This window comes from Antechinus flavipes, chromosome 6 (genome assembly GCF_016432865.1).
Source record: "Antechinus flavipes isolate AdamAnt ecotype Samford, QLD, Australia chromosome 6, AdamAnt_v2, whole genome shotgun sequence".
NCBI lineage: Eukaryota > Metazoa > Chordata > Mammalia > Dasyuromorphia > Dasyuridae > Antechinus > Antechinus flavipes.
This window is the reverse complement of record NC_067403.1, coordinates 214,228,287-214,366,591: the sequence shown is the minus strand read 5'-3', so window position 1 is coordinate 214,366,591 and position 138,305 is coordinate 214,228,287. Positions and strand designations below refer to the sequence as shown.

The 138,305-nt window shown below is 34.8% G+C and overlaps 1 protein-coding gene across 4 annotated transcripts; it reads right to left on the bottom strand.

Moving 5' to 3' along the window:
• Positions 1-20,699: 20,699 nt before the first annotated feature.
• Positions 20,700-110,566, bottom strand: FAR1 (fatty acyl-CoA reductase 1). Of its 4 annotated transcripts, none has more exons than XM_051964082.1 (12): positions 110,474-110,566; positions 63,785-63,980; positions 55,756-55,931; positions 51,895-52,074; positions 49,490-49,667; positions 48,371-48,415; positions 48,146-48,264; positions 46,929-46,996; positions 45,134-45,305; positions 33,679-33,808; positions 25,418-25,545; positions 20,700-23,790 (listed from the first exon to the last, which is right to left on the bottom strand). In XM_051964082.1, exons 2-12 carry the CDS (start codon positions 63,971-63,973, stop codon positions 23,628-23,630), a joined length of 1,548 nt encoding a protein of 515 aa, XP_051820042.1. In that variant the 5' UTR covers positions 63,974-63,980; positions 110,474-110,566; the 3' UTR covers positions 20,700-23,627. The 4 variants fall into 4 exon arrangements, with proteins under 4 accessions (XP_051820042.1, XP_051820040.1, XP_051820041.1 ...); XM_051964080.1 differs by lacking the exon at positions 110,474-110,566 and adding an exon at positions 104,057-104,241; XM_051964081.1 differs by lacking the exons at positions 45,134-45,305; positions 110,474-110,566 and adding exons at positions 44,660-44,831; positions 104,057-104,241.
• Between the last annotated feature and the right edge of the window lie 27,739 nt (positions 110,567-138,305).

Below are 138,305 nucleotides of genomic sequence, written 5' to 3'. Positions count from 1 at the left end.
AAAAAAGTATTACATTTTCTATGTAACACAGAACATCCTAGACCCTACTCCTCCCCCCCACCTTTTTTTTTTAACTCTTTGCCTTCAGGTGCCAACTCACTGGTACCTTAGTTCCAGTCCCCACTGATAGTGGTTCCTCAGTTTCAGGGAGGATTTCTGCCCCAGGTCAATTAACCACTAATATATTAGCTTTCACACAGAGCAAATATATTTCAAAGGGCATAATCACAACTATACATACTCTGCCCTCCTACATACACATAGGCACTACATAATTATATCTTCCTCCTCTGACTTGTACCACCCCGACCTCCTGGGAGAAGAAGAGCTTTAGGTTCTTGACTTAGCTTGGTTCCCATAAAGCGTAGACCCTAGTTCCAAGTACAAAACTCCTCAGGCTGGAGTCGCAGCAGAAACCCTGGTTTCTTAGGGCTTCTATGCCCACATGATTGGCTGCATCCACCCTACTCCCAACCTCCCCATCTCCCACTGCAGTCATGATGTTAAAATCCAAAATCACCCTGGCTAAAAGTCACTCTCCAGCACCCAAAACTGAGAGTAACAAACACCCCCAGGCCCAATTTAAAGTTAAAAAAGAGCAAAGAAGGATTTGAGATAAGCAGGAAATAGTCCTTTCCCTTTTACCAGTTCATGACATCCATTCTGGGCACAGGATACAGAGATGCAGAAAAACTAAAAGAGTGAATAGCTTAGTCTTAGCTCCACCAATTTTTGAGGTAGGCAGTTAACCACGGGAGACTTATCTTCACCCCCCTACATCCTTTACTATAGCAAGAGACAAGAGTTTCTTGTAACTGGGCTCAAAACACCCCCAAAAAGCCTGCTTTTGTAATTTATTTTTTGTAATTATTTTCAAAGAGTTCCCGACTTTGTCTTGATGGGTAGAATCCCAAATATATTATCTACAATTATTTTAAATGCAATTTCTCTTTCAATCTCTTGCTGCTAGGCTTTGTTGATAACATACAGAAATATTGATGATTTACATATGTTTATTTTATGTCCCGCAACTTTGCTAAAGTTATTAATTATTTCTAATAATTTATTTCTAATATAATTTCTAATTATTTAATTAGAGTTGATTCTCTAAGATTCTTTAAGTATACCATCATATCATCTACAAAGAGTGATAGTTTTGTTTCCTCATTATCTAATCCCTTCAATTTTTTTCTTCTCTTATTGCTAAAGCTAACATTTATTATACAATATTGAATAAGAGTGGTGATAATGGGCAATTGTGTTTCACCCTTGATCTCATTGGGAAGACTTCTATCATATCCCCATTACATATATGCTTGCTGATGATTTTAGATAGATGCTACTTATCATTTTAAGGAAAATTCCACATATTTCTATGCTCTCTAGTATTTTTTAATAGAAATGGATGTTGTATTTTGTCAAATGCTTTTTCTGCATCTATGAAAATCATAATCATGATTTCTACTAGTTTAGTTATTGATGTGGTCAATTATCAGTTTTTCTGATAATGAACCAACCATGCATTCCTGGTATAAATACACTTGGTCATAATAGTGTATCATCCTGGTGATAAATTGCTCTATTAGCTTGACTAATATTTTTATTTAAGTTCTTGCATCAATATGCTCATTAGAGAAATTGGTCTATAATTTTCTTTCTCTGTTTTGGCTCTAGTGATAAACCAGATTTTAATCTAGACCAGGATGTGCGGAGCTTTTACAAAAGAATATTTGATCAAAAATATTACACTAACATACAAACCTACTCATCTTAACATGTGGAAAGTATAATCATAGCTTAGTTCAGTTTCCATGGGACAGTCCAAATTCTAAGTCTAAAAGTCCTTTCTGTCTTGAGTCTCAGACATCCTGGTTTCTCAAGGTCCATATCTTCTGGCTTGCTACACCACCTTGCTTGTGATCCTGGCTCCTTCTGGTTCACACTCTCCTTCTGGCACCTGAAACTGAAACAACACACAACAGAAAGAAAAACTTCCAGGAACAAGGAATTCAGTTCATAGTGTACACACTGAGTATGCATGCAGAATATAGCAGACAGCTCAGCCCATAGGAGTTACTCAAAGGAGCCCAGCCCAAAAAGGATGGCGGAAAAGAGAATGACCAGTTCTCGGGGGCAGACTCCCACAGTAACCTACACTGTGGGAAGTAGGAAAAGGAAGAATTCTGAGATAAGTTCCTGGAACAAGACTTCCAAGTTTTTTAGTAAGAGGACTATATTTGTCCTTCAAGTTGATGAGGGCTCTTTTCAATTGTCTTCCATCCTGGACATAAGAGTATTCTAGCTTATTGTATCTGGATACTAATTGTGGCAGCCTTGTTAGTGTCCTTCCTAGCACTAAAAAATAAGAGATTCTAGCAACAAAATTATATTTCTTTATGGTAGAAAAAAAGCTAAAAAGATGATGGAAAAGAGAATGACCGTCTCACCATTTTTAGAGACACAGGCAGACAGTGAAAGGAAACTACTGCGTCCCATGTGGTAGGGGACCAAGATGATTTCATTTTTGGTAGACTGCTTAAAAAGGTCCCTCAAAGCTGTTCCCATGATAGAACAAGGTATGCTTATAGAAGCCTGGGCTACCCCTATAAATCATACACAGGAAATACACATTTTGATAGTGTATTATTTTAACATGAATTTACACATAATAGAGTTACATACATACACATTATCCCAGAGACATAAGTTCCACATACATATGCATAGTACCTAGTACAAAAATAAAAACTGCATACAGCTTAATAAACGTAGACATCACATGCAATTACATTGCTTAAAAAGGGGGGGGCAAACATAACAAAGTTGTACATAGTGTATAGTAAGCACAAAAGTTATCACATATTGGTACAAAACACGTATTACTTTGCGCTGCTGGTAGTGAGAAAACTATAACATTTCAGAGTCAGAAGGTGGTACCTTATCTAGTTTTAATCACATAGTTCAATACATCTAACAATTGGTCATACAGGCTGTTCTTGAAGACCTCTGAAAAAGGAAGTCACCTTCCACTTTTAGACAGATGTAATTAAGTTTTTTGCTTATATCAAGCCTAAATCTTATCTTTTTAAACTTCTACTCATAACTTTCAGTTTTGCTCTGACTTTAATTCCTAATAAAATAGAAGAATTCAAATTTCACAAAATGCCCTGTTAATATTTGAACATGACTGTCATGTGCTTTCTCCATCCCTTCCCCTTTGTCTTTTCTTGTATAATAAGTATCCCTATACTCCTAGGCATTAGAGTATAGATTTAAAGTAGGGGTTCTCAAAGTTGGTCTGGAGACCACATCCCTGAGACTCAGAGGGGCTATAAGGTCCAAACTTTTAATAATACCAAATTATTTTAATTTCTAATATAGGAAATATTAATATAATCCACAAATAAAAAAATTGGGGGTTTTCAATAATTTAAGAGTATAAAGGAGTTCTTAGATTGAAATTCTTGAGAAGCACTGATTTAAAGTAAGAGATGAGCTTAGTCTCAAATAGGAACTGGATCCCTGCCACCTTCATATCGATTTAGAAAACCACAAATTGCATGTAAGAAAACCAGTGAATACATAAATAAAACTAGGAATCGCTTTCATGAAAAAAGCCAATAGAATAAACGAGTGGTTAATATGATTTTAGAAAATAGAGAAGAAAACCAAATCACCATTATCGAAAATGAAAAAGGTAAATATGCTGCTAATGAAGATGAAATCAAATCAATTGTTAAGAGTTGTTTTGCCTGATTATATATGCCAATAAATTTAACAATTTAAATGGAATGGAAAAGTATTTACAAAAATATAAACTGCCTAGATTAAGAGAAGAGGAAATAGAATATCTAAATAAACCCATTTTAGTAAAAAGAAATTGAATAGGCCATAAATGAGCTTCATAAGGAAAAAAAAGCATTAGGATCAGGTGGATTTACAAGTGAATTCTATCAAAACATTTAAAAATCATTCCATTCCAATATTAGATAAATTATTTGGAATAACACACAAAGAAAGAATCCTACAAAACTCCTTATATGAAGCAAATATGGTATTGATACCTAAACCAGGAAGAGTACAGAGAAAATTATAGATGAATTTCATTAATAAATATAGATGCAAAAATCCTAAATAAAATACTAGCTAGGAGACAATATATTCCAAAGATTATATATTGTGACCAAGTAAGATTTATATTAGGAATGCAAGAATGGTTTAACATAAGGAAAACTTTCAACTTAATTATGTTAATAACAAAGTAACAAAAATCAAATCAATAGATTCAGAAAAAAAAAGCTTTTGACAAAATACAACACGTGTTCCTATTAAAAACCCTTGAAAGCATAAGTTGAAATGGACTTTCTTTAAAATAATATGCATCTACCCAAAACCATCAGCAAGCATTATTTGTAAAGGGGATAAGCTAGAAGCCTTCTCAATAAGATCATAAATGAAACAAGAAAGCCCCATCACCACCAAAATTATTCAATAACGTATTAGAAATGCTAGCAGTAGCAATAAGGGGAAAAAAATGAAGAAATCAGAATGGACAATAAGATACTAAAACAATATCTTTTTGCAGACAATGTGAAAATATATTTAGAAAATCCTAGAGATTCAACTAAAAAGTCTGTTGAAACAATGACTTTAGCCAAAAAAAGCTACAAAAAATAAACTCACTTAAATCATTAGCAGTTTTATATATCACCATCAAAACCCCTCAAAAAGATACAAAATTCACCATTTAAAATAATTGTAGACCGAATGAATACCTGAGATTATATTCACCAAAATGAACCCAAGAATTACATAATCATAAAATGCTTCTTGACAAATAGAGTCAGATACAAATAATTAAAGAAATAATAATTGTTTAAATTGTTCATTGTGGGCAGAGCGAATATCATAAAAATGACAATTCTACATAAACTAATATACTTATTCAATAATGCCCCTTAACTAAAATAAATTTATTGAGCTAGAAAAAAATAACAAAATTCATTTGAAAGAATGAAAGGTCAAGAATTATCAAAGTAATTAATTTTAAAAAAATATTAAAGGGAGTTAGCAGTATCAGATCTTAATGTAAAACTTAAGTCTCTAAAATTATGTCTACAAACAGCTGCACAAACCCCCTAAAACTTGGGACAGTGCATTTCCACCCTGGAAGCAGAACCCTTTTTTAACAAGTAGTAAAAGTCAAGAAATAGGATGAGAAAATGAGCAAACAGAAAAAATTCTGACCATAAAAAGTTACTCCAATGATATAGTAACAAGGGAGATCAGAATACACACTCAGGAGGAGATAACAAAGTCAAAGCTCCTACATCTAAAGCCTCTTAAAAAATATGAACTGGTCTCTGGACAACGAAAATCACATAAGAGAGACAGAGATAAAATTGGGAATGAGAGCAACACAAAAGAATCATGAAAAATGAGTCAATAGTTTGGTAAAGGAGACACAAAAATACTGAAGAAAATCTTTAAAAACAGGCTAAGTCAAATAATAAAAGAGGTAGAAAAAGTCAATGAGAAGAAGAATGCCTTAAAAAACAGAATCAGTCAAATGGAAAGAGAGGCATAACAATTCATTGAAGAAAATAGTTCTTTTAAAAGTAGAATTGGAACAAATGGAAAAGGAGGTACAAAAGTTCACTGAAGAAAATAATTCCTTGAAAATTATAATCGAGCAAATGGAAGTGAATGTATTTATGAGAAATAAAGAAACAATAAAACAAAACCAAAAGAATGAAAAAATAGACGACAATAGGAAATATCTCATTGGAAAAACAACTAAACTGGAAAATAAATCCAGAATGACTAATTTTATTTTATTGTTTTTTATTAAAGCTTTTCATTTTTCAAAACCATGGACAATTCTTCAGCATTAGCCTTTGCAAAACCCTGTGTTCCAATTTCCACCCCCCTTCCTCCACACCCTCCCCTAGATATATGTTAATATATCTATATATGTTAAATATATATGTTAAATCCAATATACGTATACATATTTATACAATTATCATACGGCACAAGAAATAAAACAAAATAAAATGTAAGAAAATTACAGCAAAAAGAGTGAAAATGCTATGTTGTAGATCCACACTCATTTCCCATTTCTCTCTCTGGGTGTAGATGGCTCTCTCCATCACTAAACAATTGGAACTGGTTTGAATCATCTTATTGTTGAAGAGAGCCATGAACATCAGAATTGATCATTGTATAGTCTTGTTGTTGAAGTGTACTATGATCTGCTCATTGTTCTACTCTGCATCAGTTCATGTAAGTCTCTCCAGGCCTCTCCAAAATCATCCCCCTCATCATTTCTTACAGAACAATAATATTCCATAACATTCATATACCTTAACTTATTCAGCCATTCTCCAACGATGGGCATCCATTTAGTTTCCAGTTTGTTGCCACTACAAAAAGGGCTGCCACAGACATTTCTGCACATGTGGGTCCCTTTCCCTTATTTAAGATCTCTTTGGGAATAAGCCCAATAGAAACACTGCTGATTTAAAGGGTAAGCACAGTTTGATAGCTTTTTGAGCATAGTTCCATATTATCTCCAGAATGGTTGGATCTGTTCACAATTCCACCAACAATGTGTCAGTGTCCCACTTTTCTCACATCCCCTCCCACATTCGTCATTATCTTTTCCCGTCATTTTAGCCAATCTGACAGGTGTGTAGTGATATCTCATAGTAGTCTTAATTTGCATTTCTCTGATCAATAGTGATTTGGAACACCTTTTCATATGACTACAAATAGTTTCAATTTTTTCACCTGAAAATTATTCATATCATTTAACTATCTATTGGAGAATAGCTTGAATTCTTATAAATTTGAGTCAATTTACTATATATTTTAGAAATGAGACCTTTATCAGAATCTTTGAATTTAAAAATGTTCAGAATGGCTAATTTAAAAGTATTGGACTACCTGAAAAACATGATAAAAAAAAAAAGTCTAGACATCATCTTTCAAGAAATTATCAAGGAAAACTGTCCTAATATTCTAGAACCAGAGAGTAATACAGAAATTAAAAGAATCTACCAATCATCTCTGAAGGAGATCCCAAAATGAAAACTCCCTGAAATATTGTAGTCAACTTCCAGAGCTCTCAGTCAAGGGAGAATATTGCAGCAGCCAGAAGGAAATGAAGTATTGTGGAGCCACAGTTAGGATAATACAAGGTTTAGCAGCTTCTACATTAAAGGATGGGAGGGTTTGGAATATGATATTCTAGAGGATAAACAAACTAGGATTATAACCAAGAATCACCCCCAAAAAGCTGAGTATAATCCTTTGGGGGCGGAAGGCGGGAATAGACATTCAATGAAACAGACTTTCAATCATTCTTGATGAAAAGTCCAGAGCTGAAAAGAAAATTTGACTTTCATATATAACATTCAAGAAGCATAAAAAGGAAAACAGGAAAGGGAAATCATAAGGGAGTTAATAAATAATTTAAAAAATCTGTTTATATTCTTATATGAACAGATGATACTTGTAATTCCTAAGAACTTTCCTATTAAGACAATTAAGAATACATATTATTCCTGCATTTCATATATTCATATATATAAGGTTAAATATGAAGAAATTATTTCTAAAAAAGGGGAGAGAGGAATGTAATGGGGAAAAGAGAAAAGGAGAGGTAGAATGGGGTATCTCACATAAAAGAGGCAAGAAAAAACTTTTATAATGGAAAGGAAGAAGGGTGAGTGAGTGAACTTGATTATCATCAGAATTGACTCAGAGAGAGAATAACAAAAACATTCCCTTGGGTATAGAAATCTATCTTACTCTTCAGAAAAGTAGGAAGGGAAGGGAATAAAACAAGGAGGGATGATAGGAGGGGCAGATTGGGAGAGGAGATAGTCAGAAAATGCATCAAAAAATAAATATTAAATTTCTAAAGAAAGAAAACCACAAACATACATTATCTGTGATGTATTGTATTTTTACTTTGTCTAACATTTTCCATTTATATTTCAATCTGTGCATTTATGAGTTTGACATTTGAGTTCAAGTCAGCATTTTACAGATGAGAAAACGGAAATCTCAGAAATATAGAAAGGCAATTGAAATGCCCAAAGTCTCATCGGTAGTTAATAGAGGTGGGATTTGAATCCAGGTTCTCTGACTATATTTCTCATTCCTGTAAACCATGTTGTTTCTCTAATAATTCTGAAATTTTTGTTTCAAATCAAAATGAAGCTCACTAGTATATAGTTTGGAGATTCCCTTCTCTTCCCCCTATCTCTTCTTTTTTTGGGGGAGAATTTTTTGGAAGAATCATCTCATTCTCCACAATCTTTCAAATGAAGCAGGGGTTCACCAATCATATCTTCTCATTCCCACTCTCTCACCACTACTACCACCAATGTCCTATTCCAAATCTGTCTTCTTTCACTGTGCCCTCTGAAATTCCTACTTTATCATTAGCAACCTTCCTTTTACATTTTTTCTTATTATTTCTCTTCTACTTTTGAGCTCTGAGACCAGTTCCTCTTGGATGTGATTGCCTCCCAGTCCCTACTCCCACCTCCACCCCCTCCACCCAGCTTTATTTCTTTTAATAGTTATTTTCTTACTCTATACTTAAGCAGCTGGTCCCAAAGGTAGAATATGATAAAATAATCAATCTCGCCGTAATAAGAGAATTTTTGGCAACTCTCTTGCTGCCTTTTGCTTAAGTAAAAAGCTAGAGTGTGGAATCAAACTGAGATATCAAATATAGCAGTGACATTATCTTATTAGATTCTATTATGTTTATAGTTGAGATATCGCCTAGTAATCAGTTGGTTTCCTGTTTTACTTGACTAGATCTTCCCCTTCTGTTATCTGATTTTTGCTCTCTATTTCATCATCTTCCTTTCTTTACTCTCTGAAATTTGATTGTAATTATCCTGTTTTTGTAACTAAAATCTGTATAGGGTTGCTGAAACTATAGCTAAAGGCTTTGATTATTTGGTATATGGTGAATCTGTTCTCTGAATGTGATAAACCAAGCAACCTCCACTAGATCCTATCATTCCCTTAACCTCCAAATACCCTACATTTATTATGCATGTATTGTTACCCCTACCTAAAAAGAGGGGAGGGTGTTCGTTGGGCATGGGAGAAATGGAAAAAGACTTATCCTCCCCCCTTCCCAAATGAACCACAAAGGCTAATTTCAGTTGGTAAAAGGTTTCCCGTAAGTAACCCCTTGCTGCCTTTGCTTCAGTATCCCAGACCAAATAACTGCACCAGGAATTTCCCTGACACATTTGTGTAGCACAAAGACCTTTTCCTTTCCCGTCTCAAAGCAAACTGACTTCGGTGAGAGGAAGGATAGGGCTACTGCGGCTGTATCCTTCACTGGCTCATTCTTGCCTTAGCAGGTGAAGGGAGAGGACTGCAGAGTTCTGGGAAAGTTCTCCTCCCTTGTCCAGTCTGATGGGCAGACTTCTTTGAGACCAACTACATTCAGATAATTCTCTTATCTGTCATCTCTAGGAGCTAAGAAAACAAGCACACTATTCTTTTTGTATAGCTCCTTGTTTTCTGAACTTTTCTTTTGTTTCATACAAGTTGTTATTGTCCTTTGTTTTCAAAAGTGACCATGCGATCAGGGAGATTATGCCATGATGTGCAAGAAGTGGATTTGAGGAAAGCAGGGGACTGTGCAAAGTTGTCAACTTCACTTTCTTCTCTAGAGCCCTTTGGGTCCGAACAATGGTACTTTAATGTTGAGCTTCTGAACAATGCTCTAAAAATCAGCATATATGGAAAATCTTGCTCAGGGTCACTTGCCATCCATCTTGCAATCTGTCCCAATCAGCAGGCATAAATATCTCCTTGTTTCACTCTTAATTGACTCCTATTAAGCAACTCTGATCTCAAAAGCAAACCCAGATTGGTGAGTGATGATCTTATTGGGCCCCTAAAAACATTTCGCTAAATGAGAAGGTAATCATTTTATCCTAACTGGGTGGAAGGGATGAGGGTGATAGGGAAGAACAACGGAGGCTCACAGGCCTGAAAAGCACAGCTGTCAGTGGGGGCTGCTAAGGTTGGGAGAGCAGAAAGCTTGGCTGATACCACTAATTAAGGGGAAAGCAAGCTATCCCTGGGAACAACTTCATCTTCTACAGGGTCCTTAAACTACGCAGCTGAGGATGATTTTTCCCCCTCACCCAGGGCTATGAAGTTTCTTTATTTACAGGCCCACAAAACAAAGTTTTTATTTTTACTATAGTCTAGCCAGTCTGAGGGACAGTGAACTAGCCCCCTATTTAAAAAGTTTGAGGACCCCTGTCACAGCAAGCTGCAATTGGGTCTGAGTCATAGTGGATTCCCCAGTCCCTTCATCTGCAAGCAAGGTAGATAGGGGCATCTTTTTTCTTTTTCCCTCCTCCTTCCCTTCATCTGTGCAGGAGGGGATTAAAATATCAGCAACAACTATGTTTTATATTGTAGACCAATATTGCTGGAGGTATTTTGTAAGTCTGGTTCTCTTTATATAAATTAATTTCTCTCTAATGTCTGTATACATACTATTTGAGATTAGTGCAGCTTGAGGGGATTTGTATTTCACAAACTATCCACCTAGGACTCTGCAGTTCCTGTTAAGAGGTAGATAGAGGAGGCTGAATGACTCACAGTTTAGCTTATGGATGATTCTATTATCTCTCCCAAACAAAGCCTCAAAACTTGGACTTGGGTGTCAGTTAGACCATTTCTGCAGGTGACTGCAGGTTTCTTGAAATGGGAGGAGTACAGAGACTCCTCTCTCTGCCCCCTCTCTCCTTCTCCTTCTTTTCTCTCTATCTCTCTTTCTCTGCCTCTGTCTCCTCTCTGAATCTGTCTGTCTGTCTGAATGTCTGTCTGTCTGTCTGTCTGTCTCTCTCAATTGAGGCAATTGGGACTAAGTGACTTGCTCAGGGTCACACAGCCAGGAAGTGTTGAATGTCTCAGGCCAGATTTGAGCTCAGGTCCTCCTGACTTCAGGACTGGTGCTCTAGCCACTGTATCACCTACCTGCCTAAGACTCTCTTTTAGAGAAAAACATAATATTAAATACTTTTACTCAGAGCTTGTTAATCTGAGCTTTTTTTAGTATTAACACTATAATATTTCTTTTGTTATTCTATGGATTTTATTTTCTGCATTAAAAAAACAACATAATTTTGAGAAAAGGTCCATAGGTTTCACCAGATTTGTAGGGATCAATGACACAAAAATTATGACTTTCTGTTGCAGACACTCCACAATAATGTAATTATATGTGTGTGTATATGTATACACACACATACATAATTATAAATGTAAACTTCTTGAGAATAGGGACTGTTTTGTTCTCAGTTGTATGCTCAGATGCAGGTGGTACCTAACGTAATCTTAAACATTTGATAACTACATGATTGTGACCAAGAACAACCATGGAAGGCACCCATGAAGGGCATTCACATGGCCAAAGAACATATACGAAGGAACAGACATGTCTGGTATACAAGGATAGTGTACATGTTGGGAAGACCCAATCTGGGAGACAACTTGCTCCATATATCACCACTATTTTTTTCTGTTATAGCACAGGAGCAGCTTCATTCAAACTGAGACTTGTTGAAGATCTCAGCTTAACAAGGCCCAAATTTCCCAATACCCAAAGCCATCTCTAGTCATTCTGATCTATATCTGGCCATTGGGCCCAGATGGTTCTGGAGGGGAAAGTGAGGCTGGTGACCTTGCCCAGCCCTCCTTCATTTAAATCCAACTCACTGTATGTCATGGCATCACCTCTTGGCCATGGAGCTACATCACACTGGACATCATAACTCACCTTTTGGTGCTCTCTGCTGGGTATTTCTACTTGTCTCATGATTGGTGAACTGTGGTTGACTGTCAACTGCAAGAATGTAGTCATTAATGAGCCAGTCCCTTACAAAGAAAAGCAAACATTTTCTAATGGAGTGATCTCCAAAATTTTTCCCTCTTGGTAAAAAAAAAAAAAATGAGTCTACATTCCTAACATCTGTATATTTATATATTGCATATGTGAATTATTATATATCATAAAACATAAAATAGACATTTTAAGTAGTAAAGATGAACTACTTAAAATACTTTATTTATTAGCAATATATTAAACAACACCTTTTTAATCTTAAGTTAGTCAACAAACATTTAATTAAGCATCTCCTATGTGCCAGATTGTGCTAACTTCTGGGGATATAAAGTAAGACAAAAAAAAACAACAGTCTCTGCTCTCAAGGAGCACAGACATAGATGAGGGAGAAACAATATATAAGTGACACAGTACATATAGACTGGATAGAAAAAGAAAGACTCCCTGAAGAAAGGCTTTGAGCTGAGCCCTGAAGGAAGCGAGGGGAACTAAGAGGCAATTAAGAGAGGGTAGAGCATTGTAGGACTGGAGGACATACTTAAGAGATCAGGAGATGGAATGATATGTAGAGGACCAGCAGGACAATCGGAATCACTGGGTCAGAGAGAATAGGTAGGAAGGGACCTTTAGAAGTCCCTTGGAAGGGTTTAAAGATAGAAGAGCATGTTGTTTGGTCCACAATCACACTTCACTTCAGTAAGGTCCCTTTGGGAGTTTGGTTGGAGTAGACAGAGATCTGAGACAGGGAATCAACTCTGAGATTATCAGTGTAGTCCACATGTGAAGTGATGAGTGGTCTTGTGAGTAGGAAGGGAGGGATGAATCTGAGACGTGGAGGGAAAGCAGAAATGGACCAGTCATTTGGGGTGAGTGCAGGATGACACTAAGAATCTGAGCCTGGGTGAATGGAAAGATATGGCAGCAGCTTTGACTGGAACAGAGAAGGATTTGGGGTGTAAGATAATGAGCTCTGTTTTGGACATAGTGAATTTGAGTTGTCTTTGGGCTATCTAATTTAAGATGTTTAAGAGACAATAACGGAGTTCAGGAAAAAGACTTGGTTGAAGATATGAGTCTGGGAATCATCTGAATGGAAATAAGGGAACCCTTAGGAGATAATACAATAGTATTGAAGTGGGGAATAGGAGTCCAGAACAGAGCCTTGGGAGACAGCCATTGTTAGTGGATATGATTTGGGTGAACAGCTAACAAAGAGTGCTCAGACAGGTATGAGAAGAAACAAGAGACAGTAAGTAGTGTCACCAAAACCTAGAGTAGAAAGAATATATAGATATAGAGTGATTGGTAGTGTTAAAAGCTGCTGGTTAAGTCAAGAATGAGAATCAAGAAAGGGCCATTATATTTGGCAATTAGAAAATCATTAGTTCTTGGAGATGTTTCTCCAAAAATTTTAATTTCATTTAAAATTTCTAATTGTTATTTTATTTTTACAAATACATACCAAAATAGTTTTCAACATTCATTTTTGCAAAACCTTGTATTCCAAATTTTCCTCCTTTTCTCCCCCTCATATCCCTACCTAAGACAGTAAACAATCCAATGTAGATTAAACATTTTCAGTTCAATTTTAAATGAAAATATTCTCATTGATATTTTATACACAGAAAAAGTGAGAAAAATTCGGGAGTAAACACAGAGAACCAGAGCAGTGCCGGAATTGCTGTATTAAATTTAAAACATTTTTTTTAATCCAAAGCAAAAAAAATGGAGATATCAGTATTTATTTTCTTTGTATAAGGAATCTTATTTCTTGATATTTGTGATAAGTTCATATTAAAAGGGAAAAATTATTTTAAAATATTTGTAGCAATAGAAATGTGATCAAATGTGCATTAATTGTTTGTCCCTTATTATGTGCTAATATATGTACAAATATGAAAAGCAAAAAGGTCCTCACTCTCAAGGATTTTTTTCTTAGTATCTTAATGTAATAGTTAATGATAAGTTATTGGTTCTAAGATCAATTTATTTCCATATTTAATTTTAATAGCTATCATAGATGAGAAGATTGCTACATAAAGATACATAAATTTCAATGGAGCCTAGGAGAGAAGGCAGCCTCAAAGAGTTCTGATCTGATTGGGACTGGATCTAGCTGGGTACCCATGGCTCCAGCCAAACTTCAAGAGAAAGTCCCTAGATAAAATCCAGCCTGTTATCTGAAGCCTGTGACTTGAATGCAGGACAGGAATAATCCCAGAGCCCACTGCCAGGATAAAAAGACCCCAAACTAATCTACAAAGAGGGGAGAGGTCTTGGAACCCAATGAAAAGAGAAAACCCCCACACATAGCCCTGGAACACCTTGAAAGAGGGGTCTAGTAAGGCTCACTATACTCAGAATTGGGCAAACTCTGCCCACTTCAGTCAGCCGAAAAGCTTGACCCAAGAACAATGTTGGAGCTGACCTCTCTGGCCCATGAGCAAATTTCAGAAAAAATTCCTACTATTATTAATTAGAAAAAAAAAATTTTTTTTGAGAGCCATCCGGGGAATAAAATTCAAGGAAGACAGGAGGAACTCCACAAGTCAGATGGAATTTATTAGGTACCAATTTTGCACCAGGATCTTAGCCAAGCATGAGGGTTACAAAGGAAAAGGAAAGATATTCTCTGCTCTCAAGGAGCTCACAGTCTAATCATGTGCAAGACAACATGCAAACATATAAACAAGAGCTATACAGAACAAATTGGAGATAATCAATAGAGGGAAGGCACTGGCATTAAGGTGGATTGGGAAAGGCTTCTTGAAAAAGATATGCTGAAACCTGAGCAAACCAGAGAAGTCAGGAGGCAGAGGAAGGAGAGAATTTCCGGCACAGGAGACAGCCATTGAACATGCTTAGTGTCAGATTTAGTGTCTTGTGTGAGGAACAAGGTCAGCGTCATTGGATCTTAGAATACATAGGAGGCAAGGGAAGAGTAGAAAGGCAGCAAAGGACCAACTTAGAGAGGACGTTGCAAGCCAGGTTTCTTATTTGATTCTAAAGGTAACAGGGAGGCATTGGAGTTAAATGGAGTGGGATGGATGGGGGATTTGGGGAGCTCTACATATTCAGATTTGCATTTATAGGAAGATTACTTGGAAAGCTAAGTGAAGAATGGATTAAGGAGAAATTTGGGTCAGGGAAACAAAGCGGCAGATTACTTCCAGTAGTCCTGTTATGAGGGGATGACCTGCACCATGATGGTGCTGGGAAAAGGCAGAAACGACATAATTTGGCAACACACAGGATATGAGGACTTCCTGTTGGCCCTTGAGAGTAATAGGAAAATCAGGACAAGGGGAGATCTTGGGGAGAAATATGAGCTCGGTTTTGGCTATGTTGATGAGATGAGAAATAAGTTCTGAACATCTCCCTCTCCTACTTTATTTCCCCCTTCCTAGAGAGGTCGCTTAATGTCGTCCCCACTAAGCCAATCACAGCCCGCTGGCTAGGGATCCTCATTCCACTTTTCTTTCTACCTCAGAAACGCAATCTACCTCTTCCCAAAGCTCAGAGCTCCCTCTACCCACTGTTCTTTAATATGCAACTGCTTTTTGCAAGCCTCCTTTCCTCAATATTCCCAGAACGCATTCTTTTTTTTTTTTTAACTGGGGGAAAACAACTCGTAATTTTAAACTTTTACAGAGCAATTTTCTCACATCTTTGTTGGATAAGTAGCATTTTTATCTTTATTTTAGAGAATAACTAGCATTTATTTAGGGCCTACCATGTGTCAGGCTCTATGTTATTTTTAAGCATTATGGCCCGGTTTTGTGCCTTCAAAGGCACTTAATTAGAAGTGTCCACTGACCCAGCACTATCTGAGGCAAAGAGGATGAGAAATGACAAAATGTTCTTTCTACTTTCAGTCCTGGAGAAGTCTTAGATCCTACTGGGTGAGTGGGGTCTCTCTAGGAGCCTGACGGATCTCAGAAGGAGAAAGCAGCCAGTCTAATAACTACTTTTAGGAATTCAGTCCGGAAATATTTTACAATTGCTCATCTGTAAAGTGATGACGGGACTACATCACGCTCCGTCCAAATAGGTGATCCCTCCTTCCCCACCAGGCATTTACCTTGACTGCAGATACACTGGGTTTGAAAGTCTGACAAAGAGGCAAGTCCTCCCAGTGGCATAAATACTCCTCCATATTGGACCGTGTATTATGGATGCACAGGAAAAAAACCTTAATATTAATGTATATAGTATTTCAAAGTTTACTCTATGGTGATGAAGTCAAGTTCTTGGATATCTCCACCATGCACAGAAATATAAAGTAGGCTGGGATATGTCTAGAAAATAAACCAGAAATGTTTACATCTCTGGTCTATGCCAAAGCTTTTTAAATTATAGATTGCGACCCCATATAGGGTTGCAAAATTATGATTATTATTAAATGTTTGATGTGTATCCCTATTTTATATACCTACATTCCCAGAGTTGCATAAATATTTCTCAGGTGAAAAGAGGTCACAAGTGGAAAAAGTTTAAGAAGCCGTGGTCTATGCAATTTGGGAATATAATTCATTTGTAAATTTAATAATCCCAATCTCAATTTTTTCCTTGGCGTAGGATCATGGGAACACAGATTTTGTGATGTAAGAGACCTGAGGAGTTATCCTGTCTAACCCTTTCTATTCTATGTACTAAACAAACTGAGGCCATTGGTGAAATCACTTGTCCAAGTAGACATAGGTAGCATTATCCAGACTTTGAACAAAACAAATACTCCTTTCACTAGGTCATGAGTTAGCCAAGAAGCCACAATTACTCACTTTCTCAAGCACTTAAAATTTTTAGTAAAGAACTTATTACATGTCATTGCACAGGGCTGCAATTATAGGGAATATTAAAAACCAGGAATCCTTACTCGTAAAGGGAGAGACTGTTTTACTTTGATCTTGGTATCCCTAATAAGACTCTAACAAAGAACATGGTATATAGTGGGGACTTAATAGTGTTGAACAAAGGTTTCACAGGGAAGAGCAATCAAACTTTTTCTGCTTGGATTCAGATCATAACTAGTAAGAAAATGAGCAAGTTATAAATAGCTAAATAAGGACAAATTTTGTGTCAATTAATTGGAGTTGTGCAAGGATAAGCTGCATACCACCTCTGTCATTCTCTAAATGGATGACCTGGGAGTACTGGAGATTCTGTAGAAAAGACGATCATGATTTAGGGCAATGACTATGTGAACTTGGCCAGGTACATTTCCTCATGAGTGTCACAAGACTAAACTGCAAAGTGAGGGAGGGAGAATCAACAGGTGGGAATGGTCTAGATTGTCTTAAACATGTTATGGACATTAATAGTACATCCTCTTCAGCTATCTTCCAACCATGCTAAGATAGTCACTGTGGCATAATTCACACTGCTTAATTATCACATCTAAATCAATAACCAGGGATACTTCAGTCTATTATAAAGAAAACCTATAGAGTTTTTTTGAGTAGAGAAATAACCTTCTCCTTAGTCCTAAGCAAACATGAAACTTCTTTCTCCTTCTGTCTGACATAATTGTGAAATAGGAGCTAAAGAATTTATAGTTGAAATTCTTCCAGAATCGAATGCAATAATGAACAATTCCATGGTGATAAATGGAAGGCAGGACTTAACATTTTAAGAAGAGGATAATGATTAGACCAGTGTTTTCATTGTTTTCAAGAACTCCCTAATGAGGACTGGACAACTTAGGGTCTTGAGATTTGCCTAGTACAACTCGAGAGGTTAGGCAACATGCTCAGGGTCACATGGCCAATTCTCTAAATAGGACATCACATTGCTATCCCATTTAATTGCTATTTCTAAAAACTGGCCTGCATATTAACAGGCGCTCATCAAACTGAACAGTCAGATTGTGACTAAAATGATCTCAAAGTGGAATGATTTTGTAAAATACCTATGACTCAGGCTTGGTAGGAAATTGCCTGGTCCTTGAAAAACAATTATATCAGACTGTAAAGGACAACTTTGGTCTTATTAACCACTGTTCTTATCTAGGGATTTCAAACTCCCTTCCTAGAAGTTACCTGCAGAAGTCAAACAGAGCTTGACAGTACAAACAGACTAATGACAAATAAAGCAAATCTAACTTTTGAGTTGGAGAACAATGCTCTAACCAACTGAGCTAAAGAATCATAGATAAGACTCAGAGTTTAAGCATTAACCATGGTGGAACTTCATAACTCTCCCACTTTTTCCTTTTAGTTTTATTAAATAATTGTCTTTTATGGCTGTAAATTTTGAAAAAGTAAAATAAAGTTAAAATGTATACTATTTTTTTCTTAGTACAATGAACATCCAGTCATCATTTAACAGTTTTATTCCAATAATTTAGATTAGTTTCTGACTTTAGGACCTTATGGGGTTTTACTAAGAATAACAATATAAAATAGAGAATTCCTCGTAATCCAATAAAATACTTCAAAAGCACTTTTGTTAACTCACTTAAGAAAGCATTCCATCCTTCTAGGTGAGAGTATTTTTTTTTAACTTTTTTTTTTTAAGGTGGAGTGAGTAGGATGGAGAAAATTGTTGACAGACCAGATCATATTTTATTGCAACCAAGTAATTAAATGAGAATTTTCTTCTTCAGAATAAGCCCCAAACATTGTCTTTTGACAAGTCACAAAGACAATCTGATGAACCTTTGAAGCACGTTATTTTCAAGGTAAATATAAATTCATGAAGTAATACACAATATTAACTATTTTAAGTAGTGCAAAACAACACTAAGTGGCTTTATGGCAGAGTAATATTCAAGCCTGTTTTTAATGTGGATTTAGTCACTGGCTTTCAGAATTTACATTTGCAGTATTCAAAATTCAAGACTTAAGGCATGATTAATTCCACAATATGGTGCTGGCAGACACTTTCACTTGATGAAGTATCCATGGACTCATTTACAAATGTGCAAGGCTAACCCATTTGGTTAATTCTCATCTTCCCTCAAAAGACCTCCAAAAAATCTTAGCTACTAAGGAATTTGATTCTCTTAAGAAATGATTTTGAGTAATTCTGTAAGAAATTATTGAGAATACTAGAAAATACTGCAACTGAATTTTAAATCTCCTGATACCCTGGTGTCCACCAGCATTTCAGCTTGTTTAAAAAAAAAAAAAAAAAAAGGAAAAATCTCAAAGATTTGTTTCCATTGTTGACTCTTTATTGATCAGTGATGCATAGCAGTGCCAAGAAGGTATCATAATCATTTTACAATGTGACGTCTTAGAAGTCTGCAAAGCACTCAATTATTCAGCAAGTAGGTAATTAAGTGCCTTCAATGTGCATGTGGCACAGAAACAAAAACCAAAACTCTATTTCCTTGACTCCCTTTCATCATTCTAGTGGGGCAGAGAGCAGCACATAAACATGTATAAAGATAAAAAAAAAAATACAAAGTAACAGGAGGGACAGAACATCAGCTGCTGGGAGAATTAAGGGACTGGGTTATAGGCACTAAGAAGCAAAAGGGAGGAGGAGGAAGGAGGAGTTCATTCCACGCAATGGGAAAGGTCTGTGCAGATATAGAGATGGAGGAGTTGGGAAGCTGAACTTAAGCCAAGTTGGCTAAAATACAGTGAATGTTAATGGGAGTCATATGAATATATCTAGAAATGTGGGAGCCAGATTATGAAGGGCTTTAAATACCGGTTGAGCTCCAGAAATTAAGGAGGTAAAAGACCTGTGTATGGAGAAAAGCAGAATTGTAAGATAAGTATTGTAAAAATGGACTTTAAAAATCTATTTAAGAACTTAAATAATAATAATAATCCCAGAGGACGAATGATGAACTTTACTAGATACATAGACAAGCCAATGGGGGAATTTGTTTTGTTTGACTAAGCACTTTTATTCCATGACATTTTGGGGGGAAGGGTAGAAATTGAGAGAAAATGATTGCTAATTGAAAAAAAAGTAATTTTTAAAAAGGCCCAAAAGTCAAAATAATAGAATTTTTAAAAACATGGGTTTCCATTTTATTTTAGAGGCAAAAGAAGTCACTAAAGATTTTAAGCAAGGTATCACTGGGTCAGATGTGAATCCCTGTAAAATTGTTTTTGTGGGTGTTTGAGGATGGGGTGGGAAAGGCAAACACTAGAAACAGAAAAATCAGGGAAGAGGATATTGTACAAGGTAGCTGAAAAAGGTAAGCAGAATAGTAGTCATGTGAGGGAGCAGAGGAAGATTTGTTGTTGTTACTGCTCAGTAATTTCAGTCATGCCCAATTCTTCATGATCCATCTGGGGTTTTCTTGGCAAAGATCCTGAGGGATTTGTCATTTCCTTTTCCAGCTCATTTTATGTTTGAGGAAACTGAGGTAAATGAGGTAGATGACTGCCAAAGGTCACATAGTTAATAAGTGTTTGAGGCCAGATTTGAACTTGGAGTTTTCCTGATTTCACTTCAAGCCTGGCACTATATCCATGTACCATCTACCTGCCCTAGATATGAGAAATATTGTTGAGATAAAATTGAAAAGAAATGATAGCTGACTGAATGGATAGTGTAGAAATAGGAAAGAAAGAGATAATCAAATACATATTCTCATTTTATGAACACTGGAAGGATAGTGGAGCCTTTCAAAGGACATAGGCTGTCCTTGAATTCACTGTGAAATGCTCCCCTAGAAAATATGTGACCCAGAAAACCTGGGATACAAAAGAAAGAAAAGTGAATATACCTATAGGAGGATGAAGGTGTACATTGAGGAGTTACCAATAAATCTATCCCACAATCTAAGTTTTGCAACAGGCAAAAATGCAATAAATACTATAACAACAAATATAGGGATTTGTTTATTAATCTTTTTGGTTTACAAACAAAAGGCACTCAATAACGCTTCTATTTAAGTCTTATAAAAGAGTATTGAGTTACATTTTTATTCTAAGTAACTATCCCTACAACAAGCGAACAGAAAAAGAAGGGTATAAAATTATGGTATTGGGAAAAATATTTTTCCCACCCCCCATTTCAAGCTCTATCATTACAAACTCAATGACTATTAATTTCATAAAACCATTCCTACTTAAGAGAAGGTTTTGCTGTGCTTTTTGTTTTTGTTAATCATGGGGAATATGAAGGTTTGCTGTAACAAAATTAATTCATTACGATCACAATGACACTTAAAATGTTTGACACCTCCAAAACAATGTTATTGGATCCCACAATGAAAAAATATTCTTGAAAAACAATGTTAGCAACTGGCTCATGTGGAATGAAACGATGTGCTAATGTTACTGATGGAAAAAGCCCCAAAGAGGTTCCGTCCAGGGAGAAAATAACCCAGGACAAGATAGAAATCCACAACCTACTGAGGTGGCAAAGCACAGGAGAGGGACTTTAAAACTCTTTCAGAGCATTTATATTCCCTTGAGGACAAAAGGTCATACCCAGGGCAAAGATGAAGGATCTTTATGCTCCACAATGATGCACTGATTCACATTTATTTAATAGCCTTCCTTTAAAAGCAAACTTTTCAACAGAAAAAGTTAGTGCAGGGGCTTTAGCACCTCTCAAACTTACAATAAAAGAAATTTAGAAGTAGACATATTTTTAAGTTATGTTTACGACAGGAACAATGAAACTGCTGAACAAACGTACATACATACATATGTACATACACATAAAACGTGCATACCCCTGCTTCAGCCAATAGTTATGGAAAAGCACCATCTCCCTCCAAGTTCACATACAAGATACAAAGATAGGTTTTAGGAGTCTAGATATATTTTCCAGAAACTGTAAATCATACCCACATTAGCATATTTTCAATATTATCAAAATACATTCAGGGAGGTGGTTTAATGCATACAGTAGGAATATTAATTAAGTGGAATAGTTAAAACCCAGGAACTGTCATTTATTCCATTTTAGATGCTGTTCAGGTCTCTCATACCTTGAAAAGGTATGGTCCTGGACCGGAAAGCAAGTGACATTTCAAAAGAGGGGTGTGTGTGCACATATGTGCACACGTGTGTGCGTGGGGGAGGGAGGGAAGAGAGACCGAGAATCTTTTAAAAGGATATTTAAAGTTTTTACTACAGAATGTTTGGCTTCAACATGGAAGCATTTTTAATCTCAAGATTATACACCTACACAAAAGAAGGTGTTTTCTTTTACAGTTAGCTTTTCACAACAATAGCAAAATAAGCTTTTCAGACATTGTTTTGAAATTGACAAAGAAAATAATACCAAGGTGTTGATTCTGATGTAATTCTTTTGGGTTGTGAATTGACCTCTTTAAATATATTCAAATATTCATTGCTGATGATTTAAATACAGTACAACGTGATCATTTTAATTTGAACACAGTGTTATGCTGAACAAATTGTAAAATGAAAGTTATGTTAAGAGTATAATATAGCATTCTACTGAGATTTAAAGAGAAATCATAATGTCATTAAAATATACTTCAACTCTTTCTTAACTCTAGAAGTTTCTATAAATGTATTTCTTCCTAAAACTAAAACCACATGCACAGAAAATAGACAATATCTCCAAATTCAATCAACAGTTTGCTATTAAACATGGTATGTTAATAAACTCCTTTATTTGGATTTAATACACATTATTCTTTGAAGCATTATTCTTTTTTTTCTTGAAGGAATTCAGCTTGCAAGTTAGAAAAGTAGTATGTGCTTACACACATTTCTATGTCTGGTAGATGGCATCACTGCTCACAAATACATTCTTTCATAATGCACATTCAGTTTTTGTTGGAAAGCATATATCTTAAAAATTCTATGAAGACAATTTTATAAAAGGGGTGAACGAAAGGCATGAATAAGAGTCTAAAGAAATCTTCAGGCTTCAAAAGTTCAAGAGATTCCTACTGGACTAATTTCATGATCGTCCATAGTTGGAACAACTTAGCAGCTGGTATTTCTATTCCTTTTAATATTTTGACTACTGCTGTGTTGCTGTTTTTAATTTCCCTTCAAAAATACATCAAAAAATATATGAATTCTGAAACCCATCAAATCCTAAAGGTCAAGTGGAACATATGGCTAAATTGCCTTTCAATAATAAAATTAAGTAAACTAAATGAATCAAATCCTTAACAAATGGGGAAAATATGTATAAACAAACCAAAAAAAAAAAAAAAAACAAAAACAAAAACAAATAATGACATCTACACATTCATGTCTGAGAATTTTCAATAATTTAAAGGATAAATGTGTTCCATAAGTTTAGACAAAATTTTGTATATGACTAAAACATTTCCATGGAAAAGAAAAATAAAAGATTGAGTTCAAACAAATAAGCCAATATTTATGTCCAAATGGATGTTCCCATTCAGGTTAAAATTACAATGAGAAATACACTATGTTAAGGCATAGATTTCAATTGATGTGTTTCCAGGGTTGCACAGTTATATTGGTCAGTGGTCCTAATTTTTTCCCACCTTCCTCCCTCCTTGTTCCCCCATTCCCAAAATACCCTCCAGGATAAAAATGTGAAGCCTTGATTGTGTGGTTATCATAGAATTGGTTAATATTGGTTTGAGCTGACATCCAACCGTTTATTTTCTAGGTTTCTGTGAGTAAACACATTTAAATGTTACATAAAATGTACTGTCACTTATTCCACACTCCAGATCTAAGATGGTTTAATGTCTTGACAAAAAGTGAGATAACTTAAGTACATTTTACAGGTTTTGTGCAGTTAAGACCACCATATGCATAGATGTCCTAATGCTAAATTCTTTTCTTCAATATCTCATAGTGCTGGATGCTCTAAAGTAGGACAGAAACTTATAACACAGACTAACCACAAAGTACCAGATATTTCTTGCCATTTGTGATCTTGCAATAAAAATACGCCAAATCAGAATCACAAGGATAGTATTGAAACCATAACGTATGTTCCTCAACCTAGAAGACAGAATAAAAAATAAATAAATAAATGAAAGCCAGGCTCTCTTTCAAGTCTACAACATAATGGATAACTGGAACTAGTATTTGATTTACAAGTCAATAGCCAAAATTGTATTAGTTTTGCTCGATAAAGGGAAAAAAAACCCAGCAGTTGAATAATTCCACTGCTATTTGTGTCCTTTTTAAAGGACATGTCTAAGAAAGTACATTTGCTAATAATATCCCATCCACTCAAGAAATCAGCTTGATTCATCTTCCTTTTTTTCTTGCCCCCAAGCTTGTTTTCATCCTTAGTATTTTTCTCACAAGTTTTATCTCACTCTGGCCTTACCTACCTAACATTATTCCTTACCACTTTTTTTCATGGACTCCTCTTTCCATATTCTGTTCATGTTCTTTTTGAACGCTTATGAAACTACACTAGTTTCTTTGCATATTTTTCCCACTTTGCTTCTTTCTCCCTGGAATCATTCATGATTGATAAAATTTTGTTATTGAAAACATCCTATTTTCACTTCAGGCAGAACCTTTCAATAGGAAATTAAGAGATAATATCTACTTTAAAAGAACTAAATGTATATAAGATACCCAGTCAATCCATTTGTCAAAGTTAACAGTAACTTTCTCCTGGTGGCTCTTGATACTCCTACTTTACTACTCATTCTTTTTGATCAGAAATAGATATGGACTAGCAGTTTTCCCCAATTTCTTCCACTGCTTTCTAATAGGGGAAATTAGCTACAACTTAAATCAAGAATTATTAGAATTCTTTTTTTCAGAATATGTTTTAGTCATATAGCTGCCTTATCATATCTCTATCTACTGCCTTTGGATTTGTTTTGGAAACTCATCCATTTCCTCCATGTAATTAACTGTTAAATATGTGATAAATAAATAATCTATGTAATTAAGTGTTAAATAATACTGGGAAATATCTACCAGATTTACTTCAGCATCTGAAACAAATTATCTTCTGAATGTTTGTTGTTCAATTAAAAAAAAAAAAATCCTGAAAACTCTTCTCCAACCCTCCCCCCCCCCCCATACCCAAGAAGGACACGTAAAATTTAATTCAACTTCTTGATACATTTCCTTTATCTTTAAATTTTTTTTTCTATAATTGGACAGTCTGCTTTCTTGGTATCCTTATAGTTATAAGACCTAGAAAAAGGTCCCTAAGATGTTTGAGCAGAACCTATACAATATTTTTAGAAAGACATGCATAAGTCATACAGGGTAAGAATGTTGGTGGATGATTTGTTCCAATGGAGGGCACACTAAAATCAATGTAAATAGATCCACTGAAGACTACTAATGATCTTATTTGTTCAGTAATATTGAGGATGGGACAAATCATAATTTTTATAATAATTCACCAAAATACATGCTATAGTAAGGAACAAATTAAAAATTTGATTAGAGATAATCTGTCAAATCTATAAAGTTCCAGTAGAACTATAAGGTATATTTCCTTCTGGATCATTAAACCTTCATTTGACTATACATAGATGGCATTGAGTTCAAGAAAAAAGGTTGACAAAAATCTTGAAGATCCTAACGGCCTCCTATGAGAGTATACTTAAAGTAACATAAGCAAGATAATACTACTCCATGTAAAACCTACTTGTTCAGGTGTTTCCGTGCTGCAGGGAGACCCGACATTTCTTCGTTCAATACGTATTTCTTAGTTCCCATGCAGTAGTTTTCTATATATTCTGCCCAGTGCAACTGTCGCACATCTATATTAAATGTCTGCATAAAGTAATGTTTTAACTATTAGTTTTGTCTTGTGAGAATCATTTTAATCAGAAGAAAGCCAAAAGAAAAAACTTTACTTTCTAAATAATTGCATCAAAAACATTTTGTTTTGTTTTTCCTTATTTTGTATTTAGTTATAAATAAAAACCAGAAACAAAATTAATACCAATATAACTATATCCTTATAACCACAAATAGACTTTTCTTCCTCCCATCATCAACTTAATAAGAGAAAATCTATAAAATGGGGTGAATCTTAATATTAGATACATAGGTAGAATCCCATTTGAACCAATATAATTTTCTCTTCTTATCTTCTAATACTAAGTACTAAGAGCATTCTTCTAGACCTTCCCTGTTTCCCTTTTAAGTGTTCTCCTTTGGACTGGCTCCAGTCTTATCTCCAGATTGTCAGAGTTAGTCTTTAGATTTAAGATACAGAATCTTGTATATATAGAAGATCTCTACAAGTGTTTCTTGAATTTAATCATTTGCAGACTAGCCAGGATGGGAGAAAAGGAGGAGGAAGTGATACAGTTTTGCACAAAGATCTAGAAAGTGCCAAGTCCAGTCTGGGAAATCAAAGATTGATTTCTACTCCCATAGAGCAAGGTTAGATTACTAAGTGGGTAAGAAATGAGTAATATATTTGGAAAGAAAGATGATGTAAAAACAAAAGACATAAATAAAAATCATTCTTTAAAAAAAAAGAACAAAGAAAAAAAATTATAGAGTCATTCTTCCAGACCAAGTTGGCATAGGGAAATAAACCAGAGATTTCTGTGTATACTGAAGACGGAGTTTAGTGGAGAGCAGAGAAGAAATTACTTATCAAATCAATGGACAGAGAGAGAGTTTGGGATAAAATAAGAGATATTAAAGTTTTTGCAGAAATAAACCTAATGTTGCTAAATTTAAAAGAGAAAAATAGGGACTGGGGGAAAAAATCTTCGTAGCCAACTTGTATGATTAAGGTCTTGTTTCTAAGAGAGGTGACATATATAACACAAGCCACTTCCTAATTAATAGTCAAAGAATATGAATAGCAGTTTTTAAAAAGAAGTCCAAGTTATCAATAGCCACTTAAAAAAGAATCAAATTACTAATAATTAGAGAAATGCAAATTAAAGCAATTGAAGTTCTCCCTCACATTCATTAGTTTGGCAATGTTGACAAAAAGGAGAAATGACAAATGTTCAGGAGATAGGAAAACAGGTATATTTATGAACTGGCATAGTTATTCTAGAAAGCAATTTGAACCACCGTCAAAAAAGTTATTAAATTGTTAGTCCATACCCTTTTACCACTCATCCTGGGACTGTAAAAGAACAAAGAGAGAAAGAAAGACTCATCTGTACAATACTAGGAATTCTTTTTGTGGCGATAAAGAACTGTTAATGTAAGGAAGTGCCAATAAAACGGGGAATAGTTGAACAAGTAATGGTATAAGAATGAGATGGAAGATTATTGTCCTGTAAGAAAAGATGAAGAGAACAGTTTCAGAGAAACCTGGAAAGACTCATATAAACTGATACAAAGTAAAATGAACAGAACCAGGAGAACAATTTATATAACAACATTGTAAAGAAAGAATTGGGGGGAAAAAAGAATTCTGATCAACCAATAACCAACTGAAATTCCAAAAGACTTATAATGAAAAATACTATGTAGCTCCTGCCAGAGAGGTGACAGACTCAGGATATACATATTTTGGGGACATGACCAATGTAGGGATTTGCCTTGCTTGACAAGGCATATATTGTTACGAGTGTATTGTTTTTCTTTTTTCAATGTGAAGAAATAAATGTGGATTTTTGTTAATTGGAAAAAAATTTTAATAAATTTTTTTGTTCTGTTTTTTTTTAAATGAGAACAAAAAAATCTCCTGCATCCCCTTTTTGAAACTTGAAAAGAAAATCAGACAACATTTCAACAGAAAAAAAATCTTACAGTTCAAAAGGTCAAACTAAATTGTAATGAACTTGGGTCATTCACTTTTAATTTGTCTCCCCCCTCCTTCCTGCATTATACTTAAATTTTATACAAATTAATACAAGAAGTGAAAGAGAAACACAACTGATAGCTAGTTTCTGTGTAATGAATCATAAAAGTAGGAAAGGTGCTTTAATTTTTGTAGGTAAAAGAAAGAGCACTGAAAGATTAGATGCAGCTAATTTCTTAGGTAAAGCTAACAGAGAGGTAAGGCAACTTGAAGAATAATTGCTACCTGATAACAAAAAATAAAGTTGGGAAAAGAAGGCTATCTCCCCAGTATACAATCAGGCACTACTGTGAGTGAGTCTTATGTAGGCAGGAAAAAGAAGGAATTTATCTTACATTATTCAATGTAGATTATTTGTAAGCAAAGAAGCCAATCCCTATGACAAAGTAATACAGCAAATAACTCCATTTACCTGGAACATTAATATCTACTACTATAAAATGCCCAGAACGGCTACAAACCCAAAAATAAGGAAAAAATCTTCCAAATGCAAGTATTAACAAAAAGATCTGATGATTAAAAAATAATCCTGTTTAGATAGATAGTTCATTCACTAATCAGTGAATTATTATATATCTCATTAGCTATAAAGATTGGTGGTAGTTCCAAAGTCAAGAAGCATGGGAAAAAAAAGACAGAAAATAAAAAAACTATCATAGGAAGAAGAAAATGGTAACAGAAATGGCAATAGAAGAATGGAAGCACTGATACAGGGCTATAATAACACACTAAAACCATACTAACAATATGGAGGCCTGTGAGCCTGCTTCCTACTGTGAGAAGTAAAGCAGTCTGTGAAACAGAATAGTTAGGCTTACCTCAGTAACACACTCTTAAGACACAGATTCCTAATGTGTTCTAATTAAAAACATTAGTAAGAGAAATGTAAAAAGGGAATATACATTTTTTCCAGTCTCCCTCAATTCCCCAGAAAACCTCAATGAGGAATTATGGGTCAAAAGAAGTAAAGAAATCATAGCTATTCCCAAGACAAGTAAGCAAGAAGCCCAACTAGATCAATAAGATACATAACTTCACAATGGAGACCTCTAATCCCTAAAACTCTCATGCCCTAACAAAGAACACAAACGAATCTCTGCCTTCTGCTTTGGAATCTTCTTGCCACACTGGCACATGTTGTCCCTCACCTTTCAATCAATTAACATTTATAATGCACCCATTATGGGCCAAGCACTAGACATACAAAAAGGCAAAAGACAGTGCCCACCTTCAAAGAGCTCAATCTAATGGAATAAACCAAGCAACGAAGTATATACAAAGCAAGTTATATACAGAATAGGAAATAATTAAAAGAGGGAAGACGCTAGAATTAAAAGGGGTGAGGAAGTGCTTCTTATGAAAAGTAGGATTTTAGCAAGAAAGTCAATAGGTAAAAGATGAAAGCATTCTAGACATATGGGACAGCCAAAAAAATGCCTGGAGCCAAGAGACGCAGAGTCATATTTGAGAGGCCAGTGTCACTGAACGGAAAGGTGTAAACCTGGAAAGGTAGGGAGGGACTAGGTGGTGAAGGGCTTGGAATGTCAAGCAGGGCATTTTGTATTTGATCCTGGGGGCAATAGGGAATCCATGGAGCTTATTGAGTAGAGAGGATAATAATGGATGTGTGTAACATAATTGGCCTTATTCTTTTGAAAAATAACTTTGGTAGCCAAATGGAGTGGAGAAACTTGGAAGCTTGCAGATCCATTAGTGGGTTATCACCATGGGTGAAGTGTTGAGGACTTGTATCAGTAGTAGAAATGTCAGAGGAGAGAAGAATGGGGCGCATTTGAGAGATATGCAAAGAGGAACTCAATAGGCCATGGCAACCTTTCCCCCAACCAACCTTTGAAACAAGTAGCAGACCTCAACTTTGTCCAGTCAACTGTGAAAGAGGGAAAGGGACAGGAGGAAAACAAAGATATGGGGGAAAGACAGAGGGAAAGCAGTTCAGGGAGGAACATGCTTCCCTTCTCCCTTAGGAGGAGTACCCTAGATTGGATCCAAAGGTAGAAGGAATTCTGCTCAGATCACTTACTCCATTCTTCCCTAAAGCCTATAAAAAAAGTGGCAAATACTAACTCAATCCATCCAAAGAACTAAAGAATAAAGGAAATTGGAGCAGAGACCTAGGATGAGGTGCTATAACAGGCCTGATGGAAAGGGACTGCTGGTCCAGTCATGGGCAAGTCCTGTCTCTACAGAAGTTACTTGCACCACGGATCAAGGCTAGTAAAAAATTAATCAATCAATATGGGAGGCTAAAATAGCTTTGAAATCTATCACAAGGGGAAATCCATTATCAAAGGGGAAGTTAGAAAGTGAACAAAAAGAGACTTATAGGCCAACCCTCCCCCCCTTCAAAATCACTAAAAGGAAAATAATTCAGTTAAAAACTTAAAGCATAAGCATACAAATCAACAGGGAACACACTGAAATTAGAAAAGGACTTTTAAGGCATGATAAAAAATTGCAAATGTCTAAACAAATATTATAAGGCAAAGAAAATTGAACTAGCAATTGATGAATCATGGCACTCTGTGGATTCCCAAGAGAGCATGGAACCACAATGTTTCACAATGGGTCAAGAGAGAAATTAGAATCTTGAGACACACTCAATGAAAACAAATGGCACAATTTACAGTCTACACAACAGAAATAATTAGCAAGTCTCTCCAAAGAAATGAAAGGGGAAAAAACAAATTGGGGATATAAATATATTAAAGCAAAGGACAATATTTGTATGAAGAGCAAAGAACAATATTAAAAGAAAACCTTATCTTTATACACCCTTCATCTATTTGGTTTTTCCTGGGTGGACAAACAGAACAAATTGCTTTGAGAAATGATAGATTCTTCCAAGATGTGTAGAATTGGGGTTTATTGCCATCTATCTTCATCTATAAACAGAACTTCAGGATTCATAAAGAATCTCCTCCAAATGTGGATTTAGTTTTGGATCTCCATCATCATATCAGTGAACACCTTTGGTGAGAATACTTATTACATAAGAGTCAATAACTGTAGATATTTTGGATATATTTTTGTTAAATATTCCAAAGAATCTTGAATGATGTTGATTATGTAGACAGGGGATATTTTGTTGAAAAGGTTGTAAAGTGGTATTTTGTTCTTCTGAGTTGAATGTATAATTAAGATTATAACTAAATAAACATACGTATATACACATGCATAATATATAATACATGATATAATATATTGTTAAATAATTATAATTATGATTGTTATATATAATACATTTGATGTATTATATATTATGCAGATATGTTGACAATATAATACATATTATATATATAAAATCTTTATTGTACATAAAGTCTTTTTCTCATTATGATTCTTTATTATAAATTCTCACCTTAGCTCTGATGATAGATGGTTCAACTATTGACAGAGCAGTGATTCAAAGATAATTCTCATTTATGTAAGTCTTTTCCTGTCTGTTAAAATGTAGTCAACTCTAATTCTTAGTGTTGTTTGGTAATCACTATGTTGCCTATCTACTAATTCTTTTTTCAACAAAGTATTCTGATAGAAGCTTAAGTCTTCTATACAATCTACAAGTCTTTTTTTACTCTGTACTTTGTTCCATATTTTCTCACATATTTCCTTGCTTCTTTCCATTTTTACATTGAAGTCATCAAAAATCAGACTATATAGTGACTGATATTGAGGATATGATCATGTTCTACAGAGAATTCTCTACCATTCTAAGTTACTGCTATTGGTGTGTAAGCTATAAATGTTATCTTTTTATAAATACTCATACATACATAACAATCACTTTTCTCATTTAGTTATCATCTTGTAGTTTGGGGCAGAAAATCTATCACACTACCTGATTTCTTTGCATATCTATAAACCATTTATTCCATTTAGCTGTGACCTCCTTCTTACTATTTCTTCTGTTTACCACAAGAATGTCAACATTTATATGATTCAATTCCTCAGCAATATATCCACTTACTGGTCACTGGATAAAATCCTCACATTTAGCCTGCCAATCAAAAGTCAAAATTTTTTAAAAGCTGAGTTTAAAAACTATGTACCTTAGCACCTGCCCTGACTTTCTCACTACTATCTTTCTTTCCTGCAGAAGCCTACAAAAAATTAAGGCCATTTAAAATTTTTTCCATGTTTCATAAGTTCCTATAGCCAAAAAAGTTTTGTCATAGAAGAGATGGTCAACCTCCCGGTGATGTGACTCTTTCTGATTTACTTGAGTAATCTTCAGAAAACAGAGTAGGCCCATTCCTGGGGCCATATTCCGTCTTTCCAGCATGAAAGGACCTGAAAAAACATGTGTTTTGCTATAATAGCTTTCTAGAATCCAAGATCATCTCCACACCAAAATAAGATGGCACAGAAGAACTTTCATGAAGGAAGTTTAGTATTGATGTCAGACAAAAGAACTTCTTCCTTTTTCTAATGACCAGCTTTATTTCAATGATTCAACATATGGACCAGAATGTGAAATGCTATTACTGAATGTGAATGCATTTGTTATATAATACTTTTCATCCTATTAATCCTAAAAATTTCTGCATCTTGGGTTGAACTTAAAGGCTCAATTTTTAATTTAGTTTTTGCCCCAAATGCCAGAAAAAGCTAAACATTACAAAGGCTTTTGTATGGCCTTCTTTAAAAACCTTTTTTAAAAATGGAACACTGAAAATAAGAAAATCATAGCCTTGTACAGAATTTTCAAAATTGTATTCTGAAAATGAAGTAATTTTGGAGTAAATTAATGTCCATGTCTATTAGAAGTTCTTGAAACGTTAAGAGATATTGCTCTACATGCCATCCATAAACAATAGAAGTGAGGGATAAAAATGAGAAAAAAGGAATAATTTCAACTCTTGTTGATGATTAAGATGACTAATATTGTGAAATTTTTTTAGAAGTCTCCTACTAGAAGACAAAGGTTTCAGCCTATAATTCATTAATTTTTGGAAAAGGGAAGTGGTATTACACTATCTAGAATCTCATGCAACTAAATTTTTTTTATTCTAATTGTATGAAGGAACAGAAACCCAAACAAGCCAAGCTGACGTTTAGTACTTTTAAAAAACACAAAAAACAAAACAGGAGCTTCCTGAGTATATCTCTACAGCACAGTAAAATGATCAATCAATTACCAAGCACTTATGACTTGCCAGGGACCATGCAAAGCACTGGAGATACTAAAGAAAAACAGAAAACAGTTCCTGCTTTGGGTACATTCCAAAGGGAGAGACAACTCTCCACATATAGTCATATACATGATACCTACAAAGTAGACACAAGGTGCCCTTAGAGGGGAAGGCACCAGGAGCTGGGAAGACCAGGAAACGCCTCTAGCAGAAGATGGTATTTGACTTGTATTTTGAAGTCAGGACTTCTAAAGACAGAGGAGAGGAGGGAGAGTATTCCAAGCCTGGGGACAGGGAGTAAAAAGGCACGGAGACAGGAGATGGAACACTGTGTGTGAGGAACAGAAAGGAGATCAATATGGCTGGACTGTAGCGCCCAACTATGACCAGGTATCGTTAAGAAAAAGTTAGGTTTGTTCAGGATGCTCTTTGTTAAATCAAAGAGATATAAAACATATTTTAGAAAGATTTCCATCACAAATGGTTAGTTTGAGCTTTCTGAAACCATTTTTTGGAGCACCAAATTATACATCATTCTAGAGAAAAGATGTCCCTCTCTATTTGAGAAAACTCCTTACTAAGATGCTATTGGTTTTGAAGAAATTGTTACCTATATTTCTCCTAATTCCCTTTGTGCATGGGTTTAAAAAAAAAAAAAAAACAGTAGAAATCTTAAGTAAAGGAAAGGCAAAGGAATGTAGAGAACAATTTGTTATTATTAGATCTGAGTCATAAGGCATTTTTAAAAATCACTGATTTTCAACATAAAAGAAACATCAACTATCGAGGAAAACCCCAATAAATACCAAAATCTTAATTTCCATTCCTACCCAGGAATATAAAATATAAATATTTTATAGCAATCAAATACATCACAGTAATATCGCATATAGTATTTATCAGTACTATTTACATAATACATCATTCTGAGAGCATGATTCTGGTTTTTAATGCAAAAGAGAAAAAACTTGCCTTTTTGTCTTCAGGGTTTAGCTGGTTCATCAACATATTGACATTGTCTGTGTTCCAAACCCAAGAATTACTTGTGAAGTATTCTAGAAAAACCATAGCTTTGTGCAGACGAGTAATTGTTTTCATCATCCTATGTTTGAAGAAAGATTACAAATTCATACCTTGCAAAGATCACAGAAGTCCTACTACTGCCCAATATATGTGGCTTCTTCCCCCAAAAGCATATACATCAAGAGCTGGTGCATAATTCACCTAGTGCAGGAAATATGAACATTTCTGCATCTTGGTTTGAATTCATAAAAGGTGAGAGGAAATCTGAAGCAACTAGCAAGAAATCTGTTGTAATTTCAATATTGGGATAAATAAAAGTGCTTCAAAGATAATCTGAGATCAAACAGTGTTAAAATGGAAATAATAAATTAATAAAACTAATGTTTTTCTTTTAAATTGCAATCTGCCTTAGCTGCATCAATTTAGGATTTCAGAAAGCAAAACAGATCTGATGGTTCTTGAAAGCCAAGATATTTGCAACAACCCAAAATATTTGACTGGGAAAAATATGCAGAAATATTCATTTGCCACTGGAAATATTAATTTTCCACTTAAATCAAATCATATTGAGCACAAACATCCCCCCCAACAGATATGAGCCATTTTGACTTCTTAAATTGCCACAATAAATGACCCCTTAAGTATAACTTTCTGAATAAGAAAAGCATAAAAATCACAATTTCTCCCACATCTGATCCTCTTGTAAATGAATTCAATAACTACCCAAACCCCAAAGATCTTGATCATTAAGTCTAGTTCCCTTTTTTTTTATACAAAATTTTCTCATTAATTTCTCACAAATATTCATTTTAATACACTAAACCCCACAAATACACAATCTTTATTACATTCTATCTATAATAAATTGAAGAATGAATTACATTTTAAAAATACTTCAAATGAGAAGAAAAGGGAAAAGTTCTCTCTCGGCAGGTCTTGGCATGAGGATTTTTGGAAAAAATACAAAAAAATGAATTTCATCTGAAAAAAAGTATTCATAATATTGCCATTGCATGGATTAAAACTGAAAATAATTTCAAAACAGAAATGCTACATAGAAAAGGAGATTCTCAGGATATAATCAGTATCTTTAAAAAAAAGTCCTAGAAACAGAACTTGAAATACTGATGAAGCTCATTCAGTAGAGCTCTAAAAATCAAAATAATCATCTTTTATCAGGAAAATTAAGTCTTCCATTTCTTTACTGTTTCATACATTTTAAAATTCTTTGATTTTTCCAATTAGAACCAGAAAAAATTAAAAAAAAAAAAAAAAACTTGTTCCATTTAGGGCAAATGAATGTGATACATTTAGAATATTTCCTTTTGTTGCAACCAAATGATATCAGAAAGAAAAAAGACTGAAGAAAGAGACCTATCAAACTTGAAATAGGTTGTTCCAGATGCTCAGTACTATCACTATATGAACACTAAAAATTATGAAAACCATTCAATATAATGTTTACATCACAAAAGAAATAGTGGCAAGTGTAAACATCACAAAGAAAAGAAAAGGTAGCAAATGTTTTGAAATTTTTATCAATACTTCTTCATATAGTCTTGGTAAATGATAGTAAATAGTCATCTCTTCTTGATAATTCAATGTTTAAGTTTTACAGAAACCGTTCTTTTATTCATTCAACAATTATTTACTGAGAACCTACTATGTACAAAGTACTATGTGTGGGGTGGAGGGAGAGAATACTAAGATGTTCATGTTGGAATTCAATGCTTCTTTCACAAGTACAATTTCCAACACCTCTTAAAAGCAGATACTAGGCATCTTATGTACTGATCCCATTTCTAAAACTTAGTTCTTTCATTGATATAGTTCTTTTTTTATATGCTACATGATTATGATAACAAGACCCTTCAATAGTTTGAGATAACTAGGATATCTTATAACTAGAAGAAAGACTCTGAGTTTCTTGTGGTGGAGTGATAATAACTGAATGCAAATGTATCTATCTTACCTGCCTTAGGTTAAACATGAGATGAAAGTTTTTTTTTTTTTTTGATAATACACAGGATATTTTAAGTGTTCAATAATGATCATTTGCAAATTTGGTCTTTGTATTTAAAAAGCCTCAATGAGTTTCAGTAAGAAAATAAGCAAAAAGCTCAATCAAGTTTTCAAAATGTTTCAAAATTAGATTTGTGAAGAATGCTATCCATATGCTATATATCCCCTGTCCTATCTAATACTAATTAACAAAATCTGAACAAAAAGAACTATGGAAGAAAAAAATGTCACAAGCCATGTTTATGATAAATAGTACTCAATTGATGCTGAGGTAGTAAGGATTTGTATAATAACCTTTTTAGTTTGAGTTGTGACATAAGCAGAAGAGAGCTGTTAACTTGATATGGGGGCAAGTATACAACCTAAGTACACCTACCCATTACAACATAACACTCCCTTATTCCCCCCTCCTAATGACATTGCAAATTCCCAACCTTCAAACTTCTAAACCAGACATTATTCTCTCAAAGTAGTTATAACCTAACCTGGACCTCAGCATCCATTAACAACAGCTGCACAAATGCCATTGGGAAGCACAATCAATCCCAGCATACATATAAGAAAAAAATTGGAGAGGAGATATCCTTGTGGCCAATTTCCATTTTTTACATGCACTTGTTGTGTGACCCTAGACAAATCATTTAATCTCTCCTGAGACTTTTAAGTTGCAGAAGACACTTACGTATAGGTAGAAAGAATTCACTATGAGCTACTTAAAACAATGAAACCACAAAACCAGAACAAATTATAGCTCAATAATGCAATTTCGCTGCCATTTAAAATAGTGTAAAGGTTAGAAATTTAAACTGTTTCTTCATTCACTTATACTTCAAATAAGTGTCCTTCAGACAAATCTTCCTAACGTAGACACATCCTAAGATTCCTCAATACGGCTATCCTTCTATGGATGCCTATGGGTCCACTATTATCTTCTTTACAAGCTTGTTTCAGAAATCAGTATGACAAATAGAACCACTGTCTACTTCTTCATCACCTCTTCCTAATCTCTATGGTTTCTATTCCTACCAACTTACAAAAACAAACTGATGTTTCACAGATCACCACACTAGTGACTTCATCACCCAAATTAATGGTTTTTAGTCACTTCTTATATGATTCTATGTGTGCCATTTTCCATTCTCATTCATCTCACATCACTAAGTTAACTTCCCCTCTCTCCCTTTTCCACTCCTAATGAAGAAGTGGCCATTCTTCCACATGCATGTGATCACCTTCTATTCATTCCCACAGTCATTAATTCTTACATTAGTCTTTAATCTATTGGTTTCTTCTGTGCTGCCTTCTAATAATCCTAATGTCTCTCCCATCCTCAAAGAACCTTCACTAATTCATTCATTCCCACTAGTGTTGGGGAATTCCTTTGACCTCTATGTGTCAAAAACATGAAGCCCAATAGAAAGCAAACAGATTTTTTAGTAATGTTAAGGAAGACTGATATTCTTCAGATAGGACCTTCAGCTTCTAGGGTACATACTTAATCTTTACCTTTTAGGTTGTAAGCCAATTAGCCACATTCTGCAACAACTTAGTATAAATAAAGCATTTCAAAGGAGAAAAGGAGACTTTCTGAGATATACATGGCATGATTTATAAGAAAAAATTCTTTGTTCAAGGACAAGAGACCAAGGGAAATTACCAAATACTTTTATGAGAGTGAAAGAAGTCCTTCCAGACAAAACTGTAGAGTTTTTTATCCAATTTAGCAACCAGTTGTATTAACAGTAGATGAAACCATTCATTTACTCTGTCTCTGCAAAGTTTGTTTTTTCTTCTTCAGAAAGATTTGGGAATGTTCTACAATTAGGCTATTAGGTAATTGGGAGATTGATCAACCTAGATCTAAATTAACTGTGATTTCTATTTTTTCTTATACTAGTTATTACCCCTATTTTCTTCCTTCAATGGATAAAGTCCTTTAGAAGGATGTTTATAATCAGTCTCAACTTCCTTCTAGGTTCTGTCCTGGGTCCTCTAAGTCTTCTCCCGCCCTACTTTGGTGATTTTATCAGCTCCCATGGATTCAATTGTTGACTTTATACAGCTTCAGAGCTCTTTATCTAGTGCTAATCTCTTTCCCAATCTCTCATCTTACATTACCAGATGTCCCATAAATACCTTAAACTCAACAGTTCAACCAGAACTCATCATCTTTCCCACCTATGCAACTCTTCCCTGTTACCCATCAAGTATACCATCTTCCCAGTCATCCAGGATTTACAACCATTCACTCACAACCTTCTCACAGCCAATTAGTTGCCAGATAATCAATTCTATCTTTACAAGACTTCCAATATTAAGCCTCAGCTCACCTCCCTCTCTCTTCTGACACTGCAACCACCCTAATGTAGGCCCTCATCACTTTATCCCTAGACTATTGTAATGGTGGTCTGGTTGGTTTCCCTGCCTCAAGTTTTCCTTTACTCCTTTCCATCTAACACTTACCTATCAAAGTGATTTTCCTTATAGCCGTAGGTCTGACCAGTTCAACTCCTCCTTCCCTGGTCCCACACATTCAATAAATTCAAGTGGCTCCCCATTGCCTCTGGGATCAAATATAAAATCCTATTTGACTTTTAAAGACTGTTATAACCTGATCCTTACCTACATTTCCACTTGTCTTATACCTTATACTCTCCACTCCCCTTCATATGCATGCTGTGATCCAGTTTACTGGACTCTTTGCTGTCCCTATATGACTCAATCGTCTGACTGCATTTTCACCAGCAATCCTCCATGCCTGAAATTTTTACCTCCTCACTTAAATATCCAAGCTTCAAGTTTCAGATAAAATCTTATCTTCTGCAAGAAGCCTTCTTGATTAACCCTTAAAGCTAGTTTCTTCCCTGAGACTTAATCCTGTATATAGCTTGTCTGCATTGTTGTCATCTCAAGACTACAAGTTCATTGAACAGAGGGACTGTTCTTTTGGTTTTTTGAATCTCCATTTTTTAGTATAATATACAGCCAATGATAAGCATATAATGTCTGTGGATTTGACTTAATTTTCAAAAAACAAAATCTCATCTACCTCTCTATTTTCTGGCTTTTCATTTTGCTTGGGGTTTGTTTTTTTTTTTTTTTTTTTTTTTTTGGTTGTTGTTTTTTAAATTCTGTTTCAGGAATCTATACAGTTTCCATAATATCAACTATTAAAGTTTCTATAGTTAATTGCCCAATTTTTTTTTTATCATGATCTCTTTTAAGGTTCTAGCCCTCATCTTTAACTGAGACATTGCTATCTTGAATTCAATATGTCCAACACCAAACTTATCTTTCCCCTTACCTGTTCTACCTATTTCTATTAGTGATACTTCTAATCATTTTGTCTCCATTTCAAATTCGCATGTCATCTTTAAATGATGGGTGAAGAGTCAATCACTAACTTCTAGTAAAATCATTTCCAGAAGATTTCTCGAATCTATACCCTTCTCTCTATTCCTATTATCACCAGACTGATGTAGCCCCCTCATAATCAGTTTAGATTAATAAAAATAGTCCATTTCCTTCTCTTCATTCTAAATCATTCTTCATACCTCTAACTAGACTAATATTTCTAATATATATAGATGTAGTTACATCATTTGTTCCTTATCAACTAATGAATAGTTTTAACACTTGCCTGGTATATTCAAGGCCTTCTTCAATTTAGTGTCATCTTTTCTTACCAGCTTCATTTGACTAGATAGCATCCACCCAAAATGGACTACCCCCTAAATAAGCTAATACTTCCCAACTTCTATGTCTTTGATCATGGTGGTCCCCATGCTTGGGCTGCTTCTCCAGTTTTCACCTCTCTACCTGCTGTATATTTTAAGCCCAATCCAGGTAGCCCTCAAACACTGGTATGTCCTTTTCCTTCTCTTTCAACACACAGACTGTTTGCACCCTTCTAGTGCATTTTTCACTTATTCTAACTACCTTCCAGTGATTTGTATATATGTCAAAGCTTCCTATTAGATTATAAATGACAAAGGTCTTATAAGGGCTTTTTGCCCCTTTTTGTCTGGATATCCTTAGAACCTGGCATATGTTGTTGTACATAGGAGACAAATGTCTAACAAGTGTTAGTTGAATGTCTAAATCCTGGATATTGCATTGTGCTCAGTCTTGCAAGTCTTATCACGGTAGTCATCTATTTCTCCAACTATCAGATTTTTTTATATTAGTTCATCTTAGTTTTATGTCTTATATTAGAAATAGAAGACCAGCACATGCACAACTCTGAAAAGTACAAGACACACGAAAGCACATGCCAAAGATAGTAAATTTATTCCAGGGTTTCTGAGAGTCAATTTGTTTTGGTTTGATATGTATCTATGTTCTGGGCACATTTCATTTCTGAATCAAAGCAGATCAAAACTGCTCTCCAATTTAAGACTTTTAGACTTTCCTGGAGCATCACTTTGCCCAAGCTTAAAGTCAATCTGGTCAGACAGGCTTGTTCTCTGTCCTCCATACCAGGCTAACATTTTAGTTTTAGAATTCACAAGGAGAAGAAAAAAGACACATTTATCTAGTCTTCTGACAGTCATTAGCAACTGCCAATTATTTCTTCTTCCCTGCTTAGAACTATGAAAAGAAAAGCCTATCCATGTACACAAATCTTTTCCCTCTCATGGAAAAGAATGAGCTTATCCATGTTCTATATGGGGTTGAAATTCTAGGACATGACATCCTGGAAGTCAATAGTGCGGATTTCATTTCAGTTCTCCAGAGGTAGTAGATCAGTTTTGTAAGAATTTAGTTTCTTTAATGAGAGAATGCTCACAAGGGTAACTTAATGAATGTCAATTCTTTACTATTTAGCTAATGGAGACACCCAATTTAAATTTTAATACTAAACCATACTAAAGTACTTCATCTTGGATCTGAATGGATTCAAGGTACAGAAAACTAAAATACCATATTTAAAAATCTAGTAAAGTTGGAAAATGGGATTTCCAGAAAACTTACATTTACCAAGTACTCAAATTTGCTTTAACCTTTTCCAGTGAAAATCTTCCTCTCATCATACAGAAACGTTAATGCTGGGAAGGATCTTCCAGATCATGGGACCCAGCTCACTTAGCTAATGATGACCAACCTGAAGCTTAAAGAATTTAAATGAGTTCCCACAACCAATGATGGGCAGCCAGGAATTAAACTCAGGTCTTATGACTTGAAGTCCAGGATTTGTTTCACTATACCAACCTTAATTTCCCTGTATCTTAAAAGAGGAAGCTCACATAATTTAACCACTTCTTAATGGATGATCCTGGGTCAACATGAAGACAATCACTGTACTGTAATATAATACACAGAATACAGTATTTTGTAGGATGTTAAATCATGTAAATAGCTCTGTAGTTGATAGCCAAAGAGCATCTCCTACAGATTAAAAGGAAATTATTTTAATTCAAAGGCTCTAAATATAGGTATTTCAAGTGCTCAGAAAGACCTTTTGCTGTTTACTTTTAGGTTTATTACTTGTATTAAAGAGTGCTGAGCTATTTGGAAATTTAACTTTTAGACAGGCAAGATTTTAATGCAGGAGAATAACCTCCAGATTAAGAAAAATGGAATAAAAATAGGATTTTACAGTGAGTTTAAGATAAGCAAGTGGATGGTAAGGGAGCATCTTAATCACTTTTAATGAGTTTAATTCACAAGGCCAGCCTAATGACATGAATGTAAAAAGGAAAAAGTCTTTATTGAGAGATTACTATATGCCGAGCACTGGGACTATAAATAGAAAAAGATAGTCCCTGTTCTCAAGAAGCTGACAATCTAATTGGGCAAATCACTTTAGCTCTAAGTCTTGAAATAACTGGTGGATGAGTTTACTGAGTCAATAATATCTAAAGATCATGTGAAGAGTGGCACTGTAAAACTAGAATTGGAAAAATCATCTTTCTAAATAAGAAGGAGGATGAGGTTCTTGAAACTGAGAGCTAGTGAGCTTGACTTTAATTTCTGGCAAGATTCTGAAATATATTAGTAAAAAGACTGACTGCTTATGAGCAATTACAAAGTGAAATGGTCATTACTAAAAGCTAGCAGGCAATCAGTAAAAAGAATCTTGTGTCTTCACAAACTGTCATGCCAGCATTGCCTTTTTTGGCCTGTGTCACTAAACTAACAGAGTTCAATCACAGGATCATAGAGTTAGAACTTGACAGGAACTCAGAAGTCACCTACTCTTACCCCCTCATACACTGGTGTCCCAGAGGGCAGAACCAGAAGCAAACAATAAAATCACAGAGGCATATTTCATCCAGATGTAAGAAAAAACTTCCTAGAAGAACTGTTCAAAGTTGAACAAAGTGCCTTGGAATGGAGTAGTACCTTGCTGTTCACTGGATGTTTTTAGGTAGAGGCTGAATAAATACTTGGAACCTTACAGAGAGGATTCTGATTCAGGATTGGGTTGGACTCAATGATCGCTGAGATTTCTTGTAATTATAAGATTCTGTCATCACCTCAGACATTCCTCATTTCCATTTTTCAATTTCTTTTTCCAACAACCCTTCAGCTGAGGCCCTCCCCTTATCCTTCAGTTTTTGTTTTTGTTTTTTCTTAAGTATAGTCTTCCTCCATTAGACTGGAAACTTATTGTGAGCAGGAACTATCTTTTCATTATTTGTACATCCAGTGGCATATAGTAGGCACTTAATAAATGTTTATTGACTACTGAGAATCTGTCATACCAATTAAAAACAATTGGCATTTACAATGCTTTAAAGTTGGTAAAGTGCTTTATATCTCACTTAAAGTCGCATAACTACCTTTGGGAGGGAGGTAAGTGCCACTAGCTTTCCAATTTTGAACATGAGGAAATGAAAGATCAAAAATATTAAGTGACTTGCCCATGTTCACATGGCTAAGAAATGGCAAAGGATGGATTTGTATCAGGTCTTCCTGATTCCAAGTCCAACTCTCTGTCCACTACATTAAGAGTCAAGGAGCACTTTAAAAAGCCTGTTTTCATCAAGTTGTTCCTCTGGCTCAAAAGCTTTAAATGGCTCCCCAGCACCTAAAAAAGAATGCAAATTGCTCAACACACTCAATGACATGCATGGTTGCCCCCCACTTTGAAACCTTACAGCCCTCTATTCCAAACCAAACACCCCTCCCTCCAGCTAGCGACCTCTGTGCCTTCAGCACTTGATTTCTTTGTGCTCCCGGTGGAGGACCAGCCTGTGAGCAAAGGTGGCAAACGGGAACTCTTCTTCGTCTCTTCCTCCTTCCTGGCCCATCACAAACCTTTTCCCAAGTCAGCCTAGCCTCCTGCTGACTTCCTATAGTCCTCACCATCCGCACCAGTCACTCTAGGACTTCCTCCTTCCGTGTATCATCCTTTAAATGAGTCATGTGTCAGGAATCATCTCCTCAACAAGACTCCAAGCTTCTTCAGGACAGAGATTGTACTATTTTTGAATCTGCTATCACATTTAAGGAAATGCACATATGATAAGCACTCAATAAAGATTTGTTGAATGATGAAAAGGACAACTCAATTTCATTTTTAATGTTTTTTTTTTTTTTTTTAAAGCTTAATATTGTTGCCTGAATTTCAGGGCTTTCAAAATTATTCTAAGCATTAAGATAAGCTGTTAGCAGCAGCTAAATGTCAGTTTGTAATGAATTACTTTGAAGTTTTTACTTACCAATAATAGACTTCAACAATTATTCATTTCAGTAAGTACTTCATGAGTGTCTACTATACGGAAGGTATACATAAACACACACATATTATATGTCATAACCTGCTCTACTATGTCATTTCCACTTGCTTTAGCCTTCCAAATTGTGAGAAATGAATAAATGTGACATTTATTATTTTTATTTTTAATAACAAGAAAAGGCATAGTGTTCTTTCCTAAGATTTGAACAACCTAATTATCTACCAAAAAAAAGACTCTCGATAGCAGAGAGATTAGGGAGAAATAGAAAACTAGTTTAGAAATTCTAAGCCATTTCTCCCTCAAACATTTCCACTTTGGCCATTTTAATGTATTTTGTTCTTTGAAAGTGACCTACAGAAATGTGGAAGAGAAACCTCAGACAAATGAAATCAAAAGAAAATCACAAAATGGTTTCATCTTAGATTAATTACAGTGACAAGTTAAGTTACTTTCAGTACCTTACTCTAATGGGCACTAATTTTTGAGTATTAGAACTACATTCTACTATTAGCAGTTTCCTTAAAAACACTCAAACCCTATATTTTCAATCAAAAGGTTCCATTCAAAATATAAATTAGCTAAAAAAAATTTCCAAATAAGCTTCACTCTATTTATGTAATAAAGGCTTAAAAAGAAGGTTCTGTTTAAATCTCAGGGCTTTTAATTTTAGGGAAGGGGAAGAAATGTCTAAAACAATTAAAATAAAATGGAAAATTTAAGATTTTGCTTTTTAAGTTGCCATTTCTCAATCTAGAAAATTAGTCAAATATAATTACCATATTATAAGCTGAATGGGAAGTAGAAATATTTGAAGTAATTTATTCTCTAGGATAAAGTCCTAAGAACTGAAGGAAGAACTTTCACCCTTAACCCTCTATAAAAACCTACACTCCAATTTTTGGGGTGCTGGAGGGAGGGAAGGGATTCATTTTCAGCTTATAATAACAATGACAACCTTGGTGCTGGACATTTCTTTTCTTTCTTTCTTTTTTTTTTTTTTTTTTTAATGGAGAAGGGTTCATAGCCCAAAGACATGAGAACCAGAAACGGTGTCCCAAAAGGCTAATTAAATTCCTAAGAAATGTCCTGGCATCCTGATTGTGATTGTGATGAATTAGGTTAGTAGTACTACGGGTAAAGCCCATGCCAGCGACTTGTCGTCTCTCCAGCAAGCTTCCACCACCTCACCGATACCAAGTGGTACTTAGCACTATTCTTCTTACCACGGCTTCTGACCTGTCAACCTGAGTGCAAGATCGAGCAATATAGCAGGTACTGTGTGTCTGACACCCTTCCAATAATGAAGCAATAGGTTGTTGGAATAAAACTTAATATTGGGGCGCCTGTACACTTGGTTTAAAGGATTCATCTTGAAGGAATGATTTAGATAACATCCTGTAGGAAAAATAAGCGTCAAAGCATTTTGAATGTTGTTGTTCCAAGAAAAACCCAAAGAGAGATCTTGAATTCAAGATGTTATGTGAATTAGTCACCAGAAGGGTTGAATGGAATGGGTGACTTACAGGATGACCTCTTCATGTAAGGCAAAAGTCTTGAATTCAAGAGTCTTCTCATTCACAAAGGCCATTGAGCCTCAATCATAAGCATGAACAAAAATACAGAATTAATATTTGTTTCAGTGTCAGCATGGGTTTCACAGTCAGAGGAACAGATAAGACAGAGCTAGTCACCATTACCTTGGGCTTCTTCCAGTAATCCTGAGGTAGATATCATACAGGAATGCTGGGGCCTTGTGGCTCACAGCAATCCAGTAATGATATAAAAGGTGATTGGAGGTTAGATTTACATTGGGCCGTCTGAAGGCCTGTTCGAGAGGATTCCTCTTGAAAGTAGAAATTACATGGTATTCTGAGGAAGAAAAGTTGTGTAACAGCTTTGGTAATAACCATGTAATGAACTTTTGAAAACCATTACAATTTTACAAGGTACAATACGTTTTACTATAGATGTCAGAATTAAATTACTGCATCCATTTTAAAAACAAAACCTTAGAGTAACTTTTTAAAAGGGGGAAAGGGGAAGCATATGTCCACTGAACTCAAATAATATGAAAACTACCTCTTCTTATTAATTTTCAATATATCAAGAACTAAAAGCTCATTCTGGCATTTCTCTGAACGCTTTACCAAGGCCACGTTATAAGATCACTTTCTATGTTGCACCTCTCACCATAGCTTCTTTCTTTCTGTTCCTCTTTCCAGTTTCTTATTACTGTACTTACTTTAAAAAGAAAAGGAAAATTATGATCTTTTTCTTGCAAATACTTTTAAATTGCCTAAGTCATATACATAAGAAAGTAAAGTCACCCAACATTATTTTATTTTTTACTTTCAAATATCTTAATGAAATATTAATATATATAACAATTTTCCCTATTATTATCTGGATATATTATTATACTTTATTTGGAGTACATATAACCTATTAAATAGCAATCTAGTGTATTTCAAAATTTTAAACTTTATAAAACACTAACTGAGCTTGAGTTTCAAAATATCTACTTTCATTTGAAAATTTAAATAGTTTTAATCAAAACTCTAGTATAAGTTAAGAAAACCATGGGGAAAAACTTGGAAAATATGATAATGTGCAATTTTAAAGTATTTATTTGAAAATAATTTTTCAATTCAAGGTAGAATTTGACCTTGATATTCAATAACAGAAAATGCATTTTGCATTAAAACTGACCAAATAAAATCAGAATTTGGTTCAAGTTGTCTATAATTAAGGTACATTGATTTAAAATTGATTCACTGCTACCTATATCCAGAGTATACTTTTGCCAACTCGTTCATCATTTTGCAGTTGAGGAAATTAAAACAAAAAAAATGAGCCACTTGTCCAAGGCCACAAAGATGTGCTGTGGCAGAGATATGACAAGGCCCCAGATCTCTGAAATACTAGTTTTACTGTTATTTCTACTACAGCAATTCAAATTTGACTGCATATTTGTTTTAGTCTAGTTAAAAATATCACAAGATGCTAATAGAAATTAAGGCATCATCCCACTTCCCAAGTAGCCTTCATCTGTTGCCATTCTGGATCTACTTTATGGAGCATCTCTTATCACACTGTCTCCAGCTCTCAAAGCAGGGAGCCATGCCCACTGAACTTACTCCATTTTGCTACAGCAAAGTACAGCTTGTAGTCCCAGTCAAAAAAGAGGAGCATTACTTCCCACAAGATGGGTGGAGCAATTGTGGGAGGGAAAAAGACAAGCTGGGAATTAAGGGCAAAAATGGCAGATGGGAAATACACAGCAAGGTGTAATCATTTCAAGAATTCAACCACAAAGCCTATGCTGTAAGTTTGAAATGATTATAAAAAATAAATTCTAAGTGAATAGTCTTAAGTCCTCAAGAATTACAAGAGTACATGATCTTTAAAACAATAATTAAAAAACTATTCTGATCAGTAACATTAAGATTTATTCTAAGATTTATAGAAAGCAAAAGGAAAAAAAAATCATACCAACTTCACCCCAGTGGAAAGGATTAGTGCTGCCTGTCGTGCAGTTATATACCATGATGTTCCTTGGTCTGAAAAGTCAAAAATCAGTATAAGTGTCCAAAAAAACAAACAAACCTGCCAAGCCGACCCTGCATAAAACATCTTTAAGTAAGATAAGTCTACATACCTTTTAGATAATTATAGTGCCACTGTTATTCTTAATGGGCTAATCTACATTTATTAGCTGAATTACTTTAATTACTCATGAATTTCAACATCCCAAAACTTCTCAATAGAAACTATAGACATAAACCACCTATTGTTAATTAATTAGATTTAAGTAAATTAGAACCTGGGCAAAACACAGTTCCAAAGTAATAATGTCATAAATATAATATGTGGAAAAATCAGTTAAATGAATTACAGTGAAACTTTGTGTCAGATTTGTTTATCATGTATTAATGACAGAATTATGATAGGACTATTGGTCAGAACAACTCTGTCCACTACAGGTGTTATTTTCTTCTGTTGCATAATTTCTTCAATGCATAATTATTTTCAGGATTAACCATTCCAAAAGCCAAAGATAAGCCTAAAAATTTAAGGAAATACAAGGAAGAGTATTTTAATATCTATTATCTGGGTTTTTTCTTGTTGAATTTTCATAGGCCTATATTTGGGGCAAATTGTGGACTAGGTCGTCCTTTGCCCAGAATAACATATATACAAAAAAATCACCTAATACTTTGCCCCTTTTAGTAATAAAGTAAGCCCAGTAACAGACATTAGACCTATACTTTATAGTATAGGAAATTCTTATGTGAAAGCAAGTCAGCACTTAAGATTCTTAGTTTCCTAAGGGTACTGAGGGGTTTAGTGATCTGCTTAGTTTAATGATTTGCTTAAGGTCAGATACAGGTTTTGAAACTAGGAATTCCTTGATTCCAGGATTATTCTCCAGTGGACCCTGTTTCCTATCAAAAAAAAAAAAAATCACTGGGAGAGATATACAATAGAATAAATGAACACAAGAAAGGTTTGCTGAAGGTAAAACATATCTAGAACAACCCTACTCTCAGTTTTATGTGCAATGACAGGAATTCTAAAAAGTGTACCACTTTCAGAAAAAAAAAAAATTATTTTCTTAATTTATAAATTTCACATTAGTAAATCATTTCCCCCGACTTACTAGAACTGCAAATAACAACTTAATAAGCCCATACTGTCACCTCATATACCTATTAACTCCAGAATACCAGGCTGCTGCAAGACTGGTGTTGACTACTACATCTACAGGAACAAGATCTGCAAGGGCATTGTTGGAGGCACGCATTGTTCGAAGAATTCCTTTCCCTGCCTTTGAAGAAATAAAACAAACATAATGCTTAAGAAATTTAAACTCAAACCCTCTAAGAAAGGAAGAAAAAACATGTAGCACTAATTAAATTTAGAGGTTTACTCACAGCAATAAAGAGACCACTTGGTCCATTAAAGTTATCGATCCATCCCTGTTAACCAAATAAAATATAATCATTTTAGAATTGAAACCACAGTCTTTCCTTTAAATATGTATCCCCCAAAATACTTTTATGTAAACAGATTTTTATTACTTTATAAGGTACTAAAAGGGAAGAAAATTTTGTACTTGTATATTATATGGGCCCCCTCTACCATCAAGGCTAGCTTTTGACTAGGATCTGATTAAGAACTGGAAACCTCTCTATAAGCTCTGAAGCAAACACTATTTAACACATAACAACAATTCTACTCTCTCACACAAATTCGTGTACCAGGGTTATTTTGTCCCAGATATTTTCAAATATACACTTTGCTGAATTAAAACTCATTAAACATAAATTATATCCAAGTCCAAAATTTGTAAACATCTTAATCTTCACAACTGTTTTTGTGACCAAAGGAGAAAGGAAGAATTGGGGAGGGGACCAGCTATGGATAAAGGGTAAAACAGTTAATGTTCTGGACTTCACTATTTTTTCTTTTACATTGGGATCCCAATCAGTGCTGAAGATTGAAGGCAATGATGATATAGATATATAAAATTAATTTATAAAATTCATGTGAAATTAAAATTTACTCTTTTAGAAATGCATATCAAACAAACATAGGGAAAGTTGACTTGACTGAGTCTTATTTGAATAGAATACAATGACATTATATCCCTTACCAAAATGTTGCTAATCTACATTGCTAATATTTTAACTCCTATATGTTATCCAGCACCCTAACAGAAACATAAATATTTCATAAAACGACCTTAAAACAAGTCATTTTTATAAGGAGCCATGTTCATCAATTATTTTAATAATTTATAATTACTTTTTTTATTTGTCATTTTAATTTCTTTTTTTTATATTAGCTTTTTATTTTCAAAATACATGCAAAGATAGTTTTCAACATTCACCCTTACAAAGTCTTCTGTGCTCCTGTAATGACTTAAAAATTAAGAATCACACTACAATTCAAAGTTTCATGAAGTTTTAGTCTATACTTCACTTTCTTATATGTAACACTTTACAATTAGTGTAAATATATCAGCATTCTATATTCTAGATGTGACTTACTGGGAAAGGCTCCTTCCAACTGGCACCAACAATTGACGGCCTTACAATTGCCACATTTAGTTTTGCCCCTTCTTGCTGCACAACATATTCAGCCAAGGCTTTTGTATATATGTAAGTATTAGGTCTGTCTCCTATAAGTTTGGGAGTGATATCATTTACTAGTCCATCATCCATCCACCTAATAATCAAAGCAGTCACAAAAGAAAAAGGATTAGTTTCAAATTTTTTTTACTCTAAAAAGTGTTTTTTAAACAGTTCCTCAAACATAGTAAAAGTGAACAAATATTTCATGATTTGATTCAACTGGTTTTTCTTTGTTCAGTGAAAAATAATTTAGCCTTTTTTTCATATTTTCCTCTCATTCTCCTCCCCTTTAAGAAAGTACTACAAAAATTTTGCAAAGATCTAGCAAAAATAGCACAAAGTTGCAACATACTCTTAATATGTTTTATATATGTACATATGTAAGTGTGTACATATACTGTGTTTGAATGTGTCAACTTTAAGGTGAGAAAGATTTCAATGCTGTCCACAAATATTAGCAACATAATAAACTTTTTTTAAAAGTTATTATGTAACCAAGCAGAAATTCACTATAAATAATTATGTACTTTTAATTCCAAGGTTAGAAAGAAAAAAAAGAAATTAGCAACTTCTGCCATGAGAAAAAAAGTCCCCTTTGTTGTGATGCATATAAATATATATGATGCTAGGTTCATGGTAGGAAATCAATGAATATTCTTTCACCAAAAAACATATCTGTTTTCCCATAATTTAATTTATCTAAGGGGCCTTTTTCCTGCCTTGTTAGAATATGGACTGAAATACCAAGAAAACTAGGATAACACAGTGCCTCAAAAAATTATATGCAAAATGGGATATTTTAAATATACTGTTAAAGGAATTCTTTTGTATAATGAATAATCTTCATTTATTCTTTGTGTAGAATCACAGATTTTGAACCTGAGGGGAAGGACTTTGACTTTAAAGGTCATTTAGTCCAAAAATATCAAACCAGAAAGCCAGATAAAAATGTAATCAGGAAATACATGACAAAATTAATAAAATATATATATATATATACACATATATATATATATATATATATACATATATATATATATACACACACACACACACACATATATATATATATATATAAAATGTATAATGTAAATTTGTGTTTTCTTAAATCACCATGTGATTCCTGGGGATTTGTTTCTGTTTGAGTATGGCACTACTGCTCTAGTTTATCACTTTACAAATGAGAAAACTGAAGGCCAGTGAATAGGTTAAGGGGGTTTTGTCCAAGGACACAGAATTAGTAAATAAGTTCATTTGGATTTCTTTTTTAAGCTATGACCTACATTCCACATAAGAGTTTGTCATGAGCTAGAGTTAAAAAGTAACTTAGATGGCCTTAATGTTCTCCCTAAAGTAGAAGGTGGAGTTCTATGTATGATGAGATGGAGTAAGTAAGGAAAGGTATAGAATAGTTGCTTGGGATGTGCGATAGCAACCCAATTTTTATTTGTGTTTTGTTTTACTTTGTTTTCTTCTGTGAGGCAATTGGGGTTAAGTGACTTACCCAGAGTCAACATAGCTAGGAAGAATTAAGTGTCTGAGATCGGATTTGGGCTCAGGGCCACTGCTCTATCTACTGTGCCATCTAACTTTCCCACAAGTCAATTTTTAAAAAGAAAGTGCCACTCTCAACTCAAGGTCGATGGGTCAAAGAAAATAAGAGGGTCCACATTCTCAAAAGTATAGAGTAATTGATAGACAATATAATTTAAGGATCAGGAACACTAACAAAGTCAGGATTAACTAATAAGAAATACTCTCTTGCCCACTACCAGAAAGGAGTAAATACTGATAACGATTACTTGTTCTATCTTCAACTTTAAGGAAACACTTAAATCTCTGTTATCAAGAGTGAAGGAGGTAAAGATTTCTTTCCCTGTTCCTTGCTACCTACACTTGCAAACTACCAGGCATAAACCACAGGGTCAAAATTAAAAGGGATTGTAGAAATCCAGTCCATGCTACATCTTTTATAGATGAACACATGAGGCTTGGAGATTATGAGTAACCTGCCCAAAATTATTCAAGTATTAAGTAGAAAACTGAGTTTAAAGATCAGATCTTCAGGCTACAAACCCAGTGTTCTTTCCTTTGTATGATATTGCCATTCTCACAAAACAAATCGTTTATGGAAAATAGAGGAACATCAGCATGTATGGTGCTGAGAGACCGATGTTCAGATTTTTAAAAATAATTGGCCAAAGCATTTGATTGGGAGAGGGAGGAAAGATTTTAAAATTACTTGGGAAAAAAAAAAGCAAATCTTTGTTTTTTATCTCTACATAACTAAAGTTTAATTTAAAAAAAAAAAAAAGACATACTCTAGAGAATCAATTAATTTCTTGGGGTCAACAGGAGGGGGATAGACTACTTCATCGATATGCTTTCTATTGCAGTATGCATAAGCTGTTGATACATGCATGAACACTTCCAGATTCTTCATTTGCTGTGCAAGGAGAATAAGCTGTCGAGTAGCAATCACGTTTAATTGAACTGCATCTCTGTAAAGAAAATCATATAATAAATATCTAGACATAACCAGAAGATAATATTATGTAATATGCTCAAAGAATCTTATCTACTTCTAAAAATAGAAATGTTTTCTACATGTGTCTATGTATGTCTATATGTTTGTTAAAACATATTTAAAATATATAAATATGTAATGAATACTCAATTGGACTAAATTTTATCTATTTGCAATTTAATTACATTTATCCCATAAAATTTCACATGTTTCATTTTAAGTTTTCATCAGGACATTTCTTCTCATCCATCTTTTATAGTCAGTATAAACTCTGTTTTTCATTTTTTTCTTTGAAGTTATTTCATAAAGGGTTTTCAAAATTCTTTATATGCTTCAAACTTGTCAGTCTTAATTAAATGATAATATCCCATTACTTGTCTATATTTCCATGTAAATCATTTTCACCTTATATGAATGTTTTTGCTAATTGTTACTATTAAAACAAAAAATTTTAATCTAAAGTTAGATCAAAAAGCAAAAATAAAAGTAGATTTCTATTAAATTGGTTTCTGTTCAAAGATCAATTCATATAGCACAGAATTAAGAATAACATAGGTGTAAACATAATATGTGAAACTAATATGCAAAATGTAAGAGTAAAAATATAATATGTAAAATTCATATACCATAAATAATATAGATATGCATAATCACTGGCTAGGACATGGAAATAGCTTCACTAAAATAAGTTTGATTTAAAATGGTATCCATAAGATTAAGATAAGGAAATTTTTAACAAAAGTAAGGATCTTTAGAGTTCTAGTTATTGTAAAAGCTATATATCACTTTATATTTGCAACAAAATGGTTGTTTAAGGAATAAACTGAAAAGAAAATAAGATGGAAAATGAAAAACTGTAAAAACTATAGAAAAGTCTTCTCTCCACTGATAGTGGAGTCAATATAGTTACACTATAATATCCTATTTCCTAATGTGATATAAGAGGAAGTAGAAATGGCACTAAAGCAAATGAACATAAAAGGAACAAATGAACTAGACAAAGGATGATAAAAGGAATAAATGAACTAGAGAAAGTATGTAAAAAGGAGCTCAAGCCAGGGGAGACACAATTTAAGGGTATGTGGAAAGTAACTAAAAAGAAGAGAGGTAATATATAGCATTAAAAAAAGGGGAAATGAGGAAATATTTACCCCTGATACTATATATATATATATATATGTATGTATGTATGTATATGTGTGTGTGTATATTTGTATGTATGTATATATATGCACAAATATATAGATACTTACATCTACATATATAGCATTTCTTCCAAAGCTACCACAGAGTTAACTATTTTGTATTTATTCATTCAAATTTGTTTTATGTATACTTATTCAGGTATTTCTATCGCCCCTACTGAAATGTAAATTCCCTGAGAGTAGACATATTTCATTCTTTGTATTTGTAGTCCCAAAGTTTGGCACACAGCAGACTGTTAATAAGTGAATGCTAACTGATTTACGGAGTACATTAAATTCTGTTCATCATTTAATAATCTTACTATATTTCAGTTTCAAAATAATCATGTTTTCACAAAGGCAGTGTATGCCAATGCCCAAGGCTCAGGTGGAGCTCAATGGCAAAGATTAAAGTTAAAAGCCCCTTAAGGTAAAAGTCAGACACCAGTATGATGAATGTCACTCAGAAAGTAAGAATTTCACTGAAATGACTAAGTTGTCCCTCACCACAAGAAGGAGAGGAAAATAGCATCCTTTCTCCTTTCTTTGTGTATTGTTAGAAGAATAATGGGTTCAGAGTAGAACATATGGATCTGAATCCTTGCTCTGCCACCAACTAACTGTGTGACCTTTGGCAATTCACTTACCACTTATAAATCTCAATGGAAATGGGGGAAATATACAACCTACTACCTTACAGGAATTATGGGGATCAAATGAGAATTCTAAATGATTTGTAAACATAAGCTCTGCCATAAAAAATAGAAAAAGAACAATTGGCAGTAACAAATATAGAGATTTCTTCCTCAGAAGGGAATGTCTTACTTTCCTTGCACTTTTATCCTTCCAAGAGAGATTACTTTGTAAAAGTTAATTTACCTAATTAAAAACCAAGTCAACAAGCATTTCTTAAAATATTTACTATGTGCCAGCACTGTGCTAAATGGCATAAATATAAATACAAAGAGAAAGTCAGTTTTAGCCCTCAAGAAAGTTTACATTCTAATGGAGTAAAAAAAACACTCACAAAGAAGTCAAAAAAGGAGAGGGCTGGACTACTCAGGTGGGTCCATCTAGAAAGTGAGGTGTGAACCCCGGAAAGGAATAAAGACATGACTGGCTTAAGGATCCTAAAATCCTTAAAAAAAAAAGTCCTGTCAAAAGCAAGTGCTATTTTCCCTGGAGAAGCTTTCTGACTAAAATCAAAACAGCACTCCTTTAAAAGTATATGGAACTACTCAAGAAAGAAAATGAAATGAGTCAAGAGAACCAACAATACATCATAAATTTCCTTAAAATGGAATCTGTTCTGGGAAGAATCCATTAGTCAGAGGAAGGGGCCTGGAGGAATCTGTTAGTCAGAGGAAGGGACCTTCTGTGAGGAAAACTTCTTCTAATGTGAGAATTCCAGGGTGAAATAAACATGTTCGCCTTTTCAGCCCAGCTAACAGATTTTCATCACAAAGGCCAGTATCCTTTAATTTCTCCTTGCAATAGTGTTATGCCAAACAGATGTTTTGGACTAAATTAATAGTAGAAAATCTGACCAGAGACTAAGGCACTATGGCCACAACATGCTTCTGTTGTATAGCTTTATGGTAATAATATGCAATATAAAAAGATCTGACCTGTTTACAAAATTTTTGTGACAACTACAAAATTTTTGTAACAACTACTTTATAAAAACAAACAAAAAATGTAAACCTTTAAAAATCAGGAAACTAGTTTCCAGCCCCTGCAAATTCTTGGTGCAGAAATATCTGCTTTGTTAGCTGCTATCACATTGTAATAAGAAAAGCATTGAAACCTTGGATTCAACAGTAACAGGAGCTTGTCATTCTGAAAACTTACTGGCAAAGTAGTGAAGCAACATTTGAACAAGGCGGGTTTTCCCCCTGCCATCTTAAGAAGAGACATCATTACAAGTAATTTTTTAAAAAAATTTACACTACTTAGATTTCTAATAATGTTGAGTATTTTAAAAATCTAATCCCCTCTCCAAAAAATAGTCCTGCCAAAAGCAAATGCTATTTTCCCTGGAGAAGCTTTCTGACTAAAATCAAAACAGCACTCCTTTAAAAGAATATGGAAATACTCAAGAAAGAAAATGAAATGAGTCAAGAGAACCAACAAAACAATCCTAAATTTTTCCATCAGCTTCCTTTCCTTCTCCTTCATTTTACTTCTCTGAAATAGAGGGTAAAGCTTTGATCTTAGCTACGACTGGTTTTTGGTAATAGTTTTTCAGCATTTTTAAACTGAAGAAAGGGAAGGAAAAAAGCTAACTATTCTGAAAACATCAGAACAATGAAAACCACACAACACATCCGGCTAAGTATTGCATATAATTTCAACACACTTTCACAAAAAAAAAAAATAAAAAGTAGGTTATACTGAAGAAAATTTTTTATTTTACCCTCTATCACAGAGTTTTAAAAGAAACTGCCAAAATGAATAAATTTCAAACTTACCTTAAATTTTCATTAAATCTGACAGTAGCTGCACAGTGGAATATGATATTAGTAGAATCTAAGATGATCTCTTGGTCTTCTTCAGTAAGGGCCAGTTTCGGTTGCGTGAGTTCACTGCTGATTGCTATGATTTTTTGTCTAAATTGTGGATTTTCATCCCTCAGTCTGTCAAAAAGCTGTATTAAAAAAAAAAAGGAAAATAGGCTACAAAACATTGTATTTTAAAAAGTTCTTTGCAAGAACAGATGCAAAAAATAAAGCCTGCAAAGATTTCATGATATAATTAGGTAGATTTAAGTAATATTGGCTTACAAGAAATGGACTTCAAATACAAAGGTTAAAGACATCAAAAAGATACTACCCACCATGCCACAGAAAATCACCAGGACTAAAAAGTCTGACACTACTTTAAAACGCTTTGTCACTATACTGGGCCAGCCATTTTTGGACAACTTATCCACCACCCTTTTTCTTTCTCCTTTTTTGTCTTCAATTCATACTAGATTTGTTAGCTTATCACAACCAAGATAGACAACTTCATCACTATGAAAGTGAAAACATTTTCATATTCCTAGCTAAAGTGAGTCTGGGATCTCTTTCACAAATTCCTCCTCCTTAATCACTCACTATCAGTTATTTTCTGAAATACAGGTCCATATCATATCAACTCCATACTCAATTATCAAGTGTTTTTCATTTATCTCCAGGATCAATTAAAAAATCCTCGGTTTGGCAATTCAAATTCCTTCCAAACTTGCTTTCCACCACCCATGTACATATTTCTGGTCTTCTTATACCTATGTACACTTTGATCAAGTGATAATGGCTGCTTCCCCTATTTCTCAAACAAAACATTTCATCTCCAGAATTTAGGAATTTACATACATACACACACACACACACACACACACACACACACACACACACACACACACATCCCTCTAGAAAATTTTCCTTCCTCATTTCTACTATTTAGTTTCCTTCAAGATCCATCAAAAAATCCTAGTCTAGAGAAAATCTCTCACTTCTCAATGCTAGTACCTTCACTTCAAGTGAATATTATCTATTTGCTCTATATTCTAGCTTGTTTGTACACAGTTATTTGCATGTTGCTTTCCCTAACCCTCATTAGATTTTGAACTAGTTAAAAGCAATGATGATATAGTTCCTTTTCTTTGTAACCCAGAGCTTAGCACTGTGATTGACACAGAATAAGTAGTACATATATGATTACTGACTATGGGATTTGAAATCACTCCTCCTATTCCTCATCCATCTCATGGCTTTAAACTCAAATATCTAATGAATTCTCATTGATTAAATGATCACTTCTATACAAAGGAAGTGAATAATCTATAGAGAATCTATATAAAATAAAGAAATAATCTATAAAGAACTTAGAAGAGGCCTTAGAGATATCCTATCTAATATTTGTTTTTCAGATGAGACAAAAATACCTCCAGCTCCAGTTTCTCACTGACTCTATGCTTTCAAGTTCTAAATGCTTGTCAGACTAGCTCACACGAATACTTCACTGTTACTTTAAAGACATGTCCCCAAACTTATCCTTAGCCAGTTGGCTTCCCTTCAAGAAAAAGATGGCATTTGAACTGGACCTTGAGGGAAGGGCAGAATTTCAATACAGTTTCTGGGGAAGAATATTCCAAACAAAAGAAACAGTTTGAAGAGGGTGCATAAGCAATTATGAGGTATGATTATCAAACGTCTTGCACCATCCCTACCACACTCCAAAAAGGTTTTCCACATGAATTTGCACAAAACATTTAATTCAGAAGACATCAAAAAGGTTTTTCCACATGAATTTGCATAAAATGTTTAATTCAAAAGACCCCCCCCCCCTTTTTTATATAAATTTATTTTCATTCCGCCGGCACTCAATCTAATTCAAAAATGTTTAGATTCCAGATATTTCTACTTAATGACAGATACAAAATAATTGGCACAGTTAAAATTTGATTCAACAGTAAAATGGCTCATACTGATTAATGCCTACTTCTCTCTTGATCCCTTAAAACCAAAAAATGCCCTTAAGGGTTCTAGAATAGGTTCCTCAACAAAAATAGAAAAGCCAAGAGTTCAAGCAATTGGTAGGGTAACATTTTAAATAGTAAATCTAGTCTAAATTTAGTACCAAACCTAGAAGTAAACCTTTCATGTGCAGAACAAAGCTAAATCTTTGTTTTGCAAGGTAATAAACATTAACATGAGAAACATTTAGTAGGTAACACATTTGAGGAAGGAAAACATCTCAGCATGTTGTGTTATTTGTTTGTGACCTAAAATGATCCTACTTCCTTTCAGCAAAGTCAAACTATCCTAGAATAATCTGACAAAATACAAGGTTTATTACTATAGTTTTAAGCTATGAGCAAAAGTCACCAAAGTACTACCTAACAGCTAAATCTGGCCAACTAGCTGCTTTTATGCAGCCTGGGAGCTAAAAATGGCTTTTAATGCTTTTCAATACAACTTTATTTTAAAATATAAAAACCATAGCTTTGGATTTCAGGTTTGGAACTGTAGTTTGCCAACTATGCCACTGAAGTTTAACACTGCACAAAGACTTTTGGGGCACCCTGTACATTAAAGGGCTTTTTTATTTTCTCTCAGTTCTGGGCAGAATTCTACTTCAGTTACTAATAAGAAAGTTGAAATTGAGTTGCTAAATTATAAAATGCAACCCCCCAGGAACCTCCTACTTCCAGCCAAGAAAAGCAAGATTCATGCTCTTTCTAATTCAAAGTTGCATTGATGAGTGATGATCATCCTATCCCTCTCTGTGCCTCAGTTTCTTCTGTAAAATGAAAAGACTGAATCAGAATAACCTGCCGAGTCTGTTTTACTAATCCTACCCCAATCTCTCTGGTGATCTTCCATCTCCCAACTCCAACTACTCTTCAGACATCTCAAAGAAGATGTCCAGAGAAATAAATATTAAAATCAAATATGTCCAAAGTGGAATTCATTTTTCTTTCCCCCTAAATCCAACCTTTCTCCAAATTTCTGTACTGCTAAAAGGCACCATAATCCTCCCAGTCTCACAACAGTAATCATCCTTGCCTGTGGGAATCCTTACTAACTGCTAACTAATTAGAGTTGATCTAATCTTACAAGAAGATGTTTTGGCCAGAACCTGAAACAAGGTACTAAGTAGAACTAATTAAGACAAGGCTTGTGTTCACACCTTTACTCATTGGAGTCCACAAGTATGCTAGCTTCACAAAGTACACTTTCTAACTTCAAGGGAGTCCACACCTCCCTTAAAGCTCATTGGGCCAGAGAGCACTATGGGAGAAAACCCATAATCCCATTCTCTCAGAAGAGTCAGATAAAAGGCCAGCGATGAGGGATCTATGGCAGAATACATTTTTTCCTCTTGGCTGGCTGGTCGTGCTGGACTCGAGAGGAGCGACTTTGGTGCAGAGAACACTTTGACGGATTTCAGTGGAGCTACGCCAGAAGCCCTCTCTCCGCGGCAAGTTGGTGGCTGGGCTCCCCAGAAGGAGAAAAGAGAGACATTCCATCTCTGTGTTGATTGGAGGCCGAAGAAAGCAGAGGCAGAGGCTAAAGGACAGAACCTTTGGATTTGGAGACATCCGAAGGGCTCTAAGCCTCTAAACCGGCTGTGCTTTGAGAAGAACAAGAATGCCAACATTTGAACTCATAACACTTGCCTTTTCACTCTCTCTCATCTCAGATATCTAATCTGTTGCCCTGACCTGCCAACTTTACCTTTGTAACATCTCTCACTTAAGCTTCCTTCTTTCTTCTGACACCATCACTACTTTGTCCTCATCATCTCATGCCTGAATCATTGAAATAGTCTGCTGATAAGGGCGACTTACTTTAAGTTTCTCACCATTCCAAACTCTAAATGGAGATTCAGTTGCCAAGGTAATTTCCTAAAGCTCAAGTCTGATCTTATCACTCTCTCCCAATCTGCCTCCCCCCCCCCAAAAAAAAAAAAAACAGCGTAAATTTGTGGTTTCCTATCACTCCCATGATAAATACAAAATCCTCTGTTTAGCATTCAAAGCCTTCAAAGCCCAACAAACATACACCTTTCTTTTCTAACTTTCTTCATCTTACTCCCACCAACATAAACTCTTTAATCCAGTGCACTGGCATCCTGGCTATTCTATCTGCAAAACACTCCATATCTTAACTCTGGGCATTTTCTGAACATGTCCCCTGAGTTTGCAATACTTTCTTCCTCATCTATGCCTACTGGCTTCCCTCTTTCTTCAAGTCATAACTAAAATCCCACCCTCTAAAAGAAACCTTTCACAAACTCAATTCTAGTGCCTTTCCTCTTTTAAATATTTCCCATTATACTGTACATACAGTTTGTGCATATCTGTTTGCTTTTTTGTCTCCCCCTTTAGATTGTGAACTCCCCAAAGGCAGAACTGTCTGTGCCTCTTTTTTTTATCTCCAGTGCTTAGCATAAAGTCTAGCATATGATGGCACTTAATAAAATGCTTGCTGACACTTTAGTTACAATATAAAACCTCACCTATTTCAGCTATTATTCTTCCTGCTGATACCACACACTAAAGTTAAGAAATCATCTTTGATTCATTCCTATTTCTCATCTCTTAAAGCTATAATCCAAGTCTCAATTATCTAACTCTATTGGATCTCCTAGTCTCTTTGCCAACAGTCCACCAATTCATTCTGTATACTACCTTCCAATGTAATCTTAAAATACTGCTGTCTGTTAATTTACTCAAAAGATTCTAATGCAATCTCACAGTCCATAAGATAAAGTTCCAAATTTACTTCCTAACATTTAAGGTCCTACTACTTTATTAACATTCCTACTCCTCCCCACCATAAACTTACTATTCTTATTTCAAAGTGATTTCTTCCTCTCTTTCTAATACTAGTTACTTCCTAAATAAACTGCTCTTCCAAATCTAATCAACAACTACCAACATATACTCTTACTTCCTCTCTAAAGTCTTTCCTGATCATTTCTTCAACTATATCATTTTCTTCCTCCAGAACCCAAAATAAAAGAACTAGAAGAGATTTTAGAAATCTTCTAATCTAACTCCACCCTACTCCCATCCCTATCCTACTCTTGGGGAAAACTGATAGGCAGAGGCATTAATTAACATGTCCAAGGTCAATGACCACTTAATAGTTGAGCTGTGGTTAGTACAAGAGTGTTCATTTTCTATATTTGAGGTCCTCAAATTTCAAGAGAAATAAAATTACAGAATTTGAGGGAGAAAGGCATCAACCATCTTATTATGCAGAAAACGAAGGTCCAGAGAAATAATGTAAATTTGTAATTTACAATAAGTGAAGGAACACAACCAGGTATTTTGACATCTTTTAATTAATATGACAATTATTTCTCAAGCACCTATAATATTGCAAGATATTCATGATACCAATATGTTTAAAAAAAAAAAAAAAGCCCGTTTTCAAGGTGCTCCAATGCTATTAGATCGAGACATAATCCAAGGTTTTTTGTATAGTAGGAACAACCTGGGAAGGATAGCAAGAGGAAATAAAGTTATATTATTATGTTAGCATATAACAAATTCAAATGAAAGATATGGATAAATCTTTCTTCATATTAACTAGTCAAGAATTTAACTTTAGTAGGGAAAGAGGAATTCAGGATTTCTGGACATCTACTAGAAGACTCAATCTGCTAGAAGAAGGGCACCTAATACAACTGTTAGCAAGTGAAGAATTTCTCTCTCCATAAGAACAGAGATGCTCTATTCTAAATTTAATTCTGACCAAAAAAGAAGCAACCAATGAAGGATTAGGAATCTTAGGAAAAAGTGCCCATGTCACCCAAGTGTTCATAAAAGCCAAGAAAAGAAACATTAGTATAACATGAGTATGTTAGAATATATGAATACATATTTTGTGAAAGTAGACTTGAAGCTACCTCAAAACATTTATGAATCTCTAAACATTTAACAGACCATATTATAAAGAAAAAACCATTAAGGAAAAAAAGAGAAAGGCATCTACAAAAATTGGACCTTAACATTAATATATATATATATATATATATATAATATAATATAACTTTATTTCCTCTTGCTATCCTTCCCAGGATATATATATATGTATATATATATATAATTCACATTCACACAGCATGCTAGTTTATAAAATACTTTCCTCAAAGTGGCCTTTCCATTGAATATGGCCTGTGAAATAGACCAAAATGTTTAAAGAACATATTCAAAGAAGGAAAGGGAATATAAAAGTTCAAGGACACTAACTTTGTAAATTATAGGACAGACTAAAATATTAATCAATATTAAAACTCTGAAAATTCATTATATAAGTTGATTTTTAAATCTGGGAACTGAGGTTAAAAATCATCTTAAAAATATATGATTTGACTTTTACAGGAATGTTTTGCACAACTTTACATGTGCCTTTTCAATTTGGGGGGATATAGGGAAGGAGAACTCAATGTTTTAAAAAAACAAATGTTAAAACTGCATGTAACTATGGAAAAATAAAATTTTAAATAAGGGATAAAAATTACATGATAATCAAAACATTATAAATTTATCTGAAATATTCTCATGGAGCAAATAGTAATTATAAAAAAAAGAGTCAATTTAGTTCAGGTTTCAGAAAGAGGGTAGTGGGTCTACTTAAAGGAATGAAAAGCATTTTCTGTTTCAAAACACTTCCTATTTAATGAAGTTATGTACAGTGAATTAAACAACCAAAGGATAAATACATTCTATTACTAAAACTATACACACGAAGACAATTCTAAACAGCAAAAGTATGGGAGAACAGGGAAGGGAACCTTATATATATCTTTCAGGCCTCTGTGACACTGTAAAGAATGGCTCCCTAGGTACCTAAAAAAATTGAAACACTAAATTCAACCATCCTTAAGGACACATGTGCTCTGGATAGAAAGATTTTCCCCACATAACTAAAACTTAATTCATTAAAGCTAAAACTTTTTTAATGCCATATTCTTCAAAAATATTTTAGAAATAGTATATAGGAATTATAATGTAATTTTTTCTTTACCTAAAAGCACCATCATTACAAACCACATAAATGACCTCAGACCATTTATTATTTTATCAATGTTAATCTCCTCCAACATGACTTTTTCTGCTGTTCCTCCTTACCATTGTCTGTAGCTTTGTTTGTCTATCCCATTTCTACCACTTAGCCTCCACTGAATTAAATCTTGTCAATTCTGCTGTTTTCTATTCCCTTCTGTGTTTTTTTTTTGTGTGTGTGTTCTTTCTTATTTCCTATCTCTTTTTTTCCTGCTTCTTTTCAATTTAAGAATTAGTGAGACCTTGTTTAACACTTCTCACCAATGATGATTCTGTTCTTCAAATCTGTTGACTGAGCCATCAATTCATGCCTTCTTTGAATTTTGTGGGATTTCTCAAATATTTTCAATACTCTTCAGAGTAGCTTAATTTCTCCCCCTAGATTATCAATGTTCCCTGGGGTTGAAATATCAGAAAGATGACAGCTTGAAAATTAAAGTATTACTGTACACTTCCAAAGAGTAACTGACAATACAAGAAACAGGTATCAATGACCTTTATTAAAAAAAAAAAAGCGGGGGTGGCATACTTCCAAACAAAAGGAATACTGACAATGCTTATGTATTTAGTAGGTTGCTCCCAAAACATATTAAAATGTTTTTACTATTCTTCAAAATGCTTAAATGCCTTGTATCAAAAGAAAAGGTGTTTAATACTACTATTTTTCAAATTAGCCTCAATAGTTAGAAATTAATATCTTTCCAAACAAAAATCTATTCTCTAACTTTAAAAAAGTACTCACACTCGTGATTAATAACTTTTCTACTTCTCAGCACATTTTGAATATTTAGTGATAACCCACACAGATACTGCATACTAAAAGGTTTCAAGAGTTCTGGCAAGGTGCAATCCCCCTTTCTCTAATACACAAAGAAACATTTTATAGCTATGTATTATGTAATATATATTTTCTATTGATCATTTTCTGGACTTACCTTGCCACTAATCACCTCCTCCACTCTTTCCTGTGGAGTCTGGCCAGCTTTCTGTCTCACTAACACGTACACTGAATTCACCTTAGGACAAGACCGAAGTAATTTTTCGAGAAGCACCTTCCCCAGGAAGCCAGTAGCACCTGTGAGTAGGACATTCTTTCCTTCATAGTATTCTGGAATTGAAACCATTCTGTCCCTAGGGAAAATAAAGTAAGCACTCATAAGTAAAATGATCTTATTATTTAGAATTTGTCTCATTAACAAAAACTGAATACAAAACAAAATGAAAGAACTTCATATATCTCAGGATAGTAATAAGGATTCAAAAAATTGAGAAATGGAAGAAACTTCCTCTACTCATCTCACCTATAAGGAGTCATCCAGCCTCAGGTCTAAGATTTTCAGTGAAAAAAAAAAAAAAAACAAAACCCTTTCCCTCCTGAGGAAGTCCATTTCACTTTTGGACAATTTTCATTGTTTGGAATTTTCTTTCTTTCTATAATGGTGAAACATCTTCCACCTACCTTCTGAGGCCAAGTGGAAAAAAATGTAATTTATCTTCCTCAAAATAACATTTCCAAAACTTTTGAAGATACATAGTAAGTGCTAAGTAAATGCTGATTGACAACTATCATGCTTTCTTTAAGTCTTCTCTTCATCAGGCTAACCATTCTTGGATCCTTCAAATCCTCAGAGGAAAAGAGCTGAATTTGGAATTAGAGGACATGGTTTCAAAAGATGCTTCTGCCAAATACTTAAGACAATTCACTTTCCCTACTGGGGCCAAGATTTCTTCAAATGGAAATGAAACAACTGGCCAAGGTAAATTCCAAAGTCTCTTCTAATTCCATATCTATGATGCTAAGATCCTGGTGGTTTTTATTATCCTGGCATGCATCCCTTATATCTTCTTCAATTCATCAATAATCTCTTAGTCTTTAGGTTCCACAATGACAAGGACTATAAATATTTTCTCTCAAAATACCTTGCCTAATGCTGTTCCTTAATATTTTTCTTTTTATTTTTTTAATAAAAATAATTTTTTAAATCTTTTTTTTAAAAATAAGATTTCAGAGAGTTTTCCAAAGCACTCCACGCCTCCTTTTCATTAGGATAAAATTCTTTAATTGTAGGTCAAATCCTATTATTATAAATACTAAAGGGATTCAAATTCAATAAATATTTAGATATTTCAAAAGAAATGCTATCATATAAAAAGTTACTTTCTGAATATCATGTAAAACTTGCTTTCTGAAAGATTATTTAAAATTCTTGGTGAAGTTATGTGTGTGGATAAATTCTATTAACTATTTTTTAAAACAATTCTATCTATGGAATATCTAAATTATTTTTTTTAATTGAGAAAATACTAAAAAAAATCACTTTTATGTGACAAATGTTGCCTTAATAACCAAAACATGGAAAAATAAAGAACCACAAAGCACTTATCACTAATGGATATCAATTCAATTATCTAAAATAAAATCCTAGCAAAAAGATTATAGTAATATAATCAAAAAAGTATACACCATGACTAGGACAGATTTATATGAGGGAATGCAAGGCTCCTTTGTCACAATTTGATAAGATCAGAAATGTAGAGTTGACAGCCACCTCAGAGACAATTTAATCCAATTACCTCATTTTACACATAAGAAACCAGAAGTCAAGGCTGGCTAAGTGATTTGCCCAGGGTCACATAGTAAACAGCTGAGTCAAGATTTGACTCCCAATACAGTGTCTCTAAAATACAAAATTTATATAAATGGATACAAAGAGAAGTAAACAGGACTAGGAAAATAATTTACACTATTAAAGCAATAGAAAGGGAAAGAACCCAAAGAACATTAAGAAAACATCTCCCCAAGGTTCTTTGCAGAAATGGGGAGTCATGAATGTGGATCACTATATAAATCTTCAGAATTTTTTGAAGTGTTTGGCTGAATTTATTCTTTTTTATTATAAGTAAAGGAGATGGTAAATAAGGGATGCAATGGGAATAGAGCTTTTTAAAAATTCACAACATAAAAAAAAAATTAGTAGAGTACTTGATTGGATGTTTTACCTAACTATGGCTGAAAAAGAATTCTAAACAAATCAAGGAACACAGGAAGGCCACAAAAAATGAAACAAATAACTTCAATTATATGAAATTGAAAACCTTTTGCAGAACCAAAATCAATATAGCTTACAATAGGCAAGAAGACTGACTGACTGGGTTGATGAAGAAGGAAGACTTTTCCTTATAACCTTCTAATGACCAAGATATAGAGGTTTAACAATCATAAAATGAAAAACAAGAGACATATTGTACATGGATAAGTGGTCAAAGATATAAACAATCTGTTCTCAAATTATCAAATTACTTATAATTATATTTTAACATCATTCCAAATCACTAATAAGAGAAATGCAAATAAAACAATTCTGAGGTTTTATCCAGGAAACTGTCAAAGAGGACAAAAAAAAGAAATAATGATCCCAAGGAAGAGAAACAATTATACACTTATCTAGAGTTTGCTCTTCCAAATCTCTGAATCTTTTATAAATTTTTGTAGTGGCTTTACAACTGTGGTAGGACTTTTGTTATATACGAAAAGATTAATAAAGCTGAAAAATAACTGGAGTTTGGCAGCATTCTCTTGACTAGAGTTAACTGCTCTTAGAGAATAACTATAAAAATCTAAAAATTAGCACCCTGATTTCAGAAGACTCAAAAGTTCAAGTGATCCAAAAGGTATTGGAAAAGGTGAAGAGCAGGCACGAATAGGTTGCACCTTATTCCAAATGTATATTTACACAAGAGGAGTGTAAAAGACATTATCTAAAACATATATGAAAAGGAAGTGAGTCAGTCTTATAAAGAGAATAAGGTACAAATAAATAAAAAACATATAAGAATTGACTGTTCCCAAAAATTTTAGAGTCAGATCAATGCTTCTAGCATGTTAGGCAAATCATCTATACAGGAGTTATGCTAATCGCGCTGTATTACATGCCATCCAGGGGAGGGGTGGGAAAAATTGGAACACAAGGTTTTTCAAGGGTCAATGTTGAAAAATTATCCGTGTATGTTTTGAAAATAAAAAAACTTTGGGGCACCTAAGTGGAGTAGTGGATAGAACACCTGGAAGTCAGGAGGACTTGAGTTCAAATTTGATCTCAGACACTTAACACTTCCTAGTTGTGTGACCCCAGGGCAAGTCACTTAACCCTAATTGCCTCAGGGGAAAAAAAGAAAAGAAAAAACTTCAATTAGAAAAAGAATTATGGTATCAAATTCATCACCTTAATTTTATTCTGCTTAATTCCAGAGAAATAATTTATCCTATTTTATTTTATCTGCAACTTCTATACAATATGGAATCCCTCTATTATAACAAGTTAGTAGATTTGCACTGTGTATGTAAAAAGGAAATAACAATTTGCTTTTTCTTGGTTATTCTATTTTTGGCTCTGAGTTAAAAACAGGAAACAGAATGCAAACAGTAGAAAAATACCATACTAACAGTTCTCAAGAACCAGGTACTAATCTCAACTTCCATTTTCACCAGCCTCTTACTTTTGAGCCAAATTGCTTTAACTGAGCCCCAATTTCCTCAACTCTAAAATAGAGTGGGAAAAAGTAAGAAGTGAAAAAAATGAATTCTAAGATTTCCTCTAGCTTCAACATTCTATGATTCTATTATCTGGAAAATAAAGTTATTACCTGTTCTGTCTAATTCACAAAGCTGTCATGAGGAGCAAATGAAATTATAGACTTCTATAAAGTACTATGCTCAAATGGATAACGAATCTCCCTTCAACAACACAGATAACAACCCTTCTAGATCTGACCAACTTCTGGGACTTTTATCTATGCTCCCTCAGAAGTTAGCCACAGGGAACTGAGCAATTATTACTTATTGTTATGACATTATTATGGTAATGCATATCAAGTTAGCTGATAAAAAAAAATCGTAGAATGATGCCAAAAATTTATACTGAACATGCATTCTACAGTTTTCAGAATTTACTCTTCAATTATGAAGGCAGCTTCTGTTCATTTATAGTATTCAGGTTCGTATCCCTTTTCTTGTGACTAATTTCTCAAAGTTGAGTCTGGTTAAAATCATCAATAACAGGTTCTTCAATCCTATCTGCAATTCCTTTCAGAAGGATAAATAATTTGTTTCCACATAAACAGTCATTTAGAGCAGCCTTGATGCTTTTTTCTCCTCTCAAGTTATCTTCAGTTTTATTGTATTCCTTTTTTAGAATGCTTGTTGTTTGTTGTTCCCTTTTCACTCTGAACAGTATGATCCTTATTTTGAATACAGTTCAAAAAGAAAACCCTTTTTGTTTTTCTCAGCATTTTTCCAAGCCTCAGCTCATTAACTTTTCCAAACATTAGTCTCACAGGTTTGTATTTTTGTTCTTCCTATAAATAGATTACCCATACATCCAGCCTTTTGTGTATAGAGAGGTAGGTTGGTATAAAGAACAGAACTGGTAAGGAAGACCTGAGTTCAAGAACTGCCTAGGATATAAAATGGTTTGCCTGTATGATGCTGAATAAGTCACGTGACCTCACTGCTTCAGACTAAATTAAAGAGCTGCTGCTGTAATTATAGATCTGCATTGGGAGAACAGATTTTCTACTGATCCTAATTTAATATCCCTTTGCTGAACTCCAGTCTGCTAAACACCTCAAATTCAACATGTCCATTTTATTTCCCATAAAATCTATAACTTTCTCAATATTCCCCTACTTCTGTTGTTTGTACTACCTACCATGGCATCCAGTTTCACAGCCTTAAAATTATCCTTGATGCTTCCCTCTTGGCTCAATTCCAATATCCAATCAACTGCTAAATTTTGCCAATTTGCTCTCTATAACATCTCTCATCCTATCTATCCATTCCTTTTACCCCTTTTACATAGTCAGGACCTTAGTTCATGATCTTATCACCCATTGTATGAACTATGTTATAACTGCCTCCTACCTGATCTCCCTTATCTTTCATCTCCTCTCTATTTAACCCTCACTATCAAACCAATTATTTTTTTTAACACAAATATCACTATATCACCTCCTAATTAAAAATCTTCAGCAGTTCCACTGAATATAGGGTTAAAAATCCCACAAAATCCTCAACCTGACTTTAAAACCTCTTTACAATCTGGATATCAACTATCTTTTTAAGTTTTCCCATATTTTCTATTTCAGTCAAATTAGAACTGGATTGTCAGAAGTTCTTTTTTATAGAATTTTCACAGACCAATTTGTTCATGAGTTTGGGAAATGACCCATACTGGCTTATATAGAAGCTGATAATAGGTACACATTTACAAAATATTTAGTGAAAAGACTGATCTTTTTACAAACTGCACAAAATGTGCAGTCAATTCTCAACATTTATCAGTTTAACTCTGGCAATTTCAGGCATTCTCATGATTTTATTATTAACCTCATTTTCACTTTCAATACTGGTGGCTCTGTACAATAGAGGGGAAAAAATGAGAGGTACAATATGCACAAGTTTGTGGGACAATTGGTACCCAACTCGGTGCTCCATTAGTCTTGTTCACAGTACCCTCCCCACTTTGTAAAGAGCTTCCTATATTGTAAAGAGCTGCATATTTTCATTGTTTGCTTTTAAAACTTATAGCTAGGCCCTCTTTGCAAAGGGATTCTAAATCCAAGTGTTCAGTCAGTGCTATGGCTTAGTAAGAAAATAAAGGTGTTAGAATTTTATAGCCAGAATGCCTGCAGCCACTGTAAGCTGGAAAAAATTAGTTTTTCGTGTTCAAGAAACCTAACTCCCTATTTTCCATGTGTATTAACATTTGCATTTTTTATTTTTCTCCTTTTTTCTAGGAATGCTACTCTCTCCTCTCCCACACCCCTCCAAAGTTGAGGATTAACTGTAGCAATGTCCCTCCCACATTTCCCTTCCTCAATATCAAATATCAAAAATATCTTCAGATTTGTTCCCACACTCCTCCTTTGGGGCCTTTATCAAATCCTTTCAGTACCACTGTAAACATGTTCATAGTTTTCCTCTGAGTTCCTCAGTATATTTTTCTGATTCCTTTTCAACTTCAAAAATTCTATAAATTGTATTTTAATTTCTGGTTCTAAGTGGAAACCACATTTTGATAGTCCCATAAAATGTCATTGCTAAAGACCATTAAGGCCAGTTTGCAGCTAACAGATAAAATGAATCTTCTTTCTTACAGTTTCAATTGGATTCCAGTGAAGACTTTGGTGACTTTTGGTTTTACTATTTTACCAGATCAGATGTTAAACAACTGTGGTAATAAGTTTATTGACCTAAAGTTGGAAGTGACCTTCATCTAATACAATTCCCTCATTTTATTTATTTATTTTAGGTTCTTTTTGTTTGTTTGTTTTTTAAGGCAGTTGAGTTTAAGTGACTTGCCCAAGGTCACACAGCTAATGTGTAAGTGTCCTGAGTCCAGAATTGAACTCAGGTACTCCTGACTTCATGGCCGGTGCTCTATCCACTGTGCCATCTAGCTGCCCAACTCCCTCATTCTATAGGGGAGGAAACTGAGGCCCAGACAGGTTAAAATGACTTGCCCCATATCATACTAGTAATCAGCTGAGCAGGATTCAGACTTATCAGGATTGACTGAAAATATCATTCAGTGACTGCCAATTTCATTCTTTTCCCTGTACTCAGAACACTTTACTGCTGAATTACTGGAGCAGTAAGAATCAGCAATATGGTGTAACCAGAGAACTTCCATCTTTTAAGCTACCATTGAAATTAAGACTATTAAAAAACTTCTTCCAAACAGAAGACAATACCATAGGAGCACTTTTTTCTCTCTCAGATAGCATGAGATTTTGGTCTTGACTTGCACTGGTTGTCCCTTCCCCAGTCCATCTTTACTAGCCACAACCTGCTACCACTACTCTGCTTGACCTTGAGTCCTTTCAACTGAAATAAGATAACCAGAGAGGATACAAACTTTCCCCTTCTCTCCTAATCTGCTGGGGGTAGGGGAAGCAGACATGGGGCTACAACTCATCTTCTAATAAGCGCTATGGGAAATTAAAAGCTTGGGAAAATTTACAAGTATATAGAAATGCTGAGAATCCTGATCCTCAAATCCTCTAAGAGAAAAAAGGCCTTAATATTTCTTAGTCATCCTTCTCTTACAAGCCTGAACAAAATCTTTTTTCCAGATCTTGTCTTCTTATTTGGTTCGCCCCAATTCTGCTTGGATAAGACACTATATCAAACTCTAGCTTTCTAGATTGGTGAAGCTATTTCTCCAAAGATTTCTCTTAATGTGGTATCCCTTGGGTGTCAAAATCTGTAGCTCACTACTGGCAAAGTCACCTTCCCTTCATCTTTCTGGTTACGTCCATATGTGTAAGTCTTAGAACTCATCCCCGACCTGATTGCTTTATCTGGAGAAATTCAAAACAGATGCAACATGAAACTGTGGCTTTACTACTTTCTGTCACAGACTCTCATTAGTGTCATTTTCTTTCTTTCTTTCTTTTTTTTGGTGAGGCTATTACAAAGCCTAGTCCACTGTTATCTTTTTGCCACATGTTTCACAGTCAGGACTTCCCCAGTAATTGGACCAGGGACAGTCCAATGCCTAGATGGTAACATGCAGGGCACAAAGGACATCCAAATTTTTATTTTTATAAGTACCTATTTGGAATTCCAGAAAGATCTGCTTTGTAGGTATTTATAATAGTGTTATAGTAATATACATGTTACAGTGAAAATGAAAACTCTTATGGGCAGTAAGTAACACTGCATGCACTATTCCAAGCTTTGTCAACAGTGTCACATCCAGGTTCTGACTAGAATATTTCTCATTCAAATCATGCCTTGGGTTGACATACTATTAATTTTCTTCTTTTGAGATTCTCCTGGTTCTTTGGTAATTGGCAGCTTAATGAGAGAGGTGCTAGAGTCAATGAATAGCTAATAGTTTTCCCTAGTCTAGTTATAGGGACTCTAACCACCTCTTAATTCTCAATTTTATTCCTCCTCATTCAAATGCCCACCAAGTTCAAAGGTTTACAATACTACCAGCTTTAGGCTAGAAAGGCAACTAGAACACACAGTAACTAGACAATTTGCTACTACTACCAATAAGGTCAAAGTCTTGTTACCTATCACAGAAGAAATGCAAGAAGAAAATTTCAAAAATTTGTCATTCCTGATTATGACAATCCTAATTATTTTAGGAAAAAGTGATCATCCAAATCAGAAGAGATTATAATCTGCTCTAAATTTGTGACTATTAACTGCTCTAATTTACTGATTAAAAGCCTAACTAAAGTACTGACCTGCAAAAGTTTAATCTCCATTTTCAAGAGATATATTTTTGCTTCGGATTTTGAACCCTTATGATATGCAATGACTCAAGCAAGTGGAAACTGAGTGGATGTCTACCAGTTGGGGAACGGCTGAATAAGTTATGGTATATGAATGTAATGGAATATTATTACTCTGTAAGAAACAATCAGCAGGATGATTTCAGAAAGGCTTAGAAAGACCTATATGAACTGATGCTGAGTGAAGTAAGCAGAACCAAGAGAGCATTGTACACAGCAACAAGATTATGTGATGATCAACTCTTATGAATTTGGCTCTTTTCAACAATGAGGTAATTTAGAGCAATTCCAATAGACTAGTGATAGACAGAGCTATCTGCATCCAAAGAGAGGACTATGGGGACTGAATGTGAAACACAATATAGTATTTTCACCTTTTTGTTGCTCTTGTTCTTTGCTTGCTTAATTTTTTCTTTCTCATTTTTTTCTTTTTTGATCTGATTTTTCTTGTGCAGAAAGGGGAGGGCAAAAGGGGAAAAAATTTGAAACACAAGATTTAGCAAGGGTGAATGTTGAAAACTATCTCTGCATGCACTTGAAAATTAAAAAGCTATTATAAAAATAATAAACAATTTAATAAGTTTTTTTTAAAAAGATATGCAATGACTAGTGGGATAAAATATTGGAGGCGAGGTAGATGGTCAACAAACATCAAATAAAAGTTAGAACAAGAAGTCTCTTTTAGTCTTACCAGCTGCTCAAAGTCTCAGGAGGAAGGCCAAATAAAGACAAATCAATCAAGTCACAAATACAAGAAACTATAATATTTACTAGTTGTATGTGGTATTGAGCAAGTGATTAAATCTCTAAGGGCTAAAGTTCTCCATTGATTAAAAAAAAAAAAAGCTCTATATTTATGATCCTATGATAGAAATAAGACCACAACTTATGACAAATAATCCAGTGTATTTCAAGTTTTTAAAAGTTTGCTCCAGAAAGAAAAAAGGAGGGGAAATCTTAGTATAGCATTTTTCTCTAATTGAAAAGTGAGTCATGACCTAAGATTAGATCTTTTATGCACTTGTATGTAACCCCTCTAACAGCAGGTCAAGTACTGTAACCTCAAATACAAGAAAAAAGAAGAACTGTTTCTCCATACTCTGCAGAATCTACATACACCATAGCATATCTGGTTATAAAACAATCACCTACTAGATAATGGCAGCTAAACTGGCCAGGAAAGTATTGATAAATAGAATGAAGACAAATGCATCCACCATTAATGTGCAAAACTTTCCAACTATTTCTGAATCTAGAGCAAAATCATATTCATAGGCCTACTTTTTTCATTTCTTAGTACTTTTTCATTTCTTAGTACTCCCAAATTCAGTAACATCTAGCCTACTTAAGCCCATGAAAATAACTGCCACTATTCTCAAACCATATTGCCTTGGATTTCTTATTTCTAATCCTGCTGTGAAATCCACTGCACTATTATAGGTTCTGCAAATAAAAGTCTCCTAAAAAGAGCTGGGGCTCAGCAGCATGCAGAAACTACTACTGTCCTCCCAGGGCTTCAGAAGACACTATTTTGTATGTGGGATGGAGACTGTTTCCTTGGCCCTGAGAAAGTGACAGCAAAATCTCAAAAGAAGTTTTTTTTTTTTTTTGACCCTCAAATACAAACCCACTTTAGTCAAGGGTTCTTCTGTACTTCTCCAAAAGGCCAGAGGGAAAAAAACAGAAAAAGACGAAAGTGCCATCTCATTACTTTCAAGGGACTATGATTATTGATACTGAAAGGCAAGACAAAAAAAGTTTCTTGTTGTTTCCATTCATTCAAAATTAAGAAGCATCTACTATGTTCAAGGCACTATTGCAAATAATATAGATTACAAATTGGAAGGCAGAACTGCTTCCTTCAAAGAATTTCTATCTAGTATAACTGTTCTTTATCTGAGGTCTGTGATTTCAGTTTTTTTTAATATTATGATATTCTGTGTATTTTATTTTATACATTTTTAAATGCATTTTAAGAAGGAGTCCATCACTGGCTTTATGAGATTGTCAAGGGAATCCATGATAAAAACAAGGTTCAGATACCTTAATCTAGAACAAGGGATAAAACAAGTATGAAATAATACAAGGTAGAATGTAAAGAGTATCATGTACAACTAATGTTTTCAAATGGATTGCAGAAAATATTAGGGTGAGGACACAAGCCAAAGGTGTATTCAAACCCACAGTTCACTAAAGGTGTAGATTAATCCAGTAGTTAAACCAAATACCATTTTCAGGAACTTCTTAATATCACACTGTCCACAATCAACTTGGGTTTAATTGACTATTATAGAAACCTCACTCTTTTTGTTGCACCTTTTGGATTTTCTTGATAATTGTTCCTTAGTGGTTTTTCTTACCAGTTTCTTGTGACCAGTCAATCCTTCTTATTATCCTATACACGATCATCCATCAACAGGTGGATTAATCCAAGACTTTGTCTTGTGTCCTTTCCTCTTGTACAATCTCTTCATCTTTTCTGTTCCCATGGTTAATTATCATCTCCAGACAGATTATACCCAACCCTACATATATTTAAGACCATCACTCTCTGAGCTCCTATATCTCCAGCTGCCCAATGGACATTATCATCTGATTGTCTCTTAGTATCTCAAACTCTTATTGGGTCCAGAATTGAACTCCTTCCCCATAAACCTATCCCCTTCACCTAACTTATCTAATTTGTCTCAAGGATACCACCTTCTTTTCAGTTACCCAGATATAAAATCCAGGAGTTACCTTCAATTCTTCATATTCCCTCATGTACTTTATTCAATCAATGGCAAAGGCTTGTCATTTCTATTTTGCCCAAATCTCTCACATACATCCTTCTTTTCCCCATAGTGGCTACCATAACTCAAGCTCTTATTATTCCTCATCTGATCTACTACAATAGCCTCAACCAATATTGGTCTTCCTTCATCCAACTCCTCGCTTCTTCAATCAATCCATCCTATTCATAAAATAAGAGAATGAAAGATAGTGTCAAAGTTTTCGGTTAAGGATGAGGATTAAGAAAAAATCAGTACATTTGACAATGAACAAGAATTCTCAACTGATGAAACAAGTTTCTACCCATTCCAATCTACCCATTAAAATCACCAAAAGAATTTTATTAAAGCATTGGAACAACCAAGAAAACTATCTTACCTTCCTCCCCATCTCCCAACTAAACTCTAGTGGCTCCCTATTTCTTAGAGGATCAAATATAAAATCCTATGTTTAAGAATCAAAGTCCTTCATAACTTTAAGTCCAAATTAAAATCCCATCTTCTCATTTGCACAGAAAGCTTTACTAATTTCTCTAAATTTTACTGCCTTCTTTTTAAAATTGCTTCTATTTATCTTAAATATATCCTGCTTATACATATTTGTTTTTTGCTTGTTTTCTCTCTCATTGTATTTTGAATTCCTTGAGGACAGAGACTATCTTCTTTTTTTGGCCTTTTTAGCCTTAACACAGTGCCTGTCATACAGTAGGTGTTTTACTGACAAGCTATCAATAACCATATTAAAAACATGCTCAAATCACTAATAAAAAGAGAAATGCAAATTAAAATAACTCTGAAGTTCTACTACATAGCTCTCAGAATGGCAAAAAATGAGAAAAGATAATGGCAATTATAGCTCAGAGAGGAGAGACATATAAATACATTATTGTGGAGACTGTTAATGCTTCAACTAATCTTGAAAATAATTTAGAATCATATCAAAAAAATTTCACTAAACTGTACATACCATTTGACTCAATATAACTCAGGTAGATGTAGCTATAGGTACAGATGTAAAAGATCCAAGGACATCAAGGACAGGAAAAAAAAAATGAAGCTAGAATATATAATCACTCCATATGGACTCTGACACTTTTATTTGTACCTGAGTGCCATTCTTCAATTTTTTTATTGCTTTTACTCATTGGGTTAAATAAACCAATCATAAAGGTTTTGCAGAAAACTTTAAGGTATAAGTTAAGTGAAATTCTAGCTGAAAAATCCCCTAAAATTGGCAATGCAGAAATTTGGACCACTTGTGTTTGGTATAGTTAGAGCTTTAAAAAGGAAATTACATAAGGTTTTTTTGTTATTTTTTTTAAAGCTCAAGTGCAGGTACAGCCAACAGAGAAGAAAGGAGAAAAACAAACAAACAAACAAAAAAAAGTAGTGACTTTGTGAGTGACTTTACTGCTTGAAAAGAGATCACTGGGCCACTAACTCAACATGTATAAAAACAAGAATTAAGATGCATATAATTGATAATGTTAGCAATAAAAATAATTAAAGGAAGCCTCTAGCTGACTATTTCCAGTATGTGCCCTAAAAAAAGTATGAAGATTGCAGATCTCTAGAGTAGAATTTTTAACAGATTCAAAAGGCAAAAGAATATGAACTTATAATACCAAAAATAAGTCTCAGAGAAAAAAATATCACTTTAGGTCTAAGAGATATAACATATAATATCAAGAAAACATGAATTTTTAAGAAAATAAAAGAAAAACATAATTTATTAATTGTAGACTCTGTATATTATTAACCCTTCTAAAGAAAAGCTTTGAGCCACTCTAGTTAACACATCCTGACTCATCATAAAATAAACACCAAGAAATACTGATAATAGATATTTTAGGTTTTAAAATATATGTAATTCATAAACTCTTATCTAGAAAGTCTTCCTATAGCAGCTACCTACCTAATCCTAACCTTATCACTATATCTAACAGTTATCTATTTTCTTTTGTTTTATCTGCTTACTTTCCTAAATCTATATTAAAAAAAAACTTTTAATTCTATCCCAACCCATTCTCCTGAGACTTCTCTTAATTTCCATAGAAAAATGTGAAAAGATTTATGTTTGGAAGTTGTTTGTTGTGCAATACAATTGGTAATAAATGAAAAAGTAAATGGTTTAGGGTTCAATCCTTTGTCTGAAGCAAAATCTAATAAATACTATCTTTGACCAGAAGTAAACAAGAAAATGGGGGAAAAATATACATATTAACCCATGAATTAAAGTCAATATAATCAGAAACTTCATATGAAGTTTAAGTCTCTATAGTTTTGTTAAAGATGGAAACCTAATTAAGGAAGTCACAATTTCTCTTAAGCCTGTTTTTTTTACTGCAAAATGTGAAAACACTAATATCAAAAAGGGTTACCTTCACAGTTCTGCACTGGTTAGTTCTATGTTATATTCTTTTCACATTCACCATGCCTTCTCTATCTCCCTATAAGAGGTAGAAATGGCCCAAAAGAAACAAAAATGTTTTGGAAAAGCAGCTAGACTTAACCAATCATATATAAGCAACAGCATGTGGAAGATGACAAAACAAAGAACAAGGAAGAACCAAAATTCTTGCAATCTAAAGAAGAGGAAGAGAGTAAAGTGGAAAAAAATTAGATGCTATTAATATTTCTCTCCCCCTCAAAAGGTGACTGAGAGAATCCGAAAAACTATCCATTTCTATGCCTACTCTTCAAGTTATATCAAAATTTTATAAGGGTCATATACACATAAAATTTAGGTCATTCTAGATGGGAATATTGATAGGAGAAAATATATGCAAGCAATATTCAAAAACTGATCATATCTTACAATGAACTAAAAGATACAGAGAATTAAGATGCTATTGTGCTTATTGTTTATTGATAATTGTTCCTTAATGGTTTTTCTTACCAGTTTCTTGTGACTAGTCAATCCTTCTTATTATCCTATTCACAATCATCCACCAACCGGTGGATTAATCCAAGACTTTGTCTTGTGTCCTTTCCTCTTGTACAATCTCTTCATCTTTTCTGTTCCCGTGGTTAATTATCATCTCCAGAGAGATTATACCCAACCCTACATATATTTAAGACCATCACTCTCTGAGCTCCTGTATCTCCAGCTGCCCAATGGACATTATCATCTGATTATCTCTTAGTATCTCAAACTCTTATTGGATCCAGAATTGAACTCTTTCCCCATAAACCTGTTCCCTTCACCTAACTTACCTAATTTGTCTTAAGGGTACCACCTTCTTTTCAGTTACCCAGATATAAAATCCAGGAGTTACCTTCAATTCTTCATATTCCCTCACATATTTTATTCAATCAATGGCAAAGCCTTGTCATTTCTATTTTGCCCAGATCTGTCACATACATCCTTCTTTATCATAAAACTAAGGCTATGCAACAATTTCTTGGATGAAAAGAGATTATAGTGGAAAAAATTTAAGAAATCCTGGTATATAGTATGATATCTTATAGTTATTAATGTAACCTGAAAAAAAATGAGAAAACCATTTCTTTCTCCAAAAATAATTCCAAATCATTTACCTGAAGCTTAGACTGCTTTTTCACTCATAAAATGAGTAAAGTAATACCTGTTCTGCCTTCTTTAATCTTATGGCATAATTTAAATGAGATAATATATTTTAAATGCTTTTTAAAAGATAGGCTAAGAAATATGAAGAAAAAAGTGTAAAAACCCATCCCTACTCTTATTCTTTAAAGTTATCTTTTTAGAGTTAGAATAGCAATGATTCCTTGTTTAACTGAGTCCTTTGTGTGTAGGATCATTTTTAAGACAAGAAGATTACAACTAACTAGTAAAAGCAATGTGAAAATAACAGGTTAAGAAGGTGTCATCTTGTCTGGAAACCTTCAGTACTTTTAATTTGTATGCTATTTTGCTATAAAAAAAAAATCTGTTATAATAGCATCATAACTTAAAAAGGAACAAATTTGCTTTTCTTAATGAAATCAAAAATTAGACACCCAGTATGCTATCTACACATTATCAAGAGAACACATAATGAGAGTGGGCATAGTCTGCCGACACTTTCACCAGTTCACTTTTTGGTCCCACAAGGTTAACGAAGATAACTAGGCCTTATATCCAAATACCATCCTGTTCCGTCCTCACAGTTATGAATATCCTTATCACTCAGGGAATTCAATAAAATGAAGAATCATTACTTATTGGAGAATTTCCTGTCATCAATTTTAAGATGATGTCAAAGTATAAAATTTTTTACTCTATAATTTCAAAACCAAATAAAGTTTTTAATAATCTACATATCAAATTAAATAGTGCAGTATTAGAGTAGGGTCATTTGAAAATGGAAGTTGTTTGTTGTGCAATACAATTGGTAATAAATAAAAAAGTAAATGGTTTAGGGTTCAATCCTTTGTCTGAAGCAAAATCTAATAAATACTATCTTTGACCAGAAGTAAACAAGAAATGGGGAAAAAATATACAAGCACAGTATTAGAGTAGGTATTCAAATATCAACTAAAAGCTCAAACTCGGTATGTGGTAAAAGTACTCCTAAGACTTTATACCAAAAGTTTCCTTCTTTTTGTTTCAAAACTAAGGCTGATAAAGCATTTTTTAATCTAAAAAGGAACAGAGAACAGTTATGCCATCTTAGCTAACATTTCTTCTCTCAATAAACAGTTCTAGTGTCCAAAGCTATTGTAAGCACCCATTGAGGAACATATAATAGCTACTTTGTTAGCCTACACAGACACTGCTATAAACAATATTTTACTCATTGGGATCTATTTTCCCCAATGCTTAGGTTACTCCCTGGTAATAAAAAAAGTTCTTTAACTCTTTCATATCACACTACAGTACGATTTTGTACATCACTTTATATTTTGTAGTATCATGGAAGAATTGATATTTCCAAGTATCTAACAGTTAAGTACTTAATTCACAAACTCAACATATATAAACATCACCATAAAAATTCAAAGTCTACTCCAAATTTTAAAAAAATTAAGTTTTCCAAGCAATGTTAATTTTCTCTTATTTCTTAAAAAAACACCTTCTAGAGCTGAAAGAATGAATCTTCTTTCCTTAACTGCAGAGGTAAGGGACTATGAGTATGGACTACTGCACATACTATAAGCTATGTTTTATATGTTAATTTTAATGACCTGCTTCCCCCTTCTGCCTTTTTAAATCTTTGCTTCAATTCATTATTTACTGGATAAGGAAGAAGAATGATATATTTAGAAATTAATGTGATATAAAACAAAAGGTTTTGATAAAAAAGGATCTTTAAATGTTCTATTAAGAACCAAAATTGAATCTACTTTTAATTATCCTTCTAAATGCTTAGTAAAGGCTTTACTAAAACTTAGTAAAGGCTGAAAAATAAAACAGGAAGTAACTAAAAGGTCCTAAGAACACTGAATAATTCCAGAAATCAGACTAACAATTGTTTATAAATCAGTTCCATCTGTTAACAGAGGGAGATGTATTAATTTCCAAGCCACAAATTTTCCAAGCAGAAAATTTTAAGTGTTGCAGTATTTCCACAACTCAACTGGATTTTTTTGCCCCCCTCAATCATCCATTTCTGAGTGCTGAATTCTTTCTTTACCTTAAAGTTCATCAACATCAGAACTCTGAAGCAAGAGAAACGTAGAATGACTTGGAAGAAGTATTTTAGGAATTTTTTTTTTGCAAGTTTGTTGTGCAAAATCTAACTTCAAGGATCTGTGATTTCATCATCATTAGGAAATTCCTTCCATCTGCACAAATTTCTATGTTTCCATGCATGCCTTTTCATTTTATATAATTTTTTAAATCATTTCTTTCCATAAATCCCCCACAGATGATGAACTCTCACTCAAGGAACATGCACACAAGCACACACTCTCAATGAACTGCCTACCCAAATGCAGGCAGTGATCTAGATCCCATGGATTTGCTCACTTCACTTTTCCAATGTAGCTGAGTAGGCCATTCTTTTTCAAATGACCATGAATGTCACTGTGGAGTCACTGCTGCATCTCAGGGGTTCATGCAAAGAGTGCACTATGTGATCCATGAAAAGAATACCATCACTGACTAGGAATCTCTCATCTATTTAGATTCCATTTGTCATCCACAGTAAGTGTTCTGAATTTTGCTTGATATTATTATTTAATGTATATTTGAATAAACTTATCTTTTTTGGTCAAATCTGTTATGGAATCTTGTATAATTTTATAAGACAACAAGAGTTTTTAAAGTGATCTTTTATTTGCTCAAGAGAATATTTTTATAAAATAGACAATGAGTTCTTTTGAGTGTATGATTCCTAAGACAATCCATTCTACTTTGTACAGTTCTAACAGTATGGCAGTTTTTTTCTTATATTGAATCTAAATCTGCCTCTAAGGAACTTCAATCCATTGCTTGTAACTCTAATCTCTGGAGCCAAGCAAAACAACCCCTTTCTCTCCTAGATGACAGACCATCAAAATTACAAAGAAAACTACCATTCCTTCTACTGCTTCTTTTATGGTCTGTTTACCATTTTCCAAACTATTCTAATTTATTAACAATCTTTTGAAAATACTGTGTCTAGAACTGATTTGATCTTGTTGACTTGTAATGAGTTTATTATAGGGTCAGTCAAAATTTCATAGTATTTATTCAGTGTTAATTGTTTTAATGCTGTTCTTTCCGTTTATATTATTATAGTCATTGTGTATATTTCCTGGTCCTTCAAATTTGTATTAGTTCATAAGTCTTCCCATTCTTCTCCATATTCACCACCTTCATATCCTAACAGTATAGTACATTTTGTTATTTCCATGTACTATAACTCCTTTAAACATTCTCCCAATTTATGAGCATCTATTTTGTTTCCAATTCTCTGCTACTACAAAACTGCTACTACTACTCTGCTATTAATATTTGGCACATACGTAAGCATATCTTTGTGATGTACAATGATGGCAAATACATTCAGTTATAATCTAGTCATCCCAGCAACTCTCAATGAAAATATTTATTATGATAATTAACATCTTATATTAGGAAATTCTAGATCTTTTTATTTGTTGTCTATACTTTGTGCATTTGTATTTTAAATATTTGATGCCATAATTGTTATTTGGATTTTGTTTCCTGTGAATGTTGTGTCAATTACTATTCTTCCTCCTACATCATAGTTGTTTCCTACGTATCCATCCACTAAACTCCATTATATAATTTTCTTCCTCTCCCTTCATTTGTAACTTAAGAGTCCTTTTGATTATATTTGCATGACTCTTAAGTAATTACATCGTTATTACTCCCTGTTAAATAAAATCTATTCAAAGTCATCACTGTATTGTAATACATGGATTCAAAATCTCAAATCTCATTCTCAAGACATCATTTTACTAACTGTTTGTTTCCATATTCTTCAAGTCAATACAACACTTGAATCCAGTTCAAGATCATTTTAGATCATGACTTTTTCATATGTTCGCTATCCCTCATAATAGCTTTATTATGGTAATAGCGAAAGTATGTCATCTCCTATGAATTAACATCCTTCTAGTCACTAGAACAGTGACCTCACTGACTCATTCCAAATATCCAATCAGTTACCACTGTGTCAATTTCACGGCATTCTAATTGATCTCCTTCGTCTCACTTCTCTAAATACAGCCTCTGAGACAGCTCCCAAAATAATGTTCCTAAAATACAATTTTGACCATATGATTAAACTCCAGTGATCTATTAACTCAAGAATCAAATATAAACTCCTATATATAACATTTAGAGCTCTTCTCAAGCTGGTTCCAACCGGCTTTTCTGGCCTTATTACAGGAAAACCACTCTTATTTTTTTGTTCTTCCTCAATACAATATTCCATCTCCATCTTTGTGCCTGTGCAAAGGCTGGCTCCATGCTTTAAACACACAGCCACATCACTTTTGTCTCACAGTATTACTAGTAGTTTCCTTTAAAACTTGGCTCTTGGCTCAAAAGACACATCCTCAAATGCTTATCCCTTCTCCATCCCTCTACTCCTCACATTACTTTGGACAGATTTTTTTTAACATACCTTATGTGCATAGTCTTCCCTTACAAAATGTAAGTTCCTCAGGGTAGGAGCTGTTTTTTTTTTTTTCCTTTAGTTTTGTATTCCCAGCATCTAAGATGTTTAGCACATAATAATGTAGCAAATGTTTATATAGCATAAATGTCTGCTGAATACTGACTTATGCATTAATGTGATAAAAGTGTTATATAATACATAGCCATAAATAAGTCTTTCCAAGCTAACATCAAAGCATTAACCCAAAATTAATGGGTCCTGCCAAAGAGTTTAAAAATCAACCAAATTCTTAGTTATCAACTCCCATGAGTTTCATTATCATCCCTCTGGAGAGAACTTAAACATGTATATAACCAGTCCTAGTCTCTCTCCTGAGATTTAATCCTACATTCCCAAATGCTTATTGGACAATTTTAATCGTATATCCCGAAATCCTCCAAATTTAAGCTGTCCAAGGCAGAACTTTCATTTTTTTCCCTTCAAACCCCCATCAACCCTCTTCCAAACTTCCCATTCTTGTATTGATAAGGTTTGGCACCCTGGCATTATCTTCTAGTCATACTCTTGCAGCACAGATATCACCAATCATCCTGATCTATATCTTACCATGGATCCAAATGACTCCAGAAAGAAAAGTGAGGCTGGTGACTTTGCACAGTCACTTAAATCCAATTCATTTGCATGTGCATTATCCTCCATGATTTCATGATCTTCTTCAAGAACAAAACACAATAATCCCTCAAAACTAGGACAGTACCTAGCACAGAATAGGAGTTTAATAAATGCTGTCTATTGCTGTATAATTTACAAATCTTCATCTTGTCCAGAAGGATAGATATTTTCCAAATGTTTTCCAAAACCTAGGTAAACTATACCTATAACATAACATACCCTTATTCTTCTACCACTCAGAAATAAGATGTTATTTTTTTTAAAAGAAATATTGCTAATAGTATTTCCTCTATGATAAAATCATGATAACTCTCAAAATATTGTTTCCTTTTCTAGATAATCAACAACTATTGTTTTTAACAATATAATCCAAAATTCTATTAGGGATTATGTGTCCAACAACATGAAGACTTTTTTTCTGATCTTCCTACATTCTTAAAACTCACCAAAATAAGACTTATGCCCAAACGTAAAGAATTGCAGCTAAGCCAATACACCAAGAAATCTAACTACCTGAAAAATTAACATCAAAGTGTTCTAAGTATACTCCACCCTCAATGCTTAATCCATTATTCTGGGACAACAAACAGCAAAAAGAAACTACCCACTACCTACCTTCCTTCCCCCATCCACCTGCAGGGGTGGCAGAAGCACATCAAAGCTGGAGTGTCCCCTCTCTGAGAAGTTGAGAAACCTTTGAAGTCCAGCCTACTTTTTTTTTCCATCAAAGGAAAAAGAGTCAGATAGCAAAAATAAGGGATTATAAAAGAAAAAACTCTGAATAACCAAAGATCTCTCAGCAGTTGGAAAATTCAATTAAAAAGCTCGAGCATAAAAAGATAAATCAATAGGCAGTACATATAAGAAAGTAACAGGTTCTCCAGATCATCTCTAAATCTAAACATCTCTGAATATATATAAAATATGTATATATATAATATGTGTGTGTGTGTGTGTGTGTGTGTATAAAACACATTTGCAAGGCAAAGGAAACTGAATCAACACAGAAGATACAATTGATTCCCAAGAGAACAGGGAACTAATAATACAAGATGCTCCTGGATGATTTCAGAGAAATAAGTCTTCTCCTATGGCCTGCCCAAAAGAAAACATTGGCAGAACAGAAAAACATGAATCCTCAGTTGTAAAAATTTCTATAGAAACAAAAGAGTGAACAAATGATTGGGAACACAAATACAGAGAAGTCAAAAGACAAATATGGAAGAAGAAAAAAATGTATAAAAGGAACCAAAAAAATTATTTTTATACCAGAAGGGTAGAGTAAGTTCAGTGGATAGAATGCTGGGTCTGGAGTCAGAAAAACCCGAGTTCAAATGTAGCCTCAGACACTAACTAGCTGTGTGACCCTGAGCAAGTCACTTAACCCTGTTAGTCTTAATCTACTAAAGAAGGAAATGCCAAACCATTCCCAAAAACCTCTATGGACAATATGATCCACAGGAGCATGAAAAATCAGACATAACTCAACAATAACAATAACGATATACAAGGGAAAATATTTTGACCTAAAAATCAGGATTCTTAGAGTCAACTTAAAGATCACAGATCTCCCAGAGGAATGCAAGTTAAAAAACACATAATGCAAGAATTAATTTTAAAAAAACCCTAAACACAGAAAGCAAAATGCCAACAGAAAGAGAATACAAAAATAAAACCCCTACACTACAAATTTCAAGACATAGTTACATTTTACAATTCTAATGACAAACAAATCTGTTACCAATCCAGAGAAAAACTTCTAATACCAAGGAAAAGAAATTTAAATAACCCAAGGCAATTCAGCAAAGATTAGAAACTAGAAAAGGGAATGATATATAATGTAGAAAAGGAAAAGAGCTTGAGGCAGCTAGAGATACAATTCAAGTGACATGTTCTACAAATCTGAATTAATCAATGAAAAAGAGAGACGTGTAAAGCTTCCCTAAGAGGGAAAAAAGGTGTGCATAGATTATCTGCTCTTCCAGCCCCCCAGAGGGCACTGAATAAACAACAAAGAAAATACAAGGAAATAAATTAATTAATCAGAAAAAAGGGGGGAGGGAAGCTAGAAAGATTAAGAACCAGATGGCATTAAGAAAACAAAATGATAGAGGAACTATTAAGAGGTTTCCAATAGTATGCATGTAGATAAAAATGAACATAGAACCAAGTAGAAGTAATGGTCAAGAACCTAATCTGTAGCCACAGAGACCAAAATCTCATTAACATGCTGACTAGATGTGAATCAATTTTTTGTGAGAATAATGAGAGGCACATAAAAGGGAAGAAGGGGAGGACAAAGGAAAAGGCGGAATGTGTGATAGAAACGAGAATAACTACTGCAGTCTCACAGTCTACAGAAGAATTAATCAATAAACATTAAATACCTATCACAAGCTAGCCACTGCTAAGCACCCAGTAAAGTGACAAAGAAAAGAAAGAGGAAAGAAAATGGAACATCTAGATGGATGGGGAGGTCCACCTAAGGAATATCCCCACTCATGAAAAGATAACACTCTGTAATGAAAGATGTAGACCTTTTTAATGGGTATAATCTGCAAGGATCCTAATTCCTAGAAAGAGCACTACCTTCAAAATAGAGGGTGCACCCTCTCGAAAACAGAGCAGTCAGTGCTCTAACAGAGGGCATGGACCCAGAAAAGAATGGTTAGGGGTAAATCATCAAAGTGATTGCAGGAAGAAGTGTATCACTCAATCAGGGACATGGGAAAAATGTGTACCATGGGACTACACTTTCTTCTATCTTCTCTGTCAGTTATCAATAAACAGGGTGTCTCTTAGTTCCTCAGGCAGCCAAAAAACTACAAGGTAAAGCTAACAATCCTTCATATGGTTTTAGGAAGTACAAGAGAACAAAGAACAGGAAGTACCATAGATAAAAACCAATATGATTACTTACAAAGTCAGAAGCATCACTGGAATGGAGGACAATATGATTAGCCAGAAATGAGGAATGTGAACTAGCAACAACCCCCCTCCACTTCCATGTAGTTAATTCTGATTGACTTAGTCCACCTTCAAGAATAACTAATGATATACACATAATAGTTTTCTTCTAATTATATAAGGGCAGCTAGTGGTGCAGATATAACTTTTCTTTCAATTAAAGTGCTTCATAAGGAAACAATTTTTAAACAATTCCGAAAGAAAAGCTGAACTGAATGCATGAACTTAATTCAGAGACAAAGAAACAAAAGCAGTTACAGAAAATAAAAATTTAAAATCAATCGCTGATTTTCTCAAAGAAAAAGAAGGGGAAAATAGATCACTAAGTAAAAGAAAGAAAAAAGACAATTTCAAAGGTATGAAAAATGACAAAAGGAAGAGAGGGAGAACTTGAAGCTGTTAAGTAAAAGAAATAAATCAAGCAAAAATAATGGATAAGAATTTAAATCCAACTCATAACTTTAAATGAGAATGAATTAAACAATTCAAAAAAGAGAGATTCGATGCAACAGCAAAACTCCACAATTATGTTGCCTTTAGGCAAAAAGCAAAGATGTTCACATGAAAAATGAGGGGCAAGAACAAAATACAGATATAACTGATGAATATTTTTTTAAAAAGCAGCAGTTGCAATCCCATTATTAGATTAAGAAAAAAACAATTTACAGAGAGATGAACAAAGAAATTACAAGGAAAGAAGCCACAGATAAAAATGTATTATGCTTCAGGATGCTTTTAGAAAATTACCTTCAGAATACCTTTATATCTAAACTGATCAAGGAAAAATTAACTGAATTCCAAGAAAATATATACAATAGTAGAATACTTATCACTCAATTTTTGACCAATCTAATACAAGGATAAACAGAAGGGAAAATATAAAATGGAATAAATTGTTGGAGAAATAAGAGCTAAAAGAGTCATGGCATCTAAATGAGAATGCTCAAAAGTATACGTATTTCTCAGTACTATACGAAACATTTATAACAACACTTTATGTAGTAGCCAAAAATAAACAAAAGTAGATGCCCATAGACTGAAATTGATAAATTATGGAAATGGAATATTGCCATATTATAAGAAATGAGTAATATAGAAAACCATGGAAAAGACTTACATGATCTGATGAAGGCTGATGCAAGCAGAGCCGATTAACAATATACACAATTACTATAACAACTTAAATGAAAATAACCAAAACAATTCAAAAACGAATGCTGCAAAATTACAAAAATCACCCATGCAGAAGATGAGATTATGAGAAATTACCACCAACCTCATTCTTTTGCAAAGGAGACAGGTCCACTGGGGTGAAACATATACATTTTCATACTTTTTTGCTGAATTGATGAGTTTTGTTTATTTTTTTTTCCTTAACAATTATTTATGAGATGGGTCTCTGGGAAGGGAAGGAGGGGTACAAGAGAAATTCTGGTGATGTAAAAATTAACCAAAAAATATTTTTTTAATTGATGGGTATTGAAGTTAATCTTATTCATCTTATAAACTTACAAATGCCACATTCCCTTTTTTTTTTCAAGTAGAAAACGGTAAATCTCCCAAAATCCCATTCTCTATGGTCTTTCAAAAATCCCCAACAATGGCTCAACAATCACTTCTGCTGTGATTTCAGTACTCTAGAATATAGTTATCCTTGGAGATTTGACTTCATCTAGGGCAGCTATTATTGCTATCTCATTACTTATCTTGGATATTGACTTTATAAAAAGTCAATTTGGCTCTGTTCTTTCCAATCCAAAGATTATTTTTTTAAGAGGAGAAAAGAGAAGAAAAGAAAGCAATAGTTGTATCTTCTAGGAAGAGAATTTTCAGATGAAGAAATTAAAGTCATCTAAGATCAAATTAAAAATGCTCTAAATCACTACTGATTTAGAGAAATGCAAATTAAGACAACTCTGTAGCACCACTCACATCTCTCAGATTGGCTAAAATAACAGGAAAAGATAAGGATAAATGTTGAAGGAGATTTAGAAAAACTAAAATATAAAGCACTGTTGGTGGAATTATGAACTGATCCAGCCATTCTGGAGTGATTTGGAACTACAACCAAAAGACTATAATACAGTAATCTCTTTCAGCAGTATTACTATTGGGTCTATATCCCAAAGAGAGAAAAGGATTCACATGTACAAAATTGTTTGTAGCAGCACTTTTATAGTGGCAGCGAATTGGAAAAATGAGTGGATGCCCATCAGTTAGGGAATGGCTGAATAAGTTATAGTATATGAATATAATGGAATATTGTTGTTCTACATGAAATGAGCAGGTGGATTTCAGAAAAGACCTGATTTTAAGTGAAGTAAGCAGAAACTAGAGAACATTGTAGCCGGAGAGCAAGATTATGTGATGATTAACTATGATTTAGCTCTTCTCAGAAATTTAGTGACCCAAGACAATTCTCCAATAGACTTGAGATAGAAAATGCCATCTGTATCCAAAGAAAGAATTATGGAGACTGAATCCAGATTGAAGCATATGATTTTCATTTTTCCTGTGTGTATTTACTTTTTCTTTCTTGTGATTTTCCCCTGAAATAAGCAGAAACTAGAGAACATTGTACCCGGTGAGAGCAAGATTATGTGATGATTTAACTATGATAGATTTAGCTCTTCTCAGAAATTCAGTGACCCAAGGTAATTCCAATAGACTTGAGATAGAAAATGACATCTGTATCCAAAGAAAGCATTGTGGAGACTGAATCCAGATTGAAGCATATGATTTTCACCTTTTCTGTGTGTATTTACTTTTTCTTTCTTGTGATTTCCCCCTTTTTTTCTGATTTTTTTCGTGACACTAGTATGGAAATACGTTTTAAATGATTGTGCAGTGTTTAATCTCTATAAGACTGCTTGCTCTCTTGGAAAGGGGAGATAAGCAAGCAAAGGAAAAGAAATTTAGAACTCAAAATCTTACAAAAATCAAAGTTGAAAACTATCTTTACATGTAATTCAAAAAATAAAATACTATTTTAAAAATAGAGGAAAACCCCCCTAGATTCTAATACTAATAGTAGGTTATTAATAAGATAGAAAAATAATCACTTAAAAATGGTTGTATCTTCTCTCATTCATCAATGATTATTGTGTCATCCACTCCCAAATAGGTCTCTTTTTCCTTCCTTAATCTGTCTTATTCCCTATTTTGGCAACCAACACACATAACCCCTTTCTGGGTTGTTGTTTTTTTCAACTTTCCTATCATCCTCTACTCATTCTGAGCTTTGACATTCTTAATATTCTTACAGGATTGTGCCATGTTTTCATTTCCATTTCCATTAACTGTATTTACATCCACTTCTTACACATTTTCTTTTTTCTTAATTGTTTTATTCTGAACTTTATAAATATCAAATAAATTTAACATTTCCATATACAAAACAAGAAAAAGAGGATTGTTCATGAAACTGTGACTATTAGATACAGCTTGATTTTCTTTTTAAAGCAAGTTATCTTGCTTTAACTATGAATATTTCTGGCCTATTCTGTATATTTTTTAAAAAATGTTTCACTGTACCTTCTTTTTAAAGCTATCCTATGTATAACCCACCTATAGCTCCCTCCTACTTCCCCTAAAAGAAAAGTCTTGTAATAAATACTTACAATCAAGCAAAACAAATCCCTACATTGACATCATCCAAAAACTGTACAGCTTATTCTGAGAGGAATAAACATCCTCAGCTACCTCATCTGGCACGGGACCCCTGCTCTATATATTGTCCAACTGATTCTGCTCACTTCACTTTGCATCAATTCATATAAAGTCTTCCCAGGATTCTCTGAAATGATTCCTCTCATTTCTTATGGAGCAGTAAGATTTCATTACATGCACAAAAATTTATTCAGCCAATCCTCTTTGATAGACATCCACTTACTTTCTAGAGAGTTGATAAGACTTCCAGAGAAGCCTTTTCTTTTTTCTTTGAACTAATGAGTATATAAGCCTACTGGCACTTAATTATGGAGAGAAAATGATTAATGGAGTTTAATGACTTTGGGGGCATACCTCAAAATCACTTTCCAAACTGGCCAGATAAACCACAACTTTACTGTATATTCCTGTGACAATTTTTTCCAAAAATTGTGTAATTTTCCTTGTTTCTCATTTTTGCCAATCTGATAGGGAATAATCCTCAGAGTTCTTTGTATTTTACATTTCTCTAATTATCAATGATTTGGAGCATTTTTTATAGTTGTTGATAATAGTTTTTTTTTTCTTTGAAAATTCCCCATTCATATCCTTTGGTCATTTACTTACCAAGGAATAGCTGTTGTCCTGATAAATTTGAATCAATTCTTTTTATGTCTAAGATGAAACTTTTATCAAATAATCTTACTACAAAGATTCTGTTGTTTTTCAAAACCTAAGCTGGCTTCTTCCATACCAGTCTCTTCTTCATTGGAATTGTTTCATGTCTTCAGTATTTAATTTTTTTGAGGGTTTGTCATATCTAGGCTGACTTCCTTTATAAAATCTTATGTCATGGGAATCTATTTTTTCTTTGAAATCTAAAATACCTCACTATAGAAAAATGATCACAATTCCACATTCTTTGTTCACTGGAACTGGGTATGGAACAGGAATTTTGCGATTGGTTCCTATACCTTTTGAAGGGTCACACTATAATATCTAGGGAAACCAAGAAATTAACTAGCCATCATGCTTTTTTGACAATGGAAAAACTCTTGGAAACATCCAGAAAATATAAGTCTTCCATCACTATTATTTTATCATACCTCCATGTAAGGATGATATTCCCCAAACTTCTCATCTATTTCTTCATTTCATTTAGATATAACTCCAACAACAAAACCACTTACTTCTGCTTCCTATCATCACTCAGTAGACAGTAGACACTGCTGTCTTATCACATTTACCCACTGTAATTCTTGGATCTACTTATGAATACATACAATACAGCTCCTAATAACATGTATTTAAAAAAAAATTAAACTCTATCCTCTTCCTTTGGAAAAATAAGTGTCTCCAGAACCATATTCTGCTCACGAGTCCCATGATTATGGTCTGAAATTTATTTCCTTGGATAAGGACACTTAAGGTCATATCTTGCTTTTTTCCTATACGTTGTGTATTTTCCATATGGATATCTGAGGCCTTAAGTATTTTGAGTTCCTGTTGGCTTCTGTTTTAGACTCTGTCTCCTATGAATTTTTAGTTCTCCCTATGGCTGGAGCTTCTAAGTACACTATAGATACTTCCTATATTATTTACCTTGATATATAATATTAGGCATAATAGTATACCTTATTATACAATAATATACCTTGATATATAATATTAGGCATTAGGTCAGTTGCTTCCTCTTCCTTCTATAATCTACATGTCCTATGCTCCTACCTACTCCCTTGTTTAAGAATATCCTGTATAAGACTGACATGAGAAGAGTACAGGCTATTAAATATGTTCACAATTACTCCTCAGGCTAGAAAATGACCAGGTCTTTCACTGGGATATAAAATTCACAATTTAGAAAAAAAGGAGGACCAGTGGGTCACTTAACTCTAGGATCTTGTCCAATACTATATGAAGATCAATTCTGATGGAAGTGGCTATCTTCTGCAATGAGTTTCCAAATCAGTTCCAATTGATCAGTGATGAACAGAACCAGCTACACCCAATGAAAGAACACTGAAAAATGAGTGTAGATCACTACATAGCACTTGCACTCCTTCTGTTGTTATTTGCTTGCATTTTTCTTTTTCTTCCCAGATTATTTTTACCTTCTTTCTATATCTGATTTTTCTTGTGCAACAAGATAACTGTATAACTATGTATACATATATTGTATTTAACACAGACTTTAACATGTTTAACATGTATGGGAATGTCTGCCATCTAGGGGAAGGGGTGGAGGGAAGGAGGGAGAAAGTTTTTGTACAGAGAAACACACAGAAATATTTGCAAGGGTCAATGTTGAAAAATTACCCATGCATAAGTTTTGTCAATAAAAAGCTATAATAATAATAAAAAAAGAAAAAAAAATTCTAGAATGTTGTCTTGAATGATGATATATACAATTTCCCAGTTGCCACGTCCTATTGCATAGCCTAAGATCAAGGCCGGAGTTACATAGTTAATGTGACTTTCATAATTCTCATATATTAAAATTACATAATGTGACTTTCATAATTCTCATATATTAAAATTACATAATGTGACTTTCATAATTCTCATGTTAAAATTCTGACTCTCTAGAAAAACATGAATTAGTAGTCACTGATAATACACCTAAGTCACTTTTTTTTAGTAGCAGTAATCTATACATGATTATCTTTTCCATTTTGGGGATAAATATTCACCTTTTCAAAAAGTACTAAAATAGATCCTTGAATACCTAAAACTGAGTTACCAGAAAAAAAAAGATTCATTATATATTTTTGCAAGTTTTATATATATATTTGCAAGTTCAAACTCATGTTCCCAACTTCCATTTTCTTCATTACCTTTTTCTGCAGTTAGACTTTTGGTACTAAGATAACGTAGTCTATATCATTGCTAAGAAGAATTAACTCAATAGTCTCATTACAGATTTTCAAAGTTGGAAGAGATCTCAAATGAATACTTAATATAATCCCTGCTGGTTCTGTTTCTCCCATCTTTTTATTATCCTTCCCATTTTCTCTACAAACATTCTTAGGATACCTGATTTCTGATCTCTCTGCAATAATCTTTCACTCATTGAATAATCATTTATTAAGCACCTAAGTGCTGGGGATACAAAGATAAAAATAAAATACTTCCTGCCCTTATCAAGAAACAGGAAAAAGACATAAAATAAAAGTAACTGGGAGAGGAGGGTGATATGAAGAATGTAGAATGCACACTAGCAACTGGATTTATCAGATTAGGAGATAGTGGTACTTAAAAATGTTAGAAGAGATTAGGGAGTCTAAGAAGCAGAAATGAGGAAGGAGGAATGTATTTCAGACTTTGCTAACTAACCACTTGTATAAAAACATAAAGACCAGAGATTTGAAAACATGTACACAGAAGAGCAAGTGAGTCAATGGCTAGAAGAGAGAACTCCTGAGATAGTAACATGTAATAAGTCTAAGAGGATAGACTGACACTAGATTTTAAATATCTTTAAGTGACAAATAAGTAGTCCTAGTGGCAATAAGAAATCATGGAAGCATTCTGGGAAAGAGAGTAAGGCCGAACCTATGTTTCAAGAATACAAACCTGGCAGTCATGCGGAGAACAAATTGGAAAGGGGAGAGACTTGGGGGAAGAAGACTCCCTCAAAAAGTTATTGGGGCAAGAAGACTCCCTCAGAAAGTTACTGTAATACACTGGTGAGAGGAATGAAGACTTCAAACTACTGAGAAGAGGTGGATAGAAATAAGGGTACAAATGTGATTAACACAGAGAAAGAAGTGACAAGACCTTGGCAACTGAATGGATATGGTCTGACAGAAAAGAAACAGTCAAGGATGACTCCAAGGTTATTTTACTGCTTTCTGCTATTTTGTGAAATGACGCTACTCAGAATCTTCTATTATTCTCCTTCAAATAAACTTCTTAACCTAGTCTATAAGGTTCTTCGCATCCTAGATTCAACCTACCTTTCCTTTTCAGTCTCATTTACATTACTTTCTGCTTCACTTTAGCCACAGTGCACATTCTTCTCATCTTTATTCACTATTAATTTGATTAGGACTTTAATCTTACCATGTTACAATTACAACTAATTACAATTAGTTAAGCAACAAACATTAAGAGCCACACTGTACATGGTGCTGAATACAAATACAAGGACTGAAATAATCCCTATTGGCAAGGAACTTGAATTTTAAAGACCCAAATTCTTAGCCTGGGGTCTGCGAATTTTTAGAAACTATTTTGATAACTATATTTCAATACGATTCATTTCTTTTGTTAGCTTACTTATGTTTTATGTATTTAAAAACACTGTTCTAAAAAAAAGGTTTGGGAGCAGCTTAGGATGCAGTAGATAGAACACTGACCCTGGAGCGAGGAGGACCCGAGTTCAAATATGGGTTCAGACACTTAACTTGTCCTAGCTGTGTGACTCTGGGCAAATCACTTAACCCCAATTGCCTCATTCAAAAAGAAAAAGAAAAAAAAAAAAAGTGGTCAGTAGGCTTCATCAGACCGCCAAATGTCATACCCCCAAAAGGTCAAGAAATCCTGGTGATAAGGCTTTTGCTATAACCAAACAGCAGATTTCTTAAAGACTCCCATTGTCAACCAGTAATTTTCTATCCATTAAAATATAGTTCATTTCATTTTTTTTTTTAATTTCAATGCTTACTTTAGCCATTACTTTCTGGTTCTCTCCTTCAAGAAAGTATGCGTATAGTATCTCTATGGAGTCTGTATTCCAAAAACATCATTAAAAAGGGGAAAGGATCTATGCAAAAAAAAAAAAAATGTTTGTAGCAGCCCTTTTTATAGTGACAAGGAAATAGAAACTGAGTGGATGCTCATCAATTGGGAAATGGCTGAATAAGTTATGGTATATTTATGTCATGAAATATTATTATTCCATAAGAAATGAAACAGCAGGATGATTTCAAAAAGGCTTGGAGATAATTACATGAATTAATGATAAGTGAAGTGGGTAGAACCAAGAGAACATTGCATATGACAACATGATTATGTGATGATCATTTATAGTGGACTTGGCTCTTCTCTGTAATATGATGATTCAAAGCAATTCCAATAGACTTGTGATTGGTGAAAGTCATTTGCTTCCAGAAAGAGAACTATGGGGACTGAGTGTGGATCAGAACAAAGTATTTTCATCTTTTTTTGGTTGCTTTTTTTTCTTTTGATCTGATTTTTCTTGCACAGCATGCATGTTAACTGTGGAAATATGTGTAGAATTATTGCACATGTTCAACATTATTGGATTGCTTGCTGTCTAGGGAAGGGGAGGAGGGAGAAGGGGAGAAGAAAAATTTGGACAGAAGATTTTACAAAGGTGAATATTGAAAACTATCTTTGCGTGTATTTTGAAAATAAAAAATCTATTATTAAAAAGAAAGTATGCATGACATATAAGAATGAGACAACTAAGGCACCTAACAAGCCTTTGGCCCTCAGTCATTTTCCAGTTTTCAATGTCTTGTTTCTGTGCCAACCTTCACACTGAAGTCACCTAATATTTAAGGCATGTGTTAAAAGACATAAGCTGACCTAGATCTTGAATAGGTTCTTCAAAGAATTTCTCTATTTCTTTGTTCTCTATTTCAGATGCTAGCACAAAAAATTTCAACTATTTTCGGGTATGTTTTCTATTGTTAACACTGAAAAAGAGAATGACCAGTATCCTATGAAATGTTTTTTTGGTAGTACTTGTGTACGTGACAAAACTAAATGTTACAACTTTTAATAACCCATTTGAGGAATGTTTTTCAGTCATATGTTCCCATGACTGAAATGTCTCTTGATTTTATTTATTGCAAGAATATCAAATGTGAATATAGTTCAGTTCTCTCCATAGATCTTAGTCATTGGATAAACTTTTCATATTTAGAGTAGCATCGAGGTACTGTGTGGTTCCAATCTGATCCTTTATGTCACTCTGGCCCTGATACTGTGGAAGCACTCCAAAATTGAATCACACAGAACACAGGGTCATTTTGTATTGTCATCTCATGAGTTACTAAAGTAAAACAAAAAAAAATTCTTAGGATCATAGTGTTAAAACTGAATGGAATCTTAGATGCTATATATCCAACTTAAGATTAAGTGTCACAAAGATAGGTAAGTGGCAAACCCAAGATTTAACCAAATTCAACATTCTTCTGTATCATACTGCTTCTAATTTAGATGAAGATATGCTAGAGATCCTTACAAATGACCATTTTTTCCTCTACCCTCCTCTACCACCATGCTATTCTTCATCACATAATTACAAATATTAAATAGTAAAACTGTAAAAAATAGTGAAATAAATTTTACCTATAGTAATTTAAAAATTATAGTAAGCCCAATTCCACAGGATAGATTTTTTTTTCCTTTCTAGAGAAGGGGTATGAGTAGGAAATGATTACAGGATGTTACTGTTATTGTTAGAAACTGGTTTTGCTTACTTATTTTTCTTTATTACAAGGAAAGATCTATATGGGATTGAGGGAAAGAACAGAACAGGAAATGACAATGATATTTTTTAAAAGGTTTTTAAATTTTTTAAAAGTAAAAATAAATATAAGGCCAAAAGTAGACCTTTACTATTCATTGAATTAATATCCCTATTTCAAAAACTTTTCAGTGGCCATGATGAACTTGCTTCTATTTACCTTGACTCTAACAAAACCATCTTTGCAACTCAAAAGGAAATAATCAAATACTATAGCAAAAAATAAATCCTACATTTTGATGTTTAAAATAGTAAAAAGTATTCTAAGCTTGCATTTCCTTCATAATACACAATTATAAATAATGAAATACTAAATAGCACATATATAAAGCTCTTTTGATCTTTACAACAATTCTGGAAGGAATTTGTTTTATTATCTGCATTTTACAAATAAGACATTGAGCAATTAATTTATTTGCCCAGTCTGAGGTATGAAATAGTTGAATTGATTATGTATATTACTAAAACAATTCGAACATGCATATGTTTCAAACTTCAACCTGTCTAAGCAGAAGGGAAAGATACAAAATTTCAACACTATTTCTTTGACCCTTTCTGTAGCACTTATTTTTACTTGCACACGTTTCCTTTTCTTTTTATTTACATCAATATTGAAGTACAGAAAATTTATTCATCCACTCTCCCTGAGGACAGGAAAAATAGGAAAATTGAGGGAGAGAAAGGGAGAAATTTAGAGAACTTTAAATTTAAACTAAAATTCTTTAAGTGTAACTCTAAGAACAATAGACTTCTTTGACAACCATAAGTTGGGAAAGAATTGAAAACTAAAGTAGGAATAGAAGCGACAAAATAGAAAATTTTAATAAAATTAACATTTTTTGTATTCATAAAAGCAATGGAGCTAGAAATAGTTATGGAGGGAAGGGAAAGAGAAATTTTCTTTCAAATATCTCATAAAAGTCTGAAGAGAATTGGTACTAATGTCAAAAAAAAACAAGAGTCATTTTAGATAATTGGTCAAAGGATATGATCTATTTTTAAAAAGAGAAATATAAACTATCTTGCAACTATAATAGAAAAGTGCTTCAATTCTCTAATGGAGAAATACAAATTAAAATTCTGAGGTTTTACCTTAAACCTACCAAATAAGCAAAGATAATACTTAATAAATATTTTATTAAGCTAAAGGCACTTTTGTTAGATGCTAGTGAAACAGTCCCTGTGCATATATACACACAATACATACTCTTAAAAACACCAAGTTATTGAAGAGGACCTAGCAGCCAGAAGAATTAAGTAAGGACTCCCACAGAAGAGCAGGTAGCACTTGGACTGTAAAGTGAAGAAAACAAGGATTTCTAAGAACTCAGGAAAGATGAGGAATTCTATCCCAAGCACAGACTGATGAGAGTCTGGCAAATGGAAGGTACAAAAAGCATGAAAGACAATCTGGTTAGGAATTGTGTGAAGAAAAGGAATATAAACTCAATCAAGATTGAAGACAAGTAGGGAAGGATTTTAATGCTACATAGGAGAATTTTTCTATGATTCCAAAGATCAAAGAGCAGCTAGGTGACACAGTAGATAACATTCCAGGCCTGGAGTGAAGAGGACTCATCTTCCTGAGTTCAGACACTTACTAGCTGTGTGATCCTGAACAAGACACTTCACCCTGATTGCCTCAGTTTCCTCATCTGTAATGACAAACCAATCCAGTATATTTGCCCAGAAAACTCCTAATGGGGTCACAAACAATAGGACACGAGTGAAAAATAACTGAAAAACAACAAAAAAGATAAAAGGGACTAACTGTAGTTATTATTGAGTAACATGAACCTTTTTCACATGAGTAAGAAAAAGAAAGACTAAAAACTCAACAATGGAACTAAGACTTGGAAGAATATATATTATTAGCCTTGTTAACTATTAGCTAGATTTATGTCAAATTACCCACTTCATTTCCCTCTCCCAACCTTTACCTTTTTCTGAAACAGAAACTTGGACTCAAATTCACTTTACCCATGATGTAAAGAATATTATACTGAATCTACTATTGAGTATTTGTCATCACTTGATCCATGCTGAGAATGTTATATGTGATGCTAGCAACTGCATCGTAAACCCTGTAACTGGGCACAAGCCCTGCATGCACAATCACATATGGGATGGAGAGCTAGGTCAAATGTCACATTCCCACAGGCCCACTATCCTCCTTCCCACTGCCTTGGCACTCATAATGCCCAGGCTTGCTTCCTAGCTCAGCATCTAGTCCAGATTTCATCCTCTGGTGTTAGGCATTTACGTCCCCAGGACTGACCCTCTTCATCATAAAGTGAAAGGTGGACCAGAGGCTAAATCTATGGTCATATGACCAATGCTCCACTTTTACAATCAATCTTCCCCTGACCCCCAAAGGAGTCAGGAAGGCAATCTTACCCCGCCAGCAGAGGCGTGTCTTTCTCGACCTCCTCTGCCCCTACATGTCCTAAGACTTAAGCTATACAATCTCTCCAGGGTTACTTCCTCATCTATCCATAATAGGCATGCACCAATGGGGATGAACCCTTTCTGTCTCCTAGGCCAGGTGGAAGCAGAGAAAGTTTTCATAGTTCTCAATGCCCCCAGCAATAGACCTTTGTTACCTTGGGGAATATCAAGATCATAGTTCCACTGAAGCAGCAGACCACATAGTTGATGTCTTAGACATGATACTCCCCACAGCTAAGTCAAACTTTTGAGTTTGGCTTTTTAAAAGACAGAAACAAAACAAGAGCAGCACCCACATATATTCAGGAGACGTATTCATGGAGTCTCTACAGGAAATAAAGGATATCTATAAGTCAAGTGCAGGACTGAGACATTAACAAACCAAGCCAATCTGGACGAAAATATGGAAGGGATTTGGAGTCTTTAAGAAAACAGGCAAAAAAAAAGAAAAAAGAAAAAAGTATTTGGAGGGAATCCTCATTAAATTTGCAGATAAAAAGACTAGGAGAAAGATAGCTAACACTTGATTATGGAGATAGAATCCAAAAGAATCTTAATAGATTGAGAACCTAATCAGATATCATTTAATAGGGATAAATATAGTCTTACTATTTAAGTATAAAAAAATCACCTTCACAAAGACAATAATTTAGGGAAACTCCTGTTAGAAGGTAGTTGTTGTTTTGAAAAAGATTTGGCAGTTTTAGAGGCCTGCAAGCTTAAAATGAGCCAGCAGTGGGATATAATAGTCAAAAAAGCTAATGTAAATGTGGGACACATCAAGAGAGCTTAGGTTTCAGGAACAGGGAAATAACAATCTTTTACCCTCATCAAAGCAGGGCAGGGCTTCTTAAACTTTTTCCACTCTGAACCCTTTTTCACCAGAGAAATTTTTTACGCGACCCTGCCTCAAATCTGAGTTAATGTAAATGTGGGGTACATCAAGAGAGCTTAGGTTTCAGAAAGAGGGAAATGACAATTGCTACTCTTTTTTGCCCTCTTCAGAGCACATGTAGGGCAGGGCTTCTTAAATTTTTTCTACTCTCAACCCCTTTTCACCAGAGAAATTTTTACATGACCCTGTCTCAAATCTGAGCCAAGTTGTTTCTGGCAGTATTTGTGTATTCACAGTGCAAATTGCACGTGGTGTATGTTCAGAACCAAGGCTGCAGTAAAAGTCCTGCAATGCAAGATGAACAACTGTTGCAAGAAACACTTCAGATTATTAGGTGCTTGATTGTGAATTTTTGGTCACTGTGTTCAGAAACCTTTTACTGTTGTCAAATCTTTCACGACCTCCATTTTAAATTATGTGAACCCATTTGGGATCATGACCCACAGTTTAGATGTAGAACACTGTATTCAGCTCAAAATGTCACAGTCTAAGGCAATGTCTACAGGAAGGCAACCTGAGTCCATGTTAAATGAAGATCAGCTAAAGGACTAAGAAGGTTTACCCTGGAGAAGACTAAGAAAAACCATATTACCTATGTTGCAATACTCGAAGAATTGGCCCAGAAGGCAGAACCAGAAGCAATCAGAAGCTGCAAAACATCCCAATTTAGGTTTGATGTTAGGGAAAAAAAACTTTCCTAATAATTGTTCTTCAATTGTGTCCACCTCTCCATGACCCTAATTGGGATTTTCTTGGCAAAGATATTGGAGTGGTTTTCCATTTCCTCCTCCAGTTCATTTTAGAAATCAGGGAACTGAAGCAAATGGAATTAGCCAATAATGTCTAGAGCTGAATTTGAACTTGAATCCCCCGATTCAACAGCCAGAATCCAATCTGCCATACCATCCAGCTGCACCTTCCTAACAATGAGGGCTGTCCAAAAGACGAATGGGCTGCCTTGAGGGATAGTACATTTTCCCTTGGTGGAGAGATCACCAAGCAAAGGCTATAATGCCACTTGTCAGATTATGGTCTAATGGGATTCCTTTTGTATATGGGTAAAAACAGATGTCTGCTGAGGTGCCTTCCATTTCTCAGATTCTGTTATTCTAAGATGCCCAGATTGCTCAGGCCTGGAGAAAGGCCAACAGCCTATGTCATGTGTGAATTCTCAGAGGGAAATTGTTAGGTCAGCAGGGAACCAAGTAAACTGAAAAACAACCAAGTCCTGACCCTCTCCCCCCACTGGTGCTAACATGAATATGGACTATTCTGGTTTTTAAGAGGGCCCACTACTGGATATAATTGTTTGATGCCCTCTAGAAAGAGGAGGCTCAAATATGATTCGATGTTTTTGTTTTGTTGAAGGAATCTGCTCTGGTAATGATAGGCTGAAGTCAGCACCAAACCAACTCTTGAGCTAATAGTATTAAGCATTTCCACTTCTGAAATCAGGAAATGCTCTATGATTTAGGACTTGGATTTTTGTTATGGTGGCAGTAGTGATTTTTTTTTTAATAGCTTAGATTTAAGAAAGTAATGGAGATAATCTTAATAATGCAGCATGAACTTAAAAACGTGTCCTGCATACAATTTTTTAAAAATTCAGAGTCAGCGGATAAATATTGAACACTATGACTTATACACGGTGTCAAAATGACCTTCAGTACCTAAAGAGAAATTTAGGTCTGTTAAAGTGACATTAATTGAATTCTGATATTTCCAGAGTAGTACATGAGTGGGAACAAAATAAATTAGAGAGTTTGAAATTTAGCTCCCCTCCCTCAGACACTAAATAGGATCCATTATGTCAGAGATGACCTGATATACAAGATACAGATAAAATTGGAGGGCTGAACCAGATTATCTCTGAGGTCTTTCTCTCTTAGCCCTAGAAAATTATGACTCACCTTATATATAACAGGGATTGAATAGATGTTTGTTGAACTGATTCATTTTCTGTCAATTAGGCGCTCCTTAGCGACTGTCTAAATTGCTCCTTGGAATTAAATAAGATGGCAATGGAAAATGAGTAATTCTCTAAGGACATAAAAGATTATCTCTTTGGACAATACAATTTCTAACCTACTGATGTCAATCTCTAGATCACTAAAGGTACTTCTCGCTGACCAATTTTTATAGTTTTTATCTATGCCAAGTTACCACAGTTGTCCTTCACAGAAATACATAGAAATCAGCACAAAAAACATTTTTAAACTTTTTTTCTCTTTTAAAAATGTTTTCTTTTTTTTAAAAAAAAAAGTGTTTTCTACACCATGGTCACTTCCTTTCTAAAAGCAGAACCTTTTCTAATAATAATATCACCATTTATATAGCTCCTATTATATTCCAGGCTCAAGGCCAAGTACTTTACAAATATTATCTCATTTGATTCTCACAACAAATCCTGAGGGAGGTGCTATAATGATTCCCATTTTAAACATGAGGAAACAGAGAGGTTAAGTGACTTGTCCAAGGTCACATAACTATTAAGTGTGAGGTCAAATATGAACGAGGTTCTTTCAGATTTTGGCCCAGCTCTCTCTCTCCTGGACCACCTAACTGTCAGTAAAGTGGAAATAAAGCAAAAATAAAGAGATCCACTGCAACACTCTGCCCTTCTAATCCAAAATCTCTCCATTAAAAGGAGGACATATATTTCATTACTGCTCTGTGGAACAACGGCTGATCATTACACTTAATCAATGCCTTTTATTATCGCTTTCATTTGCATTATGTACTCATATGTTACCACTCTTCTGGTTCTGTTAAGCCACACAAAATGATGACTGACATTCTATACCAACTTGTAGACCACGCGAAAGATGCTCACAAAATTTCCTTCAATTTTTGATATTCTTTGATTATCAATGTTGTCTAAAAATAATACTGAAATCTGTTACAATTTCTTCAAGAATGTATTTTATCACTAATTTCTCATGAAGAAAAGCAATTAAACAATCTCAAAATCCAGAGATGAAATCATCAATTCGGGCAGAAATTTCTTTTTTTTTTCTGTTCTTTGAAAAAATAACATTTTGTATCTGTTTTGAGTCCCAGTGTCTATAGTCTATTCCATCAATTCAGTGAAAGCAGCTGCCAAAACATTCCCTTCTAACATCCTCACTAAGAACACACACAGCCTTGCTTAGATATCAAATAGCATTCGGTACTTTTTTGTGAATTCATAAGATTCTATTTCACAGCTTAGTTATTTGAGTATTGCTGTGTACCCCTTCTGGTCCATAAACTTCAGAAGGGCAAGAATAGTGGTTTTACCTTCCCCCCTCCAAGGTCCTAGTACAGTGCTATGTACAGAGAACAGGTATTTAATAAATGTTTGTTGAACTAAATATTCAATTTCAATGTCTAATTCTAGATATTCATTTAAAACTATAATCCTTACTTGTCCCAATGAAATAAAGAATAAAGCAAGATAGCTACAATTGACCCTCCCCAAACTTCTCACAGCATTCTGCCTGAACTTTTCTTTGCATTTCAATCCCTCTCATATCACAGTTATTTGTGCACATGTCTCCCCATTAGAGTGAAAGTTTCTTGAAAGGAACCTGTGTATCAGACTTCACTTTGTATTCCCAGCACCAAAGGGCATACAATGTACACCGCAGATACCTGAATAATATTTCTGGATTAGAACTAATTTCGATCAATTTAACTTCCATATAATAAACATGGTTCTTAATTTCTGAATCATTTCTGTTAATAATTATTAAATTGGCTTGCAAAAGCTAAGTACTACAGTAAAAACATGATAGGAATTCCCTCTTTTGCTAAGCACTTTACCACATACCCATTTCTTTTGACCTCTCTAAAACTGAATAAAAATCAAGAGTCTATTCTTTAAATCCCACAAAATTTCCCTAATATGCCTAAGGCTATTAGAGACAAGGGTCTCACAAGCCCACAAAAAGCCACAAAAAGCCACAAATTTAACAAATTACCTCCTTCTTGAGACTACAATAAAAGGCAATGTTCTGTAGCAGTGCTGTCCTGGAGAGGCAGAAGACCAGGTCTTTGGCCTTGGTTGTACTTAATAGGTTATATGACTTCGGACATATCATTTCCCATTTTAGAGGCCTCCTCAAATTTCTGAGATCCTTTTCAGTTTTAATACTGATTCTAAAAATGTTCTGAGAAAAAAAAAAAGAAAACCACTTTAATATTCATACTCAAGGCATATTGGACAAATATCACTTAGAAAGAAGTGATCCCATAAGAGCAGACCATGACAGAACAAGTCTACTGATAGTTGTACTGTTCAGTCTTTTGAGGATTTTAAAGTTCATCATTTGCTAATTCATTCTTACTATACAGGAGCACAAATTCAAGGGACTCCATCTATAATGAAGTAATTAACATTTCTTCCTACCACAACTTTTTTTTATTAAAGCTTTTTATTTTCTTTTTTTTTTTTTTAAAGCTTTTTATTTTCAAAACATATGCATGGATAATTTTTCAACATTGATCCTTGCAGAACTTTGTGTTCTAAATTTTTTTCCTCCCTTCCCCCCACCACCTTGCCCAGATGGCAAGTAATCCAATATATGTTAAACATGTGCAATTCTTCTATGTATGTTTCTACAGTTATCGTGCTGCACAAGAAAAATTGGATCAAAAAGGAAAATAATGAGAAAGAAAACAAAATGCAAGCAAACAACAACAAAGAGTAAGAATGCTATGTTGTGGTCCACACTCAGTTCCCATGGTCCTCTCTCTGGTTGTAGCTGGCCCTCTTCATCACAAGACCATTGGAACTGGCCTGATTATTCACATAATCTTGTTACTGTGTACAATGATTTCCTGGTTCTGCTCATTTTACTTAGCATCAGTTCGGTAACTCTCTCCAGGCCTCTCTGAAATCATCCTGCTGATCATTTCTTATAGAACAATAATATTCCTTTATATTCATATGCCATAACTTATTCAGCCATTCCCCAACTGATGGGCATCCACTCAGTTTCCAGTTTCTTGCCACTACAAAAAGGGCTGCCACAAACATTTTTGCATATGTACCACCACCCTTTTTAAAAATTGTTTATATGAAAATGAACCTTATGCTAGGACCAATAACATTTCTGTTATTACTCAGGCAATATTTCACACAATGTCAAAGATTTCTAGTGGTAAATGTCCATACTAAAGTCCCTTTGGGCTCTAAATTTATGATCCTACTATATCAAAGAGAGGCAAGTTGGCATTAATAGATAGTGGTTGCCTTGAAGTGCAGAAATCACCATCACATTAGCTGTGATCCTATGAACAAGTCACTTATATGAAACCCAGTCAACTCTTGACAAGTTACAGCTAAGTTGCTCATCAGCATCATGAGTTTTTCTACATTGGAAATTTTGAAACTGGTGAAATTATAGCTCTGGACAACTCCCCAAAATTGTCATCTGATCACAAATCCTATCTTTTTGTTTCATTCTCTTCTTTCTTTTATTACCAAATAAATGTCTTTACTTCTCCATATAAATCCTAAGAGAATGTTGGATTGGGGGTAAAATAAAAATAACAAAAATACTACTTTACACACTAATTGATCAAATCACTTAATCTCTCTCTTTCAGGTATCCTCTTCTATAAAATGGAGCAAATGATGGTCCCTACCTCAAAAAGATTTAAGGACCAAATAAGAGAATATAAGCAGATTTTGAGTTCTTCAAGGGAAGAGTCTTTTATCCTTTTCTTTATCCCTAACACTTAGCACAGTGCCTGGTACACACAGGAGTTGCTTAATAAATGCATTGCCCTAAAGCCCTAAATAAATAGGAGCTATTATTATTATTACCCACTTTTCAGGCTACTGTTCAAGTACTTTGATTTCCTTTGCAAACCAAGGCTCATTCATGCACTTTATGTCACATATAGCTTTGACACATGCCTCACCCACTGTTCTGTATATGTGATGGAGTGGAATAAGTGCTGTGTCTGATAGTCAAAGACTGTCAATTCTACTACTTACTACTTAATGTGACCACAGGTAAGCTGCTTCTCTAGTCCTGTTTCTTCATCTGTAAATTGTGGGGGTTGGATTACATGATCTCTGAGATCTAAATCTGTAATCCTGTATGTCATCTTACCAAATATAAGTTCCTAGAAGGTAAGGGCCATCTTACATTTCTTTTGTGTATTCCTGTATACAGAAATAGTGTTAGATAGTGCTAGACATGACAAGCATCTGTGACTAAATAAATGAAATCTATGTCTTTGAAGACAATGTTGACATTTATTTCCAAGTTACTTGGTTTAACACTAGCATTACTTCCTTGCCTAACAAATAAAACAGGATAACCAGAAAGCTCAGCAAATGCAGGTTATACTAGTTCAATGAATTCACTTGTTAATTCAAAATGAAGTAGAAAAACCTTTTGTTTCAAATCTGAGATTATCTGCCAAAATATGCTGAACATAATTTAGTACTTGGTGATTAAAGACTCCACTCTAGTCATAGTTATGAAATACCATCTTCATACTAACCTTATACTTCAATAGTCCTTCAACTATCCTTTCTTCTCTCTTTATCTAAGTGCAGGACTAGTGTATACAAAGTTTTTTCTATTGTAGAGGAATGAATCACACAGGGTAAAAATCCAGGGTCACTTAAATTTTTTAAAAATTTAGCTTTTAAAAACAAAAAGCAAAACATTCTATTTATCAACTTTTAAATTTAATAATATGAGACTGCAATAAGCTCAACAGCAGTAAGATAAGTGGTGCAGTGGATATAGCACCAGCCCTGAAGTTAGGAGGACCTGAGTTCAAATCTGGTCTCAGATACTTAATACTTCATGATTATGTGACCTTGGGCAAATCACTTAACCCCAATATGTTTCAGCAAAAAAGAAGAAAGAAAGAAAGAATAATAAATAAATACTTTAATTAATATAATTTATAATTGATTATACTTTGGGGCATGATGGGAAAAACTGGTGAAAGACAATGTCCCAGAGATTGTGGGATTAAGGTGAAGGTCATATCCAAACAAATGACAGAGCTCTCCACCTCTGGGATTAGGACAATAGGCCCAATGTATAGTTAACATGTACCAGGCACACACTCTTGGTAATGAATAAATCCTTAACATCAGGTTTTTGTATTTTTTGGTGGGATTGTATGTGTGTTATGTGTCTTGTGTGTGAGTCTGTGTGCAAAAGAGAATGAGAGTGAAAAAAAAAATTTTTTTTCTCTTAAAATTCAAGGATAGGGAAAAAATTATTGAGGATTTCAGCTGACCAAACACATAAACTTAGCTTTATGAATTTCAATATTTCAAATGACCTAAATTGCTACCTGGTTGTGGGACCAAGCAAATCTAATGAATCAAGAAATTATGCAACTGATGCAGGAGGAATGAAAAGGAAAGAGGAGAACATTCAAGAAAATCATAGTAGGTCTGCCCTACTAGTAATATCACCCCCATCCTGAAAATAAGGAAACTAAGGCCCAGAGAAGGCAAGTTGATGTGTCCATAGTCTCATAAACAATATGTATCAGAGGGAAAATTCAAGTCCAGTTCTTCCTGACTACAAGCCCAGCAATCAATTTACCACCACCCAGTGCATCTCTCACTGTTAATTATGCAAGACTCAACATCATCCAATGATCTCTTAACTGTCTAAATTGGACTGACTCTTCACTTTTCAAACTTCTGGGATTCGTCAGCTTTGATTTATTCTGCTAATCAATTCCTCAAAACTCACACCCTTGACTTCCCCAATATTTTTCTTTCTTGGTAATATTCATTCCTCTCAATTATTATTCTTGACTCTTCTGCTTATAAGCTATTAATTATTAACAAATGCAACCTAATATTCAGTCCTTCCACTTCTCTCACCAATCTCATGGTTTCAACATCTTTGGGAAGACAAATCTGCATCTGCAAAATTCTCCTAAATCCAATCAACTTTACAACTCCACCTGAAATTCAATCTCAGTCACATCTTCTCCTGATTCACCAATATCAATGACACTAATATCCTCAAATTCTCCCAGATTGAAATGTTTCTAATTGTGCTTCTAATCCTTTGCTTCAAAACCACATTTAGTCCGAGTTAATCATCTTTTAAGTATGTGGCCCCCTAGTTAGTATCACTGCTCTTACAGACTAAACTTTTAAGTTTATTATTCATGCATATAGCTGCTCTTTTTCAACTATGTGAAAATCAGTATCTTCTTCAAATACTATTTTCAACTTGTTCCTGTGCTCAAGAGACTCTGTTAGTCTTCAGCAATTTCTTGTTCAAATCTTAACCTCATTTTTTTTTGTTTCCCCACAATTCCATACCTTGCATTTGATATTTTCCTTTCACATCACCAAACTTGAATCTTTCCCCAACTTTTCTGATAATGCATGTTATCAAAATATGGCTTCAAAATGTAGTTCAAAATTCACCATCTAGGGATTCCTTAATTATTAAAAAATCATAGATAGCAAGAGCAGGAAAAGACAGTAGAGGTCAATTAGTCCAACTCCTTTTTACAGAAGTCAGGATGATCATTCAGTACCCAGTCTCAAAGCTGAGATTTTTAATCTAGATTCTCAGATTTCAAATCCAATTGTCTTTCTACAACACATGTTAATCTTTCTTTTGTTTGTTTTATATTTCAATTCTTCAAAATTGATTTATTCTATTTATATTGTGGTTAAATGTCCCAGAATCAGTGTATAGCATCACCAAAAAAAAAAAAAAAAAAAAAAAGTGTTTAATTGTAAAGTAAAGCTATTTCCTTGTTAACTGATAGCCCAGAATGTAACAGTGCTGTACCAATCTGTTTACAACACAAGATACTGAAGATTAATCATTCAATACAACAAATTAATTTCTTTGGTTTCAGTTCAGGCAACAGTAGCATTCTAAGTCACAAGCCATCTACTAAAGAACACAACACAAAAAAAGTCAAGAAACCTGGAAGAGAAAAAGCAAAGTATATTTGTGACACTGTTAAAAATCCTTTTAGCATGTCATTTTACGATGAGAATCCTACAAGACAAGGATGTGACTTTCTAAATACTATTTTTATAATTAAGTTCTACAACAACTAAACAGTTTGACAGACATGTCAAGTTTGTTTTTTTTTTTAAATCAGATTTCACTTATTCTGTAGCATATTATTTCCACTTAGGCATTTATCACTAATCCTTCTTCAGTCACTTTCAGGTGTGTTATATGTATATTGGTTCATATACACATATGCATACATACAAAATACCACACGCATAAGTACATGTATAAAACGACCACTTAGTTAAGAAAGCACTGCTACCTTAACACAGAAGAGTTGTAGTCTCTTGCAATATTAACTTTTTAGATGCAACAAATTTTAAAAAGTACAGTTACTCAAAACTTTCGCTGCTTTCACTGCTACCTCATAAAAAGAATGCCAGTCTTCCCACAAATTGAGATAAAATTTTGTTTTGTTTTCTGTATTGGCAAGGAAGGCAGGTAAAGGTACGAGGCTGCATGGTGGTTTTTGCAATTTAACACATGCATATATTTGTGCACATAGACACACATTCATAGTTGGCATGATATATATGGTGCTTGGCACTGAGCCAGTGCCCTAAGCCACTCACAGAATCTCAGCCCCATAGTGGCAGACACAGATAAAGTTTGGAGCACCCCAATGACCCTTCGGTGCCCGGCCAAGGATTTCGCCATCCACAGACGCCCATCACTCTCCCCTGGGGCTCACACAAACCACCAGGACCACTTCTCTACCTACCTGCTCTCTCCTACCTCATTTCTTCCCACTATTAAGTACTCATTTCTCCCTCCCCAGACCCCACCCCACCTTCCCGAGCCCAGCCAGCATCCACTTGGGCAGACTCCCCTTCCTGCGCCCCCGGCCCCGGCGGGAGTCCTACTTGCTAAAGGAGGCTCCGGCTCCCCCCACACGCCGCACATTCCCAGCCCCCGGGGCACACGCTCCAGAAAGACTCGGTGGGTCGCGGCCAGCTCTAGGATCGTCCTTTCCAAAGTCCGCTCTCCCGGTTCTGGCCCCGCTTTCCTTCCACCACCTAGCCCCGAGGCACGGGTTCCCTCCATCTCCCGACTCCCCAGCGCGCGGCCGCAGGCGACCAGGCCCCTCCCCGGCCTCGCCCTTCCCTCCCTCGGGGTCTCTCGGAAGCAGCACCTCGGCGAGACGCTTTGCCAAAGCCGGGTCTGTGACGCTGGGAGAAGCTCGGGGGCTCCGCGGGGCCACGACCCCCGCCTGCCCGGCCGACTTGGGGCCGGGGCCTCGCAGCCAGGCTGGCTTCCCGGCCGCCGGGCCCGGACTGATGGGAGGAGGAGGGCGGGCTTTTCTCTCATTCCCATTGCCGCTGCCCCCCAGCTCGACCCCTCCCGTCCTCTCACCGAAATCCCGGGGGGACCAGGCCGCGTTCACCCTCTCCCCTGTCCAGCGATGCTTCCTTCGGCCGCCGCCGCCGCCGCGCTCTCCTCACTCCCCTTCCCACCGCCCCCGACCGGCAGCTGAAGAGCGGACAGACAGCGGCGCTCCCATTGGCTGTCACCGAGCCTCGCGTCAGCCGGCACCGACCCGGACCGCAGAATGCTATTGGCTAGCCAGACGCCTCGTTCCCACGGCTCAATTTTATTGGTGCGCGGTAGCCCCTGGCTCCAGGACCGCTCTTCCTCCTCCCTCCTCCTTCTTCCCTCCTCCTCAACCCGTTTGGATGAGGTTCGGAGGGGGTGAGAGAGAGGAGCTACAGAGGAGGTCCAAGGGGCTAGTCTGGCGGCCAATCGGGGTTCCGCTAGTCGGTCGGAAGGAGGCTTCCGGACCTGGACCCGGACCCGCACCCGGACCCGAGGGAGGGGCCTGTCTAGCCAATGGGCGTGTGCCCCACGGCCTGGGCCTCCAACCGCTTGGGGGCCCGCCCCGGCCTGGGCTGCTGGCCAGGGCCCCACCCGACCCATGGGCCTGGAAGGGGAACCTTGCGACGAAGGCGGCCGTGAATGGCTCGGGATGCCCCCAGGAAGGGCCCGAGGCCTTCCTTGAACCAGGACTCCGTCAGAGGAGCGCTGGCTGAGGGCCATTGTATGCACGGTGCCATGGCAATGCCTACGTGGGCCCCCGGGCATCATAGTGACTTCTGGGGAGGGGGAAGGAGGCGGCCAGCCTGGAGCCAGGGTGTGAGAGGCGGAGGTGGCGTCCTGCCCTGCTGGGCAGGTTGTCGCCTCCCGCCCTCGCGCTGCCCATTCACTCGCGCACACCTGTAATGTCACCTGTGCGCGAGAGCCAGAAGAGCCCAGGACTGAGGCAGCCCCCTTTGCAGAGACCCCTTCAGCCGGGTGATTTCCGCTGATAGCACGGTAACTCACTTTAGATCGGGCTACGGCGCTGCTAGGGATGGGAAGAGCCGAGATGGCTACAGATGCCCCAGAGTTCAGCGGACCCCCGAACAGATCAGCTGCTGCAGCCTCCTTCCCACGACCATCAGCCCCTCGCATCTTACAGCTTTTAGAAACGATAGTTAACATCTGTCCGAGGGAGCACCAAGGACCTGCCAAGACTGGGGACGGAGAGAGAAATCAATTTCTAGGAAGTCAGAGCGAGCCATGGATTTCTTTTTCAAATTTTTTGCCTTGGTTGCCATGGCCAAATAATCAGGAAAGTGGCCAACCTTACTCCATTGCTAAGCCTCTCAGTACTTAACTAGGAAAAACAGATGAAGTGTCCCTTGCCCTGTCCTTAGGACTTGAGGACTATCTCACATGGTAAAACTTAATCGAATTGGTGCTTTGCTGGCATAGCTATTGATAATTCAGGGTCACTTCCGTTTCAAAACTTCAAAATATCAATGGAGTAGTAGATCAGTTAATATCAAGAACAAGTTCTGGGGAACTAAGTCAAATTTATAAGAATAAAAGCCATTCCCAAACTAATAAATGAATATGAACAAGCAGTTTTTTGGAGGAAGAATTAAAAACTATCAATAGACATATAAAAAATTCCCTAAATCAATAATCAGAGTAATGAAAATTAAAACAACTCGACTAAATTGACAAAAAACCAAAAGGACAATGACAAATACTGGAGGCACTGTAGGAAAATAGGTACTTTTTAATGCTTTGAGCAGTGAATTGGTCTAATTTTGAAAAGTAATTTGGAGCAGTTATACTCCAATGAATAATTGATTATACATACCTTTTGACTTGGTTAAGTCTGTACCCTCAAGAGGCCAAAGAAAAAAGGACCAATATGTACAGAAATCTTAGTTCTTTTGTGGTGGCAAAAAGAAAAAAAAAGGAAAAACAGAGGGTGCCCAATAATTTGTTGAATACCTGTACAAGTTATGGTATAGGAATGTGAATACTATCTTCTTGTAAGAAATGATGAAAAAGGCTGGTTTCAGAAAAGGCTGAGAACACATGTATGAACTAATGGGATGAAGTAAATACTAGAAAAACAATTTGTAGAATAACAATATTGCAAAGATAATTAATTCTGAAAAACTTAGGAATTCTGATCAACACAATAAGCTGCTACAATTTCAAAAGGACCCATGATGAAGCACTTGTATGAGGATTTGTTTTGCTTGGACTGTACATATTTATAACAGGTTTTGGTTTTTGGTTTTCTCAGTAGAAAGGAGGACAGGATGAAAGGAAGAAATTCAGAACTGAAAATTGAATCTTAAGAAAATTTAAATCAAATTTTAGAAGGGTAAATAATAGATGTTTAACAAAAACTCAGCTACTGTGGTTTCACATAGGATAGGTTAGGCAAGATGTATGGCAAGTGTTGTGAGAGCTTGATATACTTTTGATATGTGCTGTCATCATAATGGGTATTATAAATGCATATTATAAATAAAGTACATTGTATAGATTTTTTAATGCCAAAGAAAAGTGATCCTGCCCTGAAGAGTTTCCAACATAAATGAAAAGAGTTGAAAATGTGATGGAATGAACACACCAAAAAATGTCTCTCCCCTCCCCAAGACTATATAAGTAATCTTATATAGGTTAAATATGTTCAATTCTTTTAAACATATTGCCATATTTCTCGTGTTATGCAAAAAAAAAAAAAAAACCAGACTAAAACCATAAGAAAGAAAGAAAAAAAAAGGTGAAAATATTATGCTTCAATCCATATTCAGTCTCCATAGTTCTCGGTCTGGTAGCAATTGGCATTTCTACCCAAACATTTTGGAATTGGCTTTGAATCATTGCATTTTTGAGAAGTCCATCACTCTTGATCATCACAATCTTCTGCTCACTTCACTCAGCATTAGATCATATGAATCTTTCCAGTTTTTTCTGAAGTCAGTCTACTAACATTTCTTATAGAACAATTGTGAGAAATAATGAGAAGTTGGGTTTCCATATTGTCAAAACGGAATGAAGGGAGAGGTGAAATATCTTAAGATATCTCCAACCAAGCCCTGTGTGAGTCAAGGAACTGGCTAAACAAAGTTCCTTGCAAAAGGGCCCAGGCTTAAACAAATGGGCTAGAGTCAAAGACAGGGCACAAACCTTTTGGCATTAGAAATAGGGAAATAAAGGGGATTGTAAATCCAACCTAATTGTCAGATTGTAAATCTGACCAATTGTAACTCTGATTGTAATCCAACCCAATTATAATTCGGATGAAAAATCCAACTAATTGTAACTTGACTGTAAATCCAACCAATTGGAACCTTGAAAGGAATGTTAAGGAACTAAATGAAGAGTATAAATCTTGTTCCCATTTAATATTAATATGAGTATACCCACTTCTCATGAGAATCAATGAATAAAGAATTCTTTTCTCACTCTAAAAGAACCCTGGTTGGTTGTAGCATTACTCCTAAAACAGCTTGCAATTGGGGAAACAGTGGGTAGTGGCTGCTCATCTAGGGCTTATTCCCCAATCCTGCTGAGTTCCCAGGAATCTTTTGATAATACAATAATATTGTTACATTCATATACCATAACTTATTCAGCCATTCTGCAATTGGTGGCATCTACTCAATTTCCAGCTTTTTGCCAATATAAAAAGAGTTGCTACAAAACATTTTTGTATGTGTGAGTCTTTTACCTGGACTTTTAAGACCTCTTTGGAATACAGACCCAGTAGTGACACAGCTGGGTTAAAGGTTATGCACAGTTTTATAGTCCTTCAGGCATAGTTCCAAATTGCTCTCCAGAATGATTGGATCATTTTACAGCTCTACCAGCAATGCATTAGTGTCCTGGTTTTTCTACATCCCCTCCAACATTTATATTTTAGGATGAGTTTTAAATGTAGTTATTTATGTCTACCTCCCTTTTGATATCTGAAGCTAAACAGGATCAGACCTTAGATGGGAGACTATAATAATAGGAACAACAGCATTCTAAAAGAGAGGCATCGTGGCCTAGTAGAAAAAGTACTGACCTCAAGCTGGGAAGAAGACTTAATGTCAAGCTTTATCTCTGCTATATATTGCCTGTGTGACCTTGAATAAGGCAATTTTCAGTGCCCTAGACAGCTGTTTAAGACTGAGTTACAGAAATGACCAGCAGGAGGATTTCAGATGGACGTGGCTCTCTTCAATAATGTGAACCAAGTCAATTCCATTTGTTCAATAATGACTAGAACCAGCTCCACCCAGTGAAAATCCTCTGGGAAATGAGTGTGAATCACTACATAGCATTCCCAATTCCTCTGTTTTTGTCCATTTGCATTTTTTTATTTCCTTCACAGGTTAATTGTACACTATTTTAAAGTCTGATTCTTCTTGTGCAGCAAAATAACTATGGATATGTATACATATATTGTATTTAACATATACTTTAACATATTTAACATGTATTGGTCTACCTGCCATCTGGGGGAGGGGGAAGGGAAAGGAGGGGAAAAATTGGAACATCAAAAGGTTTTGCAATTGTCAATGCTGAAAAATTACCAATGCATATATTTTGTAAATAAAAAGATATATATATATATATATAAATATAAAGACTGAGTTACAAGTGCCCATCTCTGTGGATAAAAGAGTTTTCTTATCTGGACAATCCCTATCCCAGTGAAATCATACCTACTATTTAGTAGAATAAGGTTCTACCTTGCAGGCTTCTCTTATGATTGATGAGACCCTGACAAGGACTATCATTTCATGAGGTACCAGGAAGTTCACCCTTTTTTCCTCACTCTCACACCTTACTCTCCAACTTTTCCTCCTCCCACCCAACATCTTTGTCTCTGCTGCCCTAATAATCCTCCTCTACCCCATCTCTTCACACACACACACACACATCCAACTTTCTTTTTATTATCTTTGCTCATTAGAATACAAACTGTTTTAGGAGAGGATTAACTTTTTTTTTTCTTGTAGCTGTATTCTCAGAGCTTAGCATAGTGCTTGGCATATACTACAGAAAGTTTAATACATGTTTCATTATTAATATAGATAATATTTGTAGAGTAGTGCCTGAGACATAGATCCTTACCTATTAGCTAAAAAATATAAATATAAATACTAGCTCTGATTATCAATGCTATCATTATTATTGTTGTCATGTAGAATGTTTTCTTAAAAACATTATTTCGAATTTACCATGATTTTGCAAATATCTAGCATTTTTATCTTTTGATCCTTATAACAATCTTTTGGCAATTCTGTTCAGTTGTGTTCAACTCTTTGTGACTTCATTTGGAATTTTCTTGACAAATACTGGAGTGGTTTGCTATTTCCTTTTTCAGCTCATTTTACAAATTAGGAAACTGAGGCAAACAAGATTAGGTGATCACATAGCTAGTAAGAATCTGAGGCTAGACTTGAATTCAGGTGTTCCTAACTTCAGGGCCAACATTCAATTTGCTCTGCCATCTAGATGTCCCAACAATTTTATGAAGTAGGCACTATTATTTCCATTTTAGATGAAATAGAAGCTGAGAGATTAAGTAGATATAGCAAACATTTGTTAAGTGCTTTCTTTGTGCTAGGTGTGTGCTAAACTTCTGGTGATACAAATAAGAAAAAAACAGTCCTTACTCTTAGGTGGAATAGGCTAGGTTCACAGGACAAAATAGTCAATAACTATAGCAATCTAGTGTTTGACAAACCCAAAGATCCTAACTTTTGGGATAAGAATTCACTATTTGACAAAAACTGCTGGGAAAACTAGAAATTAGTATGGCAGAAATTAGGCATGGACCCTTAACACCATACACCAAGATAAGATCAAAATGGGTCCATGATCTAGACATAAAGAACTAGATTATAAATTAGAGGAACATAGGATAGTTTACCTCTCAGGCTTTTGGAGGAGGAAGGAATTTATGACCAAAGAAGAACTAGAGATCATTATTGATCACAAAATAGAAAATTTTGATTATATCAAATTAAAAAGTTTTTGTACAACCAAAACTAATGCAGACAAGATTAGAAGAGAAGCAACAAATTGGGAAAACAGTTTTACAGTTAAAGGTTCTGATAAAGATCTCATTTCCAAAATATGTAGAGAATTGACTCTAATTTATAAGAAATCAAGCCATTCTCAATTGATAAATGGTCAAAGGATATGAACAGACAATTTTTAGATGATGAAATTGAAACTATTTTTACTCACATGAAAGGGTGTTCCAAATCACTATTGATCAGAGAAATGCAAATTAAGACAACTCTGAGATACCACTACACACCTGTCAGATTGGTTAAGATGACAGGAAAAAATAATGATGAATGTTGGAGGGGATGAGGGAAAACTGGGACACTGATACATTGTTGGTGGAATTGTGAACGAATCCAACCATTCTGGAGAGCAATCTGGAATTATGCCCAAAAAGTTATCAAACTCTGCATTCCCTTTGATCCAGCTGTGTTACTACTAGGCTTATATCCCAGAGAAATACTAAAGAAGGGAAAGGGCCCCGTATGTGCAAAAATATTTGTGGCAGCCCTGTTTGTAGTGGCTAGAAACTGGAAAAAGAATGGATGCTCATCAATTGGAGAATGGTTGGGTAAATTGTGGTAAATTAATGTTATATTATTGTTCTGTAAGAAATGACCAGCAGAATAAATACAGAGAGGCTTGGAAAGACTTGCATGAACTGATGCTAAGTGAAATGAGGAGAACCAGGAGATCATTATACACTTCAACAATGATACTGTATGAGGATGTATTCTGATAAAAATGGATATCTTCGACAAAGAGAAAATCTAATTCAGTTCCAATTGATCAATGATGGACAGAAGAGCTACACCCAAAGAAAGAACACTGGGAAATGAATGCAAACTGTTTGCATTTTTGTTTTTCTTCCTGGGTTATTTTTACCTTCTGAATCCATTCTTCCTGTGCAACAAGAGAACTGTTCAGTTCTGCACATATATATTGTATCTAGGATATACGATAACCTATTTAACATATATAAGACTGGATGCCACCTAGGGAAGGGGGTGAAGGGAAGGGAAAAATCAGAACAGAAGTGAGTGCAAGGGATAATGTTGTAAAAAATTACCCATGCATATGTAATATCAATAAAAAGTTATTTTTAAAAATGAATAGCATCTTACCAATTAGAAACAAAGAAATGTTAGTAAAAATGTAGAAAACCTAACTCACTGCATCCAGTTCTTTTCAGTTACTTTGTGGTTTATATGCATTCTTAACATCTATTATTTCTACAGTACATATTTAATACTCATCTTTTAAAAAGAATAAAACAATATCTAAGAGAGAATTCAGGAATATGGATGCCAATTTTCCTTAGACTTTCTGAAACCTTAAGGAAAAGTCTTGCAAAGATGCAGGTCAAGTGGAACAAAAGTGGTCTTAGAATTTGAATTATTCAACCAAATTCTTATCTCCACCAAAGATTCTTTGTTATCAGAACATTTAACTTCTGAAACTGCCTTTTCTGTGTCATTTGTGACCTGTCAGGTATAATAAAGAAGAAGAAATGTGTGTAAATATTTCTCTAGATACAAGATGTTGTATATTTTGTATCACTATTATTAAGTAAAAGGAATGTGCTATTAATAAACATCCCAGGGACTAGGCTTTTTAAAGAGTCATTCCCATTACTAACTAGAAACCAGTTATTTCAAGGTTATATGCTGAGTACAATTTGACTCAAACGGTAACAAGATTAACCACTCATCTTTAGTATTTCCGTATTTCAACATTTCAAATTATAAATTGTAAACTGATTTTTCTATTTCCTGTCTTTTAATGGTTTGACAGTGTTTTATTTTAAAGGCCAGAACTGGAATTTCTCTGAAGATTTGAAAGTGGCCAACTCCCAGTTGTACATACAAACAAATTACCTGTTATAGGAATCCAAGGCACTAAGCCACACCTTTCAATAAAAGGTTGTCAGTACATGCATAGTTATGGGTCTTTAAAGAAATAAACTGGGAACTATTGTAGTTTATTCTAAATATTTAATTCTTTAGGTCAGAGAACAATATGCAAATTGGGATTGAAAGCTATCCACAACATCAACATCATTAAAAATGTTGAGAGAGGTCATTGCTAAAAATAATCTGTAATTGACCTGTTTCTTCAGTAAATTATGGACTCCTCATTCAAGTGTTGGTCATTTATTTGAGGAGAATAAAACCCTAAAATCATAACATCAGAATTATAAAATTGGATTGAAGCACAATAGCTCATATAGTTCAGTCCCCCATCATAGAAGAGAATACTGAAATCATATGAAACAAATACATTGTTGGTTTACAGACAGATCTCCGATGACTGCAATGTGGTTCTGGAAGGGAGAAGTAATTTTTCTAAAAAGACTAGGTATAAAGGCATGAGCGGCAATCTATATTAAAAAGGTAGATAACATAAAAAAAAAAAAATCAGTCTAAGAATGGAGCTAGGGAGGAGAGTTGAAAGAATAAGTCTTCAACAAATATAAATATCAAGCATCTCTTATGTACTAGGGACTAAATTTTGAATCATAATCACTGAAAGCACAAAATTTAAAAAAAATATATTCTCAAGGAGCTTCTATTTTATCACATGATAGAATATGTACACCTAGGGTTCTTAGGTTAATCTTTAATTCATTGAAAGGGAACAATGGAGAGATTTAAAGGGGTCCATGAACTTGAAATAGAAAAAAAAGAGAGACATTTTTATTTTCACTAATCTCTAACTGAAATTTTACATTTCTTTCAATTCTTCAGAGATATCATTCTGAGAAGGGGTCCATAAACCTCATTGAACTGCCAGTGGGTTTCAAAACACACACACACACACACACACACACACACACACACATGATTTAGAAGCCCTAAAGTTAATACAAGATAATATGAAAGCAGAGAGACATCTCTGAATAGGCTTCCTTCCTCATGGAGGGAACTCTTGAGCTTATACTCCAAAGCTAAAAAAGCAAAGCTCAAGATTGGCAGATTTAACAAAGGAGTGCTTTCTAGGCAGTCTTAGAGACCATAATAGATTAGTGGGCTTCAGGATAAGTAGAGTTTCATTTGTCTGGAACAAAGACTAGCAAAAAGTTATGTGGAATAAGTTTGGAAAGTTGGGTTTGACCCAGATTGCTTTTAAATGCCAGAATGAGGAACTGGCATTTTATCATAAAAACAATGAAGAACTACTTTTAAGTAAGGAAGTATAATCAAATATGTGCTTTAGTTATGTCATTTTGGCATGCAATGTGGAGGATAAAACAGAGAAGCCAATATTGTTGTAGTAATCCAGGTGAGAAGTGAGAAGTTACTGAAGTAGTGTGGGAGAGAAGCGAATGGATAGGAGATAGAATCAAGATTAGAGATTTAGAGAAGTATGAGGGAATGACAAATTCAGGATAACACAAGGTTATGAATATGGGTGACAGCGGGGCTAGCAGGGTCCTCAACAGAAATAGGGAAATTTGGAGAAGAGGTAAGCTTAAGGGAAATAGGAGTTCCAAATTAAAGATTGTGAATTTGAGATGCTAGGGACTCTGACTCCTAGCTTTCTGATAGCTTTTTCTTTTGACCTTTTAAAGCTCATAAGTTCATAGCTATCTCAAGTCTTCTTCATCTAAAAGCAGGGAAAGAAGAGACTCAATAAAAGCCATAGCAGGGTCAGGCCCACTTGACTTCATGCCAACTTTGGATGAGGAAGACCAAGGCCCTTCCCCATAGGGAGAGATGTCAAGCAGGAATTTGGTGGTGTAATGAATACTACACTCTCTCACAGCAAGGCCGACTGCTTCTCCCCCTTCAGAGTTCTAAGACACCCTAATTAAGGGTTAAGGTGTCTCCAATTTTATTGGCTTGAGCTCCGCTACTGCTATATTCCAACCAAGGTTAACCACCAACAATTAAGCCTAGTCTCATTTAACCAATTAACATAAATTAACTTTTAAATAGGACATTTACTTCAAAGATAGAGTAGAAAAATTACAATACTTGAGAACATACTCTCCCCTATACCACCCTCAGCCTCTGGATCTCAGATATAACACAATTTTACTTTACCACGTAAAATAGTATATTGGTAGGTGGTATTCATCTTACCAGATTTACTTACAAAAATGACATAACCAAAGGGTGAATGAATCTGCATCTCTGATACCATTGGACTGGACCAACCAGAACAGAACTTCACTTTTCACCATACTGCTTTCAGTAAACCCTGACAGGGACTCTCAACTCTTAGATTTCTAGTAGCTTTCTCTTTTGACCTTTCAAAACTCACAAGTTCAAATCTTCTTCATTAAAATCAGGGAAAGAAGAGACTCAACAAAAGCCACAGTAGGGTCAGGCCCTCTTGACTTCATCCCAACTCTGGATGAGGAAGACTAAGGCCCTTCCTCAAAATCCAGAAGACCAAAGCAGCTTGTCTTTTTTTTTTCTTGTGTTAGTAGTAGCCAAGACCCAGAGACTTGCCCTGGATAACCAATGCCTTTTGAGTAAATCTCATTATAACACAGTCAACAGTTAGTCTCCTTGTCACAGGGTCTTTGCAAAAATGGGCTTCTTAGCCTCTTCCACCTGGAGGATTTCATCAGCTTCAGCATCACCTCCATTACAGTAACACAGAACTGAAGTCGGGAAAGAGATCAGAGCATCGTGGAGAGCTTTTGATTGAATATAATGGAGGTAGAAGCAAAAGAGATTATACCATACACAACCAACACGGACAGTTTGGAAGACTGATCATAATCCTTGTTTAAAGTCATAATAGCAATGGGAAATTGAATATGCAGATATTGATCTGCAGGAGCTTAATCTCTCTAACAAAAGCAGAACAAAATAAATTCTTGACTTGCCTTAGTGATATATTTTTAAGCATGGAGAAACTAGAGTGGGGAGGACAATTTCTAGACCTGATTCTTACCAATAAGGAAGTGAAGAAAGAAAGAAAGAAAAAAACTGGGAAAGAAATGAAATAAACATTTATCAGGTATCTATTGAATGTCCCAGACACTATGCACTTTACAAAAAAAGAATTATTTGCTGAAAATAATAGCAATATTGGTTAGGAGTGGTTGCTCAAATTAGAATTTGTTATAGAATATAGGAAATCCAAGTGTAGACTGAAATGCCGCCTAGATTTTGTAAATGTAAATTCCAGAGGGTTCAGAAAAACAAAAGTTAAGATTATACATAATAAAATCATATAGAGAAAATCAACCCCAGAGCAATGAGAACCTATCAAGACTGAAATTCTGATAAAATGAATAGAATTCTGGTCAGAAAAAAAAAAAAAAGTTGTCTTTGAGAGACCTCTTTGGATTATCTGAGGACTTTTCCACCAATTTAAATTTCAAAGAGACCTACATAAAATAGAAGCAAAGTTAGCTATGGGGTGACTATAAAGTGACTCATTAACTCCAACAATCAGTATCTTGAGCATCTCAGTTCAGGATAAACGGAGTTTAGAAAGTCAAGTTATGAACAAGCAAAAGAGATTTATTTGGTTTTATGATTTTAAAAAAATGACATCTAAAGGAAGGATAAAATGAAGTGCTTATGGTTGCTTAACTCTAACAAAGAGAATGACCTTTCTACTGAAAAGGGACAATCATAATAACTAATGAGGAGATGAAACAAAAGATAAGGAGAAATTAAGAAATCATTTAATCCTCCACTTTGGTGAGGTCAAGTCACCAGGGCCAGATGAACTGTATGTCAGGTTATTAGGCAAAAACTAACAGATTTGATCACTGAGCAGTGATAGCTGCTTTGAAAGAACAAAGATGGGAGGAGATCTGAAAAGAGAACAAGAAAATACTGTCCTAAATTTCATCAGAAGGAAGAAAGTAGAATTGTGAAATATTTGCCAGTGAACTTGAGTTTGATTCCTGTCAAAATTCAAAAAAGCACTTAGAAGTACTTTTAGAGAACATCAAGAAAAGGAAAAAAAGGGACACTTAAGATGGAGCAGTAACTAGAGCACCAGCCTTGCAGTCAGGAGGACCTGAGTTCAAATTTGACCTTAAACACTTAATATTTCCTAGCTGTGAGACTTTGGGCAAATCACTTCAGTTGCCTCAAAAAAAAAAACAAAAAAAAAAAACAAAGAGTTAGCTTGACCTTATCAATAACAGGCCATATGTATATATATATATATTCAACTTTGGATCCAGAAAATAGATGATAAAAGACATTTTCCATCCTTTCAGTATAAAGGTAGGAGACTGTAACGTGGAAAGTTGCATTGTTCATTCAGTATAGTTATAAGTTTTTCTTATCTATTTTTCTTTTATTTGGGAAGGTAGGGCTGATATAGAGGCAGAGGGAAGGGGGTAAAAGTTCTAGGGTTTATAAGGAAATGATTGTGATGTAAAAACCAAAAGATTAATACCTTTTAAAACAGGTTATACCAGACTAATTTCTCTTTGACAAGGTTACTAGACTGATAGATCAAAAGAATGTTGTAGATGTAGTTTACCTAGATTTTTAGCAGGACATTTTACAACAAAATCTCATGCTATCCTCTTTTAAAAATATTTTTTTCCCAATTTTTAGGATTTTTCTTATTTTGAGTCCCAAACTCTCCCCTATCTTATTCTTTCCAAATATTGAGAAGGTAAGCATTTGATAGAGGTTTTATATATATATATATAGTTATGAAAATATATTTACTTATTAGTCATATGATAAAATAAAATTAAAAAAGAACACAAGAAAAATAAAGTCTTTTAAAAATACACTTTGATCTGTGTTCAGACTCCATTGCTTCTTTCTCTGGAAGAAAATAGCATTTTTTGTCATGAGCCCTTTGTAATTATCTTGGATCACTGTATTATTGAGAATAGCTAAGTCATTAAGAATTGATAATTGTTTTTTATCTCTTTGGAAAAAAGATCTAGTAGCAGACCTAGTAGTATTATTAAAAAAAAAAAAAAAGGCTCTTCCAATTGTACAACACAGCACCTTTTTGTAGCTGAGTCAGAAGGTATGCAGTTTTATAATCCTTTGGGCAAAGTTCTAAATTGCTCTCCAAAATAATTGTATCAGTTCACACTCCACTGACAATACATTAATATCTTATTTTCTCCATATCCCCTCCAACATTTGTCACTATCTTTTTCTGTAATATTAATGTTACAATAAAGAGTAGTAGCTCAGAATTGGTTTAATTTACATTTCTTTAATCAATATTTAGCAAATTTTTCATATAACTATAGATAGTTTTGATTACTTTGTCTGAAAACTACCTATTCATTTCTGGCCATTTATCAACTGGAGAATGGCTCCTATTTTTAAAAATTTGACTAAATTCTCTATATACTTGAAAAATTTGAACCTTATCAGAGAAAATAACTTCAAAACATTTTTTCACAATTATGATTACTGTGTATTTCCTTCCATCCTATGTAGGATTCTTGTTTATCCTAACTCTCACTCTCTCACTCACACTTTTCCAGGTGAGTTATTTTTTTCATAAGGTATTTCATCTTTTCTTTTGTTTTTTTTATTCTTTTGACTTTGTTTTATTGTTTCTTGATGTATAATAGAGTCATGCTTCCACTTGCCCAATTCTAATTTTTAAGGAATTTTAAGGAATTATTTTCTTCAGTGAGTTTTTGCATTTAGTTAATTCTACTAGCTAAGATGTTCTTTTCTTTAATTAATTTTTATACTTCTTTTTCCATGTGATCAATTCTGCTTTTTAAGGAATTCTTCTATTCATTAGATTTTTGTGTCCATTTGATCTATTCTGGTTTTTTAAGATGATATTTTCTTTAGTATTTTTTGTGTCTCCTGTTGACTCTTTTTTCATGATTTTCTTGCATCGTTCTCATTTTTTTCCCAATTTTTCTCTACTCTCTTATTTTATTTTTATAATTCTTTTTGAGCTCTTTCAGGTAATTCTTTTTGGGAACTGAAATTTTTTTTAATTTTATTTTATTTAATAATAATTTTGTATTGACAGAATCCATGCCAGGGTAATTTTTTACAACATTATTCCTTGCACTCGCTTATGTTTCGTTTTTTCCCCTCCCTCCCTCTACCCACCCCCCCAAGATGGCAAGCAGTCCTATATATGTTAAATATGTTGCAGTATATCCTAGATATAATACATATTTGCAGAACCAAACAGTTCTCCTGTTGCACAGGGAGAATTGGATTCAGAAGGTAAAAATAACTCGGGAAGAAAATCAAAAATGCAAATAGTTCACATTCGTTTCCCAGTATTCCTTCTTTGGGTGTAGCTGTTTCTGTCCATCATTTATCCATTGAAACTCAGTTAGGTATCTTTGTCATAGAAATCCACTTCCATCAGAATACATCCTCATACAATATCGTTGTCGAAGTGTATAATGATCTCCTGGTTCTGCTCATCTCACTTAGCATCAGTCCATGTAGGTCTCTCCAAGCCTCTCTGTATTCATCCTGTTGGTCATTTCTTACAGAACAATAATATTCCATAACATTCATATACCACAATTTATTGGGAACTGAAATTAATTCACATTTTTCTTTGAGGCTTTGGAGATAGTAGTTTTGACTTTGTTATCTTCTTCTAATTTTGTGTTTTGATCTTCTCTGAGTACTTCTATGGTCAGGTTCTTTTTGTTGTTGTTGTTGTATTCTCATATTTCCTGCCTGTTTTCTTGACTTTTAAGTCTACATAAAAGTGGGATTCTGCTCTGAAGATGAAGAAGGCACTGTTCCAAGTTTATCAGGCCTTTTTTGCTGTTGCTCTCAGAGATAATTCTGGAGGTCTGTAAGCTTTCAGTTCTTCCAAAGTAGTATAATCTAAGATTTGGTGCAGTCACTGCTCAGTGGGCCTATGCTGTGATTTGTGAGTGACCATAAACATTCTTTTTCACTCTGGAATTGTGACCAGAGTTCCACACTTCCTTGCAATCATAAGCTCTGGGATGCCAGTGCTCCTTGTCATTCCAGGACTATCACCCAGGACAGGGACCTGAATCTGCATGTGGGCAATGTAATAGATTCCTGCATCTAGGGCCAGCAAAGGGACCCTGTAATCTCTTTCTGACCGATTGTCTGACCCTTAACTTCTGTGGACTGATTGGTCACCTACAAGGCCTGCTACTGACTTGCTGGGATGCAGTCTGAACCTTGGACTGAACTGTGCTTTACTCTTACCTCTTCTATCTTTCCTTGCTGATCTTCAAAGCTATCTGGGGTTAGAAATTGTTTAACCCTCTCCTTTCATGGATTCTGCTGCTCTAGAATTTGTTGCTGTTCCTTAAGTAGTTTGGAGAGTAATATGGGAGAACTCGGGAAGGTCCTTGCTTTTCCTTTGCCATCTTGACTCTGTCCCTCATGCTATTCTTATGAATAAAAAGAAGTGCCCTAATAATAGTAAAGTGAGATGGATTCAGAACTGTTCAATAAATAGATCCAAATGTTCATTTTAGGTCAGTGTCATCTTGGGAGGAGTTTTCAAGTTAAATATTGCCGGCATCTGGGCTTGACTCTAACATTTTAAAGTACTTGAAAAAATTACTTGAATAAAGGTTTACCAAATTTTCAGATGGCATAAAAGTAGTAGAGATAATTATTGGAGTCAAGGCCCAAAAAGATCTTGATGCACTATTAGAACATGAGGCTGAATTTAATAAGATAACATTTAATAGGAATAAATGTCAATAATAATAATAAAACCATTCTTTAGGATCTCCACATTAAAAAGAAGAAAAATGCCTGTGACCCTCATTTCTTTCTTTGCTACCTTATTTCCATCCCCCCCCCCTTTTTTTATTAAGCTCTTAACATACTGCCTGGCACATAGTAATCACTATATAAATGCTTGGTTTCCTCCCGTTTCCCTTCCCTCTCAAAAGATGGGTAGAATGGTTCATCATCAGTCCTTTGGAATTATGATTGGTAGCTGTTCTGAGCATATTTCTTAGATCTTTCAAATGGTTTTTCCTTATAATGTTATACAAATTGCTTTGCTTGTTCTCATTCCACCTGGCAGGATTTCACCTACACAATTTTTCTAAAATTATCCATTTCATCTTTTCCTACATTAATATGCCATAATTTTGTTTTGTCATTCCCCACCAGATTGATACCCCCTGAGAGGATTAAAATTTTAAAATCCAACTTTTCTGTTTATCATTATTCTATTCTTTTTTTTTTAATTATAGCTTTTTATTTACAAGATATATGCATGGGTAATTTTTCAGCATTGACAACTGCAAAACCTTTTGTTCCAACTTTTTCCTTCCTTCCTCCCATCCCCTCCCCGAGATGGTAGGTTGACCAATACATGTTAAATATGTTAAAGTATAAGTTAAATACTATATATATATATATATATATATATACATGTCCAAACAGAATCGGACTTTGAAATAGTGTACAATTAGCCTGTGAAGGAAATAAAAAATGCAAGCAGGCAAAAATAGAGGGATTGAGAATTCTGTGTAGTGGTTCATAGTCATCTCTCAGAGTTCTTTCACTGGGTGTAGTTGGTTCAATTCGTTACTGCTCTGTTGGAGCTGATTTGGTTCATCTCATTGTTGAAGAGGGCCACATCCATCAGAATTGATCATCATATAGTATTGTTGTTGAAGTATATAATGATCTCCTGGTCCTGCTCATGTCACTCAGCATCAGTTCATGTAAGTCTCTCCAGGCCTTTCTGAAATCATCCTGCTGGTCATTTCTTACAGAACAATAATATTCCATAACATTCATATACCACAATTTACCCAACCATTCTCCAATTGATGGGCATCCACTCAGTTTCCAGTTTCTAGCCACTACAAAGAGACCTGCCACAAACATTTTGGCACATACAGGTCCCTTTCCTTTCTTTAAGATCTCTTTGGGGTATAAGCCCAGTAGAAACACTGCTGGATCAAAGGGTATGCACAGTTTGATAACTTTTTGAGCATAGTTCCAAATTGCTCTCCAGAATGGCTGGATGTGTTCACAATTCCAACAACAATAAATCAGTGTCCCTGTTTTCCCACATCCCCTCCAACATTCAGCATTATCTTTCCCTGTCACTCTAGGCAATCTGACAGGTGTGTAGTGGTATCTCAGAGTTGTCTTAATTTGCATTTCTCTGATTAATAATGACTTGAAGCATCTTTTCATATGGTAGAAATAGTTTCAATTTTTTCGTCTGAGAATTGTCTGTTCATATCCTTTGACCATTTATCAATTGGAGAATGGCTTAATTTCTTTTAAATTTGAATCGATTCTCTCTATATTTTGGAAATGAGGCCTTTATCAGAATCTTTGACTGTAAAAATGTTTTCCCAGTTATCATTATTCTATTCTTGCCTCAAGAATTTGCTATCCAAAGAAGTCTGACCCACTATCTTTATTTAACACTGCAAGTAGACTCAGCTAATGAATATTTCTTGGTCATAGGAGGAAATGAGGGTTCTATTGCTATCCCCTTATTTCCAACTTTATCTTCATCTTGTGGTCTATAGCTAAACTGAGGCAAACCATTGACCCATTCTATTGACAGGTTGTGCCCCTGTTAATAAAGTGTTATCTTGCTTGGAGAAAATGTGATCTACCGTATCTTTCTTGAAATTTACTCAATACCCTTATTTTTCAGTTCTAGGCTTCTACAAAAACAATATAGATAGATAAGTTCCTTGCTTAATTTTTTTTATCTCTTTGGAGAATAAGCTCAGTAGTAGTTTAGTTGGAGTCAAAACTAATTAAGAATCTGATATAGTATGATTAGAGTTGAGCTGAGTAGAACCTCAAAGGTCTCATTTTATATTTGAAGAGCTAAGAATCAGAGAAGTTATTGACTAAGCTCCCATAGCTAGTTAAATATCAGTGATCATGTGATATGAAGAGTAGTTGAAGGAGAAGAAAAAACTTAGAAGTAGGAAGTGGTGGAACCACTTCAAACTGGCTTGAGAGCCAATTATTAAATTTTCAGTGTGAGCACTTGACCATGGAAATTGGCAACCGTGACAAATCAGGGCTTGATTTTTTGTTCTGTTGATTGTCTAACCTTGAGAAATTGATGGAGAAAATGTTGATAACACAAATTAAAATTTTAAACGTGTTGTGCATACTTTATTTCTTTCTGGAAAGCCAGAAGTTAAACATTTACCAGCATATCACTTTCGACAGCTACTGTATCTTTGAGTATTTGAAAGACTGTTTAGCAGAAGAGAACTGAAACTTCTTGGACCCAGAAAGTAGAAAGTAGGAGCATTAGATAGAAGGTTCAAAGTGTTATTTAGGCTACAGGAAAAATAATCATCCTAGAAATTACGATAATCTAAAAGTGCTATGAGTTACATCAGGAGGAAATAAACTGAAAGTTTTCAATTGGAGGATGAATGCCACTTGTTGGGTATGTTATTAAGTTTTAATTATATGTGGGTCTAAATGATCTCTGAGGTCCCTTTAAACTCTGAGATTATGTGATTTTGTAATTAGTAATAAATACAAACGGAAAGTGAATGTGATTGTGGGGACAGCCCTAAAATGTCAGTTTTTTTGGTTCATTACTGCCCACACACAGAGTTTACTGTGGGAAATTTCCAAATAAAGTTCAAATGTAGCTTATGTCTAGGTTTTTATGAATGTGGATCCCTAGCTACCAGCCCTTAACATAACAAATATATATATATATATATTGGATTGAGGACAATCTTTACCTCAGAAAATTTAGAAAGTACAAAACACTCATAAAGTCTCATATATCCTCCATGAGCACTCATAAAAGAACAGTAAGCCCCATAAAAAATATTAGCTATGAGAAAGTACAACAAAAACCAAAGTTACCCAAACTTCTCTCCAAACTGGGTGATCCTCTCTCTTCTCGGCACATTCAGTCCCTGGCAAGACTCAAATTTACAGTAAATTTACATATAGAAAATGTATGACCAAGAAATATCTTCTGGCCCAAGGAATCCTTTTACTCTCCATCTCTGGAATTCCTACCGAGTTCTCTTCTGGGTGTGATGGAGGCAATGCTGAGTCACTCCCTTGTTCAGCTGGGCAAACTCATTTTAGGTTGCAGTGTCTTAGTTGCTAAGCTGGGTAAAACAGATTACTCCCAAGTCTGACTCCTCATCAGACTCAGCTACTGTTGCTACTGGCTCTTTTGGTCTCTGCTATCACCTTCTCTCATTAGACTTATAATTTCAAGGAAGAGAAAAGTGAAAAAAATTGGTGAGGGTTATTATATGGATCCCCTTGTATGTAAATTCAGTTCCAGCATTATTATGTCTTCTAGTTCTGAAATGAATTCGGAAACTTGTTAGCACTTTCCCCTCAATCTCTCACGGGCAGAAGAAGGCTCACTCCAACTCCATATTTTGAATTAAAACCAAGCAGTAATATCGCATTTATTTATGTTCTATGGACCTTATTGTCTTGTACCTGCATTACACTTAAAATACTGAAGTCAGTCGCTAAACTCAAAGAAGTAACCAGGCCTACTGAATTCAAATCTATAGTCCAAGGAATATAGTCCTGGGTAGAATTTTTGAACCTGTGTTCACTTCATTCCATCATTCCTCCCAAATTGCTTTGCCCTCTATCCTCCCTTAATTCTATCCTCCATTCAATCTCCAAAGTGATTTTCTTTTGACCATGGCAAGGGAAGGAATGAGAGAAGGAATGGGAGCCAAGCCAAGAACAAGACTCCATTCTTTTCCAGTATTTGCCCTATGAAGCTCTCCTATGTATCTGTCTAATTAAAACATATTAAACACGCAAATAAAATGGTTTAAGTATGCTGACATATCCTGGAGGATCATTTCTTTTAACTTTTCCCCTTTCCCTCAGGGCAAGAGCCAAGGGGAACGTTCTCCTAGGATGTGCCAGTACACCAAGTCTAGGGATACCAGGGTTAGTTTTTCTTTCTACACAAAACTTCCTACAATGGAGAGTTATATGTCTGGAGAAGAAAATCCGGATAGCATTCTTTCCACTCATTAATTAATGTTAATTGAATGGCTGGTGAAAGAGTGCTTACACTGCTCCCACTCACTTCTGCTTACAAATGACTGACTTGGATTTCTGTTTTCCTGATCTCAGTTCTATTTATCTAGTTCCTATGGTGAGATGATTTTTTTCTTTCTTTCTTTCTTTCTTTCTTTCTTTCTTTCTTTCTTTCTTTCTTTCTTTCTTTCTTTCTTTCTTTCTTTCTTTCTTTCTTTCTTTCTTTCTTTCTCTTTCTTTCTCTCTTTCTTTCTTTCTTTCTTTTCTTTTCTTTTTTTTTAGTAAGGCGGTTGGGGTTAAGTGACTTGCCCAGAGTTACACAGTTAGGAAGTGGTCAATGTCTAAGGAAGTATTTGAACTCAAGTCCTTCAGACTCCATCTAGCTGCCCCAATTGATTAACTTTCATTGACAAGTCTGGAATTTGTTCATTCCTATATCTTGTTTATTATTACACTTCATATAAATGTTATAAGCAACAGAAAAGAATAGCTATAGATGCAGTAGATTACCAGGATTTAAAAGGTGTTAATTCAATTTCATTACATTCATGGAATTAATCAGTCAATAAACATTTATTAAGCACCTACAATGTGCCAGGTAATGGGCTAAGGGGTAAAGATACAAAGAAAGGCAAAAGATATTTCTTGTCCCGGAGGAACTCACAACCTAGTAGGGAGGAGAACAAGCAAGCAAGCATGTACAAATAATCATATACAAACAAGCAACATATAGGATAGAGAATAGTTAACAAAGGAAAGGCATTAGAATTAAGATGAGTTTTAAAAAAAAAAAGGTTTCTTTTATAAAGTGGGATTTTTTTTTTAATGGGACCCAAAAAAAGCTAGGAAAGCAAGAGGAGGAAATGAGGAGAAAGAACATTACAGACATGGGAGATGATCAGAGAGAATTGTTTATGGAATAGCAAGAAGGTCATTGTCATTGGATCACAGTCAGGGAGGTGGAGGTGCAAAGATGTAATGAACTGAAAAGTCTAGATTATACAGGCCTTCTTACACCAAAATATTTTGTATTTGATCCTGGAAGTGATAAGGAGCTATTGAAGTTGATTAAGTATAAAGGTGACATGGTTGGATCAGTGCAGGCAAGAAAAGAAGGGAAGGTATTCAAGAGAGACTGCAAAGATATAATCAAAAGCCCTTGGCAACAAATAGTCCCTACTCATAAGGGAGCTCAGGGTCCAATGGGGAAAACAACATGCAAACAACTATGTACAAACAAGATATATACAAGATAATTTGGAAATAATCCACAGAGAAAAGACACTAACATTAAGAGGGATCAGGAGAGACTTCCTTTTGGAGCTGAGATTTTGGCTAGACCCTAAAAGAAACCGGGGAAGCTAAGAGATAAAAATGAGAAAGTATTCCAGGCAGGGGAGACTACCAGTGAAAATGCATTGTTAAATTCAGTATCACCGGCATGAAGTAGATAAAAAGAAGGAAGGCATAAAACTGGAACATTGAACAAGTCAGGTTATGAAGAGCTTTAAACACCAAAACAAATGCTTTTATAGTTGTCCTGAAGATAATAGGGAATCATTGGAATTTATTGAATAAAGAGATAACATGATTAGTCCTGTGCTGTAGAAAGATTAATTTGGCAGCCACGCAAAGGATGAGCTAGAATAAGGAAAATATTGAAAATGATGAACCAGTAGGCTTTTGCAAGACTCCAAGAAGTCTTAAAGAATAAAACATAAGTGAAATAGGATTAATGAACAATTATTTGAGATTCTGCTATGTGATTTTTATCTTTCCCTTCGTGTTTAAGAATGGATATGAATTCAATATAATTTAAATTTTTATTTTTATCAATTTTGTTGTTTTTCAGTCTCTTTTTCAGTCATGACTGAACTCGTGAACTCATTTGGGTTTTAATCTGGCAAAGATACTCAAGTGCCATTTCCTTTTTTAGCTCATTTTACAGAAGAAGAAAATGAGGGAAACAGGGTTAAGTGACTTTCCCAGAATCACACAACTAGTCTGAGTGTCTGAGAAGTGTCTGAGAAACTTGGAAAGATGAATCTTCTTGACTCCAGACCCAGGACTCTACCTATTGTGTCACCCAGTTGCCCTCTTTTAGTAAATACAGCTTCCAGGGGCCCTCAAACTTTTTAAATAGGGGGCCAGTTCACTGTCCCTCAGACTGTTGGAGGGCCGCACTATACTAAAAACAAAAATTTTGTTTTGTGGGCTTTTAAATAAAGAAACTTCATAGTGCTGGGTGAGGGGGATAATTGTCCTCAGCTGCTACAATCTGGCCTGGGGCTATAGTTTGAGGACCCCTGCTACAATATAGGTTCTCTGTAAAGCTCATCTACTTCTTCATCTATAAATTGATCTGTCATTATCAACAGCTCTCTCAAATAACCTTTCTGAATAGGGCCTATAGCTTCTTCAAGCAAGCAAAGATTTTTCTTTTTTTAATAGCTTTTTATTTTTCAAAATTCATGCAAAGACAATTTTCAACATTCGCCTTTGCAAAACTTTGTGTTCCAAATTTTTCTTCCTCCCCATCTTCCTCCTCCCTCCCCAAGACAGCAAGTAATCCAATATGAGTTAAACATATCAAGCAAAAAAAAATTTCAAGCTATTTTTGGATCTGTTCTATTTATTTTCTCCACAAACATAGTAACAATATATTAAGCATCATGGGCCTTAGAGCTTCATTCATCTTAGCAGCTAAGTGTGCATCAGTTGTATTCTTCCCTTAGAAGTAAGTAGATCATGAAAATCTTCCTGGCCAATGAAAATATCTTTGTTTTCATCAATCACACTAAAATCTTTTTGAATTCCTGAATCTGTTTCTGGTCAGCAGTTCCAAATTGAGAACATTTCTTTGTGAACATTGTCTTCGTGGTTTTTGACTTCTGAGACCAGATTAGATCAACATCAACTAGAATAATGACAAGTTTTGCTCTTGTGGTACTTGGAGAGGTGAAAGAAGAAATTGTCAAAAGACCCTAAAGATGGAAAAAAATAACTAGTGCGGGCCAAGCCAGAGGTGACCTGGGCTTGAAGTGATAGATTTGTGAGAATGTTGGGGCATCAATATGCAAGGTATCTGAAGGAGAGGAAAATATCAAAGACGTGAGGGGGAAAATACAAAATATTTGGACCTCATTAATACCAAAAAAGGCAACTTGGAGAATCTCAATAATGTCCAACTCTCTTAGCTACACAAATTACATATGACAAATCAAAGCAAATATTAGTAGGGATACATCATGCTTCTGGAAGTGATATTCAACAATGTTCATATCGTTACCATTTCACATTAAAGTGAAATAGAAAATACAACATACTGTTGTTTTTACTGTTTGTTCATTAAAAGAAAGTATTTGACTTGGTAGCCTTTGAGACCTTGCCTTAAGGCTTTTTTTTCTCACAAAGTCCTCCAATTCATACAGCAGAAATGAGTAGGATTCCCTGGGAGAAATAAAAACAGAAATAACTCTGGCTGATCTTGGATAATAAACATCAGGCATAAAACAGGGAAATATGCTTAATATAGGTAACAAGGGGATTCCTTACTCTGATGGAGGTGATTCATTACAAACTAGGTTAAAGAGAGATTTCCTGAAAGTACTGAACTCCCCAGATTTTTTTGTTGACATCATGCTGATCACATCAAGCACATTGCAAAACTTGCTAGAAAAGATCTATAATCACTCAAAGGAATACAGCCCATCCAAATACATAGAAAAGACAGAATGGATGAAGAATTTCTGTTAATCCAATTTTAACATGCATTCAGATGGACAATCTGTAGAGCATGTTCAACTGTATGTGTAACTGAAATAGACAGTTCAGATGGACAATATGTTGGGCCCAGAATTGAAGAGGAGGAAAACAGAAGACTGTATTGCTTTCAGAAAATTATAAAGCTGCTTTATTGACCCTGGTTTCACTTGAAAACAGAGGTCCACTTTTATAATACTAACATTTTACCAGTGTTGCTTTATGGCAGCAGGATAGGTTATACCAGTGCTGCTGAAGGATTAAAAGTGAGTAGAAGGCAATGGAAAGGACAGGACACATCACCAAGGTCACAGGCCATGATACATCACCAATGAGAAACTCCAAGGACAAACAGGAGTTAAAAAATTGCAATCAAAGAATTCTGTGATTTAAAAATAATCAAAATAATAATAATGAAATTATAATTACAATGATAAAATCATACCTGTTATAATAATTATTTAATATAAATGTGATGTATTAACAAAATAATGTAGCATATATGTATTTGATTAACAATATAACATGTATAATATTGTATTAACAACATAATATACATATATGCTAATATTATATTAATAATATAATAGATATAACAATACAATGATAATTATTATGAAGTAATTATAATTATAATTTAAATTCTGTAATTTGAAAAACAAAAGAAAATGGATCTTTCACATAGCATGAATGAGTGATAACAAATTGTTGCCCATTGATACCCTTTCATGTCAGGAGAAAGCAAGGAAGGTCTCTAGTACATTAATGCAAACTTTTGGAAGGATATGAGCAAGAATTGCCCATCATGGTCAAACACAGATAGGTTGTGTCTGTTATTTGAGAAAACTTGGGAATCAATGGGTATGTATCAGTATTTCAGAGTTAAGAAAAATTTCCTAATATGTAGAAATTGCCCAGGTGCAATGGACTTTTTTGAAAAGTGGATAAATTTTCCTATACTGGAGTTTTTCATTCAGAAGCAAAGTGATCCCTTCTTGGAGAAGGATATTCTCAGCCAACGACAGACCAGGACTAGATATCCTCTAAGACCCTTCCAACTCTTAAAATTCTGGAATTAGTTTGTGAAAATGTTCAGACAAGACACGATGGCAGTATTTTACTTTAAAAGACTTGAGCAACTGCCTGGTTAGTAATTTGTTAATGAGATTTAAGGGTTTCACAAAAGAGGCATTTAGTTTCATGTTGGTCTTTGATCATGGCTGTTTTAACTCACAGAGGGAGAAGTTCAGTCGAAAACAAACTTCCAGAGAGGCAGGAGCACTGGGGATCAGGGACAACAAGGGAGGAGCCAGGGTGTAATAAGCCCTCATTTGTAAGAGAAGGTGATTTTTATAATTGAGTTTTGGTCATTGGAAGGAACAATCACTAGAGCCTTGGTGCAATGTTTTTCGGATAGGGCAGGAGAAGATTCAATGACTGTCCTGAGAGACTACCCTCACCATTAGCTCCATCCAGCTCCATTCTCAGGAGGCTTGGGCTGCAATTGCCTTTACACCAGGGATGCTCATCAAAACAGGTCATAGGCAGCCAAATGGTGTTGTTTTCTCTGCTTGACAGTCAGAAAGACCTAAATTCAAAATCTGCCCATAGATGCTAGCTGGGTGACTCTGAGCAAGTCACTTCTCTTGTTCTCAGTGTTGTAAAATGGGGATAATAATAATGTCTACCCCAAAGTGTGCTGGAACTAGCTTGTGTCAACTGCTAAATTTTCAATGTAAGCCTTTATACCTTAGAAATCCAACGACAAATTCAGATTTGATTTATTATTTATGGCTATTTGTTATTATCTAGATTTAAGAAAGGGCTAACAATACAGATTATTAATATAATAATAATTAATAAGTAAATAATAATATACAGTATGCTAATGATATAACAAATAAGGAAACTGAGGCAAGGAATTTCTAAGTGATCCTATGTCTGAGACAGGAGGTAGCTAGGGGGATTGTTGGATAGAACGCTGGGCCTGGAGGCAGATATCTCATCTTCCTGAGTTCAAAAATTAGCCTCAGAAACGGTGTGATCCCGGGCAAGTCACTTAACCCTGATTGCCTCAGTTACTTTATCTGTAAAATGAACTGGAGAAGGAAATGGCAAATCACTTCAATATCTTTGCCAAGAAAACCCCAAATGAGATAATGGAGAGTTGAACATGACTGAAAAATGGCCAAATAACTGTTTGACTGCTAATCACCACTGAGGTATCCTTAAAACTTTAAAACTTAAATTTAATTTAATTTAATTTAATTGTTTTCCTGTTATTAAATATTTACCAATACACACCTGTCTTAGTAATAATAATAATAGCTAACATTTCTATAGCATTTATTAGGTGGCAAGGTTTATGCTAAAAAGCTTTACAAATATCTTATTTAATATTTGCAACAATCCTGGAAAGTAAATGCTGTAAACAAACTGAAGTCAAATGTTAAATGACCTGGCCAGGATCATAGTAAGTGTCTGGGCCACATTTGAACACAGGTCTCCCTATCTCCAGGCTGCTTGTATTGTATGAGAACATAGATCTCAGTAGAAGGTGAGGAAATGTAAATAACTTGGCTGAAGGCCTGCTGACTATTAGTGATTACCAACAATAATAAACCATTTATATAGTGCTTTAGGCTCTACAGTTTGAGCCTCTCAGGATTATAGTAAGGAGGTAAAGAGATTAAAAGTGTTTTGCAAGCCTTAAATCACTGTGTAAAAGCTGGCTATCATAGGAAGAAAGCCTATTGCTTTTCAAACCATCTGGTCTCTATCATCTGATGTCACAAGCAGGGGTGTGTTAAATATTGGTGGGAAGGCCTCCCTGAAGCTGATAGGGAGGATCAGCATGGAGTATGAAAGCTTTGAGGAAATGACAGGAGAGAAGTGTTAGGAAGAAGGGACATAGCCAGAGCCCAGAGCAGATTAAGCATGTTGCATGTGAGCCTTACAGATTTAAGAGAGATGCAAAAACCACAAGCTTTCTATATGAACAGTTTTATTAATTAGAACTTTGTCTGACTAATAGTTTAGAGGCAGCTAGATAATACAGCTCAGGAAGTCAATCAATCAATAAATATTAAGTATCTGCTATGTGCCAAGCACTGAAGGAAAATCCAAGTTCAAATCAAACCTGAAACCCTTTCCAGCTGTGTGACTCTGGGCAAGTCGTTCAACCTCTGTCTGCCTCTTGTTTCTTCATCTGTAAAATGGGGATAATAAAAACTCCCAAAGATGGCAGAGTCAAGACAGTTACTTTCTGGAGCTCTTCCTCAAGCCCCTCCAAATATCTTTAATGACTCTAAACAAATTTTAGAGCAACAGAACCCAGAAAAAGATGGAGTGAAACAATTTTCCAGCCCAAGACAACTTAGAAGGCTGGCAGTAGAAGTCCATTGGGCCAGAATAAGCATGGAACACAATTCAGCACAGGCTGCAACCCCAGAAAACCAGGAAGAGAATTTGGAAGTCACTGAATCATCAGCAGGGCTGGCTGTTTCCAACGCTCTCAGCCCGCAGTTGGTAAGGGGATTGGACTACTAGTCAAAAGGGGTCTCTTTGCTAACTCTATGGGGGAATTCTGTTGCTTTACCCCAGTGATTCTCAAAGTATGATCTAGAGAATCCTGGGGATCTCTGAAACCCTTTTAGAGGGTCTACAAATTCAAAAATAGTTTTTATTTCCAATATGGTCAATGTCTATAAATATAATCCAGATAAACAAAAAAGCTTTGGAGAGATCTTCAATCATTTTTAATAGTATAAAGATACTGAAAACAAAAGTTTGAGAACCACTGCTACCCATACGAGGATCCTGGTCACATCCATGGTGGTAATTCCTGGGCAAGCAGAAGCACTAATGCACTAGAGCTTGCAGCCCCAGGGAAGTTGGGACTCACTTCACAGTTCTTGGGAAGAAAAGAGTGTTTGTAGTCACTTATAGACCAAAGTACAAGCCAGGAGAGTAGGAAATACCTTTCTTTAAGATCATATTACCTTGGAAGAACTGAAAACTTACAGGCGCCTAGAAGTATGTCTGAGAATAGCTGCACAAAACCCCTGAAGCTTGGAACAGTATACCTTCCAGTCTGGAAGCAGAATTTTTTAACAAAAATTAAAAGTAAA

Excerpts from the sequence above, each read along its gene's own strand:
- FAR1 (XM_051964082.1), bottom strand. The coding sequence starts at position 63,973 with ATGGTTTCAATTCCAGAATACTATGAAGGAAAGAATGTCCTACTCACA. Across the intron at positions 48,416-49,489 it reads GTTGGAAGGAGCCTTTCCCA|GGATGGATCGATAACTTTAA; the intron begins GTAAGTCACATC and ends TTTGGTTAACAG. Across the intron at positions 33,809-45,133 it reads ATTACTGGAAGAAGCCCAAG|GATGATGAAAACAATTACTC; the intron begins GTAATGGTGACT and ends CTTCAAACATAG.